Source organism: Myripristis murdjan, chromosome 22 (assembly GCF_902150065.1).
Source record: "Myripristis murdjan chromosome 22, fMyrMur1.1, whole genome shotgun sequence".
NCBI classification, from domain to species: domain Eukaryota; kingdom Metazoa; phylum Chordata; class Actinopteri; order Holocentriformes; family Holocentridae; genus Myripristis; species Myripristis murdjan.
In genome coordinates this window covers 4,817,412-4,960,013 of record NC_044001.1, presented here as the reverse complement: position 1 = coordinate 4,960,013, position 142,602 = coordinate 4,817,412, and the positions used below count along the sequence as shown (strand labels likewise).

The window sequence follows — 142,602 nt, the reverse complement described above, 5'->3', positions numbered from 1 at the left end:
GTTAAGATAAATACTTGCTAACTAACTAACTGTTATTGATCGTGCCCGGGTTGAAAACGTTTAGGCTGGATAAACAGAGGTGACAAAATGGGTGTACAGGGCACTTTGGTGTAACTGAGGATGCTGGTGTGTGTTCAGGAGAAGCTCCAAAGATTCATTAAAGAGGCTCTGAAGAAGGAAGAGGAAGCATGGGCAAATGGAGAAGAACCGGAGAGAAGTGACGGGTGTTTCATCAGTCACTTAGCCATCGATGTTATTCAGGTAACAGAAAATCAGACCTCCTGTAAAACAGTATCATGTGATGTTGAGAACCATATTGTAGACAGGGAAAGACAGGATCATGGATTAATTCATTAAGGAAGGACCAGGAATTTCAGGGAATTTTACAAAGGTGTTACTTTCCAGGAATATACATTTGTGGATACAAATATAACGTATTTTAGGACTTGCTGCACACAGTCTTCGCAGTGCTGCTAGCTCTCTGTTCACCTCTTGAGGAAAACAACATTAATAATCAAGGGAGCAAATTTGTAAGTCATCAAATGTTCCAGAGTAGCTCATATCATGTTGATACAAGCTATATGTAATAATTAATAATTATATAGTTCTCAAGCAATCAATTAAGTGCTAAGGTCAAGCGGTGTGAGGTTGAACCAACTTCCCCTGCTAGCAATAAATCACGGGACAGTTTAAGGTACAAGCACTGCCAGCGTTAGGGGTTCACTTCCTCGTGTTGGTTTGACTCACCAAGAAAAAAATCTCCAGTTAAACATTAGAGTGGACAGTTTTCCGTGATGCAAGTCATTGTTCACAAATAAATGTTAAAATGTTACATATGTTCGCTTGTTTTCCCTATAGATATTTGTATGTGTAGTTTAAACCCATTCAGTATTTTATGGCATCCATCTCTGTGTTTTTAGTTCATCAATAGTGCTGTGGAGTCACTCAGTTTGTTGCTGCGAGACGAGCACAAGGTCCAGAGGACGGCTTGCCTGCTGGAGAACTTCCTGCAAAGGTAAAATTTGGCAAAGATAATGCTGGTGTGATGCTAGTCTATTTTTAACTTTTGCAATAAACCTTTAGACCTGATTTTATTTTGAAATATATCTGAGCAGGGTGATGAAACATGAAACCAATCAGTGCCATCCTATTTTTTTTTTTACTCTTTGAGTTTGATTTTATCTGATTTTGAGAAACTTCAAAATGTTGGATTCTTACAAAAGACCTCATTCTTGTTATTGTGAGACATTTTTTTACAAGACAGCTGAACTTGGGCTTAACCCTATAAAACCATTTGTATCATATATGATACACATTTTCAATTCCGTTTTTCGTTTTCAGTTTAATCAATACTTGACCAAAATACTCTTATATACCTTTGAACACTTCCCCTGTTCACCCTGGACCATACCATTGGCACTTCAAGTACATATCACATATCATACACCAGAAAGGTCGTGTAATAACATATTTTTTTATTATTATTTTTTAAATATATTTTGTTATAGGACTAAATAAAGGGTTCAATTTCAAAAAATTTGAATTTTCTGCCAATTCTTTCATAGTTCAGGCTTTATAGGGTTAAAGCATTTAAAAATGTTAATGAGAATATAATTCACTATAATGGGATGATTGTTCATTCAGCAAAGAGAGGTATCGAAAAATGTTTGGGATCTGCAATGCTGGATGTTAATCTGCAGGTGAAAACTTGAGTGGAAATTAACAATTCACTTTTAAACACAAACTCCTGCAGCTTCACCAAATTCCAGGGGGAGGTTATGGCGAGAAGCAAATCGAACAGCAAACAAGTTGTCATGGCGAACCTCCACTGCATGGAACAGCTCAGGTACGTTTTTGTATTTGATTTTAACGCTGGAAAACGGGAAAGCCTCTAAGATCCTATTCGGTCAATATGAATTCAAAACTGTCTGCAGAAACTGTTGCAAAAATGAAAATTCTTTTGCACAGACCAGCAGCTTGTCTTGTCATAGCCAGTCTGTTAAGCCACAGGAAAAGCCTGGCTGCTTACTTCCTCATTTAATCACAGCAGGGACCTCAAGCCGTGCAGCTGCATCCATGAGATATTCAATGCATTGAAGGTTAAGGTAGAGAACCTGTTAGAAACCCTTACAGCTGCTCTACTCAGTGCATAAACTCTAAGACCTGCAAATGAATAAATGAGCAGAAAATATAAACAATTAACAGTGAAGTGAAAAAATAAAATGCGTCAAGTGAACAAAGCATCATCAGCTGTGATGACAAAGGAGCTGCCATGGTTTTGAATGTGGATCATGAGTGGCGAAATATCAGTCCAACCCTACAGTGCAATCTTTTCCAACATGCATTTCTGCAAGCGAGAGTTTCACAATTTGTGGCTTCCATCTCTCTGCAGGGACTTCATCGACAAGAAGAGGCATCTCTTCCCAGAGGACGTGAGGCAACGCTGTTTGTCTGCTGTGACAGCCATGAAAAAATCTTCCCACACGTATCTATTAGGCCCCATGCACAAGGAACTCAAGGTAGGCTTTATTTAATCAGTTTAAACACAACCTAACTGCTTTTCCTCTGCACTAAAAAAGATTATCTGCGCAGAGGCAGAAAATCAGACTTTAAACCTTATATGATCCAGAGCTGACAGTTTTTCCATGTTTAGCCTCTAAAATAGGTCACATCAAGACTTACACTAACTGTAAAAAAAAATTCCCTCTACTTTCCTACTTCTCCTGCACTTCTGTCTTATTGCTTTGCTGACTAATGGTAATCTGGGAAATTAATCTTATTTGAGATATGCACTAGGTTAATTACATTCTGGTAAGAGTATCAGTTAAACACCAAAATGTAAATATACCTTTTAAATTAAAGCCCATCTTACTTTGATTAAAAGTAGGATTAGAAACTAGGATTAAAATCAAATTAAAAACCTTTTTTTTTTTCAGATCAGGATATTCTGAGAAAATCTTTAAATGATAGCAAAGCATGCAGTTTTCCTACGTATTCCGTGCTAGTGTGTACATTGTGATGATTGTGGTAAACTTTGGGGTAAAGTCGCAGTGTGTAACAGTCTCATTCCCACCCCCACCCCCCTCACACACACAGCCACAGTATCGCACTCTGGGAACAAACGACTGGCTGAGGAAGCTGCTGTTTGAGAAGCTGCTGCAGAGCATTGAGTCACATATTGAGGATCTGCAGGGCCTGACTGGATCCTGCCATCAGGTAAACCTAAGATTCACACGTTGAACTGCTCAAAAAAACTGAAAATACAATCATCAATCAACTGTCACTGCACTGAATTTGGTGTTTTGACTGGGCTACAAAAGTAAAACAAGATGAAACGTGATTTTAAGAAGAACTAATTATTTTGCACTGATTACCAATTAGTTCATGAAGTGATTCATTGATTTAGGTAAAAAGTGGCATTACTAATGGCAAATCATTCCCCATATGAGCCGATAAATACTTGAGTTGGGGATTTTGAAGGACAGCAGAGCAGTGCAGTGAATATTGAGGTTGCTCTTCAACTGAAAAAACCTGGTTTAAGTCCCACAGCATGTCGACATGCATCCGCCCTGCTGTAGTGTCACTGAGCAAAGCACTGAATCCCTACCAGCTCCAGGGCCCCGGAGCCGCTGGTACACTGTCTGTGTCTCTCCCTGTGGAGAAAGTGCAAACAAAAAGATCACTTCCATCACGGGGATCAATAGAGAATCATATTATGGCTTTTTATGCCAAACTGACTGAGTGACTGGTTTCAGGAGCTGATGGGCCAGCTGCAGTACGACGTGACAGTCGAATACGTCAGGAGGCTCCTGAAGGGGAACGTCAAGCTGAAGGACAAGGAGAAGCAGGAGCAAGCAGCCCGGATGGTGACGGAGAACGGCAAGCAGCTGCACCAGCTGTTCACGGAGGCGGTGAGGCATCATGGAAACTTTATCCCAGCGTTTATTTACTTTCCAGTCAGATGTTTGTAGGTTAGTAAAAAACTAGCAGAGCTCATGTAACTCCTCTCCGTTCACAGGGATCGAAGGAGGACTGGTTGAAAGACATCCTGCCCAACATTGCTGAAGTGCTGAGACTCCAGGACCTTCCTTCCCTGCAACTCGAGGTTGCATCACTGGGAGCGGCCTACCCTGACCTCAGGTCAGTTTTTTCCTGTCTCAGATCGGTCATTATACGTAGACACACACTACTCTGTTGTAACAAATGAGCTGTGATTCAGCTCCGTGGGGGGAGCTTTAATAGTACAACAGAGTAATAGTATTGTAATAGTACAATACAGTTACTATCATTCTGGTGATGATACGCCAGCCTTTTTTCAGTGATGAGCAGAAGTCTCAAACAGGAAACAAAGTGAGCCAAAGGGTCAAAAATGTGTTAAGATGTTTCCTGGCAGAAAAATGATTTCATGTGATCAAAGCAAGAATGTCAAGGAAACTCCTTTTTCTGTCTGCGTCGCCGTGACATTTGGCATGAAGAGCGGCGATGTTCACTTCACCTGAGGCGAGCGGTGGTCTATCTAACAAGTAACATTATCAATCAAAAAAATTGATCAGGTCGGGTGATGAAATGATCAGTTCCTGGTCAAATTAGCACTGAAATCAGTCATGTCTGTTTAGACCTTTTTTAGAGGGCCATTTTCCAAATTTAGAGACAAATCCTCTCTTCACAATCACCAAAAACTGAAGACATCCAACACAGAGGAGCTGCTAACGCTGCCAGAGATTCTTTTTTCATAAACCCATGCTAATAAGATATGCCCACCAGAGCCTATACTGTATGTTGTGTTTAAATCTCAGTGGGGTTGTTTTCCCGTAAGACCAACATCTTGACTTTGCACTGACTGATGTTGATTTTCTGTCTTTTTCTCTGCTCAGTGAGAAACACATTTCGGCGCTGCTCAAGCTCAAGACCAGCCTGTCCAAGGACGACAGGAGGAAAGTCAAAGAGTCTCTCTTGGACGGCAGGACTGACACGAGCGACGGGGATCTTCTGCTGTTCTTCTCCAGAGTTCAGATCAGATGAGCGTCTCTCTCAGATCCAGATCTTCTGCCCAAGGTGTGTGAGAGAAGCCTCCAGAGCCGCTGAGGACGGTCTGTGTGCAGAACTCTGCTCTGCTGAAAGAGTTTGGTCTCCGTCTGAGGCGATCATCATTTCACACGATGCTGTTTAAATAGTGTAACATTAAATAAAGACAAATCCTTTCATTAATGCCATATTTTTGCTGTTTGTATGTTGCATTCGCGTGATGGGATAGTCAAAACCACTTTCTTCCCACTTTAATTGCATGTGACTGCACAAGAGTGTGTGCACGTGCGATTTAAATGACTTTGTTAGTTTAATTGACTTTTGATGGAGCAGATCAAATGACTGTTAGAAGCCCTTTAAAAAATTAAGCTACAGTATAAATTGTATATATAAAAACGTGGTGCTTTTCACAACGGAAAAAGCAATAAGTCTCTCTCCGTGTGTGTGTGTGTGTGTGTGTGTGTGTGTGTGTGTTTGTGTTTGAGGAATGGGAGTGGAATCTGTAATACTGACAGTCTGTTAATCCCCCTTTTTTTAAAATTCGCCAACGCGGTATTATTTGTAAGTATTTTTTACATTATTTATGTTTCGCGTGTATGTACTGTGTACATAAATGGTCTGGCTTAACTTTTGGTTTCAGATCATCTAATGTTTGCTCTGTGTAGCTGTTTCTTTTTTTACTGTTCATGCAGTGTATATTTTGTATTTGCAAACTTTGATTAATGAAAAATAAAAATCAACCAACCAAAAAAAGAAAGTGAAACATCTGACTCAGTTAAGATGAATTTGAGTAATGTTTACGCTGCATGTGTGAGCTCAGTGTCATTTTCTAAAAATCTTGAACTGGAAATTGTACATATTCTGTGTGATATTTATATTTGAGTTTTTCACTGACATGCTCATCCAGACTGACATAAGCCCTTTTCACGCAGGTTATAGCCTGGATTCACACTCAGACTTAATTTAGTTTACACTAAGTTAATTTATTCTTTAATATACACCTAAGTAACTCAGTGAGCCCAAGGTCAAGGACTCACAGGTGAAAATCAAATGTCTTCAGAGCGTTTCCAGCACAGTTTTGATCAGACACCAAATGTTTCATCGCCTCCGCTCTTACCTCAAATCACACTGGAGGCCTTAATCCCAGCTTTTTAAGGATTTCCCTAAAAACCCGGGCATAATCCCTGCCCTTGAAGTCGGGTTTGGTAAGAGCAGAGACGTCCCACAATGAAAGTCGCCCGGGGCAAAGTGTAGCATGAAAAGGGGCTTTATTATATATATACTGTAGGTAATAATGAAGCAATAATACAGAACAGGGAGGTCAGAGGTCAAAAGTCAAGGCAGGGATTCAGTGTCATGACCAAGCACACCTCAACAGGGCATTACCTCTGGGCCTGGGCCTTTTTACATATTATTTTAAAGTCTTATCATTATTTGTAATGTATACTGTATAAAAAGGACTATTTTATTTTTCGCTTAGCGCAGAGATACCTGTTGCTGTGAGCTGTATGTCAGACACCTACTGATTTGCAGAGCAGTTCAGTTGTGCAGTAACAGGCACACTAAAATGCCTCCATGTCCCTGTGCTGTTGTTTCAGGTAGTTATGTAAGGCTTTATACACAACATTATTACGGGTTGTGATTATTATTTGATTCCGGTCTCAGTTCATTAAACCAGATGGCTGTAGTGCACAGCCAACTCTACAAGCAGCCAAATGTGTTTCTAACAGTTCCAGGAAAGTATTTTGACACTTGTGTCCAGGAATAGAGGGAGTACTGGCCAGGCGGAGGACTTTCCCGGTTTATTTGTTCTGCGTTACGACTGCAGTGAGAAGGTGCTCTTCAAGGCAGAGGAAGGATACAACTCACAGCCGGAGCCGACAGTCAGGATGCTGTCAGCATGCGGCTCTTCCTGACCGTCTGCCGGCGTTTTCATATCGGCGCAGGGAGGGGAAAAGAGGACCATAATTACAATTTCCCCCCTGGAGAGTGACGAGGCACCACCAAATGCACAGTGTTTTTCCTGTTAGAGAGATAAGCTGAGTAACACAGTGGGAGGCAGATTGGTGTGGAAATGGCCAGGCTGGCAGATAGCTGCAGGGCTGTTGGTAAAATGACACCGTCCAGAGGGTGGTACCGCAGGCCCACCACCCACCAGCACCAAGTCTGGGAATCACCGGGGAAACTCCCAGTAGGCACCATCACAATATTTCACCCACGATATCGATGCTGTCACGATACAGGTGACTCTGCGATCCGTGATATAATATAAGACAGTCAGCCATGAATGGATACATCATGATTTCTGTAACTGATGGAGAAAAAAACACCCTGGAGAAAATCATTTATCAATAAGCAGGAATCAGCACTGCTTTTTGTGTGTTTTAATCTGCCCAGCATGACAGAACAGCTGCAGTTCAAGCCCCTACAGGCAGGCAACAAATACGTCTCTGCTATTTGTGCAAATCAAGCTGAAAACTCAAATATTGATACTTGTGTATTGATGTGCCCATAACCAGCACTATAGTACCCACTGCCATGGTCAAAGTGCCGCTGAGCAAGGCAGCCTGTCCACATGAGAGGGGTCAGACCAATTAATTAAATACCATTACAGTCAGATTATATTTATAACAGTTTTTCCTCTACTTTCCACCAGAATCATCGCTTCAGAACAGGATCGGAATGATATTTAGGTTGCTGATATATTAGATCAATATTAATCAGTGATGTCAGAAATGCTGATTAGGGTTTCTTTCTGACCACAGATACATAAAGAAATGTATTTTTTCTTCACAAATTTTGCTTATTCATATATTGGATCATTTGTGTTTTGTTTGTGCCTTTTCTTTTTTTTTTTCTTTTTCCTTCGTTTTTGTGTAAATTAATTCCTCATTTAAAAGCCTGGTGTTTCCCAGAGTTCCCTACTTAGTGTCATAAAATGGTCTAAATGTTGCGTGAGAGGCTTTTGCATGCTTGTAGATTCTGGCCTGAAAATGGTCAAATGTTAAGATATTGACTATTGACACACAATTAAAATAGAATATCAAATATTTCTATGTCTAAATGACCAAGTCTCAGTAGACCGGTGTGTGTGCCAGCCTGTAAAATCTCTCACCAGGTCAAAGGCACAGAGAGGGGGATTAAAGTGTTTGGAAAGGAAAAAAGATCTGCTCGTCTTTTCCTGCCTGAGAAAAAGATGATGGCGATATGGTTTCAATTAAACTGAGTAAACTGAGCTGGGACTTTTCCATGCAGGAGCCCCGTTCAGAAAACATGTGTTGAGTCTCCCCCTGGTGGCGTTTAGCAGTGAAACACCCGATACAGAGCTACTCCAAGTCAAAAAATATGATAGAAACATTTTATTTAATCACATTGCATTGGATTGTTTTTGCATACAGCATTACAGAAAATACAGAAATCAAAGGTATTCTTAGATATCATTCTTGAATATCCTTAACAAAAAATTAGAAGAATAAAGTAAAAGGTAAGTGTTAAACTGGTAAAATTAGTGTGTTACAAATGTCAGTGAAAATAAGCACAAAAAGCAAACTACCCAGAGAAAATACTACTTAAGCAATTCGTTTCTTAGCAAAAGTATGGAAAAACAGCCTGGCTAATATTACAAAAGGGTCCTACAGAGGCATAAAACTTTAAATTGAAAAGTAAAAATAGTTTCATCAGTGGAATAAACCTAACCCAATGAACTGAAATATAAATATGCACAAATTGTATTTCAGCAGAATGCATCTTTAAAATAAGTACTGGCTAAAGGCTAAAGATTAGGTTATGAAGCAGTTTGCTTAGCATGCATTTAGAAAAAACAACAACAACAACAACAGTTGACACTGGAAATCAACAACACAGATCTTTATAACAATGTAATAGCTTAAACCGTACCAAAGTATCAAAAACACACAGACACATAACCAGAAATATCTCAACAGTTTAAACAGTTTAAATCTAAACTCAATTTCTAATTTAAAAAAAATGTTGGGTCAGAATAATATTAAAGAATATGAAGTAGTGTGAATAATATTGCTTAAAAAGTTTGTTAAATATCATGACAATATAAATATAAACAGTTTATTACAGAAATTGGCAGCTAACGTTGGGCTTATACTGTAAAGTGCTTTAGATGATGCTGGTTTGAAATATCCAGCAATGACCATCAGATAACTTTTTTTTTTTTTTTTCCCAAAAGGACAGAGTATTTTGATATATATACATGCAGTGCATATATAGTAACTTAATATTCTCCATCTAAAACACATTTTAAAAGGGAATAACTGGTCATATCCATGTTATGTGGCTTTAAAACTGAAGTAAAACTGTAATTTAATGGGTGATATTTCACTTTAGTTTCTATATCCTGTGTCTAAACCTTGCTATACAGTATATAAATATAAAAATAACGTAAAAATGACATTAGAAATTACATTTCCTTTTTGTTAACTGAAACTACCCCAGGAAGACTAGCTTGTCCTACTTTTGTGACAGCTAATGGGGATCCTTTTAACAATAAACAATAAACAATAAACTAAGAAGGTGCGAGTTGGTTGCAGGTTTCTCTGCACAGTGAGTAAACATTTGTAAACAGCACAGCAAAGTCTGGAATAAAGGCAGCATTAGAGCTTTAAAGATGATTTATAATCATCCAAAATGTCACTCTGGTCCTTTTTTTACACCAAAACCTTGCATTATACCTTGCAACCTTGCAATAGCGCAACCTTGCAATAGCGCACAACTACAAATCCAACAGCAGTCAAACTAAAGAAACTGACAGCGAGATTAAAGGCCCCAGCTCTGCAAACAGCCGGCGGGGAAGTGCTAAATCTCAAACTGCATCGTCCTGCATTGTTCCAGCTTCACAAAGAGGCAGAGCTCCTCCTCTCCCACATAACCTGAATGATCACGCCAGCCTGGGTGCGGCCTGTTTGCCCTCTGTGGACACGCTCGGCCCGTCAGTAGCAGGGAAAGCAGCTGCACCAGGCTGCAGGTCTGGGCTGGTCCTCAGGCATGCAGGCGTCTAGCACCTGCCTGACCTCCCATTTAGAGTGACCCATCCATCGCAGCAGGTCGTGCAGCAGCTCCGGGTCCACATGGCAGCTGGGAACAGAAATAACACAATCAAACCACATTCATCAACTTAAACAACCATTTTAAAGTATTTATTTACTAATATCTCCATAAAGCAAGAGGCATCCCAAACCATTTTAGTGCAAAGGTTCCTTTGTGGAATTCTCCATTTAGTACAGAAATATATCTTGTATTGTTTTTTGTTTGTGTAATGAATTTTAGAGTTTTACATATCTTTCTGCGGCTTGTATAGTACATGTAATTATATCACAGCGACCCCTACCTCCAGCATGGAAGTTGCAGCTGAGGCAAAAATAATCTCACTGGCTGAATTAAACCTAATCCTACACCTGAATGAGATCATTTGTGGCTCTCATGCACGTTTGTAGAACTAACGCTCTTATTTGTGACTTCTGTGCATTTTTTGTTTGTTTAGTTTTTGGGATTTTTTGCTCAAAGACACTTCATCAAGGCTGGACACACTGGCTGTTGCAGTTTCAGTTGCAGGACATTCGACCAAGACGTGAACTGAAGGAGATCAGTGGTTTACCTCACTGTGGAATAATCCTGCAGCATCCTTCCCACCGTTAACCTCAGGCCGTCGATGCTCTGGCACTCCAGCATCTCTTTGACACTCAGCAGCATGAGGTTCCACGAGCGGACATCACGACTCTGAAGCACAGGAAAGGTAGTTAAGTTGTTGCACAGCTGTTTTCTGCATTCTTTGTGAGGCGGCTGCTGTACGCCAAACTAGAGAGGAACATCAGTTTGCTGATCTCACCAGCTCGGAGAAGGTGAGGTGAAGTTGGTTAGCGTCTTGAGTCACTCTTCTCCCGACGTCGTCGTTCCACTTCCTCCTCAGTTTCTTCGGCTTGCTTTGCACAAGATGTTTGGTGTAGACATAGCTGACCTGCTGATAAGCTTTATCTATCACTCCCTGATGGAGAGAAAGAGAGAGATAGAGAGAGGGTTCAGTTTTTATCAATTGATTCAAGCCCAGCACAACACCACAGTCATGTTGTGCTTTGCTGTGGTCCTTGTCAAATCATAAAGTACCCAGTTAACCAATTTGATTCTGCAAGACGGAAATAAAGTCGAAACAAATGTAACACTTTATTACTAAAAAACTACTAATACTCATTTCTTCTTTTAAAAATACATTTGTAACATACCTTTTGTATTTCCAGACGAAATGGCCAGTGGAACAGCTCTTTTATTGTGCCGATCAAGATGAAGATTTGCTTGTTGTCTGTCTTAAAATAACTCTTCAGGTGGCTCTGGGGGACCAGACACACAATTTTACAATGACAGAAACATGTATCGCACAATTCCTTGTTGTAATTCAGGAATATGATATATTTCCGGGCATGGCGAACACACCTCTGCAATCTCATTTAACTTGTCCAGCAGAAGTTTCTGAGTAAATCCCTCCATGCTTTCCAGTGCCATAATGGTTTCCACCTGGACGTCGTTTCTGATGCCTTTGTCTTTGGTTTGGACGTAAACTCTGAGATGGAAACACAACAATAACAACAACACACCACATCAGCAAAAACCTTTCTCCTCCTTATTACCAGCATCATTTGTAAGGTCAATGTATTGACCTGGAAAAGAGGTATACTGGTTCATTTGTTGGTTTGCAGAAACATAAAATGGCAAAATTTTATTCTTGCGACAGGGCTGTGGATTGTGTCAGGAATTCAAGCATGGATTCAAGCAGGATTTCAAGCATGAATGTGTTCTCCAAATTTCATGATGATCTGAACAATATCTAATCTCTCATCACTGGCCTAATGGCTTAATGGTGGCGCTAGAGGATCACCTTTGTAGCACCAAATTTCATAGGAATCTGCCCAGTGGATTTCAAGACCTCAGATTTGACATTTTGGTTGGTGGTGCTGCAGTACAGGAGAGGTCATAAGGTCACCACAATCAAGAGGAATCTTCCACTGGGGAGTATCAAAGCTTCGCTAAATTTCATGGCCACCTACTGATTAGATTTTGTGATATCTCGGATACAAGTTGACATTTTGACCTGACAGTGATACTAGAGTAAAAGTCATGGAGTCACCCAAATAAACAACAGATTTTGAAAGATCAGACTTGACATTTGGGCACAAGGATGGCATAAGAGGAAAGATCAGGAGAACTCCAAAACTGATGGGGTTCATGCTCTGGGGACCATGAGTGTGCTCACTGGATTTCATGAACGTCCTCCAAGTAAATCTTGAAATATCAAACTTGACATTTTGGCTCGAGGGTGGAAGTAGAGGGAAGGTCATGAGGTTAGAAACACTGACAGGGTTCATCCTCTGGGGAGCATGAATGTGCTCATTAAATTTCATGGCAATCGGGCAAAAAGATTTTGAGATATTTCGCCGTGAAGCAAAGTGTTGGACAGATGGACAAATGGACAGGCCTTCTGTCCTCGTGCAAAAATAGCAATTAAAGAAAATTTCACTCCCTGCCAGAGCTGATCTACAGGTGAGTGTCTTTATGATTCATGCTGCAGTGAGTTTTGAAATTTTATTGCATTTATATCTTGTCATCATGTTGACTACATTTCAATGATGACTTATTATGATGAAACCTGTTTGCTAATCACATTTACCTCACAGGACAGTAAAGTTTTGAGCTGAACTGGACTGTTGGTGAGGAGACAAACTTGTTCAAACACTCACTTGAGTTCTTTGCAGGTGTTCAGAATCTTGAAGAAGTGTATTACTCCTGGTTTGTCCATTTTGACTTGTTTTTCAAGAATCTTCCTCTGGAAGCTGATGTACCTATAAACAAGTCGAATTTTTAAAAACGATAAAATATGTGTCACACAACCTTGTGATGTCAGTTTGATGAAGAAAACAAATATATTAAAAGGAGAATAATAAGAAAATGCATTTCCCTGTCAGTGGTGATGTACTTTTGGAGCACAAATCAAAACAAAGCTTTACAGCTGGATATCTGCTAAATGGAGGCTCTGACTGAAACTCTGTGGGGGAATCATGTGTTTCTGAAATAAAATAATCTCTCACCTGTTCACAAACTTCTGCAGCTCTTGGAAACACACTTTCCTCACGTGGTCCATCAGTGTCGGGCTGATTTCCTGAGCTCTTTTCAGAACGGCATTGATGCACTACAGACAGGAAGTGTGGCAGAAAAAGATAAGATTTTTTCCATTTCCAAAGGAAATTCCTTAATATCAAAGAATTTTCATACCCATCCTCCACAAATAAATCACGCAACATAGATAATGAAAAATGAAAAACAAGAAACCAACTCACTGAGTGACTAACTAAAACGCTTGGAAAAAAAATACAACTGACTCCACTAATAAAAAAAAAAGGTAACTAATTAAATCATTCATTTATCTATACTTCTGTGTTTACAATAGAAATACAAAAAAAATGCATTTAAAGCAAAAGATAGATCATTATTCAGTCAGATAAAATATTTAAAAATCAGCGTAAATAAGTAATAAAGATACAAATAGATACTTTACAGATAAATAATGCATAACCACTTCCGTCATTCCCAAGCTTGCAAAGCTCACTTTCACTTCAGCCAACAGGTTCAAACTACAAACACCAGACTTGTAATCTGCGTACGTGCTAATTGATCATTAGAATAATAAAGCAAAAAATCATATTGATGGGTAATAACCTGAATGACATCCACATGTAGTCTGACGTAGGCTTCCTCATCGTCACACTCGTCCCCGTCCCTCTCGTTCATCAGGATGTTCTCCAGGGCTCGGCTGACATCTCTCTGCACACAGCAAGTGGAAAAGACACACACACACACACAGACACACACACGCCTGATAAGTAAGAAAATGACCACAGAAGGCCAACATCTGCAGGGAGCTGATGGGCTTATTGATCCAGATAAGTGACTGAACAATTACTGCAGCAAACTCCCCGGCCTGAAGGTGGCTCAAGACACTTTCAGTTCCTGCTGCACGATATAAAAAATTATATGAATTGCACAGGTGTTAACAGAATAAATCACAAAGTGGTAAACATGAACATGATGTACAGAGACAGCACATCATGTCATAGACTGGGGTCAGAATTCAAGTTTTCTGAATAGTTATCACATGTGGGTATACTTATTCAAACAGAGGCTGTGGGCACTCAGTTAATTAGCTGACTCAAAAACGGATAATAAATGAATAACATAAAAAACAGTTCAGTGATGTTCATAAAACATAGCAATGTTCATAAAAACATAAAATTAAAACTGAATAGCACAGTGAGTGAGTTTTACTCTGTTTTAGATTTAATTTTATTATTGCTTTTAAGTGTTGTTTTACTTGCGTGTTCCCAGATTGAGTGAGATGCAGAACACTTAATTGGGGATAAACTGGCCAACACTCTTAACCCAGGAGTCGCTGCCAACTTTCTAGCTACACAGGTTTCATGTCAGCTCGGCGGCTGTGTGTCACACTGTAAAATATCCTGCATACCTGTACATTTTCCAGGAGTTTGTCCTGAGCCTTTGGCACCCAGTCTATCAGCAGCAGAAGGTCGACTGGTTTCATGGGATCTCTGTCCTGAAGGTCAGGGTGTCCCAGGAGCTCGGGACTGGGGAAAGTACCACATTCCAATATTAATGTGCAGCTGCAGCACATTTGTATTCTTTATCTGATGTTTTACTGTTCAGCAGTAGACACTACAGTTCAGGAAATTATGAAGGAAAGTAAGAAGCTAAAATTCAGAATGAGCATGTTTACATGCACACTAATAATTTGATCTTACAGTACCCCAACTACAGAGGTAATCAAATAAAGACTACAGGATTAATATGCACTGAGGTAACAAAATGCAAACCCAGTGCAACACACACTGCAGCTCTGACAAAGCAAATAACACTGCACAGTGGAGCAGAGCAGAGTGGAGAGCTACAGACAATTTTTAAATAAATTAGAGAAGTCATATTACTTCAAACCATGTAAATGTATCCAGGGAGCTGATTAGATAGATAGATAGATAGATAGATAGATAGATAGATAGATAGATAGATAGATAGATAGATAGATAGATAGATAGATAGATAGATAGATACCTCAGATATGTGTGTAAAGCCCACTCCATCAGCACAAAGGCCCTCTGGGTGTTGTTGGCGTGCTGGAGCAGAACGTGCAGGTGGTTACATGTGTGATGATGGTAGCAGTCGATCAGGTGACCCAGCTGCCGGTTGGCCCTCAGCATGGGGGCCAACCTCACCGTCTGCCTGACCACGGTCTCCTGCACAGCCGACAAGTGTCTCTCCAGGTTCAGCTCCTCCTTCGCTGGCAGCTGAGGGAAGTGCTTGCGAACGGAGGCCCGCATGAGGCGAATGGAGCCCTGGTGGCACCGGTTTGTGGGCTCCAGGTCGCCGCTGTCCAGCAAAGGCCTCGTGGCATCACATGACCCGTGTGCAGAAGGGTCAGGTCCCTCTGGAACGGCATCAGGGGACACACCTAAAAACTCTGCCAGGTCCTGCAGGTCGATCTGGCTCCTGCTCTGCACGGAGTTCAAGGAGTTCTGCATGCGGGGATTGTTGTAGGCGCTGACCGCCGGGTCCAGTCCTGCAGATGAAGAATAAATTAGGCTAGTAGATTAGAGAAATGCAAATATTACATACAAATCCTGCACTTAGAAATTCCAGGACTCAAGCCCTTGTGATCTTTAAGTCCAATATAATTTCTCATTTCTCTAATGATTGCTGCAATATTTTTGTAGGATTAACACATACATTTAAGCATAACGCACATATTTTTTTTTTTTCAAATTTTAATGCACATTGCATATTTCTTTTTCTGTTTCTTATCATTTCATTTGCTCATAATATATTCCTCTTGAGAATTTAAGCAACTGCACATGACCCAAATTTCTCCCTCAGGGATCAGTTAAATATTTCTGATTCTGATTCTGATGAACAATATGGCATTTTTGCACAGAGTATGTCCACTCCACCAACCACGAATGTAGTATTTTGATTATTTCTTGCATCAGTTGGTATGACTTCATGTGAGTCATGACCTTTTAAGTGTAGAAACTCCACTGCAGCAAAGTTTCCTCTGAATAGTCCCAAGTCACGGCAAAGTCCAAATGCTTATGATAATATTGGACCTATTTCTTCTGAGTTTTTTTCTTGGAAATATGTGACTTATGTGAAATATGTGAGTTTTTTTTTCTCATAAATGCAACTGTGCAGCCTGAACTCTAATAACACCTGCTGCCACACTGCTGCTGCAGCAGCTTGAAGTTGTGGCGGTAGAAACCGAGAGTGTGTGTGTGTGTGCCAAACATTTGGTTGAGCAGGATTCTTTACACCTGTCAGTAACACATGAACATCTCAGCTCAGATGTTGACAAATCCCAGCTTTCTAATGTCCCCTCATGCCTTTTCTTTCATCCTTAGATCAGCTTCTTAACACAGAATCTGTTTTTCTGAATCATCCTCTGCAAAATCTCTTGCCTGAACACACATTCTCATAAACTTGCCTTTAACTACTTCTGCATCACACAAGGAAGCAGTCAGCCAGCATTAATCTGCTCATACAAGACAAATAAAAGCACTGTTGATAAGCCAAGTAAATACAACTCATGTGCTGTGCATATTCAGTAAGCTGAACAGTGAAGTGGAAAAGCATCCGCAGTAACAAGACACTCTCCTACCTTCCATTATTGTGTTGTTGTTCTGCAAAATGGGAGTTGCGTCCTCTGTCCTCCGAGAGACTCTCTTCCCCTTATATTTCCACATGGCTTTTAGTCAGTTCAGAATGTTTCTGCAGGTCTGCACTGTGAGCGAGCTGCAGTGCCTCTGAGCTCTGCACCGGCCAAGTCTGGCCTGAAATACTAACCACCAGATGCAAGGAATTCTGGGGGTTTTCCCATTGGTGCTTCGGTTTCCCCTAAACACTGTAGCTGAGCTGAAAGTGAAAGCTGTCGCATCATGACTGGTGAGGTAATAAAATAAAATACAGTATGATACTAATACTAATGCTGATGCAATTACCACTCCTACTAATAAGGACAGTAGTTACAGTAGAACATATTATTGTTGTTTTTAATGTTAGTGAGTCTTTAATAATGTATTTATGGTCTATATATTTGTGTGCCATTTAGTGTGTATTGTTTGTGACTGCATGTATTGGCCTGAGAGGAACAACATTTTGTTCAAGTGTATATGTTATTTATCCATTTATATGTTTGTTTATGTATTTATTTGGCATTAATTCTAGCATTAATTCTAGCAATTCTAGTACTTTGAGATTTTCGAATGAAAAGTGCTTTACAAATAAAATCTATTATTATTATTATTATTATTATTAATTCGAGCAGGAAGGAGCCACTGAAACTCCCTTTTTTCTTTGACAGGAGTGATGTGGCCAGGCAGGCAAATGAGTGCAACATGACAGATGGATAAGAATAAACAATTCTGACTAGAACTTGGATTATGATCGTAACCATAATATTTTCTGCACCAGTCAAAAGTCTGCTCACACCTTCTCATTCAATGGTTTGTACTGTAGATTAATAAAGAAAGATGCCAAAACTATGAAAGAACACCTATGGGATTATGTAGAAAACAAAAAAGTGTTAAACAAACCAGAATATATTTTAATAATAAAAATAAACAAAAACTATTGAATGGGAAGGTGTGTCCAAACTTCTGACTGGTACTAGATTTATATATTGCTGGTTTAAAAAAAAAAAAAAAAAAAAAAAAAAAAAAAAGAGCAAAAATGAAAAAAGAGACAGAGCTGCAAAAAGTAACATGAAAAAAAAATACATAAATAAAAATAAGATAAAATAAAAAAAAAAAAAAAGTTCCAGCCTCATGCACACAACAAACGGATTAAATAAGAGGCAAGGCAGCAGGAATCTAGGAGCCCACATTGTAACATCGCAAGAGGTCAATTTTAAGGGGAGACTGAAAAAATGGTCGCGTGTTACTGGATTATATCACAAAATAACACATTCAAATCACAGAAAAATTATATTTAAACTTGTCTTTTAAAAACACCGTTAGATCACAACCGTCAACAGACAAACTGTGTGATGCAACTTCCTGAGCCGAGGTGAAAGCCCGTCATGGGCGCCTTCAGGCATGCTCAGTGAACTCGTGCTGGATCATCAGGGCCTTTATTTTGCTTTTGCATTCCAGAGGCACACATCCAGTCTTTCTTGTAGCGGAGGTGTGCAGGAGTGACGTTTGGACAAGGAGGAGGAGGAGGAGGTTTTTCCGTATGATGTCATGGGATGGACAGTGTAGCTTATTACAACTGACTACAAGTGTGTGTCTGTGATTATAGACAAAAAGGAAACAGCAAAGAGGATTGTGGATGAGGGAAGAGGTGTTACTCGGGTCAGAAGAGCTGCCTCATGAAGGAAGCTAATGCTAGCTCTTCATATGTGGGAAGTTACTTTATATGAATTCAGCATTGGCCAGTGCTGTATATATTGGACATTGGAAAACTAAATATATTGCTTCACTCCATTATCAAACTGCACCAAGTCGCTTTGTTAAAAAAAAATCTACAGAATACACTGCAGTGTTGCTGAGATCCTGCATTTTTTCCAATACATTGCTCTAACAAATAGCGCTCTGTCTTTGGTGGAAGGAATAAAAATAAACCCGAGGTCTGCCTGTTTTTTCCAGAAGTGATAACAGAAGTGGCCAGTGGTCGAACCATCTCGGTTCTTTCCAACCTCTGGGAAAGAAAAAAACCCCTGAAGATCTGAAACTCTGTCCTGCATATTTGGTCATGTGTCCTGTTCGTGTATCATAATTTTTTTTTCCACCGCTGTGAGCTCAGCATGGCAAATCGTCCTCACTCACTCAGTTATGATCGACCTGTGAGAGACATTTAGTGGGTCACGTCCCAGCTGCAGCCTGTTGAGATTGATGCTCATGCTCTCTCTCTCTCTCTCTCTCTCTCTCTCTCTCTCTCTCTCTCTCTCTCTCTCTCTCTCTCTCTCTCTCTCTCTCTTTCCATACAAGCAGGAAAGACCTAACCACCACTCAACAAAATTGTAATCTAGTTGATAGTCTATCCATGTAAAAACATCTTTTTTTTTCAGTGAATCTTGTAGTTACACTGTTGTTGCTCATGTGAAGCAGCCGTTTCAAATTTGTCTTGTTGTTTTTTTGGAAAATAATGGACCTATATTTTCTTACCACCAACTAAAACCGACTCAATTCATGCCTCAAATTGTTTTGGTCTGTAATTACAGACTATGGTAAGTATTGATGCAGATGTCTATATCAATATCTATACCTATATCTATCTATCTAGCTGTCTATATTGGGTACTTTATTAGGCCCACCCGAACAGTCTAGTCCAATCCAATCCAACTGCTGTGCCGTAATGTTTCCTTTTCTGCTGCCCACAATGCTCAGCGTTTCTTTTTGTCACAGTAATGGAGGTGGTCATTCACTTCTATGTTTGACATTGAGCTCATAGTTAGTGCTGCTGTTGGACTGGACTGCATTTTACTGACAGCTGTGTCCACTATTCTGTCCCCCCTCATTGTATACGAATAGGGAGGACAAAAAATTAGAAACACCTCTCAACATAATGTAGTCCAGTACAAGACCTCTGCAAATTACAACCTCGATAATAAACACAGAATTAAATTTACACATTCTCCACAATGTCAACACAAACTGAACCTTATAAACTTTCGTAAAAGGTAGAATTTATGGCAGAGCTGCTGACAAGAACTGCATTAGTCTGAACAGGTGGAGCTGATAAAGTGGACACTGAGGGTTTATCTATTTATCTATCTATAGCTACATATTTATATATATACAGATATAGATATAGATAGATTGATGGACTGAGCTCTGACTGAGTGCTCCTGTCTGCTGCCTCATTTGTCGACTTGCTGTTTGTGTTTTACTTTTAAGGCACGCTTTGCACCTGAGCACTTTCACACTTTTGCACGTGAAATAAATCTACATAAACGATCTCAGATTATGGAATATGATGCAACTGTTCAAAGTCAAATGAAAGCCTGCATGGAAATCATTTACAGGAAATAGCAAGGGTGAAGGGAATTCCAGTGAGCCTCTGTTGTTATCGGATGCTTTATCACAGGATGGGAAAACACCTGCAGTGACAGACACACCCTGCTTTCATTGACATTTTTTCCATTAAAAATTCATGTGGGCCTTTGTTGAAGTGTTCTTCCCGCCGTTAGTTGGTCAGAGCAAGTTTATGTGGCTAAAGGGAAAGTGAAAATAAAGCCTTTGTGGATCTGAAACTGTGTGCTGCATATTTTCCATTTGGATATTTGGACATGGACATTGGCATTTGTGCTTTCATATGAAGTGCAACACAGAAATCAAACCAAATAATAATAATGATGATTGGACTTTAGTGATCTCCACCTTTTATTGATCCTGACTGCTTTGGCTGAGGCATCACCACATGTTATTAAAAGATTTGGCGGATATGAGCAGAGCGAGTTCAGTCAGGAAACTCAGCAGCTCATTGGTTCCTGACTGGCGCATTTTTCAAAGTTAACCAATCATCATCTCACTCCCTAAATCCAAAGCCTTGGAAACGACACATCAGCCCTTTATTTATTTCCTGCGGGTAATTTGGTTGCAGCAACGAATATACAATAGAAAAGAGACATAAATAAGAAGCATGCTCAAAAACCAAGATATAGGTCCTTCAAAAACATTCAGTACATAAAAAAAAACATCCAGAACCACACATGCATCACTTGAATCAATTTTAAAAAGCCAAGGATTTCCGGTGGTTGTGACTGATGTGTTGAGAGTGAGCTCAGCAGCTTTGACAGGTGAGGGGCAAAATGAAAGCGTTTGCTCTACGTTTAGGAAGTATGAAACTTCTGCCGGAGGGGAAACAGAGAAACTCTTCATGCAAAAGATGGTGAACAAATCAGACAAACATCCTGCTGAACATTTTACCAGTCATGCAAAAAAAAGGCAAAAAAAATAAAATAAAAAAAAGCCAGAGGGCATTTAAGAACTGAGTGGCATTCATTATCTTCTACTCCTCTCTTGTCCCAAGACAGTGGGATGTGGCTTTTATGTTTAAACTTTAACCTGCGATGACTGCTGGGAGTGGTTGGTGCAACCACAAAGAGAGAGAGAGAGCCGCGGGGGAATCTTGGAGATATCCCTGTTGTAAAGCGTCATGCAAAGGAGAGAATTCCCCAAATATTCTGCAGCTACACCAGAGTTTAAATTTTCAATGCTGTTTGTAGGCAGAGCAGCCCCAGAGGCAGAGGTGATGTCATGGCCAAGATTCAACAACACATAGCATTGTTTATATCCAGATGCTGCTGGATTCAACCGGCAAAATCCAGATTTGGAACCTCTAAAGGGTAATTCCAGCATACCTTTTTCTTTTTTTGAGTTGTATTTACTTATGAAATACAAAAGCAACGATCATATTGTCAACACTGAGCATTTAATGTGCCAGTCCAATGCTGTATTTCTGTATCTAAACTTTCAGCTCAGCTCACCTTGCAGCAGTTAAGATGAATAGCAGGAGCTGAGCTGCATTATAACAGTGAACAGGACTCCCCGGGCACAACCAGGGTTTGTAATCAGGTGCTGGTCAGTCACAGGAACCTCTCAGAAAAGACAAAAATTAACCAATACAATCTGAAACAACTTTGCTGTAACTTTATTACCAACAATTTTTCCTGTAACCAACATTGAGCATCAATATCTTGGAAACCTATCTTTATAGGAATGAAGTTATGATCGCTCAAAAAAGCTAGAAAAAATGACATGAATAAAAACGTGTGAAATTTCAACCTACCAGTATGAACTTTGAGCACCTGTAACTCTGTATTATGCCATTATTAGTTAATTTTAGCTTTATTTGGTCCATGCATGACTGCGTTCATTTTATGCAGAATGTACGTCATGTGTAGGTATGCCTACAGAGAAAAAGTAAAATGTAGTGGACTAGAAGAGTGTGCGTGTTGTCTAATGAGTGCAGGTGAAACATGCAGACCCAAATGGGAGCACAAAAAGGCAATGTAAATGTGAATATACACACACAAAGGGTTATGCATGAAACAACTATTGACAGTAAAGAAATTATGAAGGTTAATATATTATGTATTTTGTTGGGGAATGTGTGGAAAAAACAAAGCGCTAACGGGGCAGATAAGAATGCACAAGGTGTTGACTCAGATGCAGATGGAATTAGCAGCTATGTTGTGGTAGCGTTGGGTTCGTCCTCTGAAGGCGGAGGTACAGGTGAGGGTGTAGATGCTGCCGCTGGGTGCATGTACAGGTAGGCAGCTGTCTGGTTTCAGTGGAGTCTGCAACACAAAATGTGAGCATGAGCGTGCAAGTGATAGTAAGTAGCGGCATGGGACTCGGAAGTACGAGCAAAAGTCAAAAAATATATGCAAATCTAAAACTACAGTTACATCACATGTGTGTAAGCGGCAAGGTCGGTGGTAGAGAAGCCATGTGCATTTTTATAACATTGCAGAGCTTTTTTGCATTACGTGAATGGAGCATTTTGGTGAGTTTTTGCCAGAAAATTACATGTTATGAGGTGGTACTTGTTGGGAAAAGCTACCAACAGAAGCTGAGACTGCACAAGCCTCAAGTGTGTCCAAACTGACACAGGAGAGGACACAGGAAACCGAGACATCAGAAACACAGAGAAACACAGGGACAAACAGAAAGAAAACAGAGTCCAAACATCAAGTCAGTAAACATCAAAGTGCATGGAAAAACCCAGAGACATGATAATCTGTGAGTGAACTCCACCGCCGCCCAGCTCAAGCCTAGATTGAAATTCCCCTCCTCTTTACACACACACACACACACATGCCCACACACAGACTCTGTGCATTTTTCAAAACAGATGAGAGAGAAACTCAAAACGGTTGCAGCTTCTGCATTAATCTTTAAAAAGCCCTCTATCGTGCCATCTGCCGGACAGACACCGTCACAGCACGCTGTCAATGAGCTTTAATGGACCTGCACCGACGCATATTCACCTGCACAGGTAAACCATGCACAAAAATATTTAGACCAAATGTGTCAAATATTCAAAACTACATTTGTCTGCAAACTGTTTCAGTTTCGAGTTTTTGTGGTTTATAAATCCCACATGAATCCACCGTTCTAGAAGGAATAAGAATAATCTGATTTTTAGAGTCAAATCCAAAGTCTCAGCCTTTTGAAAAGCCAAGAAACATTTAAAAAAAAAAAAAGATTAACAGTGCAACTATATTCTGCTTCACTTTGGATTGTCACTCGTCAGTTTTGAAAAGTCAAATTTTGAGATTTGAGCTAAACTGATTGTTTTGTTTTGTTTTTTTTCTTTTTCTTTAATTTTATTTTTTGGCTTACTCCTGTTCAGCATCACAGGTCACCAATTCAGAATACAAGACAAAGTACTTTCACTAATGCACAACTTTTTTTTTCATATTTTTTCATTAATTCAATTTCAATTTTGAAAAGTAAAATTTTGAGCTAACCTGATTAGTAACATCTTCTCAGAAGTGTAAAAAAATTATTTTATTTTATATATATATATATATATATATCTACACACACACACACACACACACACATACATACATACATACATATATATGTATGTACACACACACACACACACACACACACACACACATATATATATATATATATATATATATACATACATACATATATATATAGGACACCAGTTCACACAATTTTTTACACTCATACACAGGTATTTATAGAAGTATTTGTAGTTTTGCTTTTAGACGTTGCTAATTGTAAGTTTCTCACAGTTTCCTGTCGATGCCTGCTCCAACATCTCTGTTTTTATTAACTATCTTTGGTTTTATCATTGTGAAATCCAAACCGAGCTGATCTGTCGGCTCGTTTTGGGCTAATCCTTCCTGGTTGAAGGCCACACCCACCACGCCTCCAGGTACTTAACGAGCTCCAGCAGCCACTTCTCTGTGATGACTCACCTGGACGGACCTGAGTGACTTCAGAGGACGGAGGCTGCGTGTCGCTGAAGCTGCAGCAGGAGGCTCGGCTGGACGCCCCCTCACCATGAAGAAGCAGGTGACATTTGCAGAAAACCAGAACATGCACAGGGCTCATCACCGTGAGGCTTTGCAGAGGTAAATTAATATTTTAACGATCTACAACACAGTGAATCCAGTCATTTCACTCTTCTAAACCCTCTAGCTATGAATGCACATTAGATTGTATACCGTGCTGATTCTTATTTTCAAATATCCTCTTTTAATTTAGGAAAGCTATGCTAGTGAATAGAGCAGATACTGTTTAATGATACTTGTCTGATAAAACTTGATTTGTGTTGCAGGTGTGAAACCACATACATGTCAAAAACAGGTAAGTTCATGATGTCTGCTGCAATATTTTAATGAGAAATAAAGCATGATGACAGCTTGATGCTCCCTTGGCTGCTTTGTAAGGCTGAATCCGCTGGACCGTCTCTGTTTCTTTGTCTTTCCTCGGTTAGGATTTCGGATGTGCATGCTCTCTCTCGGTGCCAAATAAACACAACAACACATGTCGGTATATCCAGTCCCGGCCCTGAAACCTGAGTGGCAGGCTTTCTAACGGGGACACAGCGGCGTGGAAACCAGGGGAAACCCTACACCCGAGTCCGAGCCCGGGTCATGCCTGCTCTGTTACTCGGGGAAAAGCTGCACACGTTTGGTTTTTCTGACTGGAAACTCTTTGCTTTGACTCCCCGAGCGTAACCGAGGTGTTTGAGATGCACAGGCAGGACAGGAGGCTCGTTTTTCAGCCACCGGCCTCACAGCTTTGGCACACGAAATGCAACATCTACCTTGACCTTTTCAACACTTAGCAATCAAATTTGATTCTTTTAAACTAAGATAATGGAGAAACAACAGGCGAACTTCATCAGAACAAGCAAATGTGGCATTTCCAAGAGGAGAAGAGCTTATTGATTGGCTGGTACGGAGGAAAAACGTGCCCAAAAGTGTCTTTCTTTCTGCATCTAGTCCACATTTCTGCAAATTTTACGACATATTCCTCTTGTGACACTTCTCCAGATGATTGAGGAGTAAAATCGATCAAACCTCCTCCTGCAGGCTCGATCAGTCGTCTCAGGCTCATTTTTGCCATCATAGGAAGATCTGATTCCTTTTATAAAACCCAGGGGAAACTCTTATATTTTTTTTGGAAAATAACCAGATGCATCTTTAACAAGTCAAATATGAAAGATATTTTAGTATAAATCTGGTTGTGTATCCGTTTTGTAACTCACTGTCAAGAGTCAAGACTTAACACATTTTCATGTATTAAACCTCTTATATTCATTCAATTTTGGATGTACCCTTTGTTTTATTTAATTTTTATTTATTTACCAGTACCAGTCAAAAGTTTGGACACACCCTCTCATTCAGTGATTTCTCTTTATTTTGATTATTAAAGCATATTCTGGGTTGTTTACATAATCACATGTGTTCTTTCATAGTTTTGACGTCTTCAGTATTATCTACCGTACAAAGTAGGAAATAATAAAAATAAAGAAAAACTACTGAATGAGAATATGTGTCATTATTATTTAGACTATTTGCTTAACTGGCGTTCTAAATTATCTGTTATCATTTTCTTTTTATTTTACTTTTAGGGAACACTGTTGACAGATATTGGACAGGGGGAATGACAGATGGGATGGGAAGCCAATAAAGAAAATGCCAATACGAATATTTTTATAAGAAAATTAAAGGTTGCCAAAAGAAACTCAAACTGTTGTTTTGTGGTCTCTCTGGTGAACAGAGCTGCCGGCCTCGAGACACGAACCGAAGCTCCAGGGTGTGGTGACGGTGCACATCCCCAAGACCGTGACGGCCGGCCCGTTTCTGAAGGTAAAGCAGCAACGTTACCGCTCGCTGGTCTCGTCCTCTTCATCATCATCCATCAAGACGTTTCACACAGGCAGTAAAAAGCCCCCATTTGTTTTCAGATAAATTCTGTTTACCTTTTTATATAGATGTCATCCAAGCTTTTTTCTCATAAATTTAGTCTGGGATTTTTTTTTCTAGGAATATAACCCCCCCTCCCTCCTCTGGCTCTGTATTTTTTTTCTCCCTATAATGGCCCTAATATGCCATCATACAATTCAGAATAAAACAAAACAAAATCAAATCAAACAAAACTAATTCGTATCTGTCAATTGTCACGCTGGGGAAACCTGTGAGTGTGACACCGTGTGTGAAACATGACCTGTGTGTGTGTGTGTGTGTGTGTGTGTGTGTGTTTGTCCTCAGCATGCGGAGCTGAGCCCGGCTCAGAGGGAGTTCCTGTACACCGTGGCGGCGTCCTGCAGTGGTGAGCGCGTGCGCAGCCTCATCACACGGCACTACCTGAACGTGCTGCACAGGAGCGCTGCAGCAGGTGAGGAAGAGGAGCCACACTCCTCCTCGTCACCCTCAGCCTCACTTTAACAACTTGAACACTGAAAAAATAATTTTTCACCTCTTTAGACAATTTTCTATGTTATGACATCCACCTATTTTATATATATGTGTGTGTGTATGTATGTATATCTATCTATCTATCTATCTATATCTATATCTATATAATCTATATCTATCTATCTATCTATCTATATATATATATCTATATATCTATATATATATATCTATATATCTATATATATATATATATATGTGTGTGTGTGTGTGTGTGTGTGTGTGTGTGTATATATAAGCAGTTAAATATTTTTGGAAAAAATAAAAAAATATTTTATTTTTATTTGCTCATATTTTTTTATGTTTTATAAGACAATAAAATACTGTACAATTTTTAAAATACAGCGTTACACTCACAAGCAGCCAGCTTATGAGTGTAAGTTGTACACTATTTTTATTTATTTATTTATTTATTTTAATTTTTATTCTCAAGAATATATCTTCTGGATAATATGTGCAGTCAGTTAATACAGAGTGTTCATTATGGTTTATTATGAGAGCATAGCCTATAATATGCTGTAATTATGTAATTATCTATTATCTTACTGGGGGATTGGGTTTTTTTGTATGCTTGTTTCATCTCTCTGCACTGACTATCATTTTTGTTTATGAATGTGAACATATGAGGAAAACAGATTAAAAAGTCAGTCACAAAAAACTACGTTACACTTACCTGTCCCATAGGAAACAGAGTTGCACTAGTACAAAAAGTTCAAAACCACCAAAAGAGGAGTTAGAAATTTACTGAGAAATAAAATTCAAAAAAAAAATTCAAACATTTTTTAAATCCTTACTTTGGCCTGTGAAGATGCAAATTTTTTGTTAGAAAAGCATACAGTGCCATCAAAAAAAGAGAAGAAGAATAAATAATAATCTCTAACCCCAAAAAACTCTTAAAAAAAAAATAAAGAAAGAAATTAATAAAATGATGTATTCAAAATAACAGAATATTTGAAATGTGCAAGACTATGCTTTCAAACAAACAAATATACATATAAATAAATTTATAAAAAATATAAATATGTAATATAAAATAAATAATATAATAATATAATATAAAATATACAATATTTTGAAAAAGAAAAAAGGGTATCTCCCTCAGGTCTCAGAGGGTTAGGGAGGCACGCTGCTCCAAAATGTCATTCCATTAGGATTCAACTTCCACCAGTGCTGTTGCAATTCCTACTCATCGCCAGCAGAGGTCGCCATAGGTCACAGATTACCAAACGCCCCTTTAAAAGATTTTTTTTTATTGTAGGATGAAACACAATGAAAATCCTGCACTCTGACTCTCACAGCTCATCAGCGTTAATTCATTTAAACAGCATTTCTGTGACCAGAGGAACTGCACTGGTTTTGCTTTTTCTCGGCTTGGTTTGCAGGCTTTGGCGTCGACAGAGACGACGTGTTTGTGATCCCAGATGTTCAGACTGGAGAGGAACACGACGAGAGAGAAAAACATGACTCAGAACTTCCTAATTGGACAAAACAGACAAACAGTGGAGCAAAGAATCCTGGGAAATCCCTCCTCCCAAAAATCCCAACCGGACAAATCAGGTGAGGTCAAAATGTCAATGTCATGTCAAACACGTCATCTGCATAACATAATAAATCCGGTCAGGAGAATGTTTCACCTCAACTTCATCATTTTAAGTCACTAAAAATAAATAAAAAAAAACATCACCCAGGTTGTATTAACAGAGGGTTGAAACTGCTTGTTATGCCTCAAAATTCAAGATAACATGTTTTTATTTTGCTCCAGCAATTTAAAGTATTTCACACTGGAGATAAACAACATGTAGAACATGTCATTATCTGTAACACCCCTGTGTGTGTTTAATATTTCAGGTCTAATACCACATCAACACCAAAAATCAAAAAGTCAAAGAAACACACAACAAGGGTGCCCAGTTTGAAAAGAAGCCCACCAAGTAAGTCCCAAAATGAATTACAGTAACTGGAGCATTTTAACAGTTCAAGCTGGAAAAAACTTATTTTTTCAGTCATGAGGCTATTTCAAACAGCAGGTTTATTAAACTGTATTTATACTTCAGTTATTCTACTTAATTTCTTAGTTTATCTAACTGGAATTTATTTGTAATCATTTTATGTCTGTAAGGACATTTTGAAGTGATTTGTTTAGTGCTAGTATTTGTTGGAAAACCTACTCTGTCTTTTTTAGGTCCATGTGTACAATCTAATGCAGTTCAATGCCACATAAATTCCCCTTTTTAAGAAAGTTTATAATGTTCAGTTTGTATTGAAATTGTGGAGAATGTGTAAATTTAGTTCTATGTGTATGATTGAGGTTGTAGTTTGCAGAGGTCTTGTACTGGACTACATTATATAGAGAGGTGTTTCTAATTTTTTGTCCTTCTTAGTTATATACAATGAGGGGGGACAGAATAGTATAAACAGCTGTCAGTAAAATGCAGTCCAGTCCAACAGCAGCACTAACTATGAGCTCAATGCCAAACATAGAAGTAAATGAACACCTCTATTACTGTGACAAAAAGAAAACCTGAACATTATAGGCAGCAGGAAAAGAAACTTTATCGTCCGTTTGTTGTCAGGATGGAGGACGAAGCTGCTGGAGGAGGAAGAGGAGGACGAGCCAGATGAGTCCATGAGTGAATGCATGAGTTCACTTTCTATGGGAGACGACGACAACGACACGCTGACAGATTTATAACAGATTTATGGCCTTGAGTTGTCATATTAACATCTTGTAGCATCAACAGCGTTCACTTCTGACCAGTATTTCTTTTTTTATCATATGGTGGAGGTCGTTGGTGGGACAGAGAGCTGCTGTTTTATTTATTTATTCCATTAACATTCTGTTTCATCCAATTTCCTGTCTGATACAATTTCCCCGTCACCAGGATATTACAGGAGTATATACAACATCTTAAAAGGGATGTTGCAGCTGTATTTTAACATAAAATATTGCTTAGTGGCTTATATTAAGGGTAAGATTTTTTTTTCCAGATATTTTTTCCCCTTTAATTGAGTTTTGAGGGCATTTTGTTCCTTTTCAGACTCAACTTTACTGGGCTATAATGATACATTTGATACATTTGTATTGGAAACACTAAATTTTTGCCAATAAGATTTTTTTTTTTTTAAATCAGAACATACCACAAAGTAAAAACAGATGAGTTTTCTGAAGCAAATTGCTTTTTTTTTGCACCTTTTAGTGACCAACAGGCAACAGTTTTCGTTTTCACGTGTAAAAAAAAAAAAAAAAAAAAAAAACAGATAAATGAAGGGTCAAATGCATAAAGAGTTATTCCAACTTGTATGGGGCTTGTTTTGCCACTTTGTGTTCTACCATCATGAGCTGTTCATAATCTTTGGCCTAAGAGCATGGAGCATCTTTGACCCAGCTGCAACATAATCAAATGATCCACACACACTTCAAAACGGCTGGTGTGACCGCATCAGGCTGGCAAAACCAACCTCTGCTTGTTTAGACTTGTCTTTTTTTTTTTTTATTATTATTATTTCTAATGAATTGTGTCCCATTAATCTTGTTTTTCCATATTTTGTGTTCTGAACTATCTTTTCATATTCACTGGCATTCATGTTGAGTCATTTTAAATATAATTTCACACTGAACTTTGTAAACTTGCTCTAATTTTATTTCCCACTACATGTATCATTGGAGGCTGTAAATAAATAAATTCAGTCAGTAACACCTTTCTAAAAGAACAATTTTACACAGTTTCACCCGAAGCAACTACAACTGTCAGGATAAAATCACAAACAAGCAGATAGAGTCAAATTAGATCTTTATTGTGGGACTGAAAGAGGGTCGACTACAGGAAACTAAAGGCCTGTGGGTTACATGTCCGGGATGTGGTAAAGGGGGAAAAATAAAATAAAATAAAAAAAAAAAACAAAATGGCACCAAATAATTCTTTTGATTACAAATACATGTGACATCATTTCATTCTCTACAGTTACCGAAATGAGAAGCTCGGACACAAGCGAACGCTGATAACATACAAACGATATAATACATATTTCTTTTTTTAGAGTTAAGTTAGCAGACAGCTCGTTACAGCATTAACCTTGTTGTGGTGACGGGGCTGCGGCCCGTGGTGGAAAAGGAATGAAACTATAGTGAAGGAGGACTGCCCCCCCTCCTCGCCGCCGTCCTCTGCCTCTTTAAGATTTCTTGTACTCGATTCTCTCAACTTTGACATCGTCACCGATCAGCTGGTACACGTACGTCACCACCGTCGATGCCTGGATGTCCATTAATACAAAAGAGGGGATGATGTTGCTGGAAAAAGACAGCAGAAGACGTTTGTTCACGTTAGACGTTTCAAAGTAAAACTCCACAGCCACAAGAATATCCTCTGACCTGTGCACTCCTGCTGCTGGACGCTTATAATTTTAATGATTCAGGAAATTCATCTCCATCTTATGTTGCACTTAACTGACGTCATGATGCCAGAATTTTGGTAGATGATACCAAATTCAGTGAAAATTTTAATACTTGATGCAACGTGGCGACGAAAACAGAAATCCTACTCACCACACACTTGTTTATTTAAAAATTGTGCATAAACATTTACAAGTGAAAAGAAATTTTGTGCTTGCAGACTATAGGCATATAAATTGCACTTGAAGAACAAAGCAGTCCAAAAATTTACTTGTTTTTGATATTAGATATTATTGACAATCGTGATATTTGCAGTTATTTGCAATATTTTTCACAATATCAAATACTGACCAGTTGTTACAGTGTCTTCAGACTTTAAGTTTGAGAGAAAATACATGTGGACTGTTGTGGTTGCAGGATGATGTAGGCATGCATGCATTGACTTGGTATCAGCTGGGGAGGGAGTGGCCACCAGCACCAACACCAGTCGACAATTATCAGTGCATTCATCAAATCAGCAAAATATAAAAAAAACATATGTGTGAAAAGTGTGAGGTGGAATGAACACACCAATGTGGCGACCTGCTATCTCGCCAAAGGTATTTTACCACTTCACATGGTATGAAAAAGTTAATTCAGAAAAATAATTTAAACGTTGGATCACCAGTTTGAGCTGCCTAGCTGAAAACATTTAACCAACACGGCCAAGACGGGAAAAAAGGAAGAGAGGAGGAAAGACGGTTGCTCAGTGGTGCAGAGCTCTTCTAACACCAGATATGTGGTCCAGAGCTGATATGACACACCATACATGTCAGTGACAGTAAAGTTAAAATGCCTTTATTTCACATAGCAATACTTTAAAAGAAAAACAACCAACACATCGGTTGTTCCTCTACCTCTCCAGTGCGTTGTAAGCTCCAGTGGCCGAGCCGGGGTTGATGTAGAACTTGTTTTCATTCTCGAAGGCCTCAAACTTGTGTGTGTGTCCCGAGATGAGGATGTCGACGTCCAGCTGCCTCTGCAGCAGCGCCAGGCTGGCCATGTCGCCCCAGGGGATCACCTGGTGGCCGTGGATCAGACCGATCTTAAACTGGCCCACCGTCACCACCTTCTGCTCTGGGTAGTTCAGGTTCTGAGGGGGCAGGAAAAAAACACAACACACACAGTGAGATTTATGTGCTGTTGTTGCATTCATTTCTTACAATTACATTATTAAAGTGGTTCTTTACTGTGGGTCTTTGAAGCCCAAGAATCTGTGACCAAATGATACACCTGCTGATCTGACTGATCTACACACCTTCAACCAGACAAGGAGAACTACTCAGTCAAATAAGCTACTGTCATGTTTCTTTGCAATTGAATTCTGCAGACTTTTTTTAGCTTAGAAAGCACAGCACTGAGAACCATGGTATAAGGAAGTGATGGTGTAATTTTTGATAAAACTTTGTTTGCAATTTGCCAAACAAAAAGGGCATAATTACAACATTACAGTGCTGCGCTTTGTCCAGGTCACTGGCAATAGCCTTATTTCCTTCCTCCTTGCAATGACATTTTTATTCCAGGCGAATTATGACTTTTTGTATCATTTTGAGTTAAGAAATGCTAGAGACCCTCTGAAGCTTAACGGCTGGTCAGTGAAGACTAAAGAAGCAGGTGAAACATACAGTTTGTCCTATTTGCTCTTATACTGCCAACCTGATTCATATCATGTTGTCTGTGTTCATATCTCTGCTTTTTAATATTTCTTCTCTACAGGTGTGAACACTGGTCATCAAAAATGTAATCTCTGGGATAATGAAAACAAAACTGAATAGATTACAGAAATCAACAGGGGAAGAGCAGCAGGACATATTTATGCAAGAAGCACAAAAATGTTCCTCCTTTAAAGGTGCACTATGCAAAATTGCAAAGGGTCAGCTGACAAAAAAAATTGGATTAACCATATAATCTATCAGTAAATTGGTCCATCAGTGACAACCATTAAGACTCAACCATCACACAGACCTCGTCAAAGTCTCCTCTGACTATGTGGACGTCTCCAGCAAGGGTCTTCAGGTAGTCATAGCTCTCCTTGGTGCAGAGGTTCCCCGTGCAGAGGATGTGCTGGATCTTCCCGGGGACCAACAGCTTCTTGAACTTGGCTGGCAGCGTGTTGCATCGGTGGGGGATGTGCAGGTCACCTAACACCAGGACCAACTGACAGCACGGACAGACACAGACGATGTTAACCAACCAACAGGGAACCCTGAGAGAGCGAGCCTGTGCACTTAAAACCAGGTAATGCAACATAAAAACACATGAAGTGAAATAATAGGGGGCCCAGGACACAACCCTGTGGGATGCCACGGCTAATTTCAGCAGTAGAAGACGATGCATAGAGAGTCCAGATGGTTACTTTACACCTTGGTTAGTGTTAATATTAGGGATGGGATGACGGACTAATCTCATGATACAATTCAACATAACCAAGATACAATCTAATGAATAACAGTTTAATGACAACAAAGCAAGACTGTGCAGTTTATTTTTGAGCCACAAGTCTTTCTAGTAATGACGCAGGCTTGCTAAAATGCAAACAATTTTTAAAAATGTGCCAATGAAAAGTGTAAATAAAAAGAATTTTCACAGTGCAATTGTGATGAGCAAGTCATCTAATCTGTTGTTGACAACTTTCTGCAAATAAAACGTAGCTGATGTGGCGATTCATTTTTTTGCCACATGATACTCACTGTCGCATTTTTCCATTTTGATACGTTGAATTTTGATTTATTGTCCCATCCCTAGTTATTACGCTATCCTGTCAAACAAACCTTTTGGCTAGTGTTATGTCACTCCACACAAACATCAGCCTAGGTGGATAAATTAAAAACAGTATCAACACAAACCAAAATGAAATTCACACACCTCATAGGGAGATTTTATCTGGTGAGTAAGCGAGGGATGTGAGTGAAAAGCACAAAGACTTGAGATATTGAGTGTCTAAATTCTAACTGGGTCATGAAGGTCATCTCACAAAGAATATGAGAATAGCTGATGACAGAAAAATGATCAAAAAGTTGAATTTTGACACTCAATAGCTGGTGTAGCACATAAGAGGGGTAATTATATTTCCACACAGCACAAAGGGTCAATAAAAATAGATATACACAAACCTGAAAGACCATAAATAACAAAAATAACTCCTATCAGAGTTGGAAATTACCACCAGGCAGCAGAAAAATGCTAGTGAATGTTGGTTAGTGTGTTTATCTGCTCTGGCAGACATGGCAGACACTACAACAGGTAACAAAACATCATTTACTGATCCTGCCCTTTGGGGGAAAAAAAAAAACATTTTGGCTGATAAAATATAAAACCGGTGTGTGAATTTTGGACTGTGACAGCCACTGTGGTGGATGGACAAATATGTTTAAGAGGCCTTTTATTTTAGGGATTCTAGAAAAAAAAGTCCTTAGTTTTATATACATGTACAAACAAAAAATGTTGGTGGCTAAATTTAAATTTAATTTCAAACACTCCTACTTTTATTTCCAAGCAGTTTCAGAGTTAACGACAGCAAAGCGCACTTTTTGTACTGGCTCCCAATTGGCTCCTCTCACTAAAGAATTACTCAAATTCATTCAATCAGGCGAGTTTTCAGCACTGAATTGGAAAGCTTCCACTCAGCAGGTTTACCTCGTTTAAATTAGAGCATCTGCTGCGGCCAGCCAATCATAGTCCAGAACTGTCAAATTTGTTTAATACATAAATACATAAATAAATAAATATAAAAATAAATAAATAAGAACTCTTGATTTACAAAATATCACAGGGAGTATTGCTCTGGACTTGAAATCTGAAAGCAAAACCATGAAAACTAACAATATGGGGACTTTCTATCTTATTTTGGATGCAGTTAATTTCAGTTATTATTCAGAACGCAGCTGAGTGCAGTCAAAGTTAAAGCATCAAACGCCGGCTAAGCACAACATCTCCACACTGCGCTTGCTGAACCAGCAGCTGCTGCCGGCGCCGTGTGACCTGGTGACAGCAAGACCGCCACCAGTGTGCTATCCCAGTCCCAGTCCCAATCCCAATCCCAATCCCAAATTAGTGTGCAAGGCAGAAGAGCGAGCAGAGAACAGGGATCCAACGCAGAGCGAGGGCACTTACCCGGTGACCAGCCTGGTTGATTGGAGACGGGCGGGGAGGGGTGGGAGGAGGAGAGGGTGAGATAGGAGGAAGGCAGGGTGTGCGTGGAGAGAACGGCATGAGGCATGATCAAAGATTGGGAAAAACAAACAAACAAAAAAACAACAAAATTAAGACAAGAAAACAGTTGGGACAAGAGGGGGAAAACAAAACTGAAATTAGAAATTAAAAAAGTGAATGGGATTATAAGTAGACAGGTTTTAATCATTCCAAACAAATCAGAAAAGTTATATGACAATGTGGTTAAATCAACTGTTAATGGTTACTGGGCTGGTTAGTGATTAATTACAATAAAGCAAATTGTATGATTATGGGCCTGAGTGAGTATGAATCAACGCAAAACCACGTGATGAAGAAGATTAAAGTGTTTGAATGCAGGTAGAAAACAGAGGTGAGACGGCAGTCAAAGATTTTGTCAATACAAATCCCGGTTTATATCAGTAATATCAGTAATAAATACTATTAATAAGTTGTGTGTGTGTATTTTTTTTTTTTTTTTTTTTTTTTTTTTTTGAGAGACACTGGGGATTGTACGCAGAAACGTGCTCTGATTAAAAGGCTTTGTGACTTTAACGCCAGCGGCCACGTTACTCAGTGGATTGATGAGTTCCTCACAGATCAAACAGAGAGCGATCAGCACTTCTGCTTCAGTCATCCTGAGTACAGGAGCACCTCAAGGCTGTGTGCACTCTCCAACACACACTAAAGAAATGCAAATTACAAATTCAACCTGCCTATTGTATAAATATACCTAAGACATGGTATTTGTCAGTCTCACGCAAACAGTGAACAGTCACTCAGTCTAAATTTTTCCACCATATTAGTGATCTTCCTGAGTGGTGTGACGACAGTGGCCCTTTTTTAATAATGAAAATAAGACGAAGGAGCTGGTTATTATGAGTCATGGCAATGCCAACCAAGGGATCATAAAAAATACTAAAATGTAAGTTTTTTTTTTTTTTTAATCATAATTGTGGCCTAGTGACCCAAAATTCAGATTTTTTCCCCACACAACTGCCACTTAATGACTCAGAGTGGAAAGATTTATCAACATAACTTAATAGTAGTAGTAAATAGTAAATTTATTGGCAAAGAGCAGAGACAACTAGGATGTGTATAATATATAAAATAGAGATTAAACAAAAAGCCAGACAATTGTGTCTGATCCCCTCAAAATCGTAAGAAGATATTTCAAAAAAAAGTTTGTCATTCAAAATGCAATAACTCAGCTAAACAAGTAAACACCACTCACACTGGAACCATTTCCATTACTGAGTTCTGTGCTTTTATTATTGTATGCACTGTGATTTTGTGTGATGACATTTAACCAACAATATGGATTATCTAATGAATGAATGAGTATAGGGATAAATAAGTAGCTCTAGTCTTATGCGATATAAAAATGTGTGTCCCTGGTTGCCTGTAAGTATTTATAAATCGCAGTTATGGTGCAGATTAAAAACTTTAAAAAAGGGATAAATCGCACAGGAAGGAGTCTGCCATGCAAAATGTTGCTGTTAGCCTGTTAGCCTGCCTTGCTAACAGGGAGCAACAAAAACAAACATGAGGACTTTACAGGTGAGCGCATAATCAAACTAAAAATGACAGAAGGACGTGAATTAAAAACCCAAACACCACCGGTGCAAATGAAAAGAGGTGTTCAAAGTGTGTGTGTGTGTGTTCAAGCTTGCTGCGATGCGATTCTGTGGCTAACGTTCCTCCTCAGCTGTCATGTGACCGCTGATCCACTGGCTAGCTAACATTTTTTTAAAAAACAAAAAAACTTTAAATTTGAGGCTCTCTAAAACTTGTAGCCGCTTGGTCTGAATAAGCAGCTAGCCTCGGTGACGACATGCAAGCGCAGGGCTCGAAGCTTCTCCTCTAACTGGGTGGAAATTGTGTTTTTTTCGCCATTTTCATACTCACCATCTTCTGTTATTCTGTTGCTGCTAGTCAAGTTCAGGAAGCGTCTACGTGCGTCATGACGTGCGCGTCGTCGACCAATGAGAAGGCGCTCGTCAAACCAGCAGGCGATCATGCGCCAGTATCTTCCTTTTCAAAATAAAAGCAGTAAACGCTCTACAACGCTCTACCACATGAAACAATAAAAATACTAAAATTTAATTTTTTAAAATCACGATTGCGGCCAAATGTCCCAGAATTCCGACTTTTCCCCCACACAATTGTCGCTTAATAACTCAGAGTGAAGAGATTTCTCCTCCCAACTTAATATCTCACAACTGTGATATTTTCTCCTCACAGCTGTGACTTAATAAATCAGAATAGATTTTTTTTTTTTTTTTTTTTTTTTATCCATGGAGCCATCAGACCTCAAACAGGCTGCAGATACAATTACAAAAAGGTCCAGTTGCACGGAGCTTGGAGGGATGCTAAACACTGCAGGCTAATTCTTCTGTCCCTCCTTTTTATCTCATTGATAAAACTCAATCTGATTTATTCTCTCTGCGTTGTTTTGGCTGTGTTTGGTGTCCTGAACTTGTTTTGAAGAGGTCAGCATGGCTCGGCACAGTTTTGTCAGCTTGTGACTGCAGCAAAACTAAAAGTCGTAGTTATGTCATGCAGCAGTGGGTCTAAATGCACTTGTTTATGGCCGCTTCGATATGTATTGTGATTCTTAAGTTTTGAAAGATGATATTATGATTTACTGTGTTTTTTGTTTTTTGAATTCTCCTCTAGTTTGTGGCTGTAAAGTTTCATGAGGCTGTGATTATCCCAGAGGTTACTATAGGTCATTTTAGATAGTGATGTCCAGTTTGAAAAAATGCTCTGACTACAATGAAATGGCTGCTCTGGGGGCTAACATCATCACACATGAATCAAATGTGGCTCATTGAATCCACAAGAGTCTCAGCTTTCCAGTCAAGGTCAACTGATGTAACTCCAAGACTGTTTAGCACAAACACCCCTGCACGAACACACCATTTTACAACAGGCCAAAAGAACACTGCCACTTTTGGAAACCATGCAGTCTAAATTTTGGACTGCATGGTTTGTGGCCCAAACTGCATGGGATTAGCAGAGGGTGGGCATGTCTGCAAAGGGGAGAGCTGTGGCTGCCCAGACAACCCATTTTCATTCAGAGATCTGGAGGTCAGAGGTCAAGGGACAACGCTAAAAATAGCCACGCCAAATTTTCCCTCACCACAATTTAAGCCTAAGCTTTGTAGCAATGTTTAATCGATTCAGCAGCACTGTACCACTTTATACACTGTATATCTTTGGTTTCGTTGTGTTTCTTAATCCATCTTAGCACAACTCCAGCAAGAAACCCTGCTCTGGTCTTTGCATTGCTGCATCTCCATCTCATTTATCCATCCTTGACAGTTCATCTTGGCCAATTTTATTTAATTGCATGATTGATTGTCTCTCTTTAAGTGTCATTGTCTGCCGGTCTCTGTTTCCTACATTGATATGTTGTATTCTTACTCTAAATTTTATGTCTCCTGTGTCCTTGTTTTTATGTATTATGACCCTTGTGTCCCGTTTTTGTATATTTTAATGGTTTTTTAACATCATGCCGGAGGACTGCGGTTGTAAACTAGCCTCTGGCTAATACTGGCGCATTTACAGTAATGTCAATCAATGTGCATTGTCCTCTCTAAATAAATAAATAAAATAATAATAATTAAAAAAAAAGATTAAGAAATCGCAAGAAAAAAGAAAAGCGACAATTAAGTGAATCGATTTTTCCACCCACATCTCATATTTTGGTTATTTTCCACTGCTGTTTAACTGTTATTACTTCTGTTTAACTGTTAATACTTCTGTTTAACTGTTAATACTTCTGCTGAAATTGTTCATATTCCTATCTTTTCATAATCCTTGTTCATAGTGTCTATATTGCTTACTGCTATTTATCATGTGTATACTGTATATTTCTTCTAAATTTGCACATTGACCTACCTCTATGCACATTTTATACACCCATGCACACGGTTTTTTCTGCTTTTTTTTTGTTGCACATTGCTTTTTGCACACTGGGTTGTACTTAGGTTATTCTATTCTGTTGTACTCAGATCTTATTCTGTTATACTTAGATCTTATTCTTTATTTCTATTTTTTTTTTTTTTATTTACTTAATTTGTAATCTGTGGATACTGCTGAAGAAAATGTGAATTTCCTGCGGGATGAATGAAGTATCTACCTACCTACCTACCTATTTCCCGTTGCAACGTGTTCGTCAGGTGGGCTTTTATTCAGAAGCGCAGGCTGCCACCGGAAGTCTGCTCTTGTTGGCGCGCGCCAGCTTGACGGCGGTCAGTAAAAGCGACGTGAGCAGCAGCGTTCCGCAGAACATTCGAGAGGTAAGATGCGAAACCAATTTCATCATAATTTTCTCCGTCACATCATGGCGTTGGATAACAGACCGTCGGCCGCGACTCTACAGAAACGCGTAGCTCGCTAAGACAGCTCGAAACGGCGCTAATTCAACAGCGAAACTGTCGACAAATGTTCGACGTCGTCCGTAGCCGCTGTTAGCCGTTAGCCTTCCGAGTAACGTTACAGCTAACGGAACGTAAACTGGCGTCGTTAGCATTTCGGCTCCGACTATTTCCTGGACACGACACCACTAAGGACGACACTAAACTTGAAACTAACACCCGGAGCCCTATATTTATCAACGTGAAGCTTACTCCAGTCGCTGAATTTATTATTTATGAATCGTAACGTATAGCTAGCTAATGTGTATTGTTAATTTTTAAGCATTTATCGGGAAACACGTGTAACCTGAGCCAGTTAACAGCTGGTTGCGGTTATTTTAGCTGCGCTGCTAATATTATGGTTTTACAAAGGTAATGTGATTGCTGTGGAGCGTAATGTGTTAGTTTTTGTGGCACTAGACCAGTTTGGGCCACTGGGAGTCCAGCTCTGCCCCGGTTAGCACTGTCACACCTGATGATGCTAGCAGTTTTAGCCCCCACGGGTTGTATGGATAACAATACGCTTTATTTCCCCCCCCCAAGGTTCCCCAAAACCCCGAGGACGTTCCAGATATTCCTTCTTTGTGAGCCCCGGCACCCTGCATTGTTCGGAGTTTGCTGTTAGTGTGCAACTGCTGCATCTTTTGAAAACAAGACACAAATAACCCCTTGCTTCAATCAATATAACACACCACCAGCGGATCGACAAACCCTTCACTGCGCCTCTTGGACGATCAGCGTTGTGTTTATGTCTTTGTTTTGCGAAAACGGTAAGAGTTGGATTGTGTTTTTGCTCTCATTAAATGTTAGATTTCGCCATGTATTTCCTATGTTAGTTGTGTTTTGTGTGTATTGACGAAGCGGTAGATGTGTTATCGCTGTCGATGTGCCATGTTTGTGTGCAGTCGTATCAAAATGGCGTCTCCCTGTGCCATCACTCGTGTGCGGCTTCATGACGCACTCTGCACCAAGCAGCCAGCAGGCCAGCTCCCCCTGAAACAGAGCCGACCTCTGCCCTGCTCCGAGCCTCCTGCCTGCACACCAGCGGCTCACGGACACAGGAGATCTCACTCTTTCTGTTTAAGACTATTTTAATTGTACTGAATGGATTGTGAAACGGCAGCAGGCTGAATGTTGACGCTATGCAGGGGATTGTTTGGCAGCAGCTCCAAACTAGGCCCCTGTTTGTGACCTATTAACAGCAGCAGGCCTTATTTGACTAAAGCCCAGAGGCCTACATTTAACCCTCCTGTTACCTTCACATTTATTACCATTTTTCAATCAGATGGAGTCAATTTGACCCAGGAATTTAAACCTCCAGAAAATGATCAGGATAAAAAAATGTTACCCAAGTTAATGGGCCAAGTTATGATGTTATTACCGCTTAAAGAAAAACTAGGTTTAATAAAATTAAAACTATACTTAACATGAGTAATTGAAATTATATTGTGTGTTTTACAAAACAAACTCAAACTATAGAGAAAGTCTAAGTTTTCGTCTTTCAGTTTATTTGATGGTTCATCTGACCTAAGTGAAGATGTTTTTTTATGGCCTGATGTTTTGAGTTTTAATCGCACAAAACTTTTTCAGAGCTTTTTGAATCTCACTTCTGACAAATACCCCATATTACAGGAAAGAAGGACTAAACCTAACACAAACTAATAAAAACCAAATTAAAGCCTTTTCAAAAAAAAAAAACAAAAAAAACAACTAAATTAAACTAGCAAACCTTTTTTTTGTAAACTAAAACTGAAATTGTGAATTAAATAGAAATATAACTTATGAAAAATGCAAAACTATAACCTTGTCAGGTACATTTGTCTTGTTGGCTACCTAAACAGCCATTTTAAATAAAACATAAGCTCAGAGTTCTTGTGGGAATCATGTACGAACTGTTTGTCTGCAGAACTTGGCTCTGATAGCAGCCGATGGATGACTGGTACAAGCTAAAATTAACCCTAACGGTACACAAAAATTACTTTGTCCTCAGGCAAAGGGGACATGAATAAGTAACTTCAGTGCTTCACATGTGAATAAACAAATGAATAACATTAATAAAATGATCGTTTAACATCTGTCAACATTAATGAAACTGTCTAATGACAATAGTTAACTAAATTCTGCAAAAGTCCAAAATAACAGTGAAATTATTCTTTCTGTAAAGCTCATTATTAGTCAAACTGTTTCCTGCAGTGCATTATCAGGCTGTTTTAACTCGAGTTACTGAGCTTTATTCGTATAATTATGTAGGTGTTTATTCAACAGTTTTCCAGATTCTAGTAAAGTCAAAGAATTCATTTCCAACAGTGGGATTTTTTTTTTTAGCACAGGGTGGTGTGGGGGGGGTTTACTGGCTGATTAATCGCTATCAGCTTTTTCCTGCCCCAAACTATCTTTGATATATCGGCCTTTAAAATGCCACTATCAGCCAACCCCTAGATTTTTTAAATTTATGTATTTATTTTCATATTTCTTCAGTGTCATTCAAAACAACCAGAACAAATGTGTATGAAATGTTTTTGTTTTATACAACAAAAAAGAAGCCTGGAGGTCAAATAAACCCCAAAGAAACACAGATTGGTACAAAATGTGAACAAAACATTGAAAACATCATGTTAATTTCATGTTTACCCAATTATTTCCATTAAATTAGGAAAAGTCATGAAATATGAAGCAAAATCCTGATCCCAAAGATAATAGGAGGGTTAAGACAAAAGAGCTTTTACAAAACCATTTTATATACATAAATGACTGCTGGGGGCAGGGGATTTTTAGCTTCCATGAATTGGATTTTTTTTATTATCACTATTTTCTGGCTTTCTCCTTTTGGTGAGCTGTTATATATCTGCAATCCAGGGTTTTCTCGTTATGACTCTGTTGCCGGCTGAGGCTGGAAATAGGAGCCTCAGGATCCTCTGTGCCGACATTTTCTTTCCCCCTGGATCGGTGAAGCTGTCATAATTCAGCTCAGTCTGGCTAAATGTCGGCATTAACATTGAACACTGTAGTATTTTTAGTTAGTTTTGGTGGGATGTTGCACTGTAATTTCTTAAATCATCATTTAATATAAAAATGATGGTAAATACACTTGAGTTTGCCTTGGTAACGTTGTAGACATTTAGTTGCTGTAATACGGTTAACACACCGGCACATGGCACAGGGATGACACCACTTCATTCAGTGGAAGACATACGATTGGACAAATGTACCTTTCACTGTTAAAACAATGCATTCAGTGTGCAGTAAGCTTGACCAGATAATACAGAAGGTTCAGTGAAATTATTTATATATTTTCTAGGAAGTATTGATTAATGGTGTGTATAATTTCCTTTAACACGTGTCCCTGTTCTCTTGCAGAGCTGTTGCGCAGCCGTTGGAACCTGTGTGGTGGAAATCTAGCCTTCAAGCAAGCAGCTTGCGGCCACAGCGGCACAACGTTTTTCATGTCAGAGACCGAGCACGCTTGCAGTCGTTTATGTCATCCCCTCTTTTCCAGACAGAAGATCCCGAAAAATCCCCATCCAAGATCCTTTTATCTTACTGATAGTGCTAACATCCAGCCAAAATGTCTGTCAACGTCAACCGCAGCGTGTCAGACCAGTTCTATCGCTACAAGATGCCCCGTCTGATTGCCAAGGTGATCACATGAGCTTGAAGATAATTTCTGTTAAACACTATCATTTATTTTGAGCTTTGACTTATTCTGTACAGTAATATTGATGGACCTAATTGTCTCTGTGTGGTTTTGTTTCTTCAGGTTGAAGGCAAAGGGAATGGAATCAAGACGGTCATTGTCAACATGGTTGATGTTGCAAAGGCACTGAACAGGCCTCCAACATGTAAGTCACATCATATGTAGCATCTTTTTGCTCCTCCATATTCCCTTGTTGTAACCATTTTGTACCTTGGTATCAACCAAACACAGAAACCAAAGTCACTGTAAAGTTTACAGTTTCTTTATTTTTTAAATTGACTATAACATTGCAGAGTCGTTTCACACTTTGACTCAGCAGCATTCGCCCACCAGATCCTTGTCATTTGACCGCACTGCTCACCTAACAACATGTGGCAATAAAAGTAAACTTGCCTTATCGTCATAGGCATTTCCAAATGAGTTCCCCTTTTACATAACAGACAAACAAACCAGGGCCCCAGAGCCAAAAAAAATCTGTCATTGTAGTAGTGACAGGGAATTTTATAGAAATTTACTGGTTCATGAAGTAACTGATAGAAATGTTTGCCAGGAGGTGATGTTAAATTTTGAGGAAAAACAAGGTGGCTGTTACTAAATTGCTGTACATGTTGATGTGGAGAGTTAGGTGACAGTGGTTTGATTTCAGTTGTGAATTAACCTTATTCTTGTCTACAGACCCGACCAAGTTTTTTGGTTGTGAACTCGGTGCTCAGACCCAGTTTGATGCCAAGAACGACCGCTACATCGTCAACGGATCCCACGAGGCGAACAAGTTGCAGGACATGCTTGATGGGTTCATCAGAAAATTTGTGCTGTGTCCCGAGTGTGACAACCCTGAAACTGATCTGGTAAATGTTCCTCAGCGTCCTTAAACAGGCCTGGGAAAAAAATGTTATGTGATAATCTCCAGCTCTGGAAAGCATGAGCATTACACAGAAGGGTCAAATATTGAAGTTCAAGTCAGCCCAAATAAAATGAGAACTCCTTTTTTTAAAAAAAATCCCGTCAGTTTACTGTCCCATCACATTCTGATATTTATTTGTGAAAAGTAATTCTCAGCTGTAGATTTTCCAAATTCAGTGCTTTGAAGGAAAATGGTAGAGGGAGGAAGGTTTAGCAATCGATTAAACCATGGAAAGCAGAAGTTGTCAGATTATTTTATTTGACAAGTTTTTAAACAACTGTAAAATGAAAAATACTAATACTCCTGGTTATTGTCCTGAGAATACCTGAGTATATTTTGACCCTTCCAGTCTTTTTGTTAGCTGCTTATTATAATGACGTATCCACAGTGATTTAGAGTGTGACAGCAGGGTTCTTGGGTGAGTATTTGGTTAAGATTAAGAAACTAAAGTGCAGATTTCCTCTGACTCAACATGGCAATCAAATGCAACACTGTTGGCCTGTGTAATTTGTATTCATCTGACCTCCCACAGCATGTCAATCCCAAGAAACAAACCATTGGCAACTCCTGTAAGGCCTGTGGCTACCGCGGCATGCTAGACACCAGACACAAACTCTGCACGTTCATCCTTAAAAACCCACCAGGTGAGGGTCCTGTAGAAGAGGAAAGTCTCTGATAAAACAGATGTGAGCTTCTATGATTTATTTTTTTAACAACTTTCCTGCTACTTTAATTACAGAGAACAATGATAGTGGATCTGCATCTGCAAAGAAGGAGAAAGAGAAGAAGAACCGCAAGAAGGACAAGGAGAACGGCTCTGGCAGCGGAGAAGCTGGGAACCATAACGAAATCGACGCTCCTGATGCTGTGGTGTGTAGCCTCACTTCAGACATGGAGAGACAGTGCAGGACATGAGCTATTTTATCAGCTTTTCTGTCTGATATTTTAAACAGGATCTGATTTATAGACTGTGAAATTTGAAACCTCGCATCAGAAATGACCTGTCCGTGCCAGATGGATGGCATGTTGATGCTGATGACCCCAACCAAAGTGGCTCATGCGGCTCTTTCAATCATTTTTTCATTATGCAGTTTAAATGGTGGTCAGCCAATCACAGTTGACCGCTGACTATGATTGATGGCAGATCAGTTCCCCACCAACAACTGATCTCTGGGTTGTGCTGTGTAAAAACATGAAAGCAACAACCTGCTTCACAGCGAAGATGGAGACAAAATTCAGATTTATCACTTCAGAACTACTCCTGTACATGTACACTTACCTGACCACTGGCTCTGTACGGTGATTTGTTTTCAGTGAATTTTAAATTTTTTTTTAAGCTATAGTATCTTTAACAATGACCAGCATGTAGTGGTTCCTGAAATTACTGAAATATTCCCTCAGTTCAGTGCAGTTCATGCCTTCAGGTTGACTTTCTACAGAATGACGGTACTGATTACTGATGAGTCATAACTGCAAACTTTCACAAACTTCTGCAACTGAGTAGTTTCAAAATCTCCAACCTGTTAGTCTTTTCACGTTAGCATCCACAGATCAGGATGTTTCTTAGGTTACATTTCCTAAAACAGGACTTCTGCCAGCTTTAAATAAGGAAGGATTCAGATTACTCTGTAGTTTCAGCAGTTGATCTGGAATTACTTGCTGGGATACAAATGGCCATTTTACATTAACATTTTTTGTTCTTCATGCTTCGCAGATAACACTTCTGCGTTTTCTAAATTTTCCATAGTTTCAGAGATGATATGCAACTGATGGAACAATGTGAATCCTTAGTTTTTATTCCCCTCCTACACCTCTGTCCTTCAGTGTCTGACCTCTGTTCTCTCTGGTGTTCAGGATGGAGACGACGATGACGAGGACTGGGCAGAGGAGACTACGGAGGAAGCTCAGAGACGACGAATGGAGGAGATCAGCGACCATGCCAAGAACCTGACGCTCAGCGAGGACCTGGAGAAACCCCTGGAGGAGAGGGTCAACCTGTTCTACAACTTTGTGAAAGTGAGGATCCGCTCATATCTTTCCATATTTACAATTTATTCATTTTGCTTTGATGTGTTCACATACCCTGGAGTGGAATTAGATGTCGTTACTGTGATGACAAATTTGGACAGGATCACAGCAGCTTTTGTGCGTAGTTTTAGTTTGGTAATTTTTAGGCTTTGTATAATTTCTTTAAAATATGCATGTGTGGAGAGATTTTGACAGTCAGATCTCTAATGGCGCATAGAAATTACAGACATATAGAAGGAGCCTGACACCCACAGTTTGGTTTGGTATAAGAAACTTTATAAAAGATACAAAATAAAAATAACAGAAATGTGAGTGAGAATTACTAAAAAAAAACCTCAAGGGGCTTGAAAAGTGGGATTCTCCAGGCAGCATGTCGCTGGAATTAAGTCATAAACAATTAGCATGTGTCATATCAATAATTTAAAAGGAAAACAAACATAATATAGCATAGCACTTTGACAAAAATGCATCTCATCAATACCCATCTGTTACACAACGTAATGAATTAAGTCAGTCATAAGACTCACAAATACACACATGCACACATACTCACATAAGAACACACACTCATAAGACACGCAGGTATACTCAGCTTGTCATTAACAGAGTATACAGTCATGTGATATGGCTTATAGTTTCCATAAGACAAGATAAAAGTCAAGCACAGACAATTTGAAAAAGAGATAGAGAAGGAAAACACAGGCAGTATTCATAATAGGCCTTTGGACTGGAAAAATATTATTGGTTATCTTTTCCCTGTGTCTGCAGCAAAAGAAGGAGAGTGGAACCATCGACGGGGCTGACAAGGAGATTTTGGCGGAGGCAGAGCGTCTGGATGTGAAGGCCATGGGCCCCCTCATCCTGAGCGAGCTGCTCTTCAACGAGAACATCCGCGACCAGATCAAGAAGTACAAACGCCACTTCCTGCGAGTAAGTTTTCATCTGCCTGGTGTCATTCAAGATCTGCCGCCCAACTTTTTACTTTCGATCTCTTGACTGTAGTCATCGTTTTCTTGGCAAGTGTGCTCAGGTTTTTATAAACGCATCTATTTTTAGTCACTCATGCCCCTTAAAATAGGCTTGTGCTATTTAGAAGACTGAAAAAGATGCAACTCGAGACACTCAGTAATGAGGGTCGCTTTCACAGAGGACGCTCCTGAAGATCTTTGTTGTGCCTCTGAACATTTCCGTTGAAAGAGATGATGTGAGCTTAAAATGTTTTCGTCCTGTCCCTTTTTCCTGTTAGTTCTGCCACAACAACAAGAAAGCCCAGAAGTATCTGCTGGGAGGCTTCGAGTGCCTGGTGAAGCTGCACCAAGCCCAGCTGCTGCCTCGTGTCCCCATCATTCTCAAAGACCTGTACGACGCAGACCTGCTGGAGGAGGATGTCATCTTCGCCTGGGCAGAGAAGGTTCGTGGACATGATGCGTTTCAATTCATGTATCCCAAAGCTTCTCCAAATCTCATTAGTCTGGGTTTCACTGAGGTTTTGTGTCCATGGTAGTATAAATGCTGTTTCAGAGGCTTTTCCACCTTGACAACATTGAAATTCTGGGGTAAACACTGAATATTTGGCATGAAAGTGGGGCTTAAAACAGTCAAGACTGAATAGTGAGAAACTATAGTCAGTGGTCTTCATTTATTCAGAAGGTGGATTTTTTTTTTTTTTTTTTTTTTTTTAGATAAAGATCTGTCATAGAAATACACTGTTTTTTTTTCATTATCTATCATCATTGGGTTTAATTGAAAGTTAATGACCCAATCAGACTGTAATATTTATAATGACTTTTAATTTCCATTATAAATAATAGAATATTGGGTGTTGTCATTATTGATGCATTTAATTTAGCCATGAACCTGTCATTTTTTTTACTCAAGATGTTGGACAAGAACACTGAAAGTGTTCCTCAGATCATTGAGACTATTAACTGTGAATAATTATGATCACGACTAAAATTCTAATGATTTTCAGGATCCCGCCGGCCCCTGCACTTCATCCAATTCATTAACAGACGGTTTGCTTTTCTCCGCCAGGTTTCTAAGAAGTACGTCTCCAAGGAACTTGCCAAAGAGATCCATGCCAAGGCCGCTCCGTTTGTCAAGTGGCTGAAAGAAGCAGAGGAGGAGAGCGAGGGGAGCGAGGAGGAGGAAGAGGAAGATGATGAGAACGTTGAGGTAACAGTCTGAACTTTGTCTTGAGGTTGTTCATTTTACATGAGTTCACGTCATATGTCTGTTCCTGTGTTGAATTCATATTTAGAAAACATGAGCAGAATAACAGCTCTAGATTGAAACTATCAGTTCCTTTTAGTATTTCATTCCGACCTTCATAAACTGAACTGAAAATTGAAGCAAACCACAAAATAAAGTATTACTTGTCAGATCATTAGTGTTTGACTGGTATGGCCACCTGACGCTCACATTTACTAAAATAACTCCACTGCAGAGAGGTGGGAGTGAAGTGTTGAGCATTCTGCAGCATTGAAATGGAAAACAAGCGACAGTCCTGCATCTGACACTTCGATTCTGAAACTCAGTGAGGAAGTGAATCAAACTCCCAGTACCTGCAGCTGCAGTGAAGCCCCTTGAGGCACACTTGTGATATTGGGCTATACAAAAAAAAATTGACTTGACTTGTGCTGTTGAAAGAACAAGAATACATGTTGAATTCAGTTTTCCAGATCAGGGAATAGACTTTTATCCAGTGCAGCTTAACCTCATAATGGAAAACATGAGGATAGAGGAAAACATTATCATGGAAAAACCTCCATATCACGTCTACATAAACAATCTGGAAAACCTCATGGATTTTTCCACATTTTATGTATCCATTTAACTGAAGTAATGTTGTGTAAATTTCTGAAGGCCTGATTTCTCCAACAGTTCCTCTGCTATGGAATAGGAGTAGTGGGTCAGCCTGCTTTAAAGAGCCACTAACACTGTCCTATTACTGTGTGAATTTTGTTTCAGGAATACAAATTCTGAAGGAAAACATTGAATATTTGACATGTTAGGCATGAAAATGTCCGAACTCACTGAAAAAATGCAGAATATTGGCTGCTTTAGCACTAAAAATGAATGTTTGCTTTCAAGAAACCATATCAGTCAAATGCTGTCACTGTTGTCTTAACAGTTTCAGATGTAAAATTTAGATTTCCTTGTGTTGACCGTCTCGTTTCCTCTGCCCAGGTCGTGTACTCGTCCTCCGCCCGCGAGCTGAAAGTGGAGACTGTGAAACCAGACAAGCCTGAAAAGGAAGAGGATGACATCGATATTGATGCGATCTGAGAGACTTTGAGCATAACGCTTTCTTGTGTTGTGGCTTTTGACTCACACGATGCCCCATACATACTACCCAAGTGGCTGGCCTTCCCCTCCTCTACTCCCCTGAGACCTCCACCCTCCCCCCTCCCTCCCTCTCCTCCCCCTCCCTTTCTGCTTTGTGGCATGATTTAACGTAGCGCTTTACTTGCTGCACATTAACTCTGTAATTTTGAGATGTATTCAGTCGATGAAATGAAGTTACTTTGGGGGATTTTAATTGTGGGTGTTATGGGGATCATTTGACTGCACTTTTTTTTTTTTCTTTTGGTCTGTATTTTTCCAGTCAATAAAGAATGTTTTGCTATCCATCACACTTGAATTTGTTTTACTGTGCAGTGGTCAGTACATTATCACTTCATGTCAAGTCAGGGAGCTTAGGTTGGTAATGGCCTACTTTTATGATGTCAGGTCAAAGTACGTGCTGCATTCTAGCTAAATTTTACACATTGAAATAAACATAAATAGCAGTAAAGAATCGGATGAGCTGCAGTTTTCCAGAAGTATCAATCTGAACAAAATTCTTGCGTAGACTGTCAAGGCTCTAAAACAAAAAGTCATTAAATGGAGTTCATTGCTTGTGATCGTGCCTGAGTTGAATTTCCAGTTGGGTGTGATAAATCCCCAGAGAAACTTTTCCTCCTCAAAAAATGATGACAGTCCCAAGCTTTTTGCGTGTTGCTCCAATGAGGTGAACTCTGCCTGTTTCCTCACTTCCTCCACAGTTCAGCTGGACACACTCATGCTGCGTTCCTGTGCTGTCGGAAATGCTGCCACTATGACTCGAAAGACATGAATGAGTTAACACAGCTGAAAGGATGTTTGCGGCACAGCAGCGTAAATAGAAAATATCCGGCTGTGTGTGTGTGTGTGTGTGTGTGTGTGTGTGTGTGTGTGTGTGTGTGTGGAGCGGTGGTGAGGCATGGAAGCAGCGTCAACAACTTATAGTCAAGGTGATGAGAAATAACCGCATAATCAGGAGATAACGGAATTTGTGTCCGATGCACACTTTCTTAAATCAGTTTTCCAGCTGTAGTTCAAAGTGTCTATGCGCTTCTTGGTCTGTAAAATAAAACGACTTCGACTGAAAGCTATTTTCATCACAAGGATTATTTCTAGATGTGGTGACCCGGAGCAAAAGCCTCTCAGTCTTATAGACAGACGTGCATGTTGTCGCAGAGAAAACTCGGGTGTACGAGCAGACGAGGCGGCGCCCTGAACGCAGCATAATCCAAACCCAGCCGCTGAGTAGCCATTTTGGTCCCACCTAAAACAGACCTAGCGTCACTTTGGGCCGGAGATGGAGGAAACTGAGCCGACGGCGAGTGTTTCAGGAACCCAGAGCAGTTTTTGAATCTCTACAAAACTACAAAAACGTCGACGGATAACTCTAGACACCATGGCTCGTTGCTAGAGGGAGTTTTTTTAAGAGTTCCGGGCGGCGATTTTTTTTTTGTAGCTCATTGACTCGAACCTAAACGGACAGTGATTTCATTGCCCTGTCGAGTTTTAAAACACAGGCCACGGTATGGTATGTCCGTGCAATGTAAATAGCTAAATATCGAGCAGAAGGCTGTGTTGTGCTCTTTTTTGTGAGGATTTTGTCGGTCGGATCAGTCGAGCTGCTCAGGTGCTAACACGTCCGGTCTTGTTTGATAATTGTCACGGATCAAATGCTGAGACTCTTCTCCCGGAGGGGCTGCACGGTGCGGAGCCACGGAGCTAAGCAATAATCTGATTTTTTTTTTTTTTTTTTTTGGGCTGTATTTGGAAGTCAAGGCAGCGACTCGTCGAGGAAGGACTGAGTTAATAAAACATGTCAACAAAAACTCCACTACCGACGGTCAACGAGAAGGCGACGGAAAGCGTAAGTATAAATGGTTGTTTGTTTGGCTCATTTAACGTTACCGCACATGTCCTCACATTACCACCAGGTGGAAGTGCTTGGGGTACTTAAAGTTTGCCTGGTAAATGGCGTCCTTAACCGTCATTTTTTTTGCTGGTAAATGACTGGTGAATAATTATTTCACACGGGGGGTTATCGCTTAACGTTGTTGCCAACTCGTAAACAGTCATATCCTCTACGTCAAACACGCCCTGTTCATTTTTCTTGTGTCGACGCTGTGATGGTGCATGCTGGTTATATATATTTTCCATTTTAAACTGCTTTTTATAGTCGACATTTCGGATGTAGCCAGGATAAAACACAGGCCCAACCGCGAACAAAAACTACAATACTTTGCCTACTGGTTCTGGCAGGCAACAGTACTTTTTTATTCGAGCTCGTCATTGGTTCTCCCAGGTGTCACTCAAGGTTTCAACCGATCGGCCTTCCATATATGGTCAGACGTTAGTCCCGCCCCCTCCTGACCATGAGAATCCCTCTGTCTGTCGCGTCGAGCTCACCAGAATAAAACAATTAGAACTTCCGCAAAGAAAATTTCACAATAAAGGTCATACTGACGGGTCGTGTTGCAACATGTCCTTGACTTTACTGCGGCTGCACAACATGGACTAAATTTCACATCTCGATATTATCCCAAATATCTCATTAACAATCCGATATGGCTGTGGGTTCACACTTGGTTTGAATTTTAAGTGTAGAAGCAGTGAAAAATGTGAAGTATAATAATTACTAAATGGATGTAGAAAATGCAGTTATTTCACAAAAAGCTATATCAAATATTTTGCTGCAATGTCTGCTCTGACGCATAGCTTCAGTATTTCAATTGTAACTACAGTAAAGATTAAGCATTCTTCAAAAAAAACAGCATGATAATGACTTAACCAAATATTTTATTGGTCTCAACTGACCAATCAGAAGGAGCTTTATTGTCATTGTACAAGATACAACATCAGTGCCTTACACCAAGGCCTTAACGCCCATATACATTGAGAGATACAAGTCCCCCCCAATGTTCAGGCACTCCAAAAATGCCCCCCAACAAAAATGTTGCTGGAATATATTAGCAATTCAATGTTCCCGGGATATCTGCCCCCCCCCTCAATGCTGAAATGGTGGTTTCGGCCATGCCTTACGCTAATCATAACCCTTAATTTTAATCATCCATGTCATTGACTTTTGAGATATGTTCATATCTAGATAATTATACAATGATACATCATTCACAGAATAAGTTCTTTTAAAAATTTGGATAAATATTTCACACTAACAATCTTTAATAATCCCTATTTGGCTTAAAAAATGACTGTCCTTTTTACATTTCTAAAGATTCTGGCTCTCAAGCATATTTGACTTCTTTTGGAAATTATAAGCTCAAAAATCACAAATTGGCAAAAACTATTAAATTACTTGGACATTTCAGATTTGCTCCCAATTAGTTAGGAGACAATGAAAGGTTTGTTGTTTCTTTCTTTTCTCTACATTTGTTGTTCATTGTATTTTATATTTACATGGTTTTTACACTGAAGTGTACTAATAGAAACCTGTGTAACATATATACTTCATGTACTTGACCCGAATTCAATCAAATGAAGAAGAGAGGGGAAAAATGTCCTTGAGTTAAACAAAGCACCAAATTAGAAATGACAGATGAATCTATTATTTTAGAGACAATTTCCAATGATCCTGCAGAGACATTTTAATATTTCATAGAGGTAAAGATGTGACATGATCCCATCTGGTTCATACGGTTTGATACTGCACATGTTTTTACTTGCCATGTTCTTGTGCTATTTATGCCCCATTTTTCATGTTCTTATTCATACTCCATTCCTTTGCTGCATTCTAGCAATTTGGGCTTTTGCAGTGGCCTAATTTCCAGATGGGATCATCAAAATCTCATCTCAGCTTATTTTATTGGGCCATGGCAGCAGCACAGAATAGGATGCATGTAAGAAAAAGACAAATAGAGTACTGAAAGATAATAAGATATGACGAAACTTTGTGAATCCCTGTGGGGGAAATTAGGTCATTGCAGCTGTGGATGCAAAAGGACTCAGCAGACCGAAAGACAAAGGAAATAGTAAACGTTAAAATGAAACATAAAACCACAGAATTAGTAATAAAACGAGTTATCAGACTAGAATGTAAAATTGTCGGCTGAAGCGTTTGCTGCTGCTAAATTTAATGTGAAGAGGTCATGGTAATGTTTAGTGAGATTAATTTTCTGTTTGAATTCATCTGGTTTAAGGTGATAATCGATGAAGCTCAGTCTAACCCTGAAACATCAGGTATTCTTGTTCAGCTAATTTTTTCCGGCTGTCATGGAGCCAGAAGACGGACACCAAACCCATTATGACACATTCAGACAAGCTGCTCAGGTTTGGTCAGTTTTCTGCCAAGACGATTGATGAAATCAGCAATACATGAGTCAGAAAATTACAAGAAAATGTCCAGAAAAGAATCATAAGAAAATAATCAGAAAATGTATAAGATAAAAACGTCAAATTAGAGAATAATTACCCTGAAAGCTTTAGCAAAAGAGAAAAAGAAAACTAGTAAAATTACAAGAAAACTATGCAACTATTATAGTTCTACATTAAAATGAAATTACAAGAAAGGTGCCATAACGTTATGGAAAAGCCTCATATTAAGGGAGTTGTTTTTCACCTGTGTTTTCAGCACAGTCTGAAGAGTGAAATGTGCTGGAAATGTCACCTTGTCCAGGTGCTAGTTGAAAGCCTGAATAATTGCTGAAAAAAACAGAGTTTTTTTTTTTGTTGTTGTTTGTTTCTTGGCATCCTGTAGTCATTTATTAGTGGTGTAACGGTTCAATAAACCCACGGTTTGGTTTGTACTGTGGATTTTGTGTCACGGTCTCGGTTTGTTTCATATGTTAGGGAGAAAAAGAAAAAGCACTATCTCTGACCTTATCTGTATTTTGTCTTATTGGCAGAAATAAAGTTTTTCATTCAGAAATGTGGGATAAGTCAGAAATCAACAAATATTGTTCCAAAGGGAAAATCTACTTACACCATTTAAAACACACATGAAAATACTGTCAGTGTATTCATTGAGTTATCAGCTAATTGTGTGGTTGTATGTGTGCACACCCTGCACTTCACAGGGTGTGTTGTGTATTGAACGATTCGGTTTTTATACGGTTCGTTTTGTTATCCCCAGTATTAATACTTCCCAGTGCCTGTGCACATGCTTGTTTCGTGCACAGGCCGTTCTACAACGATACAACCAAGTACCTTTAATTTGAAAGGTGGCTTGTTGAGCTTCCGGTTTCGCCGCGTGTGTTTGCGGCGGCTTGATTCGGCTCCGTGCCCCTCCGTGTGTCTGTGCGGGTTTCGGTCTCGGGGAAAAATCTGTGGGCATCAGAGTTTTCCTGTTGAACCCCCAGCAGGAATATGACGGGCTCCCAGGCGGCCAGGAGACACCGCAGCTTTGTGAGTAACTGAAAACGGGATTAAAAACACGGCCCTCTTTTTTTTTCTTTGTCTTTTTGTGTAAGTTGGATTTAGAGGAAGTTGTCAGGCGGACAGGGAGACACCGGGAGAAATGGAAAAAGGGCGAGATTTCCGTGTCTGTGTTTTTTTCCTTGTTCTTTGTGACCGAAAATCTCATGGATCCTAATAAAAAACCTGCTATATATAAATATTCCTAAAGGGACTGACAGTGTCTGTGGTGTTCAACAGTGACCTTATCCTACCTGATGGTATTTTTATCTCTTATAGTAGTCTTATGATACTGCTGAAGCGCCCATAGTAGCTCTGTGGTGCAGTGGAGAGTTTAAAGTGACCTTAAGTAGCTCTATGGCATTTGAACCACCTAAGGTATCATTATAATACTGCTGTAATATTCCTAGAAGGATCCTAAAGCATGTGTGTTGTACTCAGTAGTAGGTTTATTGTAATCTTGACCTATCTTATGGTATTTTTTATCTCACTTATAGGAACATGCACCAATCTGTGGTGTTAGGAAAAGTGACCATCTTTCTTGATTTCATCTTTATTGTTATTTCTGTTCAGGCGTGTAGCATTGCTTTTAACATTATGGTGCCCTAGAAAGGATACACTGGACAGCTGCAATGCTTTTTAAGGGTTTTGATGCTGTGTAGAGTGAATAACAAAATAAGGATGAGGTTTTCTTGTGGTGTGTGGTCTCATCGTGTTTGACGTCTATTCTGGCTTCACTTAAAATTTACATAAAAACCCACAGTGTGTACCCTACACTGTTTTTTGTCTTCTCTCTCATTGAACTTGTCACTTTTTCTTGATCACTGTCCCATGCAGTCTCTATGGATTGGTAGGTGGGGGGTGGCACAAGAGAGTGTTTAGGTGGGGATGATACACAGGCGGGTGGAGCTGGGCGGAGCACAGGGCGCTGCCGCTGTTAATGAACCATCAGCCATGTGGTCGATACCAAGCCCACACCGAGGTATCTATCTGATTTTTGGGGGGTTTGCGGGCAGGGAGCAGTCAACACGAGTTTTGAAACAGTGCTCACAAACAATCAATTCCTCCATCGGTGGTGTTGTCAAGGCCATACACAAAGAGAGAGAGGGCTCTGACTTGTAATGCCAATTAACTTTGAATTATGTTTAATATGTAAATGGGATCCCACTGCCTCAATAGAATATAGAATTTTTATTTAAGTATTGGTACATTCCCAAATCTTACCGTTGTTGCCCAACTTTTACATTTTTTCAATCCATTCTGTTTCAAATTACACATTGTACTCTGTTCAGCATCTCAAAAAGACTTGTGAGGCAGACGTTCAGCTGTCACACACTGACCCATCGTGTAAGAAAACCTCTGTCGGACAGTTTTTGAGCAAGAGAGAGAGAGAGAATGGGAAAACCTCTGCAGTAAATCAGCAGGACAGTAGTGAAGTGACAGTGCTGGCACCAGACTGCAGACACGGCCCGACCCTGTGACCTTCAGGAGCCTCTGTCTCTCCTCCTGCATCCCGTGCTCAGAGAAGTCTGCATGCCTACAGGAGCAGAAATCGACTCTGTGTTTTTGTCCACCACCGGCCAGACACATCGGTGAAATTAGGCGGAGGCTGGTGGTGCGGTTGCTGTCCTGAGCAGGGTCAGAGAACAGGGGGACGTGGGACTGAAACACCTCTGAAAATGCCTGTGGAATTAGTAATGCTGATTAGTCAGGCAAAAGACAATTAATAGATTATAATTTGGATAATCGATTAATCATTTCAGTCATCTATAAGAGTAAAAATGTGAAACATTGTCTGTCTGCTTCACTAAGACCACTAAGATGCTTCCTCCTTTTCTCTGTTCATATCATTATAAAATTACTTCTGTCTTTTTTGTTGTTTTGGCTGCTGGACAGACTGAGGAAGCAATTTGAAGACATCACTCTGGATTGTGCGAACTTATTTTTGACATTTAAAATGATTAATCAGTCAATTGAAACAATAATTGCTGGAGTAATTGGTACAGATAATCGTTACTTGCAGCCCTAGTTAAAACCAGAGAACTTTGCTGGTGGCTAGATTGTTGTATAGACAGTGGCCCATATCTTAATAACACAACAATGTTTGTGTCAAATTAGAAATTCAAGCCTATTTCACATAGTTTTTGAGTCAAACTTGTCTCTCTGTCTGTAGGCCAAAATAAATTATTAGCTTCAGCTCTAAAAGAAGGCGAAAATGTCCCTGATGGTCAGGCGTTAAATTTCACTTTCTGTGCTGTTAACAGTTTTTTTTTTTTTTTTTTGAGTTGTCATATATTCACACTGTCACACACAAAGCGACTGGTGTCCCCTGTGGACCACTGTGCTGATTCTAGCAGTGCATTTTGGTTGGGAAACGTGAAGCATTTATTGATCAGATGTCTGAATTGCCATTCGTTTTTTGTGATATAGATTATGATTTCAGTTTGAATGAAGAAAGTGGTGTTTACTTGCTATTTTGCTTTGTAAATGTGTTATTTATTTAACAGTATCACAAAATTGCCATTGTAAAAGATCAAAATGTCTAAAAATCAGATCGAGGGGGGGACAGTGCTCTCTAAAAATATGATTTGTCCTGGTTCAGTGGGTGTGTTTGGCATTTTGGTTGATTAAAATGGTGTAACTGCCTGATGAAGACTGGGATTTTATCTGCCAGTGTGGCAGGTGGATAAAAAGCTTATTTTCCTTTTCTGGATGCTGTGCTATAAATACCAGTTTTGTTTTTTTCCTTAGCCTAAGTGGATATGTCACAGTGGGTCAGCATGAGTCACCGCCGATAAATGTAGATGTTTCACAGTGAGTGCAATCCGACTGCCTAGCCATTGTCTAAAATAATTTGTGTTTTCCTCACAGCACACGTCTCACAGCAATGGACGTCAGGAGATCAGCGCGCGCTCGGTGCGGTCCGGCGTTCGCTCACGCAGCTCCGGAGCCGACGAGCCGCAGCTGCCGCACGTTGGCAACTACCGGCTGCTCAAAACCATCGGCAAGGGCAACTTCGCCAAGGTCAAACTGGCCCGACACATCCTCACCGGCAGAGAGGTGAGACTCCCTGACAGACCGGCTCAGGCAGGGACTGTAATGGTTGTTGTGTTGTCGGTTCTTAGCTGACAGTCTAAAAGAAGTGGAACAGACAGAATCAGATTAAAATGCAGCTGAAGGGCCAAAACATCAGCAGCCAGACAGTAAAGTTGAAGGATGTTCCCATTTTATTGGGGTATATTTGTATTCAGGTGATGGAAATAAAATAAAATATCATACTCAAGAGGAAGTATTGGTACTTTGCTGAAAATGTACTTCACTAGTGTAAAAAATATGCACAAGCGAAAATCAACAGTAACAGATTAAAATATGTTGTCCAAACTTAATAATTTAAACACACACATGTGCATATCTTCTTATAAAATTCAAAAAAAGAAACATTCAAATAGGTAAACAAAATCAAACAATAATGGGTGATGAAAATAAAGCATCAATCAGCTTGTGAAACAATTGGGTTGGCCAAAGTCTAATATATTGTTAATGGAGACTCAACAAAATTTACACTCTGTTGGAGCGGGTTTCTCAAAGTGAGATCCGGGGGCCACCCTGGGCTCCTTGAGGGGCCTCCAGGGGGTTTACAGCAAAATGAGGAAAGTTTAAATTGTCATGATGTAAGATAATCTAAGTGATTATTTTAACTTAATGTTTTAGTTTTACCAGTTTGAATCTTTTACAGTGTTAAGTGTGACATTTGAACAATTTAATGCTTAACACAAAGCAAAATGACAAAAAGCAAAATCAGGCTCTCTACAGCAAAATTACCGAAATCAGGGGTCTGGCTTAGTGAAAGTCAACCTGGCAGTCTGAAACATGGAAACCCCTGCTCTAATAGGTTTGAGTATTTTCTGATGGGCCTAGTTTTACATCAGAGTATTAGTGCACAGAAAATGCGACTCAGTTACAGTAACTGGATTAAAGGTACTTCTTTACTTCAACATTTTCTTGCATCTTCAACGTTGTGTGTTTGTGAGTGAGACTCTGACCAGTTTGGAGTTTGTTAGGCCAATAACTATATTTTTAAATTGATGCTGAAGGTTGTAAGTATTATCTGCTGGTATTATTGAATTTCTTTGCCCAAAACACAATATCAGAACACAAGGAGTGTTTTCTTCAGCAGCTCCTCTATAATTTTATCTTGGTCAGGGTGGAAAAGCCTCTGAAACCATATTTAGACCAGGACACCAGGGACATGAAACCTCTCCCCTGAAACTCAGACTAATGACATTCCTATACTTTTGTTTAGCTTCTCAAGGCAGGAGGGGAGGCACATTTCATTACAGGTTTTAGAAACTAAACTTGGGAGATAAAACTCAAATAACCTCTAACATAATTGTGGAGGATTCCCTGCCTGTATCTTGTTTTATTTTTTTTATTAAAAGGCCCATATCATCCTGCTATCTAAGCATTGCCTGTTTGGAGGCAGTGCTTTAATCCAAAGGTAGCTGTTGCTGCTCATTGGTCTGTTTGTACATTATTAATGAAGGTAAAACCTTCTGACACGATGAACAAACTAAAAAAGGCCATCTTTTCCCTTAGTCTCTTCTCGTGTCTATTAATTATTTGGTTGATGCCATATTTGTTAACAAGGAGAAATTTTCTTATCCCCCTCTGAAACAGCCCCTCAAGCCTTTTAAAATGGTGGTCTTTACTCACGTTTCAGCCAAACAAAATCAGCTCTGCTGTTATATCTCAGTTTCACTCTGTTATGGTTCCTCAATTTCAGTGTCCTTTTCTGTCGTCTGGTCTAGTTCACCGTCCTTTTCTACTTCCCCTATTTCCCTGCTCACTTCTGCTGTTATGTCCCATTAGTTCAGTATGAATGCAATTTTCTCTCTCCGCAGGTGGCAATTAAGATAATAGACAAGACACAACTGAACCCAAACAGCCTTCAGAAGGTAATTTACCCCCTGTTCTCACTTCTGTTATGTTTCTCATGCTGGGGCAGAATTTATTCACTAATTCATGAACCACAACAGATTGAGTGTTAATTTTGTAAATGAGAGGGAGGGTAGGCTGGGAAAGAACATATCTTTCCCTGATGAATTAAAACCTCAAAATTTCATTATTATAGTTTTCATTGGGCAAGATAATTGAACCTAGCCTGCCTCCTTTGTTCCCCGCTAATGTTTTGTTCTTTACAGTTGCTACAGAGTCAGCCAACACATAATATTAGACTATCAAATGCTTTTGTATATAAATCTTATGTGTTACAGTTAAACTCATATAAGGTTAAACAGATCCAGTTGCTCAAACTTTGTCTGAAGAGGCCATTTTGAAGAAGTTTTTCATGTATGCTGTCTTCTTGACTGTTTTTTTGGCTGCTGTTGGACATTTTTAAGAACATCCATCAACCTCCAAAAGCACATTTTTTCCCCCACATTTTTCTAGTGTTTGTTCCTTGATTGTACGGCAAGCTAGCGCCAATTTTGTTTTTTCCTCCTAACGTAACCACATTGACAAAGTGGGATTGCATTTAAAATGCAAATGAACTGAGACTGAATGCCCTTTTATCACCCAGTGAACAGCACTTTCACCTTACAGTTTGAAGTCGTTGAACTGAGAGTTGACCGTAACCTTGGTTTTTGTGGTCATGAATACTCATTAGTGAGGGTGAAGGAGAAAGTGAGGTGTGTGTGTGTGTGGTTGTGCCCTCCGTTCCTGTGCGTTTTGGCTCTGTACCTCAGCCGGGTTATGTTTCAGAGAAGCCACAGGGCCGTGGTATCGACTCGGCTGGTGCTGCGCTGGAGGCTCTTTGCTCATCCGACAGATAACAGGCCCGGGCAGAGCGTGGCGGCTGCTGGTGGTGACAGTGTTGATGTTCAGCCGCCCCGTCTGCAACCAGCCTCCCGCTCCGCTTCCCTCTCATTTTGCTCAGCGGTCGGCAGCAGTTTCCATCAGTTTTTCCAAAGCTCCATTGATTCTGGCCTTTGTATCTCGGAGGCCCGGGTCCTTTGGCGCTGGCCGTGGCGCTGCGCTGACAGAAAAACACTGAGTCATGACAGCGCTGTTCACGGAAACACAAAGCATCGGGCTTGTCGGCAGTCCTTGTTGTTTTAAGGTTGTTACTTTGTCACAACCAAGAAAAAAACAGCCTTTTTAAGGTTTTTGCAAAGTTATTTCATTTGCTATCACACAAAGACATTCTGGCATCCTTTTAATGTTTATTTAAAGGAATGGGATCACACTTAACAAACAGTACTGTGTAACCTGTGTACTGTGAAACCTTTTTTTGTCAGTGTTCTCATTCCCATTGTGTGCTTCTATATTAGGCCAGCTCTCTGTGAGTACGTTTACATGCACACCATATTCCGGTTCGGCTCAATATTCCGGTTAAGGTAACTGCGCCGCGGCAACTGGAATATTCCGTTTACATGTCACTTGGCAAGCCCCCGTGTTTCGGCGTATTCCACTCTCTGACGTAATGCGACACTCAGCCGCGGGGGGCAGCAGCACGCGTATAGGCGTCTGGTCTGCCGGAAAAACAGACGAAGAAGTCTTCTTCCTCGTCTTCTTCTTCTTTTTCTTTGTCTTCTGTCGCTAGTTCTATGTTTTCTCCCATCGATATACTCCGTGATATTTAAGTCTTTCATTAGCTGAAGGTGGACTGCAGTCTCCTGGCTCTTGCTGCTGTTCGCCCTGCCGTTTTCCCCGCTTGCAGTAACCATAGCAACGAAGACGCCACAGAAGTCCTTGTGAGTCGAGCATGCGCAATCGTGACTGAATATTCCGGTTCGGGGAGTTTTCCGACTAAGGTGGTTACATGCCCCAATATTCCGGTTGGAACAGGAATATTCCAGGGGGCTTATTCGGAATTCTCTCCAACCGGAATATGACCTTAATCGGGTTCGGTGCGTGTTTACATGACACGTGCGCAACCGGAATATTGCGAATATTCCGGTTAATACAGGAATAAGGTCTGCATGTAAACGTGCTCTGTGTTTTTTCTTGTGGCTGATTAGTTGGCAATTCAGAATAAAGAGAAACCCTTACATGGATCAGATTTGTGGCTGATTTTGGTCTTGTGTAAGTCAGTGGTTTACCATGACACAGCCTCAGCCAGGGTCACAGTTTTGATTCTCTCTAGGACTATCTGTACTCAACATGTGAACACTTGTGGTGTTTCACAGTACTTTGGGTAAAAGTCTTGACTGAATGGCATTAGACAAATGTATGAAAATGGTGGAAGGTTTACCTGTCAGTTAGATGTTATTGTTGTGCTTGTGTTCAGGTTCAGAAAAGTCAGAGTTGGTTTTCTTCTGCTGTTTGTTTACTTCATCACCTGTCTTATGTTTGAGCTGGTGCCACGGACAGGACTGGCATCAGACTCGACACCGCCGCGTCCCGACCTCTTATGTAACTGAAAGAACCGGTGAAATACTGATTGTGAGGGGTATCGTTTCTAAAGCCCAAATGTTTATTTTCAGCCTCTGTTCTTAGTAGTTTAGAGGCGCTGAGTGGAAGTTCACATCTGTCACAGGCGCTCTGTAATCTCCTGTCAGCTCCCCCCCTTTCCTCCTCCCCCTCTCCTCCGCTGACCTGCTTGTTGTCCTCCAGGTCAAAGGTCAGTGGAAGGAACATGACACTAAAGCCTTGATTAAATGTAAACACTGTCTAATGTGCTTTTGCAGTCTGGGGCAGCCTCCTCTCCCGCTGCACAGCTATTTCCTTTTCATTAAGTGATCGTAGTGGAGTTAATAAAGCTCCAAGTGGCATTTGGAGCGCTGGTTCACTACATTGAGGTCGGGACTCCCTGGTGGGATGTGAGAGGATTCATCAAACATGAAACAAATGTATTTGTAAAACCCAGAAATGTCATAGTATTTTTAATCTTAGTAATTAATGCCTTGTTTCCTGAGAAAGAATGGATATTTGCAACATCTCGGCCTTCTGCTGTAATTAATTGACTAAAACAGCTTGGCAAGGGAAGATAAAAAAACGTTACTTGGTGCCAAAGTTTGCTATTCTTTTTAAGTCAGCTACAGAGGATAATGGGGGGGCACAGCTTTATTTCTGGAAGTCACGATCCAGAAATGTGTAGAGGCACTGGTTTAGATCAAGATTTGTGTTTTGAGTGACAGTCTGGATTTATCTGTGACAGCACGTCCTGAGCTAAGACTGGGCGGTTTGGAGCAGTTTGTTCTAACTGTGTAGTACTTTGTCTTTGTTTCAGTTTATCAGTCCAGGTGATAACAACTCAGGTGGCACCGAATAACTTCACCAAAACGCCCCAAAAATGCAAATCCCTTGTCCTCTTCTGAGCACACCATACATTATGATTAAGAATGTAATCCGAAATGACCCTAAAACACAAGGTTTTATAAGTACAAGATGGTTGTTGACATCTGATAGCCAGCAGTTACTCATTCTTGGAAAGCCAAGCACAACAAAATGAAGTGAGGGCAAACCACAGTCTGGAGTCTGGGCTGATGCTCATTCAGCTTTTCCTTCATGTTTTCCTCAGCTGCTGGCGCTGATACCCTTTAGTTATTCCATACATGCCATAGTTGAATAGTTCACTGCGTGCACCACCTACTAACCCAAAGCTCTCTAACAGGACGACAAATGAGCCACATTACACGCAACTCTGACATTATTAATGTTTTGGGGATGATGTAAAAAGCACAGTTAAGTCCATGTTAGCTCAACAGTGTGCTTTCTCTCTTAATCTGTTTGCTGAACCCATGATTAAATTTAATAGTCATCTTCAGCGCCAATTTCATTGTTGGAAGGTTTATATCAGTTTGAGATCACTGACCCCTGCAAAAGAAGGGAAACTACGATACAGAAAACTCTTGCATGATTGTTTAGCAAGTCTAATAAACGTCATGTGACTTTTGTTTGCAAGCCCTTGTTGGCTTGTAATTGAGCAGCGTGACCCTAAATACAAAAATGCGGCAACTTTTCCTCTATGGACTGGACAGAGGCAAACAGACTGTAGGTGTGATGGCACCTTTTTAAATGATGTGTCATTCAGCCTTAAGGTGTTTCTTATTGATCATGAGATAGATTACGCAATCTGGAAAGCCATGCCTCATCGTGGTGGCATGACACCAGCAGGTTTACACTGCTGACCTAATGGTTGCATTATGCGGTGAATCACTAGCCTCCCGTGTTTTTCCACTCGGATGGAGTCGAGTAATTGTCTTCACTCCATAGCAGACCAGACCGTTATTTGTAAATAGCTGTTGTGGTTTGTTTCAGATTATCTAGGTGCCAGGAAGCTCAGGTTTTACCACTTAGGAAAATGCAGACAGAGCACGTCAGAAAACTTTGCACAATCACAGGAAAGTATTCGACGGGAAAAGATCTGATTTGTCCCAGGTATATCGTCTGTTTCTCACCACTAACCAGTGGAGATAAAACTCCTCTCCTCGACCTCCGTGACAGGTCTCCACTGTCATATGAAAAATGAGCTCATATTTATTCCTCTATACTTTTTGCAGCACTCAGGAGAGTATTTTCAGTATAATGATGGGCAGAGCTGTATAATAGGCCGAGTGTAATGACAGTGAGGTAGACCTCAGGCTCTTCTTCTCCTCCTCGTCCGGAGCCAGACTCCGTCCTGGCTCAGTTTGTTAACATGGCTTCCAAAACCGTTCACTTAATCCTGAAGGCCCCGATGATAGTCGCTCCTAATTAACCCTTCAGTCAGCCCTGAACCGGGACTGACATGAGATTTATTATCTCTGTACCTCCCATAGCCACGGGTTCCCAGGAGGATCAGTGTTCAAACCTATATTTTAGGATAATGTTTGCCACGATATATATATATATATACATATATATATATATATATATATATATACATATATATATATATATATATATATATATATATATATATGTTAATTTGAAATGATATTTTCCATTTTCCGGCTTCTCTGAAGTCATAAATAGTAGAAGGGTGAGGAGGGATGGCAGCTTCCCTGGTAGTAGAGAGACTACATCCTCCTCGACAGAGTATTACTGGAGGATCTGATGTAGCTATCAGAATGGCCTGAAAAAAAAAATCCACCCTCAGTTACTCTTCACTGTTATATATCATGAATCTGGGCTGTTGAGTTCATTCCAGGAGACACCTTGTTATGGAAGTGTAACTTTTTGGGGGTACCCACTTTCTCTCAGCTTCCCTCATCTGCTTCCACTAAAAGTCTGAATAAAATGAACTCCCATTACTTTTACTTCCTGGAAAACTGTATTTAATGGCGACTTCATGCTGCTTCAGTAGCTGTAAATAAAAATTTTGAACCATAAACTAGGATTGTTTGAAGAACAAATATTTGAACAACCCCAATCCGCCACACATAACATCAAATAAAACCGAGATCCTGTTGGTTTACGGTTTTAATTGGTCCCACCCCAACATCCTGTTATAACTGGAAATAAAGAAAATCAAGGATGCAAAATTGAATTTTCATAGCCTCTTTAACTCAGTGATTTCCTACATTTCCCAAAATGCCTTTGGGCAACTCAGAAAATTTGGCCTAACTTGTTGCATATGAGCTGTGGGCCATATTTTATAAGCTGAGAGAATGGTATTGGAGTTACAGACTCTGTCCCAAAGTACAACATGTCTTGATGCTGCATTACATTCTGGTTTATTTGCCACTACTGCTGGTGGAGAGAAAATGGTCTTTGTGCCTCTTTTATGATGGATTTCTCCCTGTGTGGTTGTTGAACATTGGTACAAAATGGCAGCCCTAGAAAGAAGGCCTCGCTCTCTGATTGATTGTAAGGGACTGACACCAAAACCTGATGTTTACGCTGATGTTTTTTTTAGATTGCTGAAACATTTTTTGCTCTCAGACTTCACCGTAGCTGCTGGAAATACCTGTATGTGATGCCACCTTGCCTACATTTAGCTGGTTACGTGCTAGAATTACCAAAAAAAAAAAACAAAAAAAATGCACCACACAACAACAAAACTGACCTAGAAATGCAAGACCTGTCACTAGTAACTGTTTTTTAATGGTGCTAAAAATGGCACAGTGAATTGTCTTCGTGACATTGGGGTAGACAGGGATGCAAACTAGTCATTTTTTAGGGTGACCGTTGCCTTTTCTTTCTCCAAACTGGGGCACATAGTCGATGGACAGCAGACAACACGTATCGCCCTACATATTCACATTCAGTGTCGTGTTGCTGTGTGCGTATGGGGCCGCACTCAATGTGAAAACATCGCCCGCTGTTTGGCACCATCTGCTTGGCTCTCAGGCGGCAGCAGTACAGGCTTCAGGACGTCAGTGTCTCTGTGGGTCGGGGGGCATGTGCCATTTGCTCGTGGCACCGCGGGTTCGAATCCGACTGTTAAAACCTACTGGCTAACCTTCTTTTATTATTTTTTTTCTTCCATGTTTGCTAGTCTTTCTCCTATAGAAATGGTCAAGCTCAGAGTAAAGTTAACAAAATAAAGTGGTTTTCATGATATGGAAATAAGAGGGTTTTTTTTGTTTTTTTTTTTATGCCTTCATCCAAAAGAGCAGTTTTTGTTTAAATACAGTGGCGGTGTAGTTGATGAGATATATGCCTTTGTTCATTTGTCAGTATGCACTTGCGTATCTGTGTTTCCTAGCTGCACAGCCGTATGTTTTGCCCATCAGTAAGCTCACCAGCACACTCACTGCTCCTGCTTCATGAAACATTGATGCCTTTTATATTTTTATGGAGGGGGTGGGAGAGGGAGAGAGATGTAGTTAACAGTGGATCAATAATAAATAGCACTTAGTTCCTCTTGTTCCTCGTTCAGCAGAAGGCTAAAAAGCATTTTTGGCCCTTTACAAGTGGGCTTGTCAGGTCAGCGTGATGCTGCTGGGAGGGGAGCGCTCACCGACAGAGCCTCTGAGTATTAACGCGCTGGGAGGGATGTGACCCCGCATGTTGAGGTTTATTCAGAGCCACTGAGGGTGATGACTGTTCATCCTGTGGTCCACATGCAGGAGCATCTCTTAATCGCATTTAAACAGACGCAGGGCCTCTGGACTGAGGAGAGATTCTTGCCAGTGTGACGTGTCCTCGGTAAATAAGACAGCGATGAGGAAACCGGTCACATTTCCTCGAGAACTTTGTTGATGTTTGCAAGCAAAAGAACCAGTGTTTGGGGCTTGAATCCATGATATCCTGTTATGAAGTGTCTGAGATCAGGCATGAGATAAGAATAAGAATAGGAGTGTTGATCTTAGTCATACTCGGTAATGTGATCAGGAACATTTAAAAAAAACAAAAAAAAAAACAACAACCACCATAAGGCAGGCAGGGGAACAGTTACCTCACATTGGGAATGAATGGGCTTTGTGTCCAAAACACTTATCATGGAAAATATCTGTCCTGAATTCCCTTTACTGGAACTTCTCAATCTGTTGTGATTCAGACAAACAAATAGGAGTTAAATATATGAGCTACATGAACGCTGTCACTTAGGATTATGTGCATCATGTCTTGGATGTTATAAAAATGGATGTGATGCAGTATAATTAGTTTCAGATCTGTGGAGTGAAGTGCACTTACTTTGTTTTTTTTCCCTTTTTTATTTGTAGCTTTTCAGAGAAGTTAGAATAATGAAGATCTTGAATCATCCCAATATAGGTAAGTGGATCAAACACACACACACACACACACACACACACACACTGCAAATTAGCACAAGTGGCATCATTTCAAAATAAAACTTCAGATGACTGGATGACAATCCATGAGACAAGCCAGTCCGTTTTGTGTTCGTAAGGAAATTTAGACAAGATCTGTCAGCAGTGTAAATGACGTAGCTGGACATTTGAGTGGTTCAGACATTGACATTTTAGGTCTGTGCTCTCATCCAGAGTGACTTGAAAGAGAGATCAGAGGTTCAGTGTCTTGCTCAGTGACAGTTTGACAGGACGCTTGGTTGTTGCAGGACTATGACCTTTGACCTTCCTGGTATGGGCCGGTCACACTAGCCACCAGGCCTGGTGCCAGCCTCCACTTCATCTGCACTTGCTATTTTGATTTATGACCAAGTTCAATAATAAAGCTTTTTTTTTTTTTTTTTAAATAACCTACATAGCATACATGGTGGTGAGCAGTTGCAGTGTCCTTGGACATCAGATACTCCTCTGTGTCATGGCTGATAATGTAAAGGTTTCTGTAAATATGGCAGCCATCCAGAATGAGATAAGATTTCAGGTACCAAGGGTCAGAAAGTAACAGGGGCATGAGGGGGAAAAACTCAAAAAGGAAGATTTTTACAAGTGCCCTTTGCTGCCTTTCACCTCTTTCAAATTTTTTTGGTAAGTTGTCGAATAATTAAACTCAAGACACCGAGTACTGTCCCCTGTGGGCCATCGTAGGTGATTTGTGAGTGTGTAACTGGTGAGCGAGTCCTTCCACTTTTGTTCAGGGTGAGAACAATGCACAGTTTTTTGATCATAAAACCAAGTGTGCAGCCAAAAGGAGTAGAAATGTTTGCACCACTCAGTCAGCAGGAAGAGAAAATCAACAGAAACTACTAAGCATGCAAAAAAATAAAACAACAGGTATTGTAAAAGATGTAAGAGTTGACCATCACCCTCCTCCTCTGCAAGGCATCATGTCTAATACAGCAAGTGTTGATGGTACAAATTGAGTGTTTTCCAGTAGGCACCGCTGACACATTCTTCACTGTTTGAATAAAACAGCCATAAATGACCAACACACCTCTATCAGGTTAACAGGCCTAAAAATGTTCTCTGACTTAAAAAAAAAATAAACAAACAGCATCTCACCACAGTTAACCTGTTCTTAAACTCATACATATATACATAACACAAACACACACAGAGAGAGGGTATCAGACAAGTCTAGCATGGTGCATCTGGTTTTGGAGAGGGGATTCCCCGCTAATTAATTTCCTTTCCCCGCGCTCCATGATTTCCTCTGCACAAATGTGATTAGAATTACTGGGGTGATAGTAAGCATTTACCAGCCCCTCTCTCTCTCTCTCTCTCCCTCTCTCTCGCTCATCCCACCTCGTCTATATTTAGCATTGGAGCTCTCAGCCGCTCATCAGGCAGTCTTTTATATCAGCTAGTTGAACGTGCAACAGTGAGAGAGCGGCTTTTGGACTGTACAACAAATACATCGGCTTGACATTACACATCCATGGACAGAGTACACACACACACACACACACACACATACACATACATGTGACCTCTCACTTTTTGCTTTTCATTTCTGTTGGCCTCTGAAAACATTTTTTTTGCTCTTCATGCCCATGAATTCATTATCATCTGTAAATCTATTCTGGAAGATATAATTGAATTTCTCTGAGTAATCTTTGCTCTTTCTCTTTCTTCTCTCTCTTCATCTCTCTCCCTCTGTCTTGCTCTTTCATTCATCCTTTTTGTATTCCTGTCTCTTCCTATCTTTATTTTTCTTCAATCCCATTTCTTTCTTTGTCTTAATCTGTCTCCCCCCCTTCAGTCAAGTTGTTTGAAGTGATAGAGACGGAGAGGACGCTCTACCTGGTGATGGAGTATGCCAGTGGAGGTGAGTCGCAAACACGCCATTCAACACAGCTTATGTTAATAATAACACAGGCTTAGGGAGCGTGTGTGTCACTGTAATCATGTTAACAAGCAACAGACATCACAAAGCTTTTATAAACAAATGAAAAGTGCAGGCAGACCGTACAGAATGGGTGTGGTAAGTGTGAGGTGTATTTACATATTTAGTTTGACCTCAAACATCCGCTGTGAGCACTCTGGTTTAAAACGTAACCCTGTTATCTTTGGTGTCAATTTGACCCCGTTCACTGTTCATCATCTCTAAATACATGATTAGCGTGGCCTTTTCCATTCATATTTCATGACTTTTCCTGATTTAATGAAGACAAGTGGGTAAACATCAAATTAACATGATATGTTTTCAATGTTCTGTGCACATTTGTTACCCATTGGTGTTACTGTGGGGTCTTTGTGACTCCAGACATTTTAGCTGTATAAACATAAGAAATATCAACATTTTACTCATATTGGGTTTAGTCGTTCCAGATGACACTGAGGGACTGTGACATGACATTTATAATCTTCAAAAATCTTCCCTCTGCTTTAGGGCTTCACCTAACATAACCACATCTGTAGTGGTGCAAGAGCCACTGATAGCTAATTATTTGAGAGGGAAAAACATGATTCCCATAAGAACTTTGATGTATAAGAGTTGATGAGTTATGTTTTATTTAAAGAGCTGTTTAGATAGTCAACATGACAGATGAAGTACCTGACAACTTGGGCAACCATTTTTATTATAATAATTTTCTGGAATTTTAAATTGCTGGGGTCAAATTTGTACATTTGTAGGTAACAGGAGGGTTGAAAGAAGCCTCATGGTGTTATTTTGATTTATGCAGTGGCTTAAAGTTCTTTACCACCAGGCATGATGTCAGGATGCGACTGATTCAGATTCATAAAATCCTTAATTGAATACAATTTTCACCTTTTTGCTTTGAATATCTTGTGTTCTATCTGGATGGGGTTATGGTTTCAGGATAGCGTTTGTGTCGCATCTGGCACTCCACTGATTTTTAATCAACGATCTGGACAGCGTCTGGTGTTAACTTTATTACTTCTTAAAATTACTGTGGGAGCATGCGGTCTCTTTCCTGTCAGATTTTAGTTGCTCATGTTAGCCGTGTTCAGCTGTGTCCAGGTATGAAACTCATCGAGCATGACTTATCAAATCAGTTTGAGGCAAGGAAGCTAATTTTTCCTCATCCGGCAGCCCAAAGCACCGGAGTGCAGCTGTTTAATGACAATTCTGTCCAGAGACAGGAGCAGCGTGATGGTCCCCAACCTTTTTAATCCAACGTCACACATACGCACGACACAGAAATCACATCTTGTTATTGATTTCTTGGAAAGGTCACATTCAGTCCGCCAAGCCAAGAGGAGACGACAAATAGTAAAGAGCTGCTGGCGAAGGAGCAAATGACATTAACTTTGAGATGGGAAACTATGATCGTAAGCCAATTGCATTAGCTTTTAATGAAGTTAATCTAATATTTTTTTCACTTGGCATTGATTTTCTTTGAGCAAAATCTCGGCACTTCTTTCATCTTTCCTCTCAACTCCGCGACGAGCCTTCAAACAGAAACATACTGCGACTTTTCAGGCAGGAGTCGCCTCAGAAACTCTGTTTTATTGCGTAGAAATGTCGTGTTGCCAGAATATATTTGAATGGGTTGTTAACCTTGTGTAACACTTATTTACAAATTGCAGAGTGTTGCCAAGGATTTGATTTGATATATTTTTTTGGGCACGCAGAACCTATTCAGTTCTAAAGAGAGATTACTATTTCCCTGCTCTTTTTTTTTTTCCCTAGCTCGTTTGCATCCCTGATTGCATACCCATTCGCAGCACTCATTTTGCCCTTTAGATCCGACCTGTGAAGCGTTTATCTAGCGCTCTCTGCCTTTAGCGGTTGAGTCAGAGAGCGACGATGAATCGTTGCCTTTCTAAACCTCCAAAGTACAGAAACGTACCATCCGGCCGCCTGCGCAGGTCAGCGCTGACAGAGCGGGAGGGTTTCGAGGATCCAGGGGAACAGGGGAAGCTGTTTTTGTTGCGAGTTCATGTGTAAGTTTGCCGTTGCTTCAACACACACAGCAGCCACTCAGCTTCAATTAGCACACGAGCGATGGTAGTCACGTTTTGGCTGGAAGTGAGCAAGAGAAAGGGCCGAGGTCGGCAGCAGCTTGTGCCTGCGGTGTCAGACGCAGCATGGAGGAAGCGCTGTACAGTCCTCAATATGGTCAAGAAACACCCTCGAACCACACACATGGGCGACAAAACCGGCCAGCTGCTTTCACAACCTGGGGTGGATACCTCGTTACAAATTATTTTTATCTCTTGTTGGTTTTTTGGATATCACCTCACTGTGTTTTTATGAATTGTGTGTCACTTTGTGCTCTGTTTGTTTCTGTATTTCTGTCTTCTCCTCATCCTCATATTTAACTTTCACTTCATTGCTTTCTCTCCCTCTCTCTCTCTCTCTCGCTCTGTTTTGCAGGAGAGGTCTTTGACTACCTGGTTGCACATGGAAGAATGAAGGAAAAAGAGGCCAGGGCTAAATTTAGACAGGTACCCAGCTTTTCTCCCCCTGCAGTGTTCTGGTTTCACACCTCTGCACCTCAGACAAGCCGCTGTCCTCAGGCGGCAGCACTGGCACTGTCAGCTCACGACTTATGAGAAACGCCAAAACTCGGCTCCTTCCTCATCGCTTATCTCTGACTCACTGTCACAGACAGTCCTAACTCAAGACGCCCTTTGTTTGAAGATAAGAAACTTTCAAACCTCCCTCACTGTCTTTGTCTAGAAGGGAATGCTCAGAAAATCTAGCGGCCTGACGTATTGATCACTAATCAAGGCTTGAAAAGAAAATCGTCAACCTTGTCTTAGTCTGTGTTAGCTAAGTAACAGAATAGGACATAAAACCATGTCTTAAAATCCACAGAAACTATCACATTAATGTGTAGGAAAAATATTTAAATCAGAACTATATGACAACATTGGTGTAGAGTTTGAAGAGAAATGTGTCATTAAGCAGAACAGTCCTGCTTTGTTTGTCTCCAGCAGAAACAAGACCATGTTTCATGCAGCGTGAAGCAGATGAATCCTGTTTAGGCTGAAATTTGTTCATTGTGACTGCAGAATTAAGATTCACCTCATTTAATTTATTTTTCTGCAGCGTTGGCTTCTGCTCTAGTTTGTGAGCATTTTCCACCTCATTCTTGTCTTTAAAACATCTAGCCTGTTTATTTCTTAAAAATCCTCTATATTTCTCTTAAAGTACATTATTTTAGGTTCACTTGGATGGGAAATTCTGTCAACAATGACCTATAGGTGTGTTTTTGTAATAAACAACAATTTATGTTTTCAAAATTGGCTTGGGTCTATTAGCTAGTTCTTGCCCTTGCCACAGGCAGTATTTCCCAGCTTCACTGCTGCAAAATGTTGCTGTGCCAATGGCCTTAAGGTTGGTGATATGTGGGCAAGATTTTGCAGCAACTGAGATGGTGGGGAAATTGCCCTCAGCAGCAATGTTAAATGGAGGAAAATAAATGTGGGTGACATACAGAGCTAAAAGGAACAGTAGTGTAATGAAAAATCTGTTATCGTTCAAGTCGGCAAAATTACCCATTTGCCGTATCTCGGTGGTTCCTGCACAGGGCAGTAAGTATGGAAATTGATTTTGACATCATGAAAATTATGAAAAGGTGTGGGGAAATGTTTGGCATTTGACCACCACACTGAAATGCCTTCAAAAGAGTCTGTGTACATGACTAATTTTGGCTAGTGTTATCAAAGTTCAACATGTAACTAAAAGTGTAAAAGAAATTAGACTCAAAAATGGTGAAAATAAAGGCCTGGAAAAGGTTTATGTTAGAAAATGTACAGGAAGAGGAACCCTGTGTGCTAAAATATTTACTGTGCATCACAGCGTCTCTGTGCTGTGATAACTTCAGGATGTCACATGAACAGAGGAAACCCTGTAAATTTCTCACACTCCGGGCGGCTGCAGCCCTGCCTACTCTGTTGTAGTTTTCCTGTCAGTCTAGACCACATCTCCTCCCTCAGCACCACCACATCCTTTATCACAGCGTCTGTATGCAGACTTTCAGCTAAACCGAGTGTGTTTTTCTTCTTTGTGCAGATTGTATCGGCGGTGCAGTACTGCCACCAGAAGCACATTGTTCACAGAGACCTCAAGGTGAGTTAAAAAGGCCCACAAGCTGGTTAGAAGTCAGTTCAGTAGCTACAGCTGCATGTGGGGAAAAGGATAAAACGTACCCAAGAAGGGGAAGACGATGAAACAAGGGAGCCACTGTAACGGCTTTGTGATGTTTTTAAGAAATCCACTTGAAACCTGTGACCTCGTCCAGTGGTTTTCATACTTTTTCATGCTCTGGACCTCCAAGTTAACTCCCGTTAAGCCCTGGATGCCCACTTTATCCTGATTTTGACCTCAGGACTTTTGGTTTGTGTTCATTATTGAATTAATATTATAAATGCCATAGGTGTGTTAAAGATGTCTCATAAATTTGAAGTGGTAAGAATCACTCAAATCCTATGTGCTGTAGTGATGTCTAGTGAATTAATGCTTTGAAACCTGAGCAGATTCACTTGATTTTTCATAAACATGGGCGGAAAAAGTGATTAGAAAATGAGGAAAAATTACTGGATTAGTTGGAAAACAGAAAAAAAGCATTGTTCAAGTAAAAATTCATTCTTATTCTTTTTCTTTAGAAGTAGTTTCCCTTCCCTCGCTATTCAAATTGTCAGTTCTATCATGCAAGCTCATGTTGAAGGTGAAAAACGACCCGGGTTGCCACATGCGTCGTAAAACCTTTTGAAGCAGGTTTCAGATGTCGGGGGTTAAAAGATGTACAGCTGCGCTCAAAGATGACACTGAAACTGTGGCAGTCGGGACTCCCTGCATCCCTCTTTCTATTTGCTTGACTGTAAATTGCGCTGTGAGTCACAGTTCTGCAGACCTCCTTCGATGGATTATTCATGAAACTTGGTGCAAAATTTCCAGATAGTTTCATAAGAGCAGAGTAAAAGTGTGTTACAAGGGGAAAAAATCAACCCTAAAGCACTTTAGCACTTAATAAGTGATGTTGGTGATGTGCTTGTAATTTCTGCACCCAATTTTTTTTTGCTGAATGATTTGTCTTATTCCCACTTGTCTGTGGCTGATTGTAGATGATGTGATGTCTTAATCTTTGCACCACTGGAGCACAAAATAGACCAGAATGCATTGCAACATCAAGGCGTGTTATTTTGAGTAAGATTGAGTAAAGTTATTTTGATCATACATGCCTCGGTGTTCAACAGCTGGTTGGTTAGTATCTGTTTTTGTGCAAATATGTCCATCTTTGATTGAAAGCAGCACGTTCACAACCCCTCACTGAGGATTGTCAAAAGGCATTCTGGGAAATCGGCCACTAACTGAAGTGAATGCAAGTTTAGGGAAAGTGGGTCACACCAGAAAAGTAGCAGCTTCATCACAAAATAACCCCCCTGGAATATACAGAATATTACAGAATGATATTAAGCAGTATCAAAGTATGGATTTTTTTTTTTTTTTTTAAAACTTCAGTGTGTTTTTCAGCACTACAGCCATAAAACCTTCAGCCACACGCAGATGGCAGTTTAAGTTGAAGGTTTACATACACAGGAACACAAAATACACCCATGTGTTGTTGCATGTGTGTCTGTAAGAGTATGAGTGAGGCGTACAGGTAGTGGGCGGCCCTCTAACTTGCTCACGTGTTCTCCACCACATCACCTCTTGTAGTGTAAACGGACGCCTCCCGTTTGCAGGCGTGACGCTCTTGGCTTCCGTACGTATAAATATTGATGCTGCTGTATTTTTATCTCTGCGTCGGTGGGAGTCAGTCCACTCAGAGAGCCCATATATCTGCTGCTGCATGTCTCCGTTTCCTCTCTACAGCCTCATGAATGATCCATGAGGAGAGAGATGTGAGAGGAGCAGAGAGCTGTCATCTGCCCCGCTCGCTGTGTGTGTGTATGTGTATGTATATGTGTGTGTGTACTTGTGTGTGTGTGTGTCCGCACCACCAGGGAGAGAAAGAGGGAACACAGTTAAACTTTAACCACGATACCGGCTCAGACTTGTAGGCCACTTTGTTCCTCTTAGATGTTTCTTTCGGCTTCACCGATGACATCTTCCTTAAATGTGCGCCCCGCAGAGATTAGAGCTTCTTGTGTTGATGGTGGTGAGCCGTGACGCAGGGAGCTTTACCATGTATAAGTGAAGCTGTGTGGGATGCTGATTGTTAAATCATTGTGCTTGTTGGGAAATCTGTTCATGTTTTTTGCCTGGACTTCCTAGTTGTGCTCAGGCTTACAGTTCCATATGAGCTGGTAGTTCATGTTGAAGTTGAAATCCTTGCCTGTGTTTGAAGAGTTTGATTCCTCAATGAGTTAGTCACTGCTTCCAAAAAGAGTTAAGAAATTAAAATGTGTATTTTTCAGAGAGCAAGGAAACATCTTTTTCTGCAACAATTAATTTTGTCACATCAGAAGATTCCCAATCCCCCCAAGGCTGATGAAATGCATTAATATTACTGTAACATGCCCTTGAGCAAGGCACTTAAACCTCCTTTTGCCTCAGAGTAGCTTCTCAATGTCCAGCAGAAGCAGATAATAGTTGTACTGGGCAGGACACACTTTCTCAGTGTGAAACGGGACGCTATGTGGGCAAAAAGCATTCGGACTTGGGAGAAAAGAGTCCTAACCCCAACATTTCTCTGTCTGCAGGCTGAGAACCTGCTCTTGGATGCAGACATGAACATCAAGATAGCCGATTTCGGCTTCAGCAATGAGTTCACTCTGGGCAACAAGCTGGACACGTTCTGCGGCTCACCGCCGTACGCCGCCCCGGAGCTTTTCCAGGGGAAGAAGTACGACGGGCCAGAGGTGGACGTCTGGAGCCTGGGGGTCATCCTGTACACGCTGGTCAGCGGCTCGCTGCCTTTCGATGGACAGAACCTCAAGGTGGGCTGCTGTGTGTGTGTGTGTGTGTGAGAGAGAGAGAGAGAGAGAGAGAGAATGTGTTTTTAACCACACTGTTTAAAAACAGACTTCTGTCAGCCAAGACACGCAGACCTTAATATGAGAATTTCACCAATTCTCCAAGAGTAGCTGGGAGCTTATTGGTTCGTGCAGACTAAAGTAGCTGCAAGGCGGCAACACTATTTTTGTCCTGTCTAATCCACTATAATGTACCATTTAAAGAGTTACAGCACCATTACAGCACCAAAGAACAATAAAAACTTGTTGGAGTTTGATGGTTGATGCATTGAAGTCAGAATAGTTTCTTTTCGTTGTAATTTAGAATTTATATATTGGGTGCATGATTTCCACATTTGCTAGTTCTGTTGTTGGTTAACTGGTTTCTTTGAATTTTACTGGGTTTCCTATGTGACTAGCTATTGATTTCTGTTGCTAGGCTGATCAGTCTACCTTCAACCAGAATGTATCTCCAAATGAAAGCACAAAGCAGTCTGTCACAGTGTTTCTCAACAAGGGGTTTAGGAATCTAGAGTGGTTTCTGGTCTTTTCGGAGGTTGTAAGTTGCTTTGGCAGTTAGTTTTCAGTCTCTTGGCCTTCTCCTTAATGAAATAAGACAACGTCGAGAGAAAATCAGTTGGTGTATTCACCAAGCTGCATATTCACACCTGTGACAGTGTTTCGCTTTGTGTTGGTCACAAACCAAGAAACCTGACAACCACTGTCTGTAATGGTGGCATCATATTTCTTTTACCACCATCATTTACCATCACAACTACTTCCTCAGCTGCCCGTTAATGACATAACCCAACACCTGTATTCTCGGAGTATTTTCCTAACTTCCCCTTGTTGCCTTCCCTCTGCAGGAGCTGAGGGAGCGTGTGCTCAGAGGGAAGTATCGCATCCCTTTCTACATGTCCACAGACTGCGAGAACCTCCTCAAACGCTTCCTGGTGCTCAACCCGGCCAAGCGGGGCACTCTCGAGGTGAGGGAGGACGCAGAAAATGTAAATATGCCTCTCAGTTATTAACCCCCAGCATGTCAGCACGACCGGAGAATGCCGTCTGTCCACCACGTCTCCAATAACCACTCCCTGGTCCCTGCACCCACCCTGCATCTCCTGACGACCACGGTGTCCTGTTGTTGTGTGTGTTCAGCCCACACTCTCCTCCTCCTCCTCCTCTCTGATGCTGTGGTCATGAATAATGCATCGTCACTCTTGTTTGACCGAATTTGTCTTCCTTGTTTGGTTCTCTTTGCTTTGATCCGGTAGCTCAGGGCAACACAGACTTTTCAATAATGAAGACCACCTTAGTCAGGACCAGATCCAAAGGGAATTGGGGTGAAGATCAGAGCAAATCTATTTCTATTCATGACTAAAATGGACAAGAAATTGTTGACATTTCTTCAGAATGCCAAAATAATGATTAAGGGGTTTGAGAAAGATCAACAGAGATGTAGATGTGTTTTCTTCAATTCAAGTCCCTTAAATTGTTTATTGGAAAATGGCAAAAAAGCCAAACATCCCACCCATTTTGTTGTGTTATGTTCAGACATGGCACAAAAAGGCAGAAGGCAGAAAGACGGATCTGTCAAAATAGACACGACACTGAGAAAACTCCTGGCTGTTTAGGGAAAAGAAAGTAGGTCAAGAAAAGCCTTAAGTCCTACAGCCCAGACACAAAGTTTGCCACAGACTTATAATGTGCTTACATGTACTTACAGGTCAAGGAACAATCAATAATCGTGGGGTGTTGGCATATCCGCAATATTTAGACATTTTATTTCACTGATGTTTTTCAGTTACATGGTTTTGGCTCTACTTGCTTTTGGTGCCAGTGACTTTCCTGGATTTTGTTTTCCACTGCAGACAGTATCTCCTCATGGCAAAGCCCCGCCGGCCGCATGTGGGCGTTCCCTTTCTCTACAAGAGCCCCACACGAATGTTTATTCAAAAAAAAAATCAACAAGACCAATGTGAAATGGCTGCTTCACATGAACAATATTTGTGTAACTATGAAATTAACTTAACCGGTACCAGACACAATCCCAAACATTTGCCCAGTGGAAACCCAAAAAAAGCGAGTAGAGCCGATGCCATGTATAGGAAAAACGCCATCAGAATGTCCGCTGTCATTGAAAGCAGTGAAGCTGTTGATTTAGAAAGCAAAGAGACAAATCTTTTTGTTCCTTTGGCAGACTAAATATTGGCATTAATTGCTGTCATCACAGTGTTTAGCAAGGTATTCACTATTACATTTTATCCAGAAATGTACAGACACCCAACATTGTAACTACAGTATGTACAGTACAGTATAATAAAAAAAATTCATTTACAGTATATTATAGCACCTATGTGTGTTTCCTTTCTAAGGAAGGACAAGTGTTCTCAGCTGCATCCATTTTAAAAGGCAGCGCTGGCTTTTATAAATGTGATCAGTCAGTCAAAGAGATGGTTATGTTCCAGTTTATTCTGTTTGAACGAAACTAGTTTTCAGTACATTTAAGATTGATGTAAGGGAATGAAACCAAAGGCAGTTCACTCGACTCTGACGGGCACATGTATCCGCAGCAGATGCCACATGATTGCCCTAGATTATGCCATAGAGGCCAGTTACATCAGAGCCTGTGTTATTGATCATTAGTCTTCTTGATAAGCCCAGAGGGCAATTGATCAGCAGCAAATAAAAAAAAAATAGCACACAGCAACACAGTACAGCGAGACAGTCAGATGTATGCATATTGCCATGAAATAGCAGCAGTTTATGTTAAAGTGTGATGGCTTTTTTCTACACCATCGGCTGTTTAAGTGCAACAGTGCAGTTACAAATACAGAGAGGGGATTGGGGTAATAATGTTTTTCAATACAGCAAGGCCTAATTTATCTGGTTGTAGTATGAAAAAAGGGATTTAGGCATCCATTTATGTCCATATTTCACCGTCTTGCTCTGTTTTGCAGCAAATCATGAAGGACCGTTGGATCAACGCAGGATTTGACGAAGACGAGCTCAAGCCTTTTGTCGAGCCAGAGCTGGACATCACAGATCAGAAGAGAATAGGTAACCACAGGAAACAAAAACAACACTACCCGCTGATGCTTGTTGAATCACTGCGGTTGCACATTTGGTGTTTTTCGTGGAAAATGGAAAGTTTGTGTTTGTGCGAGTTTCTGACCCCTCAGGCTTGCGAAGCCCGTCAAAACCTTCAAAAATGCACAGCCATCAATAGCAAAAAAAACCACTTTCTCTCCATTACTGAACAAAAATGATTTCTCTACCTGATGTTTTTTTTTTTTTTTTTTAAATCTGACCACGGCAAGAGAGGTGAAGCATTAAACGTTAACTGGGCTGCAGCAGCAAAACGGAAAATCAGTCTTATTATTTCAGCGCGGAAGAGCTTTTAAAGGAAGGATGAAAACGTGATGATGAATAAATAAATAAGAGCAGCGCTGTTATATGGAAAGACAGAGAGAGAGAGAGAGAGAACAAGCAGGGAGGGTTTAGGAGACACAGAAGCCTCCCCATCATGCCTTGGATGAAAGCAGTAAATGGGGGGAGCCGTTACATAACAGCAGCTGGGTTGGCTGTCAGCGCACATGTGTTGGTACGAACTCCCAGTCACCCAGTAAGCACAGACTGTGTGTGTGTGTGTGTGTGTGTGTGTGTGTGTGTGTGTGTGTGTGAAAGCAGATGGGGGGTCTAAAGCAAGGAGAGAGAAAGGAAGGGGGAGATCTATTGTACTGACTTTCTAAATCCAAAACGATATATGGAAAAATTCTGAAAACCTAACCCTGAATGGTCAGATTGCTATATCAAATTTGCAATATATTCCTCTTCTTGTTTTTTATTTCCTTAAAGTTTTTATTGAAAGATAATTTCTACAACAGTCTATGCAAAGAGGGAAGGGACATGTGGGCAACATAAATCAGGATTTAGACTTAATCAATCCATTTTTTTTACATCCAAAAAATTAGAATTATATTCAGTGACAAAATGTTCCACGCTTGTTTTAAAGCGTTTAAATCATGTATTAACCCGTCACGACTTCGCACAGGACAGACATGCACACTGATTGGGGAATAAATGGTTATGATGAATGATTAAAGCGCCTCGTGTCACATGCAGCGCGGTAGATTTGTACAGGATGATACCGTCAAGCCATTTGATGTCTTTTGTCGTATCATCATGGCTGCTATCTGAGTCTAGCTACAATCTTATGTGATGGCAATAAATACTGTTGTATTTACTGCAACAACGAATCACCTTTGAATGGAACATAAATTGAATTGAGAGAAGAGGAAGCGATAGAAATAGTGGGGGAGACAGAGGGAGATAGGAAGGAAGGGGAGAGAGAGGATGGCGATAAGGAAAGATGGCTATCACATGTTCGGCCTAATTAGACAGGCAGTGCACGTTCCCAGCAGCTCTCCCTCCCCTCCATCTCTCACTCTCCTCGCTCCCTTCTTTCCTTTTTCCCTGCAACTGACATCTCAGCTGCTTTTATATGAACCGCAGCGGGTTGTCAACAACACAATCAGACTGCAAATCCACGGGTCTGATGGGGTCTTTTTTTAAATCAGACATCATGTCGTCCACCTCTGAGTTTTCCTCCCCGATTGCAGCCAGTGAACTTGTTTGCCTTTTAATTTTTTGTTTTTAATGTCACACGGCTGACCGGAAAAATCACTCCAGCCTGGTGTGGGAGGATTTTCCTCAGCCAGATTAGGAGGTGTCACTCTGTAAAACCTGCGATGAAAGCTGCTAACCCACCGATAACAATTTCATTTACTATGGCTGTCAGCGGAGAGTTTTAGTGTCACGTCATGATGAAAATGCTATTCCCAGACGCTTTTCCACCCCACAGAGAAAAGTCTGGGGAAACACCGGCTCCCTGACAATGTTTAAGGATTTCTTAGGCATGAAAATGGTCGACTTGAAAAATATTGAAGATTTGCACGTCAAAGTACTCCCGCACGGCAGTTGAATAACTTGTCAAGATATGATAAAACATCTTTATAGTGGATAGAAAATGTAATAAAACCCATTTATGAAGCAAATTTGCACATGTTGCGTTACATTAACCGACAGTTATTACTTGTAATCTGTTTTGAGCAGATAATACAACATATTTATATCATAACATATTATTGAGTTTATTGCTTTCTTTATTGTAAAAGTACCATTACTACACCATAATAAGCGGTTACATTTTTTTTAAAAAGTAGTTATGATATTTGGCCAGTATCAATCGGATGGGTTAGTTAGGTTTTTAAACACATTTGAAACACATTAAATGGATCATTGTCCAAACAGCATGACATGATGTAGCAGTTATTATCAGTTATGGCTGCAGACCGCTGTGTTGGTGTGTAGCCTCCTGCTCCAAGGACAGGTATTGGAAGCTAGCTAACGTCTTCTAAAAATACAGTGATATGACGATACTGTGATGTCCTTGTTGTAGGAACCCACCCCCACCACACACACACACACACACACACACACACACACACACACACACACTGTAAGAGCCAGGCTTCTCTGTTGGAGTGCAGGATTCTCTTACCAGACCAAACTTATATACATACAAAGAGTTTCATTCCAAGATGACATGCAGCTTTTGGTAAAACAAATAGCATCTGCACTGCCAGAAAGAGAAAGTAAAGCACGTTGTGGGTCATGATTAAAGTCACGAGTCATCTGAACACTTCTGCTTACTAACTGGTTCTCTTTTTTTTTTTTTTTTTTTAAGGGTTGAATCAGTTTTGCTTTGAAATTCTGTCCGAAGCGTTTCAGGTAGCAGAATATTTCCCAACATGGAAAGGCTTTGCAGCGCTTTTGAGATGAAAGGATAAAACCCTTCATACAGTGAATGTGTTGGGGGAGGGGTGTGTTCTCCCTAAGTGGAGAGGGAGATATTGCACGAAGGAATGTGTAGAGTGTGCACGCGCGCACACACACACACACACACACACACACTCACAGATAAATGTTTAAAGGGAGCGCTGCAGTAGGAAACACCACTCCACCTGATGTGCTGTTCTCAACGTGAGCTTGTTGGAGGAAGTGCGAGCCCGTAGACGTCAAGGCCACGCATGCTGATATACATGTGTGTTTGGTTTGGTTGCGTGTGTGTGTACATGCACACCTGCATTCATCGTCATCACCTGCGTACTGCTGACTGATGCAGGTAGAGATGGCATATCAGCCATATGATGCATCATGTTACTGTTATTACACAAAATTGGTGCTAAAAGACCCAGGGGATGGATCTGTGCTGTATGCAGCTTTTTAAATGAGTAATCTGAAGGCGGGGGCGTAGCCACTGTATCCTCCCGTGTGTGTGTGTGTGTGTGTGTGTTGCATTTCTCTGAGCGTGCAAAATAGACTGCTTTATGTTTGCATAAAACATGTCTGTTGGCTGTCAAACAGAGTTTAGTCCCTAAGCTAATGGGATTTGTACTAAGCACTACCTGACAAACTCTTAAATATCTCCATCTTATCAAGTCACTGAGTCTGTTAAAATCTTATTTTTTCTTCAGTCAATGTAAAAAAACAAGGCAGGAAAGGCAGATCACTCCACTAGGATCATGAAAAAGTCACTTAAATGAAGGGAATACTGAAAACAGTTTTTTTTTCTTTCAAAGGGTTATATTTTGGATTTGCAGTGAAGGCTGAAATAAGATCAAATCATTATTCAGTGATTATTTTATGACACTTTTCTTTCCAGAACTACATTTAGATTTTATTAAATGCTGAAGGAGTTATTTTTGAAAGTAAAAACTTGGAAAAAAGTATTCAGTCTGTCAAGAGTTATTTCTCAAAGGCTAAGGATACCTGCTGCAGTGCAGGTAACCTTACAAAAGAATTACAAAAGAAAAAAAACTACATGAAAAAACAATTATTGTTTGGTATTGTTAGCAATTTTCTACAAGTTATCTACAGTTAGCCTTATTTGAAAAACAGTAACGGTAACATATTTTACAATATGAAATGTATTGGTCTGTATTTTATTTCATTTTAAAGTCAGTAGATGAAATGAATCCATGTTTGTGATTCTCTTTCTCCAGATGTGATGGTTGGGATGGGCTACAACCTGGAAGAGATCCAGGATTCTTTGGCCAAAATGAAGTACGACGAGATCACGGCCACCTACCTGCTGCTGGGCAGGAAGGCCTCCGAGGTACAAGCATCTCCACTTCAACTCGACACGTCTAATCAAACCGCCTCTCCCTGCCTCACCTAGAGGAATGAGCACGTCAGGCCACATGGCTATGTGGTCCAGTGAGCACAGAACAAACTGAATAAAACTCTGTCCCCCAAAATCACATCCCTGACTATCAAACTTTGTGCCAGGCTCTTTGTCTCAACTCACCAATCCTCTGTTAACGTGCAGGAGACAAAGAAATATTTGTTGAAGACCCTCTCCACTTAAAAATGTGTTTGTCTTATGTTTATGCCCCCATAAAATGTCCAACCTTGACTATACTGACTTGTCACATGAGAGGTGTTTTCACACTCCTCTACTCAAAGGGGAGATGAAAAATTAGATGTTTTTAGTACCAGAAAACCATGTAAGGTGCTATCAAGAACACACTGTAAATAATTCTTACACCAAAGGAAAACAGAACGAGAGGAAAATATGTAATGTCAAGAGGAAACTGGACCCACTACCGGCTATTGAGGAGAAAATTTGTTTGACTCTTTTTTAAATAAGTTTAATTCATCACATCCTGTTGGTCTCCATACACCAGAATTTTACTTATGCACACAGGGAGAATCTTCAGTGCTGTAGATTCACCTTATAAGCCCCCAATTAGTGGGGATGGGACACTCTTATCTGTTGTTATGATTTAAATTGATAAGACGTGCATTTTTATATAAAAGATCTTGCCGAGTGCAGATTTCAAATTATTGTAAGTCATGCTAAATAATAGCCTCATTGCTGCCCCCTGTTATAATTGGATAATCTGTTTCCAGTTAATTAATCTGCATATAATCTGAAGTTGTGGGAGTTGTGTGTTAATGAGTGTGTGTGTCTGTTCGCCCCTCAGCTGGAGCCCAGCGAGTCGGCGTCCAGCAGCAACCTGTCTCTTGCCAAGCCGCGACCCAACAGTGAGCTCAACGGCCAGTCGCCCTCGCACCTCAAAGTCCAGCGGAGCGTCTCGTCCAACCAGAAACAGAGGCGTTACAGCGAACAAGGTGAGGCGGCCCCGAGGCCCGGCGCTCTTTTTCCTCTTTGGACTCGCAGCCACAGAGACATTCCTCCTGGGGTTTTCAGTTTCTTTGGTTTGCGTGCTGCAGTGCTTCCTCTGTAATTTTCTGTAGCTGTGTTTCCTCGGGCTAATCAGAGTTTGGGTTCCACATTAACTCTGCTTTGGTTCCAGTGCAGGTTGGTTAGAATAGCTCCTGCCTGGTTGTCATGATGGAGAACTTGAACACTAAATGTTAAGACGGCACGACATGGTTAAGATAGAATGTGGTTAGATTTTTTATTTTTTTAAAAAATTTTATTTCTGTAGAAGTAGTGCTGGTTTTCATGTGGCTGGAAAAAAAGAGGTAACTCAGCCATGTCTCTGTCTTCATTATAAAGTTTGTTTTTGTCAGAAACGAGCTGATAAAAGCAGTTACATCAAACCACACACGTAGGGAAGACATTTTAACCTTTGGTTTATTTGCACTGCTCAACACTGTCCAGTCTGATATAATGCTTCGTCAATAACTCCTGTTTTTTACTGCTTCCTCTAGTTGTGGTTCTTTAATTCTGGTCACAAGCAGATTGACCTGCTTTGTTCACCATAAGCAATATAGCAGAGTTAGCTGTGCATTTTTCTTCACAGAACACTAACATTTTGGTTAAAAGTTTCTGTGCGTCTTTTCATTTCCCCTAATATGCAGTTTTTGCTTTTTTAGCATTCTTCATTAAAACCAAAAGGCAGAACTAGCCTCCAGCTGCAGCAAGTTTTGCCAACAAGCCATTTTAAGGAATTTTAATGGACACATGTAGAAACTGCTTACCGCAGTCTAGTGCTTAGGGAAGAAAGAAAACCAACTATAGCATTGCCCCAACTTAATCATTTGCATTTTAACAGTACAAGTGATCAAGTATCAAACTATTTTAATTTTGTAAAAACTAAGGATAACTATTTTAGTTTAAAAAAAAAAAAAGAGTCTTTTTTTCCCTAAAATTTTGTTTATCTTGTTTTGGATTGAAATTTTCACTTTCATATAAACAAGTTAAGTAAGTGTTTTAAGTGTTCCTTTTAAAATTGCTAATATTTTTGCCAAATATGCCAAAGATTTGCATCCGTCATATCTCTCTTGTTGTCCCACCTGCAGTCGGTCAGAACGCCCCAGGCGGAACGGGACACCCCAAGAGGAGTCAGACCACCACAGCGGAGAACAACGTCAAAGAGGAGGGCGGCGTCCAGCTCCGTAAGCCTGGCACCCCGGGGAGCCGCGGCGCTCCCCCCTCCAGCCCCCTGCTGGGCAGTGCCAACAACCCCAACAAAGCTGACATCCCCGACCGCAAGAAAGGAGCCACCACCGGCCCGAGCGTGAGTCACTTCAGCAGATGCACAGAAAACAAGTTCAAAGATTTTCACTCCAGAGCCTGGTGATAAAGAAAAGTTTGTCCTAAATCTACATGGATTTTTTAAAGACTGACAGAGAGATGCACCTTATCAGCAGAATTAATTCATATAGACCATTCAATAATTATCAACCCCTTAAAACCCAGGAAGCCATAGGCAGGCTCTTATCTTGAAAGGGTTTTATTTCCCTCTTTGAAAAAAATTCACTGTATTGTTGTTAGGGTATTTTTTTTCTCTTCTCCCTCTCTTCTATTTTTTCATTTATTTTTTTACTTTTCGTAGTTAAAATTTTTTTCCCCCAAATGTTGGGGTAACTGTGATAATTCTGCAATTTAATTTTCATAATGGTCTATCTGATTATTTAGCCTATTTTTGTCCTTTTGTCTTTTTTGTGTGCACATCACATACCTTCTTCAATATTTCAATTTGAGAATACAGTGTTTAAAAAATAAGTACAATAATTCTAATTAAAATTTTCCCAACAGTAGAGACACTCGTTTCTGTTAGTGTGTACATCATGTGTATCTAATCCCTCCCTCTCATTGGTCCTGCAGAATAACACTGCGTCAGCAGGCATGACCAGGAGGAACACGTACGTCTGCAGCGACAGAAACAACACAGATCGCCTGTCTGTCATCCCCAACGGGAAGGAGAACAGGTGAGGAGGCCGCCCGCCGCCTTCGACCCCATTCTGCTCTTTAATAGGTTTCCTCACAAAATCAAACAGAGGGAGAATCTGGGCGGTGTGAGTTGGTGACGTTTTCACCTCTGATCGATAAAATGCCTCTCAGTGAGACTGTAGAAGGGGAAGTAGTGATGAACAGGTACAAACATTTTATTTGTTAAAATTTCTTTCTTTTAAGCAGCAGTGGCATGACTGCAGGACTTTAAATGCAGAGTAATACACCTGTTCAGCTCAGGTAGCCTGAAGGGTTGGACAGATATCAGGCCGATATTGTCTTCATGAAATATTGGCCAGGCAGTGTTGTCCAGCACACATGATGATCCAAATACTGTTTCAGAAGCTTTCCTACCCTGACAAGATTACAGTTCTGGGGGAAACACGTACTAGCCATGGTCACAATTAAAGATATTTAATATTGGTTATTGGCAGGTCCAGTACAATATGGTGGGCCTTCAGAAATCAGTCAAACCCAGTAGCACAGTATTGATGTTTGAGCTCAAAAGTTTTCCTTGGTTACTGGAAGGAAAACCAGACAAGATCCCAAGCAGAGAAAATCCTTTATTGCATTGCATTCCCTCTTTTTCTTTCTGTTTCTTCTCTCTTGTGTTTCTTTTACTTTCCCTTTTTCTCATCATCTTATTTTTCATTTCTGCCTGTGTGTGTGTTTGGTTTTGGGGGCGGGGGTGGTGGTTTCGGTGTGGCATGAACAGCATGACTGAGATGGCTTGTGCCACTAGCCCCTCCTCTGCCTTTGCGGCCACCGCGCTCGGTGCCTCGTCCAGTTCGGTGCGGCTGAGGTATCAAACCGTCGGCCCGTTGTACGCTTGCCAGGCAGGCTGGGCCACGCTGCCCCACTCCTACTACGCTCTGGACTACTGCTCGCCCAAGTAAGACGACAGGGCCTCCAAACTCCCCTGTCTGTCTCCTCTCATGTGTCGACCCTCTTTGGCCCCTCTAACCCACACATCCAGCCGGCTTCACTCTCTCTAACACCCCGACTAAACCATGGACTCCATGTGTCGCCCAGAGGAGTTAAGAACTGGGAACATCCACCTCATTCTGCTAGTGTCCAAATGAGCGTACATGCTCACCCAGCAAGGTCTAGAAAATCACACAAATTCACCTGCCAAGATTATTTTTTACTGGCTAAAACATTTAATATACATTAAATCACCTTGCCTGTTTTCAGATTAAGTTTGTGTATAGAATCAGGATCTGTGTGAAACATACAGTGTGCAGATTTATAGTTTTAATTTAAAACTAGGTCAGTAACTTATACCAGCATGTAGGGCTTGGCAGGTGTTCATAGAGAACCAAAGTAGAAGTGATCTTTTTGCATCTGTTTGTAAGTCATAGATTTTCATTGCTGCCATTTAGTCTGTAGTCCAAAATCCCTCTGGAAAATATGATTTCAGAAAAATAAAGGCCATGTTGAATGGACATTATATTCAGAGTTTTGCTCAGGGGTGGAAACATCCTTCACCATCTCCTTTTGTGAGTTTTGATGTTTTGTCTCTTTTAATTTTGATTTTTGCCAACAAACTAACTGCTAACCCTTTGGCAAATAGGACTGTTATAAGTTATTAGCATTTCTCAAGCAACAGTTAGCATTCAGATAGCATTTCACCAGCATCAGAAATTCGTTAAGGTGATTGATGTTGAGATGTTGACATACTGGTCTCATGGAGAAAGCTTCTGTGTAGACCAGACTGTATTTGCGGTGTTTCTTACAAATCCCATTCATATTTTCCATAGAGATTTTTGGTTTACACACAGAAAAGTGGAGATGCTAACATGCAGCAGTGCAAAACTACACCAGATGTTGGTTCTCTGTTTCAGACTTTAAGTCCTCACAAAGGTAGAATCACTAAATATTTCTGCACACCAGATTCAAGCTGACAGTATTTTATAGCAGTATCATTTTTTTTCTGTGTTTACATCCCCGTTCTTCTTAAAACGGAGGATGTCTCGGCTCCTCTGCAGACAGCGCTGCAATAACAACCTCACGCCACTCTGCTCCTGACCTCTCCTCCATTCTCTGCTGTGAACTCTGAGCCCTGATCTGCTCCGTCTGGATCCCTCACCGCTCGTCCCCGACACAATGACCAAGACCTGCCGCCCCACCCAGCACCCTCAGACCACCTTGTCTGTTTTTGTTTAGTTCTCTAACTGATCAGGGACCCCACTCACTCCTGTCATCGCACAAGTTAGGAACAGATGAGCTTCACTTCCAGGGTGGGAAATTAACACCAGCCTAATGTTGGTAAAATTTAGCTGTGGCTGCCAAACCGTCTTTCTCACAATATTTCTGTTTTAAATAGCCGGTGAAATGGTGCATGTTTTTCAAAATGTTTTAAATGCAGCTGAGACAGTGAGAAGGAGTGTGTGGGCTTATTTTTCCAGCCCACCTAGTCTCATCTTGCTCTCCTCTTGTTAAAGGGGTAGTTCACCCACTTGAAAAATGTGATATTTTTTCTCTTCCCCTCTGGCTGTTATGTAGGACAGCAGTGGTATCGTCTTCCTCTTGTTACTGAGTGTTAGATACTGCAGATGCTAACGTTAGCCTCCTGCCACTGACGTAGACTTCCAGCACCCGGTAACAATGAGAGGAGGATAGCGCCACTGCTGTCCTACATAACAGCTGCGGGGGACGTGAAATATCATTTTTCAAAATGGGTGAGCTCCTTCTTCAAATGAGCTCAGGTGTATCGGCCTGATTTTTTTTTTTTTTTTTTTTTTTTTAGCTTGTGAAATAGCCAGAGTGACGATTGGATGTTTGAACAAGTGAAATTTCCTGCCCTGTTGACATCTAACCAGCGAGATTCATTTAATTAAAATCCATGATGATACCAGAAGCCCATGTTGCAGTAACAAACTGGCAGCCATTTTGAAAATAAGGAGTGAAATGTGATCTGATGACAACAAGGGTTTTTCCATTGCACCAGTAGCCCTGTGTACCTGTACTGGGCCGACTGCGGTTGACCTTTCTGTGTGAATACTGAGCAGGTTTGGTGCTGTTTGTGTAGCAGAGCTGCATGAATAAACCAGCTTGTTACCCTCTAAGCACCTTTTGAAAGTGCGTCAGTGTTTGCATGATTTATAGGTAAGACCGCTAGCATTCACTACGTTTACATGCACACAAATCATATTATTTTGACAGGTTATGGCTGTTTAAATCAGTTCGGGTCATTTATATCAGTGTTTACATGTGTTACCTTATTCTGATCACACAAAAAACAAGCGCTTGTTGATTGGACTGTTAGAGCAGAGCTGACAGGGATGGTAGTTGTCTCCTTATATTTTCATTAGATGTAACGTTAACATAAAATTATTAAACTTTCTGTAATGAATTTAGAGCAGTGAGTTTTTACTCTCCTGGGCGTGTACACTGTATATATTGTGTTTATCATGTCATTATCCTTTTCCACTCTCTCCCCTTCCACGTGCGCACACACACCCACAAGGCCGTACAGAAATCAGCGCAGGGAGATGGATGGATGGATAGATAGATGAATAGATAGATACTTTATTGATCCCAAATTGGGAAATTCATGTGTTACAGCTGCAGGTTGTCCAGTCATTGCACAGGAAAAATGATTAAACACAAGTAACAAAATGAAATGTGCGTCAGTACAAAGGATATAATAAAAAAGAAAAACCTTTGTATAATCTTTGCACCTTTGAACCTTTGCATAGACTAGATGTGTAATGAAAAATACCTCAAAATATCCATAGAATATAATATGTCTATATAAATTAGGTGTATACTCATAATGTATAGATATACATGGCAAAATAATTGGGTTTCTCTAGTAGAAATCTGGCTGCCTTTTTCTGATTTCTCGTAATTCTCTACTCCAATTGTGGAGGCCGGCTTTCTTGTTTTGTTGGCGTTTGAGAAATCAGATAACTACCTGTACGAGGCAAATATCCTAGTTACTAAAGTGCATGTAAACACAGTGACTGTAAACAAACAAATAAACAAGAGGGGGAAACACCTTTCACTGTGCCAGTACAGGTATAGCATGGTGCACTTATGCGGTAGAAAAACACAATCCTCTCGTCCATGTCATTAATTATAATTGATTTCACTCGCCTCTCTTCTGCCCCACCCGCCTCAGCAGCGTCGCCGTGTCTCCCGGCGGCCAGAGGAACCCCGTGGCGTCTACTCACAGCATCGCCAACGCCACCACACCAGACAGGCTCCGTTTCCCACGAGGCACTGCCAGCCGCAGCACCTTCCACGGCGGCCAGCTGAGGGACCGCCGCACCGCCACCTACAACGGGCCGCCCGCCTCGCCCACCCTCTCCCATGACGCCACCCCGCTCTCCCAGACTCGCAGCCGTGGAACCAGCAACCTTTTCTCCAAACTCACCTCCAAACTCACCCGCAGGTAGGCAAAGAGCCGCCACGCTTGCTCTCTTCCTCTCAGTGCCATGTGTGACAGCGGCTGGGGTTTAACTCTCTTTCTGCTCGGTCAGCTCAGAGGCTAAATTTAGGCTGTCGTCATGAGGTGGAGCATTAATTTAAAAGGCTGTTTTATAGCGGAGGTTTTTGATATATGTTCATTTTTTTTCTCTAGCACTTTTCAACCTTAAAAGTGATTAGTATTTTAATTTTGAAAAAAGCCCCTGTCTTGACTTAAATAGAAAGTGATTAGACCTCAGCCCTGCTCTGTACAGTATAATCCCCTGTGACTCTGTCTGTTCGAATTAGAAGCCAATCAAGACGGTGCCTTGTAGAATTAGGATGATTAATTACATGCTGGGGAACACTCGCTGTCCTGTAGAATATGATTTATTCCTAAGTCTTAATTGTGTATCTGTCGCAGCCTGGTTGCCAGCTAAAAAAAAATTTGACATACCTATAAAATTTGACCCCTTTTAAAGTCATGAAATTGTCAATGCATAGAGTTTTTTAACCAGAAATTGGCCTAATAATTGATTACACAGCATGATACTCCAGCCAAACAGTTTATTGGTTAAAGAGCGGTGTCAGCCATGCTGATAAATTTCATGAGGTATAGTTAGCAGAGGGTACATTAGTCAGTCCATTGCTGATGACACCTGCAGTTTGTTTTTTGGCCCAGCTCGTAATGGAACATGGTTGTATTTGGTGCGTTTAGCTTCATTTTGCTCAATTACATGAAAACCAGGGCTTGTAAACAGAAGTTGCATAACGTTTTCGTAACCTGTTGTCCTGCTGGTAAGAGAAACAAACTGAACAAGAACTAAAGGAGGAAAAACTGCAGGTTTTGGTGTTTGGTGCGAGTCTGCCTTAAGCCTTAATATACCACCGAGGACATTTCTTACTGTGATTATGGGAACCTTTGTGCTCCTGCAGTGACACAAACCAAGTCACGTCACATTTCCACCCATAATCACCAAAGACAAAAACAAAATACACTGAGAAGGGCTGGACCCTGGAAATCGACCAGTTAGAATGATCAGTCACAAACCTCCACAGTCATATTGCAATATGACCGTAAAACATGACACATTCTCTTAAAAATGCACTGGGATTATTTTGCAGTAGAGCATGGAAAAATATAAAGTTCTTATATCCTTTTAGAACTGGTAGATGCACTGTTAATTGAATTAACGAAGTAGAGAGTTGCAGAGGATAGCACTGAAGCTACTCTGTCCGTAACAAACATGAAAACACGTCACATGCAAGTGCGCAAAATAAAGACGATGCCCACATTACCAAATGGAAGCGTTCACTGTTCACTGTCCAATGCTGAGGAAAGCAGCCAAATGGATACCATTTATCCCGAGGAGGAGGGGAAAGAAGTCTATTTGTCGTATTGAAAGGCCGAGTCGGGTACAGCCCTAATCCCGAGTCGTATTCAGTAACATTCAGAAACATCCTCGGAGCAGGAGGTTCTGCAGGCAGCCAGGCTAACGACATCTGTCCTGTAATGACTGATCTAAAATGAGGAATTGAAATCAACATCGTTTTGATTATTGTGAATCTTCCCCTTCACTGTTGCTGATTCCAATCACCCCATTTTCGTTCACTCATTCAGATTTCTCATACCCACTTCCCTGCCCCCTCACTCCTCCCTCCTTCACCATTTTCACTGTTTCTTTGTCTGATTCTGTTGTAGAAACATGTCATTCAGGTTTACCAAAAGGTAGGACTTTTGTACTGCCTTCGCTCTGTGCAAATTAACCTAAAAAAAAAAAAAACAACAACAACAAAACAAACAAAACAAACTCACTCAAACTCCTCTGGACTCTGAAAACGCGTGGGGCTGCTGACGCTTTAACTAACACACCGCTTAGCAGAAACTGTCTCTGGGTACGTTGACATGCACACAATACTCCGCTCACTGTAATCAGATTATCACATTCAGATTACTAGATTCAGATTGTTGAAGTTAATGCACAATTTGAAGTGTCAGTTAACATGGATGTATTTACTCAGCCAGGTTTACTTGGAGAAGAAAAAGGCATCATCATCTCAATATAAGATGAAACATTTTGTATTTTAGATTTTTTTTTTTTTTGTTTTTTAATTCTTTGTGTTGATTTGCTTACAGAACACATTTCCCTGTGCGCTATTAGTTGCTGAAAACAAATGTGCCATAATTAACAAGCACAAAACAGCGTGAAATCCTAAGTGTTGTGATCAGGTTATGCATACACCGATTATGAACTTAATCTGATTAAGACAATCAGACTAAGATTTTTTTACATGGCGGAGTATTGATTTTTAAAATGCTTGGGGTTTTTAGTGTGTGTGTAAATGTACCCAGTGTGTCTGTGGTTGGTTTGAGTGGGACAAAGGCTGATTGGGAAAGCAGAGTCAACCCTCCTGGAACAATCAGTCCAACACCGTCTGTCAACAGCCAACAACAACAAAACAGCTTGCTACTAATCAATCGCCAAACGCATGCATGGGGTTGCTTCTACAGCTGCTATTGACTCTGGTCTGTTTCCCACCAGTGATTGTTAACTATTGAGCTCTGTTGTTGGAAGTACACGCTATAGATTGCTCTTTAATGGTAAAATATTACTTTGCTGCAGTCGCACAAGAACAGATAAACCGATTTTTAACTCTTTGCAGCCCAGATGTGATGTTATTGTGGATTACAGAAAGAGCATTTGAGTCACAAAGAGCTAAAAGAAATACACAAATGCAGCTCCTGCTTAGCCTAGATTGTCATGTTTGCTTAGGATTTTTTTTTATCCTGCCAGTCTGTCCTTGGTTGACCTGTCCAGTGGTGATAATTGTGTTTTCATTGTTGTGACTTAGTGCTTTGCATTGCATCTTGTATACTTAAAGAGACATTTCAGTCAGTAGAAAGGCTTGTTGAACTTGATTTTGTAGTGTTCTGCCGTGGTTTTGAGCTGGATATCATGACCTCTGGAGCTTTTGTGAATCGTCTTGACACCCCAGAAGCAAATTCAGCCATTCAGCAGTATGTTTGCATGTCACCTTGTGTGTTATTTAAGGAGTCGGGTGCGGCTTTTCCACAGAAACTGATCAGCGGGTCAGTTCTGCAGGGCTCAGTTCAGGAAAGAGACACTGATCTGTAGTCAGGGCAAGTTATTTGTACACCGGCTGCAGCCTGTAACATCGCAAACCTGGAAAGTGGTTGGTGACTTTTCTTGTTTTTAGTAGCCAGCAAGCTTCCTCGGAGCAGATCAGAAGCTTTTAAACGACTGGTTTGCTCAAACTTACCAGCCACTGTCACATGTGTCGTGTTGTTTGGCTTCCCAGCCTGCCGACACTCAGCCCTCAAGGACAAAGCACCGCACGGCGAGGCCTCCCAGAAAGGCTTTCTGGACCTTGAAGGGTCCCGTCCTGAGGCTCAGCAGTGCCATCTAGTGGCTGCTTGGCAGACCGTCGACAGCATGCACAGCCTCGTGGCTCATCATTTCCAGACAGACGACTCTGATGTCATCACCGTCCTTCCATCCCACCTCCTGCACTTTGATTTCTATGTTGGTTCTCATTTTTGCTTAAAAAAACAAAGAACGATAAGAAACGACCATCACGTCCTGTGATTTTTCAGTTCAAGTGTCATGGCTTTGTCATATTTTATTTTTCCTTCTCTCTGGAAGCTAGGTTTCACCACTTCCTGCTCCTCCCTCACTCCTTTCTTCACGTTGTGTGTGTGTAAGTGTCTTCCTAACCTTTCTGTGCCCTTTAACCTTGGACCTCTCGCTGCTCTTCCTCTCCACCCAGGGTCAGTATTGACCCGTCCAAACGGCAGACAGCCAAAACAGGGCCTGCCATCCCTTCCACCCAGGGAGGAAAGACCCTTAGTAAGTCTTGTGTCCGCCAGCCTCTCTCCCATGCCTTCCTTCTCCTCATCCTGTCATTTTGTTTCTGTTTGGGCCTGTACTCATGTCGTACATGAAATATTCTTTCGTTCTCTCTCTTTTCTTGTCATGTATCCATTAAGAATTACACGCTTTTTTCAGACTCCACCTTTTCTTCCAGATTCAGGAGCAGAAGATATAGAGAGTTGTAGGAAGTCACAGAAGGAGATCTAGAGTAAGGGACTGTTTTAACTCCTCACCCCCCTCCCCTTCCCCTCCGACAAGAGTCGGAGGACTATGTGTCAGTGAAATGTGGAGGAAGTGAACCTCTTTCCTCTTGTGTGTGTTAACACGTTCACCCGTGAGCCCTTCCTCCCTCCACACACCCAGGATTCGCTGTCAGTCCTGTCTCTTCCCCCTCCTGCTGTTGATGCTTTAAAACACTGAACCCCAGACCTGCCGTGAGCTCAGAGTCACTTCCTCCTCCACCCGTCCTGTTTTCTCTACTCCAGGCTGCAGTGCATGCTGGGAGCCTGACACACTAAACACAGCACAGTCAGATGAGCTGCTAGCCCCGCTGAGCTTGACACTGCTCGTCTTTAATCTGCTTCTTTTTTTTTTTTTTTTTTTTTTTTTAATTCCCAAGATGTTATTTTTCTCTCCAAAATGAGTTTGGCTAGTGATTCAGGGACTGGAGTCTCCCACAGTGACCGGCTGCTGACCCGTCTGTCAGACAAACTTAGTTCTATCTGCTTTTTAATGTAATACCTCTTAGTTTCATATAATCTACCCAGCACTATCTGTCTCTCTGCAGACACGTTACTTTTCCTTTACTTCACGGAGGAAGTTGTTTGGACAACGGTGTGTGTGCACTCGTGCTGTTAGGAATTTGGTTGATGTGTTGCTGTTGTATGACTAGTTTAGGTATGAAAAGCTCTGATTACATCTGCGTCACGCTCTGAAGCTACAAATTGTTGTATTGGTTGGGTGCTATTTAGATAGCATTAATCGCAAACAAGCAAAACACTCCATAAAACTTGAGTTTAACATTGATCCCAGTGACGGATGCAGCTGTTCTCAACGCATTTGGGTTCAAGTTTTGTTATACAGGTACAACAAAATTATGTGTCCAACTTCTTTAGATGGTGCATAAAGGGGAGCACAAAGCTGCTGCGTGTGGACTTGTACACCACTTTGTTTATCCTTGTATTATAGGGAAAAATTGTAGTGAACGGGGAGTCCTTGAATGGCAGGAATCAACCTCTCATCGGTCTTTGTACTTGTTTGAAACTGTTAATGAGACAAAATTATATCACTAGGAAAGCAGGGATGTGGAAATCTGACTGAACAGTTGAGTTTCCCCAGTCACTCCGTTCTGTAGCAAATGAAACTCAAATATTGCAATATGAATCACTTCAGTTTCCAAACTGCAAGAGACTGTAATTGTTCTGGCTCAAAATAACCTCCTAAACAAGGTATTATGGTGCTGAGAACAGTTTCAGGCTTCCATAACAATTTGCACATTATTACAAAAAAAGAACGTCTTAAGCAGCAACATCTCATACATTTCATAAAAATGTTTCTTGCAGATTTTCAGTATCATGCGGACCTACTTGTTCATGTTGCTCACAGAGCCCTAAAGAGTTGCCTCAGCATTGCTCCTGGAAAACATTTGAATACCCAATTTCCCCTCGGATCAATAAAGTATTACTGGTTCTGAATAGTTTTTTAAACCTTGAATTTCATCACGTCGCCTGTTGCTGGCAGCTTTTCATTGACATCAGCCTGTTGAAGTGCCCACTAGCTGGCTTGGTGGCCTGTGCCATCACCATGAGACACCGGGGCGGGCTGGGTGACATGGACAGAATAACCATTTTGCAGATTTTTTTCTTTTCTGTGCATTACAGTTACACTATCAGTAGTAATACCTGAGGACACATTCAGTCAAAAGAACATGCTGACGCTTCCTGTTTGCTTCAGAGTGAAAGATGTTCATCTTGTCTTGTGGAGCAGGGCAGCAGCACGGCAACAAAAACATTCCTGCTTCTTGCAGTTAATAAATTGCAGTGGTCGATGTTGCAGTTTTGATGTTTCTGTCAATAATTGTGTAGCCGTTGATTGAATCTGGAGGTTTGCGTAGGCTCTGGTAAATCTGTCATCACGCCGCTGTCCTGGGTCAATACACACACACACACACGCACACACCAGGCCGTGAAAAGCTTGTCCATCTCGCTTGGTGTTGACTGGTTCATTTTTATCTGCCTGCTCTGGGTTTTAGTTTGGGATCACATCATCACAATGTGAATATTCACCACTGATCATCTCTGTTGACTTTTCTTTTTTTATGTCCTTCATCACCACCAATCATAATGGAAGGAAATCTTCCATTTTTCATCCCTGTTTTATTTTCTTTCTTTTGGTGGCGGCTCTTGTGTTGTGGCACCTCGGTATCACTCCTCTCCCTCTTCTGTACATCAAGTATTGGCTTTAATTCACTGTGATTTATATCAAATACTCCCCCTGTAGTGCACAATCCACATCTTTGTCTTCTTTCTCCCCTCCCTGCAACGTCTTCTCATGCACCTCAGAGTCTCAACCGAGTTTGAGAGAAACGGGAGACTTGAGGGCTCAAGGTGAGGTTACCTGTCGCGGTGTGACTGTAGGCTTCAGTCTGTCAGTGTTGTCTGTGTTCAGCCTCAACCTCCACGGGAGCTCCTCCTCCTCCTCCTCCTCCTCCTGCTTTGTTTCTCCTCGGATGTTTGAGCGTGTTGTAGGGGTTTACAGATTTTATTTTTGAACCTTGCCCTATTTTTTTTTTTTTTTGTGTATGTTTTGCATGGTGCTGTACTTGTGTGTGCCTCTATTAGCAATGCATGTTTTTATTTATTTACTTACTTTTATGTCATCCTAATACCCGACCTACCTTTGAATCCAGCATGGGAGTGTGTGTGTCCTGGGTGGGAAATAAACATCAGCCACCAGCTAAATATTGACACGTTTTGGCTCTAGTGGCACTCTTGCAGTGTATTATTTCTGTACCAAAAAAAAATCTGTTCAAGTGGCTGCTGAATCTTTGAATCCAAAAGTTAAATTTCCTACCCTTGTGATGAGCAAACTGACGACGCAAAGCGAGCATGTGTGTGACGCTGAACCGTTTTTCTGTGCTCTCTCTCTCGTCCTGACAGTCGCCATGTACCTGGGGATCAAAAGGGGGAAAATAAAGACAGTAAACCCCGCTCCCTCAGATTCACTTGGAGTATGAGGACCACCAGCTCCATGGAGCCTTGTGATATCATGCGGGAGATTCGCAAGGTGCTCGACGCCAACAACTGCGACTACGAACAGCAAGAGAGTTTCCTGCTTCTTTGCGTGCACGGGGACGGGCGCGCTGAGAACCTCGTGCAGTGGGAGATGGAGGTTTGCAAGCTGCCCCGCCTCTCCCTCAACGGCGTGAGGTTCAAAAGGATATCCGGATCATCCATTGCTTTCAAAAACATTGCTTCCAAAGTTGCCAACGAGTTAAAGCTATGAACAAAAGGGTTAAAAAATATATATATATCTAGAAGTATTTAAGCTGTACAATCATCCAAGTAGCAGTTTCCAAATGTCTCCTTTTTTCTAAACAAAATACAGAGTATGTATTGAATATTAAAAATGTATAGAGTAAGGCTTTTGGCAATAATCACTGAATTACCTACTAATATCTCAGTCTATTCTGGCCGTACGGGGTCGACATTAACGAGTTGAATATGATTTGTCATGCTGTGAATGTGGACAAAGAGCATTTCTAGTCTTATTTATTTCATCATGTTTTTCTCCTGGAAAAAGAAAAAGAAATTAACGTAGCGTTTGTTTTCAGTGTAAATAATGTATCTTACTTTCAAGACGGCTTCACTGCAATACTCATTTTTTTTTCTTTTGTATTTCGTTTAAAAGTAGAGATGGGGAGTCCATGTAAATGCCCACATGGTGAGGTTCACTCATGTCTCAATTAAAGTGTCTGTCAACTCGATGAGCCGGTCTCCTGCTGTTCATTTGTGTCCTGACACATTCAAGATGAAAACATGTATCGTGCTTCGGAGACACCTGGACTGCTGCATATGTGTGCAGATGAAAAATAACTTGGAGATTCAGTTACATTGTAAAATGAGTTCTGCTTTTATAGAAAAGCTTAGTCCCTTGTCCTAAAGGTGTGAAGGAGTCAAATTAAGTGTAAAACCTGAACTCCTTAGCTAACATGATAACACATGTAGGCTGCAGACTGAGCTGAACTAATATTTCCATAAAATGGTTGTATACGGTGTTACATCACAGTACATGGAGCTTAAAGAGTGAATGCGCTGTCCACCCATGAGGTCAGTTTGTACTGCAGCCTAGAAAGCTTGAGTCCAGTAATCATGCTGCTGCTTTTTCTATTAAAGGCAGTTTGGATCAGAACACTTGAAGTCAGTATCTCACTGCCCTGTTTGTAAATGGCTTCAGTGCATGTGACAAATCACTCCATCTAAAGATCACAGTGAACAGAAGACAGACTTCTGTTTACAGTTAGTAATATTCAACACTTGTTTTGTCCCATGGGGAACAGCTGGGTGGGGGCTAACCTGCTGGGCTAATGGAATACTGGCTTTTGGGACCAGATACTCCTCATAGTATCAGTTCAGTGTATTCAGTGGCACTAGCTGAATTACCTACCAGTATCTCATCTACATTGTGTTTCCATACACTGTTAATATCATGAAACCGTACATCAGTGGAACTGACCAGAGTTAGACAAAGTGCTAAAAGCCACAGCAGAGGTTAACTGTCATTTTGCTGTTAAAACATTACAAATGTCCTGGTTGTGCTGTTGAACTGTTTTGTATCTGAATTTGACAGAAAACATGCTGTGATGTAACCGTCAGGTTGCCCAAGTTTCATCTCATGCTGTACCTGGTAGGAAAAACAGGAAGCTGAGCCAGATGTAACATAACAGGTGTGGATGGTGTTCCTGTGAAGATTCCGCCATCATTTATGACTTCTGAAAACTCAGTTGAACAATCGCACTGCACAGATTTGACTTGCACATTGAACAGTTTATTTAATGTCAGATCCACCCTCACTTTACAACAAGAACCGTGTGAATTAGTGCTCTTAAATACAGAGTGCATTCCAGGTCAGAGTCAAACATTCATTCAGACACAAAGAGGGGATGGGAGGGGAGGGGGAGGGAGAGCAGGGGAGCAGTTTTACTTCTGTGCGGGCATCATGTCATCAATGGACTGGCCCTTCTCCAGCTTCTTCTCCATCTCCACCAGCAGCTTTACTCCATCCACCACCATCTGCACCAGCTCCACCTCAGAGAAGCCCAGTCTGTCTGCGTTTGAAATGTCAAACACACCGCCAACAGCAGCTGTGTCCACACCACCTGAAACAGGAAGTTGAACCCAGTTTACATCTAGTGCTCAATGTTTCCAACCGGACCTAAAGCTCAGTGCAATTAGAGTCTCAGTTTGTTCTGATGTTAAAGTGATCTCAGAGCTTGCTGACATGATCTGCAGCCATTACATTAACACTATCTTAACAAGTACAGATTCAGATTTTCACCCTAAAACCAGTTTGCTAAATACAGAAAAACAAGTCCAAACACACAGTGGAGGATTTCTTAATTTCAGGTGGTGCACATTTATAGGGTTAGGTCGTACCAGTTCCACGCTTCTGCAGCCTGAGCCTTTTGAGAATCTCCTCAAATTTGGGGTGCTTGCTCATGTTGGGCAGCTTGACATGCACTCCGCCTCGCAGGCCGGTGCCCAGGTTGGAGGGGCAGGTCAGCACGTAGCCCAGGTGCTCATTCCACATGAAGGCATGGCCTCGGTCCTTGAACAGGCTCTCAATCTACAAAGAGCACGTAGTCAGAATAAAGCACTACCACTTATACCATAAGTAATTTTGGTAAAACAGACCGTCCCATGCCACAGGAGAGGGATTTGTTTTACCTTGGTGAGGCCAGTGCAGAAGCGGTGGAACACTTCCTTCATGTTGCCGCCCTTCTGCATGGAGATTACACGCAGGTGGTCTTCCTCATTCACCCAGACCAGGAAAGTCTTGTTGTCATTGTGCCTTTGGTAGCAGAGAGAATTGAAGAGTTGACGTCAAGAAAACAGGAGACTTGCACTCAGTGGCCACTTTATTAGGCACACATGCAGTCTAATACAATCCAACACAACTGTTGTGCCACAGAGTTTCTCCCTCATGTATATAAATAGGGAGGACAAAAAAGTATAAACACCTCAATATAATGGAGCCCAGTACAAGACCTCTGCAAAATACAGTCAACAGTAAACATTAAATTTACACACTGATAATCTCAACAAAAACTGAACGTTATCAACTCTTAAGTTAGAATTTATGGCAGCTGTTGCATTGAACTGCATTAGATTGGACAGATGGACCTGATAAAGTGGCCACTGAGTGTACACCTAATAAGTCTTGTACCTTTTCAAAAATTTAAAAAAAAAAAAAAAAAAAAACCGAGTCTTTTGACAGAATTCCAGATACTAACAATGTGATCTAAAAATGGCTTCAACCTCTGGAACTCAGATCTGTGTCAGATGAGTGAGGTGATGTAAATAAAAAAAAAAAAAATCTGACCAGATGCCCCTGGCGTCAGGCCAGTCGCGGGCCATCCCAGAGGCCAGCAGCAGAGGAGACACTGGTTTGTCAAACAGGAAGTGGTCATCGATTAGCTGCTGCTGTTCAGCATCAGTCATGTTCTTCAGGGCGTAGTACTTCCCCTTCAGATCTCCTGTCAGGGAGGCCAAAGCTGCAGGCCAGAGAAGGGAGGGGTGGGGATAAACCAGAAAAGGCACAAATTAAGTTAAAAAAAGGGACATAGAGCCACAGGATACAGAGATATACAACCTGTGGGTTTCTTCAGCAGTCACTGGTACATAGTGCATTCAGCTTTTGTATTCTAATTTACCTTTACTGGGGAATGTGCAAATGTTATAATCCTGCAATATGCTACTGCTACCACTAGAGGGCAGCCTCTGCTACAAAGACAGACAGCATTATGTTGGACTTGGGCTCTGAATCATTTGCTCATTTTAACACTGTAGTCTGAGGCCACAACTTGTTATTTCAGTGCTGTTTATTACCAAACTGATTCATTCAGCTCCTTTAGCAGCACAGAGCTGCAGGGCCACTAGTCAGACACTCAAGCAGCGACACAGGAAATGCAGCTACTTTTCCATTAATAATAGATTTCCTTCTATTGGTGGGCAGTGTACCTTCAATGGACAGTTTCTCCACGGCGCGCCTCTCTCCTCGGCTGCAGTGGGGTGGCAGGCTGAAGCCACGGATGCTCCTGCCTGTGCGGACTCGGGAGCTCAGAACGTAGTTGGGGTCAAGGTCGTCGCCGCCCTGAGGAGGAGCGACAGTCATGTTAACATGCATAGAGCAGCTGAGGCAGGTAACTGTGACCGGGCTGAGTAGTGCAGTACCTTCAGGTTGTCTGGGTTGAGGTCGGTCTTGTGCTTGTCTGTGGGTTTGTATCCTCCGTGTCTGTCCTCGATCACAGGGTCCAGCAGCTCTTTGAAGACCTCGTATGTCTCTTCGTCTCCGGCCACGCAGCCCACAGTCATGATGAAGGGGTGGCCTGGACAGAGTCACAACAGGGTCAAACAACAGACACTGGGTAGGAAAAATCACAAGGACAACCTAACAGCCTCACTAACTCTTGTCAATGTGCTGCATTTCATCAGGTCTCAGGATGGGTCTGTTACTGTACCAGGATTATCAACCCCTGTCTGAATGACACCATCTATGGTGAAGCCATTGGGGGTGGCCCGCTCCCGCAGCATCTTGTACATGTCCAGGGTTAAGAACTTGGCCATGTGGTTGTTGTGCTGACTGAGATCGGGGAACTCATCCTCGGCTGACAGCCTCTTCAGTGTCAGCTTGGCCATACTTTCAGTGCTAAACAACAGAGACATTCTGCAAGGTTAGGCCAAACCACCTGCCATGAGTCAATGCGCAGGGCCATTTACCAGGCAATAACCATGCAGCCATTGTGGGCTCTGCCCGATTAGTTTGTTTACAGCAGCAAACTGTAGCAGAGATCTAATAAAATAGTCAAAGTGGCTTCACCAGCTGCTGTAGCTAGTCTCTTCTCTGCATGCATTACATAACTGTGGTAATCTTTACCATTTACTGTAAAGCCATAGAATATTGCTGGTAATGTAGGACCATTTAGGGGAGGATGATATGGGTTAAGTGATTCAGCTCCTTCTGTTGCTAAATGTTGGAACAGTTTATCCCACTGGCAAGGTCACAGTGCAAAGCCTTGTTCCCCCTGGGAACATAAAGCAGTAAAGCGCTTGTTCTGGCCATTAAAACGCGGTCGATCAGGCAGAACAGATGGTTTGCTGGCTGAAAGCCGCTTGGGTTTTTACCTGGGTTATCAACCCCAGTCTGAATGACATCATCCAGAGTAAATCCACTGGGTGTCTGTTTGCTCCTCAGCCGCTCGTACATAGCAGGAGTCAGGATCTTGGCCATATGATTGTTGTGTTTGCTGAGGTCGGGGTACTCCTGCTCGGAGGTGAATTTCATCTTCATCTGGTTGTGCGTGTTACCGAAAGGCATGGCTGCTCCCTGGGCGGAGGACGGAGGAAAGCACGGTGAAAAGCAACGAAGCAAACGAAGAAAATGAAGCGAGTTTGTGGCCGATTTTGGAAGAGCAGAAGTGACTTTAAACGCTGTAAATAAACAATAGAATATCCAGCCAATGACCGTAAACTAACGGTGCCCAGGCAGATCCTGAGAAGCTGCGTCAGAGTGCATTTCTAAATCACAGTAAATATTAACTTCTCAGCTTTAGAACATTAAATTAAAATGATGGAAATTCTCCAACAACAGGAATTCTTGCAGTAAAAACGGGCCTGTTCGTGAAGCCAGAGATATAAAGCCACTTCTGCACAGACAAATCATTTCAACAGAGTAAATCCCGATCGTGTGCAGAAAAAAATGCATTTAAAAACAGTATCCTACCTGCTGTCGTCGGATTTGAGGACTACTACTACTACTAGCGGAAGACACAAAGATCCCTATTTTTCCGGCCGAGGAGCTCAGTGTCCAACAGCGTTCAAGCTCTCCGTTCAGCCTGCTGGCTGGAGATCTACTTTATAGTAGGCGATCTCGCTTCCCATTGGTCGGTATTTGTAGTCCATTCATTCAATTGGATGGGTCGACTTGGCTTCTATCTGTGTGAATCGGAGATTTCTTCCACAGGCAAAGATTGTACTCCTGTGATGTTTTTAAAGTAATCAGTCGGGATAAAATAATAATTGTTGCTCATGTTAGGGTTAATGTATTGTTCCTGAGAGCTGTAACATTTTAATTCCTCTGTGCTTTTATTAAAATGAGCCTGGAAATAGCCTTCAGGAGTCCATACGTCAACATCTGGAGCCTGACACCAAAACATCTTCCCAAAAGGTTAAAGAAACTTCTTTCAAAATTATTCATAAGGTTTAAACGGTTTCAGAATTCCATAAAAATGTTCAAATTGGAGATGGATACATGCATATTTGGAACATATTATAAAGTCGCAAATTTGCTAGGAAAAATCTCAGAAATTCTCTGAGATTTAAGTCATACATTTATGAGAAAAAAATCTCACTTTTTTTTTTTTTTTTTTTTTTTTTGGTCAAGGACCACACAGCCGTGTATTAGGCCCATTGTGGGGGAAGATATTATGGAGCCAGGGAAAGGTGGGGGTACTATTCTGGGGAAAAAACACTCATAATTTCAGATATTAAATTTGTGAATTTTTGAGAAAATGTATGGTAAATTTGCTAGAAAACCTCACATTTATGAGAAAAATCCTCAGATTCTAAGATTACAAAGTAACAAAGAAAATGGAAATGGAAAACATTTTTCCCATGTTTTTTCTCATATATTTGTGACTCCGACTTATCAAGGTTTCTTTCTCACATTGCACGCTACATTTTAAATTGAATTCATTTTACTTACATTTATATCCCACAGGATTTTTTTTTTTTTCTTTCTTTCTTTAGAATGGCCCCCATACGCTGCCGTACCCCTGCCTGCTAAAACCGCTTGTAACATTAAAAATGGCGATGTTTGTTGGCAGCGTAGCGCAGATGTACAGCTCATGTGCACCGCCTGAGTGAACGCACTGCATGCAGCCGGACAGTGAAGCTCTCAGTGGGCTGCGCAGCCTCCAGCTCCACTTCCCCTGAAAACAACACCACGTGTGTGCAGAATGAATGGGAGCCTGTCAGTGCTATCCACATACAGACAGAGATACAACATCGGCAAATGCAGCTTTTTTTTGGTCCGTCGACTGTATTTGATCTTTATTTTATCGCATTAGCTGCACGACGCCACTGGTAGAGAAGGTAAGGCTGGACACAGAGTTCAGTAGCTGTCTCACGGTTTTTATTAGGCGAACGTAGGCTAGCTTGGTTTGCTAACGAACATTAGCATTAGCCGAGCAGGTGGTCAAAAATCAAGCGTAAACTCGCTAACATTAACGTAGTCGAGTCCCCCGGGTTGTCTGTCGGATTTGCACCGTCACCTTGCCGTACACTGAAGTTTACAATGAATGACGTTGCCCAACTAGACTAAAACAAACCACACGTTGCGTTGACGTTAGCTTGCCCTGCTAGCTAACTCTGGTACACTTCAAAGTCAGTCGAGTTCCTCCAACAGAAAATCCAACTCCAGCGTTATTTTAAATAACTCTAAAACAAATACCAGTAACAGTTACAGTAGGCCATCTACCTTACTTCCACCTCACTTACACTTTCTCCAGGTTTTCTGCCATAGTTGTGTCGTTTTCCTTGGAGGCAGTAGAATAAAGCAGTCCTCCTGTCGGTAAACTAACGCTAGCTAACTGAAATGTCCGTTAGGCTTCAGTTTTAAACCATAACATTCGGTGCGCGTGCTGACAGCCTCATATAGAATGTACGGTTTAAAATATAATAACGGACAGGTTCGTCACACTGTGATTGGTCGCTAGTTCCCATGGTGGTAAGGGTCCTGCCGCCATTTTGGCTCAGTGACAGCACAGTGACAGCTTGTAAAGTTGTTATTCCTGCCTGTCTGACTGTCAGGGTTGCCAGGTCTGTGAGACAAAAGGAGCCAAACAGCAACTCAAAACCAGCCCAAAACCCGCCCAATCTGGTATAAAAAGGGCCCAAAAATCAGCCCAATACCAGAACTCAAAATATGCCCATAAAAATCCATATATGCAGCTTTTAAAGTCTAACAGCATTGCTATAATTGCAAAATGCACTATAATATCTATAAAATAACACCATAAACATTAAAGGCAATTTCCTGAAACAGTTCTTTCACCTATTTAATTTACAGTATATCAGAACTTAAAATATAATATGGGATACCTTACTTCAGCTGAGTGGTGCTGATGATGTGATTGGTCATGTGCTGAGTGGCCTCACACAGCATTGGCATATTATTTGTCTGTGGAGCAGGTGACATATGTGGATAGTTTATATGCTGATCTGGCCCGGAGTCAGTTTGACAGGATTTGGGTATAAACATTGGTCATTCAAAATATGAATCTTTATTCATGTCTGCCCAAGCCCAACCCGCGGACAAAATTTGTTACCCGCGGCAACACTTAAAAAGTAGCCCAATTTGGCGGGAAAAAACGCGGACTTGGCAACCCTGCTGACTGTGTAAAACAATGCAGACCGCCTGTGAGTGAAACATACTGTGTTTGACAGTAGGGTGAAACGATATATCGTTATCGTGTCGTTATCTCGATGTGCACCTTCGAGATATTGATATCGCAAAAGGCAAAGATCTGGATGATATCACATTTAGGCTTAAGGTTAGCCCAAGGCAGTGATCGGTCTGTTCTGATCAATAAAATACTTTGTGAAGTCACTGCATTTTCTATGTCCTTTTGGTATGCTGCTTTTTGAAGAATATTTAATTTTCGCTGTTGCTACACTTAAAATTTCAAATAAGTGAACCCATAGTCATATCGTATATCATATCGCTATCGAAATGTTTGGCATAAATATCGAGGTATGACATTTTTTCCATATCATGCCGTCTTATTGGACAGGTGGGTCTCCTGTTTGTTGATAATAGATGTTTTGGTGTGATTCTTTATATAGCACCTTTCCTGCAAACACGCAGCCCAAACTGCTTCACATAACCGGATTGAAAGAACAGAGACAGACAACAATAAAAATTAAGCAAGACTAAAAATTAATATTCAACACTACAAAATGTTACAAACAAATAAACACGAGTCAGTAAAATAAAAATAAATGTGAAGACCAATGACTAAACTGAAAAAATAAGGCTGTAACATTACTCCAAAATAAAAGCCAGGTTGAAAATACAGGTGAGCTTGCCATTCTGATATTCAGGGGCAGTGTGTTGCACAGTTTAGGGGCATAAAATGAAATAAAATCTCTGCTGTATGGAGGAACAAGGTCATTTAAAGCCTCATAAACAAGTAAAAGAACTAAAAAATCAGTTCTAAAAGACACAAGGACCCTGTGCAAGGTCTTAAGCAGTGGGGTAACGTGATTCCTTTTTCTTTGATTTTAGTCAGGATTCTGGCCAGCTGAAGTTTTCGTATAGACTGTTCAGAGAAATAAGAGCTGCAACCTCCCTCTAATAACCATTATGTCGGAAGACTGACCTATTTTCGCTGCTCTCTTTTAGTCCCTTGCGGTCGCAGAGCTGCCGCCACCAGTCATGAGTTTTGTGGAGTATTCCGAGTTCATTCAGGACGGGGACGTTGCCATCGTCTACCTGGGCCACGACTCCATGATGCCAGTCAAGGTGCAGCAGGGCGCCCAGACGCAGACGCGCTACGGGGTCATCCGCCACTCCACAGACCTGATAGGCCAGCGGTACGGGTCGAAGGTCACCTGCAGCAAAGGCGGCTGGGTGCACGTGCTGCACCCGACGCCTGAGCTGTGGACGGTCAACCTGCCGCACCGCACGCAGATCCTCTACACCACCGACATCGCCAACATCACCATGATGCTGGAGCTGAAGCCCGGCTCCATCGTCTGCGAGTCAGGTGAGACTCACTGCAGGCTAGGGCTGAGACAATACACTTATCTCCTGTTTCAGTGCCATCACAATACTTGGGTGCCGAGTCGATATGTATTGTGATTCTATAAGTATTACTGTGCAAAATTACAATTTATTTTTACTTTTGTTTTTTCAAATACCCCGCAGATTGTTAATGTAAAGTTTCATGAGGTTGTGATTATCTTAAGGGTCTAGTTCTTAAAAATGGTATCCTTACAGTGAAATGGCTGCTATGGGGGCTATCATCATCACGCATGAATCAAATGTGGCTCACTGAATCCACAAGAGTCTCAGCTTTCCAGTCAAAGCCAACTGATGCAACTCCAAGACTGTTTAGGCCCCAGTCTGCACACACACACCATTTTACAACAGGCCACAAGAACACATGTGGACTGCAGGGTTTGTGGCCCAAACTGCATGGGATTAGCAGAAGGTGGGCATGTCTGCAGAGGAGAGAGCCGTGGCTGCCCAGAGAACCCATTTTCATTCAGAGATCTGGAGGTCAGAGGTCAAGGGACCCCGCTGGAAACGGCCATGCCAGATTTTCTCTCGCCAAAACTTAACCTAACAGCAATAATTAGCCCCCTTTTCGACAACCCAGCATGACAAAATCGGTCCTTAGGTTGTCTAGTTTCACATAATACTAATATCTTTAGATTGATTCAGTGCATTGCATAATTTGCAGTTGAAAAAAGGTAATAAATCCCAATATATTGCAATACATGTTATCACAATAATGCATATTGCAGAAGGTTTAAAATCGCTCTTCTATTGTATCGTGACTTAAGTATCCTGATAATATCGTGTCTTTGGGCCTCTGGTGATTCCCACCCCTATTTGTTATTCAAACACATCTTAATTCATGTCATTTTTTTCCGGCATTTAATTATTCTCTTGCAGTTAATTTGAATGTTTTATGGAAACACAGCAAGTGTAAAGAAGTTCCTGGGATAATGTTGATATTTGCTGACTTTTGACTTTTTTTCCAGCTGTCTGAGTTTCCACAACCTCTTCTTCTGATCTCCCTTTCTCATTTGCCTTGAGCTCCACCCTCTTCCATCCCATTAATTGCAATGACTCAGAGCTTATAGATGTGTTATAGTGGTGTGTGTGTGTGCGTGTGTGTGTGGGTTGGGGGGTCCATGCCGCAGTGCTTCATCATGTTAAAGTGCTGTGCTGTTGTGCAGCTCTGCCTCTCACATTATTGATGGAACTTGGGGAAAGTGTGTGTGTGTGTGTGTGTGTGTTTGTGTTTGTGTGTGTGTGTGTGTGTTTGAGAGCTAGAGCTAGAGAGGGAGGGGGAGAGGGAGAGGTGCGGTCCCCATTTGACATATGAGTGTATTAGGAAATCTGTTAAGTCAGCAGTGCGCGCGCACACACACACACATACATATATCAGCTCAATGGATAGGGCTGCAGCGTCTGCATTGGTGTCACATTGCCTTGGCCCATTTTTATGCAGATGTAATACTCTAGTGTGAGTGTGTGTGTGTGTGTGTATGTGTGTGCGCACATCAGAGGAAATCCCCCACACTCGACAGATACCAAGCCAGAGCAGTATCGGTTTGAATAGCCGATTAAACGCTCGGTTTATCAAATTACACCTTGAACGTCGCGTTTTATCAGACACATCCCAGCACTGAATGTGATTAATTATCTGCTGATTGGTGCTAAGCAGAGGTTGTGCAGTGCAGCGGTGACTCGCGACGTTCAGTCTCTGATAGGCTGTAACCGGCCTGTGGAGCCCTGCGGGGAGAGGGAGTGTGACTTTGTCGGCGAGCTGTGTAAACACGCCGCGATTACAGGTGATAATTGTGTGTGGCTGTTCCGACTCGGTCATGCTCAGGAGTCACCTTGCACACAGGTGGTTCTGGAAAACACCCGCAAGATTATGTTTGTTGTTTCTCTTCCCCTCCTCCCTCCACCTGTACCAGTCCTTCAGAGGAGTTGGACCAATATTCCAGTTTGCAGTATATCAAGCCGATATTACGCTTTTATTAGCAATGGCAGAATAAAGGCCACTCACTATTGTCCCATGCCAATATGATGGAGGTGTTTCCCTGACACCTGCCAAGTTTGTTTAACTTGAAGATTTTTATTTAATTTTTATTTATTCCCTTTATTTCTCAGGCACAGTGCATATTAATGAACATTACTGTAATTATGCCAGAGTTAGACACACCTTGATGGTCACATGCTGACAAGCAGTCATACCTGGAGTTTGATCGGAAAATTAGAATGACAATATTTTAAACTCCTTTTATGTTGGCGAGATACAGCATCACCTCAGAATTATGCTGGAGAGTAAGTGGGATTAGCAAAGATTGGTGACCATCCCTATATTTTTTGTGATTGTCCCAAGGATTTTTAGTTATTGTCGTTGTCCAACAATGGAGGGAAAGGTAAAAAAAAAAAAAAAAAATGTGTATTTGATGAAATGCATAACAGCCAAAGTATCCGTAATACTACTTGGCTTTTTTTTTTTTTTTTTTTTCAAAGCTCCAGAGTTTCCTAACGGGAAAGAAGTGTATAGTCAAACATATGGGTGATTACATATTGGTCAAAATAAGGTAATTAGGTGCCTACATCAGTAATGCCTATAAGAACAGAACGCAGTTAAGATAGAATGATACGCTGCTTCCATTTCATGTTTAAACAATTGCATATGGAAATTAAGGAGAAGAGCAAAAAAAAAAAAAAAATGCCAGCATCAGTCTCGGGGCTAGTTTTCATCTGGAGTCCCTACCCAGGTGTGAAGTTGGTCGCGTAAACAATAAAAACAATAGCTATGAAGTGTCAAATACAGGGAAAGCAAAATTCAGATGTTGAGATGTTTGAGACCGTCTGTCTCTGCCTTCATTTCCCCCCTCCACATTTTCCCAGATGTCTTTAAAGAGATATAAATCAGCTTGTCTGACCGCTGAGGCTTTTATCCAGGCTGCAGGCTCCAGACTTGCCCTGCCGCTGGTCGAGGCAGAGAAGCAAGTTGGAGAGCAGAAGGCCGGGATGACATGTAGAACATTTCAGGAGCCAGATTCACGTTCTGTCTTCGTCCCTCATCTTCCTCTTGTGGCTCTATCTCTTCTTCTCCTCGTCCAGCAGCCGCTCACTGACTTTACTTCTTGTTCTGTGGGCAGATTAGAAACACCTATGAGTCATCTGTTGCCCTGACTATTTTGCATCAAGCAGAGCCGGCAGTAAGGCTGCACGTAAAGCCTCATGTCGATGGCAAGGCTGCTGCAAATGAATGGCTCTCCAGTGGTTGAGAGGCTGCAGCGAGCCTGTTGCTTTGGACCGCTATAGTGCCACTCAGGTCTTTAGTTTTTAGCCTTTTGTCTATACAAACTCAGCTAGTTGTCTTGGTGGTGATTTTTGTGAAAGGCCCCGTTGCACCATGGCAATGTTGGCAAGTTAAACCCTCTTCAAATCGATTTAACACGGCCTTGTGATACCAGACAGTTGTTCCTAGCATTGGCACTGACCTGCTTGTAATTTATCCCAAGTTACAGACGCACTTAAATCAGCCGATTTCATTGCATTGGATCCATACACATTCGCTAGGTTGGAAAATGCACTTCCTCGTATTCTTTATGTGAAAATGATCACAGATGATTACTGATGAACAAGGTGGATTTAAACTTGGATAGAGTCTCCTACCAGCTGCATACTAGTGATTCAAACTCCAGCCTGTATTTATGTATTAGAATTGCACTTGAAAAAAGTTGAAGGTGAGGCGGGCAGCCCCCTGGCGTGGAGCCTCCTGCAGGCTGATGGACTGTTTGTGAGGAGTGATTTAGTCTCTGGACTCGCCCGGGACTCTCACAGGGCTGAGCTGAGGCTGGGCGGCCATTTCCTGTCAACAGTAAACTCTCCTTCACGGTCGAGAATCAATCTCTCTTTCCCTCCCTCCCTCTCTCTCTCTCCCTCTCGGCATGCTGGACGAATAATTGATTTCTTTCTCCTCCTCTCCTTTCTTTCTCTCTCTGCCTCCTTCAAACTTCTCTCTCCCTGGGATCCTGTCTGTAATTTCTCTCTCTCTCTTTCTCTCTCTCTCTCTCTCTCTCTCTCTTTCTCTCTCTCTCTCAATGAGCTCTTGTAACCATTGAAGAGGAGGGCAGCTCTGGTGGGAAATCGCTGTCTTCAGTGGCACAGTTTGTGCAGCTTTCAGACACTTGGCCTGAAACGCCGTTGGCAGGGCAAACAGAGGACCTGGATCAGACCAAGTTATTATAGTTTTGCATTTTTTATTTTTACTTTGTTTTGACTTTTTGTTTTCAATTTCAGCTTAGTTTTAATTAGATTTGAAACCAGGGTTGCTAGTTATTTTTATTTTTATTTTATTTTATTATTTTTTATTTATTTATTTTTTGAAAATGCTTAGTTCTAGTTTAGTTTTTATTAGATTCAGTGTTAGTTTTAGTCTTTTTTTTTTTTTACATAATATTGGGTATTTGGCAGAGGCGAGATTCAGAAAGGCCAGAAAAAGTATTGTGTAGTAAAAACTCAAAACATACTATTTTAAAGAGATGTTTTCACTTAGAACAGATGAGTAACCAAAATAACTGACAGAGAGGAAAAGTAAAGACATTTTCTCTTTAATTTTAGTTAGATTTGTGAACACACAATACAGTTTCAATTAGTTATGGTTTTTATCGTAAAGTCTCTTTCCTTTTTATTTCAGTTAACGAATATGTTTTTTCACATCTAATTTTTGTTATTTCATTAGGTTTTGTTAGCAGTAATAACCTTGCTGCAGACAGTGTGTTTCTCAAAGCAGTGGCATGTCATTCACCCCCAAACACACACACACACACACACACACACACACACACACACACCAGGATAGATAAGATTTAGTACCAGGGCCCCATGTGGGAAGGGTTTGGGTTTTTTATTCACAAACTTCTTAGTGAAATGTTTCACAGCTGCTGCTAAAATACATCCACAGTCTCTCCATTCATTTCAGTTTCCAGGCTCACAGACCCTGTGACGGCCATCCGGTCACACAGCGCGGCACTTGAGCGAGTCAAAGTGCCGCTGTGGGGTAAACATTGTGCCCTTTGTCGCCACTCGAACAAAGGCAGCAGTGACGCAACGTCAGGAGGGAGAGGAGGAGGACGGGACCCGCTCGCTCGTAGCGTGTTCCCGACACTTCATTCCACACGCTTGCATCACTCTTTCACAAACTGTACATTAGTGGGCATTGTTTACGGCGGGGAGATCAGCGGAGCTCTGCAGAGCTGCTGTAAAATCCCACTGAGAGATGCAGGGTCCACTTAAAAAAGGCAGAACGCACAGCTGAAGAAGAAATCAGTGTGAAAATATGAGTGTGTACTGTAACAGCTGTGCTCTTCATTCAGTGTAAATTCTGAGCTCTTCTCTTATGCTTCACATCCCACGGGTTTAATCTGAATTTGGGAAATCTGCCTTTACTTTTTCTGCACCAAACACAAGGAATTATCTACAGCACATCTTCAGTATAAACTCTCACAACCCCTGGACAAAATTCAAGACTATGATCTCAAACCACCTCACTTCCGTGTGCCACTTTACTGAGAATTGTTCTCTTTTGAATCGTTTAATTTTATGTTTCTCTGCATCTCGACATCATTGCAAATGAAGGAAACCTCAATGATTTCTGAGGGTTAAATAAAGGCTTGATTGAATGAATGAAAACAGGTTTTTTTAGTGTGTACAGACTAGTCACTTACAGGAAGCTAACTGGGATCACCCATGTGTTTACAGTTAGTTGTTTGCTCCGGTGCTTAATGCTGACATTTCTATGTAATCTTAAACGATATGTCGCCAAGCCTGGTAGTTCAGTGTAGACTGGTACATATTTAAATGAAATAAAGAACCATAATATGCTGATGTGAACTAGCAAGGCTTCTGGGCAATGTGAGACTATTCAGCTAACAAGTGTGCTGGATGACTGATGATATGTTTTCAAAAATAAAATGTGGTTACACAAGATTTATTGATTTATTGACCTGTCTGTGAACCTTATACTATGTTTTGTTCAATGTGAGGTCACATTCTCAGTCGGTAGGTTATAATTACAGCCTGTGTATGATGTAGTGGTCCAGCTGTGGAAAAAACAAGAGACACAGACACAAGTTTTATGTATAATACTAGTTAGTGTATGCTACCATGTTGATGCCACTGTGTTGACTTTACATCGCTGCCTCTGAGAGACCTCAGGACTGAGAAAGGCACGAAAAGGGTTTCAAACTTGAAAATCTGTTGCATTTTTTCCCCTAATTTCCAATGTTCTAACATTTCTTGAACGCGTCGTCACAGCATCTCTAAGCTGATCAGTCGACTCCCTCGCTCGGACCCGTGCGACCTGCTTGATGTGCTCTGTGTGTTTGCTCGCAGGCACCGGCAGCGGCTCTCTGTCCCACGCCATCCTGCGCACCATCGCGCCCACGGGCCACCTGCACACGGTGGAGTTCCACCAGCAGCGGGCGGAGAAGGTGGCCGAGGAGTTCAGGGAGCACCGGGTGGCTCACCTGGTCACCGTCAGGAACCAGGACGTGTGCAAGGAGGGCTTCGGCGTGACGGGCGTGGCTGACGCCGTCTTCCTGGACATCCCGTGCCCCTGGGAGGCGGTGGGACACGCCAAGGCTGCTATGAAGAAGCAAGGTAGGATTGTGGTTATTGCAATATTGTGAAATATTGTGAAATAACGTTACTGTGGCCTTTTCCTTGTTTTACAGTGAAGTGACGCACTTTTCTGAACTTATTTGCCTGTTGTTGCTGAGCAGAATGAACAGTGTTTTCCTCATATCCACATTAGTATTTATGGATTACTCCTTAATTAGTAATAATGATGATTGCAGATTTTCCCAAAAATTCTTGTGTAAACTTCTCATGAAAACACTAAAATACTCTCCCCAAAATATTGTGACATTATTAGTATCCAGGTATTCGGTCTAAAATACTTTGAAATTTCATTTTGTTAAAATCACGTCGTCCTAACTTCAGCTGATATGGGTTGTTGAGGACCGATACTGAGTTTTGATTTTTATTACAGAATGTCCTCACAAGGAAACAAAGATGAAGAAATGATCAGTGTGTTAATGTTTTATTAGCGTCCAACAGCCTCTGATAATGTAATAACATGTCAAAATGATTATAATGACCCTTTAAATCTGTTAAAAAAACGCACCAAAACATGTAATACTAATGATTTCACTAATAATGTAATAACTCCTAAGAAAGAGGACTGTCTTAACGCCAGATAACGTAGTCATGTGATGTAACTTGTTGACAGATTTTAACTCGTTCTTTTCAGAAGTAATAAAATTATCCAGTTATTACTGTAACCGCTTTATGAAGGTCACACAGTTCAGGTTGCAATACTGAACAATGCAATACAGGAAGGACTTAACTGTGGAGGTTGTGAAATGAAGATCAGTGGAGTGTTTTGGTGAGTGTGTGTGTGTGTGTGTGTGTGTGTGTGTGTGTGTGTGTGTGTGTGTGTGTGTGTGTGTGTGTGTGTGTGTGTGTGTGTGTGTGTGTGTGTGTGTGTGTGTGTGTGTGTGTGTGTGTGATTTCCTCACAGACTCAGTAATGTATGTGTGTTTATATTTTCACATGGTGTGGTGTCAGAGAAACAGTTAGTTCCACATGACGATGACTTTTCTCTGACTCGTCCCAGCAGCACAGGGGAGAAAATGACTTGTCAGTCCAGTTACCAACACACACACACACACCCACACACCCACACACACACACACACAGACGTCCCATAATGATCCATCAATCCTGGTCAGCTGAGCTCTCGTCAACTTTGCCCTTGCGTGTCTGTGTGTGTGTGTGTGTGTGTGTGTGTTGCTCTGTTTGTCCCTGGTCTCGGGGACACAGGATAATTAATGTGGGGGAATGATGGGGCAGAAAGCACGCTGTGGTTTCCATGGCAACCGGGACCCACAGTGCCCTGGGGAGGCAAGTCTGGACAGGTTGGTCGTTCACTGGTCGTGGTCGTCAGAGGTCATCGCAGTATGTGTGTGTGTGTGTGTGTGTGTTTGCGGATAACGGTTACGTATGTTTTAGTCAGAGCACCAAGCAACCAAACCTGCAGTCGCCCCAAAACAGCTACAGATTCTTCCAGCCCATTTGTTTTAAAGGGAGTCACGACTGTGAGCCCTGCAGGTGGGGATGATGCAGGTCAGACTCGGATCAGGCGCCAGCTAACTTCATAGAAACACCTGAAAAAGGCGAGTCTGTGTCGTCTTCGAGTAGACTTGCAGCACAGTTTGCCAGGAGTGAGAACATAATGATGCCAACTATTTCTGTTGACAAGTAGTCGGCAACTCCTTGAGGCTTGGACCAAACAATCTCAGGCTTTCAGCGGTTTCGGAAAATATAAAACAGCATGACAGTGGGCTGATAGTCGCCTGTAAGGAGGGAGAAGCAGGTTTATGACCAAAAACCAAAAACCTGGACATGCACTGAATCAGCCGATGACCTGCCCCTGAGAAAAAGCTCTTGACCTGAGCCGCTTCAGTGGAGCTGCTCGCTGGGCTGCGCTCAGGTGTGCATTCATGAATGAGAATGAAAGTGCATTGCTTTCTCTGCGAACCCGCTCTGTGACATGAACATTAAGAGCGTTTATTTTTTCCCCCTTTTGGCCAGAAATGCGAGGATCAGATTGGGCAGCAGATACGAGCCAGCCTCTGTTCTTGATCTTTTTTTAACTTCTGTTTATCTCAGCCAGACTCTTGGCTGAGCGTTCACAATGTTTTTCAGCAACAGCCTGCTTCACATTCACGCAGTTACACATACACACACACACATTTTCATACCTGGGAGCTGCTCGGTACAACAGTCCTCTGCTGCTGGCCAAAGGGGCAGTTTGACCAGGGAAAGGAGAGCATTTCTCATTTGTTTTCCCCTCGCAGATTTCCCCAGCAGCGGCTCAAGCTTCTCTAACCTCTGTGCCAGCGCCTTACCAACATGGTTGATCATGACCAAGGACACCAGCTGATTTTTGTGAATTAGCACACTTTCAAAAAGACGAGCCAAACCAATCCGCTGCAGTCGTGTCAGCTTGGAACAGAAACCAGCAGAGTTTCTGTGCTCATGATATGTGGTTATGGACAAGTTTTGGAATTTAATGGGCAAAATAAGTTTAGAAACACTGACAATAGCACATGTTTGACGGCCACTACGCCATAGGGATGTCATAAGAATCAGTGTTGAGGTGTCACGTTTTTGAAAGCAAAGCGGCTGGTCCACTCCAAAATTAGACCGCTCAATTCATTACTGAACTATAAATAATGTCTTTGTAGAATAGCAAAGACTCGGGCAACTTATCTTGTGTTTTTACAGCCTTAGCAGTACCAACACTGCATAATACTTCACAGCAACCAATCAACATGGCTGGTGCAACTCTGCAAGTGGAAAAAGCCACATCTGGATGTACGACAGCATTGTTACAAATGTTGCAAATGTTTTCATTGTGCTTTTAATATGAAAGGAGGAAATAGCACCAATTTGTCGAAGCGCCTCAAAGATCGACGTCCTGATTAATTTTTAAAATAAAGGCGTGTGAGCTGAATGGCGTTTCTGTTTGTGCCGTATTGAATAATGGTAATGACAGAGGAGAAATTTCACTGGCGTCCATCAATTACCAAACTCCCTGCGGCGCTCTGTGCTGCCGCCTCCCGCAAACTTTATCACTTTGACATGCGTTCGCCCTGCCAAACAGCCGCTGAGTCATCACCCAGCGCGCTGACCGCCTCACTCGGCACCGCTCCGATGGTCGGGATCAATGCACTTTACGAGCAGGAGTCTGAAAGCCTGAGTGCACGGTGTGTGAGTGTGTGTGTGTGTGTGTGTGTGTGTGTGTGTGTGTGTGTGTGCGTGTGTGATTAAAAAGCAAGACCCAATATGAAGTGGAATGTGAGCCGAGCAGGAGCGAGGATGCTGCTCGGCTCGCCGCTCCCACCTCCGCTCCCTCCTCTCCCTTTTATGGTGCCATTGCAACATATTCCTCTGAGCTGCTGACCCCTTCCCCTGCATGCACACACACACACACACACACACACACACACACACACAGATAAATACAAGCGTGCAGCCAGATCTCCCATTGTAGAAGCAGTCCCATGACCATACAGGGTTATGCTTATCCAGGGAGAGGTTGTGTGTCTCCATAAGGAAAGACTTGAATTACTCCACTTCCTCATGTTCACTGTTGCTACAAAATTCACCCGGCACTTTCATTACAGTACCCAGAAAATGTCTTTCTTGCAGACTTATCAGACACAGCCACAGTTCACCACCATCATTATTGTGTATTTTTCCCACCATGTCCCTTTTCTCTGCCTGCAAGAAAGAATTTGCACATTTTCCCAGTCTGCAGTTCAGTCTTATCACATCAAGTTTTGCTGAGAAACGCTTCGCTGCAGTGGGCAGAAAGTAAGGCAAGGGGCAGTGGGAATTGCTTTTTTTTTTTTCGCTCCACGTTGTAATTCTTGTAATTTTTTGGCGTGCAGCCTGGCCCTCTATTTAGAGGAGCTGCTCTCTGAGAAGAAGATCCTGGCAGGGCCTTTCCTCCGAGACTCATGAACACAAACAGTACAAAAAAAGAGCCACGGCGATAACCTTCAAGTTCAAGAATCACACAGATTTCAGTTCATGTGCACCTCCTGAATATTACAATGTACGTGTGATCACAGAGAGCAGAGTTAAGTTTGAGTCAGAAATGGATGTTTGAGGTTTTTCATCAGCGGTTGAGACGTTCTTGTATAATCATCAGGCCGGCCCCTCCCTGTGTGTTAGCGCTGGTTTCCAAGAGACCACAGAGACTGTTTATGTCTGTCCAGGGAGAGAATACTGGTCCTGTTTGCCAAAGGAACGACTGCAATCTGAAACATCTGACTTTCCTATAGTATTTGCTGCACACAACGGCCTCTTCAGCGCGGCTGCCCTCTCTGGACGTGATATAGCTCCTCATTTCTCTGGCTGTCACATTAATTTTCAGCTCTACAGCATGAAGGCATGTAAAGTGTACAGGAGTGTAAACACCCCGCCCGCAGTGGACGTCTCTTGTCCACATTAACACAGTAAAATACATAAATAGTTTATCTTTTCTCAATTTTTTGATAGATTTGGTGTGAATAAAAATTATCTTTTTTTCTGGGAATTTTCTTGTAACTTTTTACTAATTTCTCTCAAATTTTCAGTTCATTTCTTGCTTATTTGTTCATCACCAACAATGATCAGACATTTAAATATATAATTTTATAATTATAAATATAGTTTTGTATAGTTTATAATTTAAAAAGTATTTTAGCTAATTTTCTATTTTTTTTTTTTTTTTTTTTTTTTTTTTTTTAAACTAATGTGGTAGTTTGTAATTTTCCCCATCTTTTTGAAAGAATTCAAGTGATTTTTGTGCATTTCTCTAAGGGTTAATAGGGCCTCTGTCCTCCACTAATCCTGAGACAGGCACTGCAGCATTTTCTTAAAATTTTCAGTTTTAAGTAAAATTATATAAGGTGTTCAACTGCTCTGCAGGTCAGTGGGTCTTCTTAAAAAAAAGTTATTACCAAACCAGTTGGGTAGCACTAGAGAACAGTTGCTAGAATTGGTTTTGTAACTAATAAAAGTTTTGATGTCTTCATTTATTTATTTGTTTTAACATTTGTGATTTTACTCCCCAGTGAAACCACAAAAACATTAATCTTCCAAAGCAGCAGTGCAGCTGTAATTTACATTTTTGTGCAGAGAGTGGGCCTTGTACAGGGGCTGCACTCAGGCCTGGGACGTGTGGAAAAATACAGAACAGGCTTTCAGCAGTATTCACATATGAGTATTAAAAAAATACAATAATAATCACAGGAGAGCTAGGAAAACATCTGGCAGTAACTCAATACGTGCCACTGGGCATTAGCAGTGTCTTATTGTGAAGTGAAGGAAGAGTCAGTGAATGGTAAATGAAGGCTAAATCTACTTTGTCCAAACAGAGGTGTGAGAAAGTGTTGAGTTTTGCCGTGGAGGAGGAAAGCTGTACGTGTGTACCTTCCATAAGGGCAGCTGGACGTGTCGGAGTCACATTCTTTACTCGTCGGGTCAGAGAGTGAAAGTTGTGTTGGCTCGGCGCCCCGGCCTCCCGCTGCGATCACTGCAGGGTTTCATTAAGAGGAGAAACTCGACCGCTGGGCGATTCTCTCTTTATTAGAGCGCCGGCTCTTCCTCTGGTCGTCCACAAAGTGAGACGGACTCAGAGAAAGAGCTGCAGCTGTACTTTTGTCTTCCGATACGCCTGGAAAACACCTCAGGCTGAAAACAGCGTCTTAATGTCACTTGAGCGAGACTGAATTTCTTAATTTCCTTCAGTTTAGAAACCTTTGGCTTGGATTGTGCTGCTTTGTCCATCATTGCTTTGGGTTTCCTAACAGTGGGCCGTGCATGGCGCATTGTGGCCACTCACTCTAATAATCTATCCAGATAAAAATGTGTTGTTGTTTTTTGCAGTGAATCTGTTATTTACAGTAATATTGTTCATGTGAAGCAGTCGTCTTTGATGATTTTTGGAAAATAACGGACGTGCAGGAGCGCCGTGGGTCTGGATGGATTCATGCTTGTTTCTGTGCATAATCCTGTCAAACTTCATGCATGGAAATGGGCGTAATTTTGTAGAGGAAGAAGAGTGTCCTTCATCATCAATCAAGTTTGCAAATGAACATACTTCTGATGCTGTGATCTGTTTCTTATTTGTTGTTTTGAGAAATCGAGATTAACCAAAATGCAGCATGAAGTCCAGACTAAATGAACAATACAAGAAAACTTTAGGTAATAACCTCAGTAATCTGTCTTTTTATGTAACTGGGAGGTACTTCTTGTTTTCTCTTGGAGTCTTCCTCTCGGTTCCTACATTCCAAACGCCACGTTGTTTTCCCAGGCGGCCGAGCGCCTCTCGCTGTATGTTGGCCTGCAGAAAGGAAGGTGAGCAGAGATCTGGGGTTAAGTGGATCTACACTGATCTCGTCCAGAGAAAATCCCTGAGAGTAAACTACACCCAGCGGTGGCTTGGTTCCTCTCTGTCACAGATACACGGTGCAGCTGACGTGTCTCTGTCTTATCAAACCTTTCAACCCTTTAAAAGATTTGACCATTTCACAGCCAACGTCTCCCTCAGCAGATAAGCCTCCATAGTTACAACCAGGCTTGTTAGCAGTTGTCTTCATAGTTCAATTTGAACCTTGACTTTTAGACCACAGTTTGGTTTTTAAAACAAATTCAGAATTTGAGTTCTTTCATTTTAATTTAAACATAAACCACCACTGCAACGCAAAAAGCTTTATGGGGTTTTTGCCTGCATTTTGTGACGGTGCAGCGGAGCAACAGTTGAGTGTTGAGTACGCTACATCACAAATGTGTTCACTGTAATTTCACATCTTGCTGAAAAAAACTCCCTTGCAAGAACTGTGGTGAAAAAATCAATTTTAAGTTTGCACGTGTGATGCATCAAACTCGGAACTGCAGAACCACAAAATCACGACACCGCCAGCAGTCACATCATCAGCAAGCACGTTTTATTTACACGATCACACCGTCTGTTTCCATCTCTCTCTCTCTCTCTCTCTCTCTCTCTCTCTCTCTCTCTCTCTCTCTCTCTGCAGGAGGTCGGGTGTGCTCCTTCTCTCCGTGCATCGAGCAGGTTCAGAGGACGTGCGAGGCTCTGGCGGCGCAGGGCTTCGAGGAGATCAGCACCCTGGAGGTCCTGCTGAGGGTCCACGACGTTCGCACCGTCACCCTGCCGCTGCCCGACTTCGGCCCCGACGCCGCAGGGGAGACCGCGGCTCCGCCCCCCGCCGCCCAAAACCACGCCTCGCTCACCTGCAAGACCACGACCCCGCCCAGGGAGATGGCCGGCCACACGGGCTACCTCACCTTCGCCACCAAACCGCGGACCTAGAGGCCCCAGTGCATCATGGTTTGGTGTCGAGGTCACCACTGACGCCTGAGAAGTCAACAAGATCGTCATTTCCCACGTCCTCACGTTCCATCTCAGAGATCGCCTGTCAATCAAACTGTGTGGGCGTGGCTTGGAGGTCCTCTGCTCTGTCGCTGCTCGTGCTAACTACCCAGCTCTTCTGTTTATTCCAAACAAACTGGAAACATAAAACGAATCACTTCCACGGAAAAGATTTACGTTATCGCTTTTATATCAATCTGTATTAGAGAGCAGCTAAACAGACGATTTATATGAAAGGGAACAGAAGTCCCAGCATTCTCAGAGCCTCTCGCTTCCTTAAATTGATGTATTTTCTGTTGAGACAGGAAGTTGTGACGAGGCTTAAAGCAGAGAGGCAACGTTAAAAGTCAGTTGATTGAATCAGTTGATCAGTACAGGAGGGAAAGGCAGTTTTATTTGATCAGAGACGCATCAGCTGTTCAAATCAGGATGTTTTTATAGGTTGAAAATTTTTGTTTATGCCCACGTAGCTCACCATCACCACCACCAGGTCCTCGACCTTCTGAGATGCTGAAGTCATCGGATTTTGTAACAACAAAAGCAAAAGCTGGTAAATTCTTCGACATTTATTGTGAAATAGGTGACGTTCGAAGTTGGAAAAGGTTGTATCTTTCATTTGATTGTGTCTTTAAAAGGTTCGAGAGGAAGCACAGAAAGCATAAACAGTTTAACTTCGAACATGGCTGCCTGTTATTGTTGAAATATTGTCTTCATCACGTCAAAGTGTGCAGTATATTCGCCTTAATGTCCTGCTGGTGAAGTCTAAGACACATTGACCAGCAGGTTTCTCCGTGCTCAGATAATCTGACGAGTTAACCGAGGAAAGATGACGTGCAGAGATGTTTTTGTGAAACCAGAAGCCTACACACAAAACCTGCTGCCTTTTTAAAAAAAAAAAACTTTGAAACCTAAAAATTTTCTCATCCATTCCCCTCCGTCACAGCTCTGCTTCAGTTTTTCATTTTTTTCTGCTTCTTTATTTGTACCACCGAGGCGGAGGACCCAGTTTATGATGTGCAACACTTTCCAAAGCCGCACACATTAATAATAAAAGTGTGAGGCTCCAGCTGGTGGGCGAGTCTCTGCAGGTCACAGCTGGCAGAGGATTTACACGGCCGCGTTGCATAACCCCACCGCCCCGTCACCCGGCTCCGCTCCGCCGCTCGCATCGAGATCGATACGCTTTAATCACTTGGATTATAGCTGATAACTCCCCTTTTATACTTTTTTTTTTTAATCAAAACTTTGATTTTGGGGATGAAATGTTTTGCTGTTTATTCCTGCGCTCTGTATTAAAGTGAAAGACAATAAAACGTGAGAAAGGATTCTGGTCTTCTTGCTCCAAAAACACTGAAGGTGAACGTTAAGCTCAGCGGCGGCAGGGTGGGAGCTCACAGGTTTAATCCCCTCATCAGCTGATACGAGCTGTCAAAGTGCCCTTGAGCAAGACGCTGATCCCATACCTGCACAAACGGGTTACCTTTCATTTGTAAACTTTTGATATCAAAGTTGTTATTTCATTCCTGCGAGTTTTATTTACAGCTCCAGGCATAAAAACAGATTAAAGATGTATGCAAATGTGAGTCGCCTGCACGTTCAACCCAACTCTTGTCCCCGCTCTCTCCTCGCACTGTGACATGCTTTATGATCCTTTTTTTTTTAAGTATTTATTTATTTAACATGGCCGTCCTCTCCCTGGTGAGCATCTGCACCAAATAAGGCAGAGAAGTGGCTGCAGTTCCAGACGGAGGAGGTTCAGATTTTTCTTTCTCTCTCTCTCAGACACACACACACTCGGAGGTTTCCCATCCCAGATCCGGTTGGCCGAGGAGCTCCGGAAAACCATTACCGCCATGTTTCATCTGGACTCTGTGTCCTCATTCATCAAGAGGTTTTCTTTATATATGATTTTTTTTTTTATTCCAGAGCGTTACTGGAAACCGTTTCCTGACATTCACCATTTAATATTTCATTAATATGGCTGATTATTATCATCCTTAACTTATTATTTTGCCAAGGCCTCGGTGTAGATATGAACTCTGACGTTAAGGCAAAATGCATTTTACTTCATGAACATGTGGGCGAGGGCAATAAGAGGAGAATTGCACCGCAGGAACTGAGACCGCTTTAACCCGGAGCGGCTAATGGGAAACAGAAAAGGAGCAACAGCCGAATGAAAACTACGGCGGCCGATACAGGGAATGAAATTATTACAAACACAATCGTTTATATCAGGTGTTTCACTTCGTCGGTATCTCGCTCATCTGTCAGTGCTGTGACTCCTGACCCGTCGTCGTGGTATTAGTCACATGCCCCCTGCATTTAGCGACAGTGTGTGTGTGTATCAGGGCTGGTTAGCAGAGTAATCCAGGCTTAGCGTGGGTTATAAAAAGCCCAGGGGTGGATTCAGTGTGTGTGTAAGTGTGTGTTAGTCTGTGTGTGTGAGAGAGAGAGAGCGGCCAACTTTCCACGTCGGGGCCAAGTGGGGCCCGTCCAAATCACAGCCTGTGGTCGGAAAATACTCTGCTTTTTATTAAACTGTATTTTAACCATCAATCGTTGCCAAGAAGACAGAATCATCTGGTTCACCATCAGGTTGCACTAATAACGACTAACCAACCTTGAGCAACAGATTTAGACTCTTTAGTATCGAAAACCGAACCGGAGTCTGTCCCGTCGACAGGAGGCAGAGGTGCTATAAATGATTTATTTTGCCGTGAAGTTGGCAGACACTCGTCATGCGAACCCTGCAGTGGAAACAGGGAAGTTTGCTGGTTTATTTTCCCGGAGCAGCAGGGAAAATGTGTCTGAGCGAAGTGACTAACACCCTCCATCCCCTGTAATACTTCCCCGGTGCCCTTGAGCAAGCTGGAGGAAGCAAAGTAGTCGGCTGACATCTTGTTGCTGCATCCTGGAAGCTTCTGCAGGTTTAACTCGCCCGTGTCCAGAATCTTAAAATACTTCAGCCGCTTTTCAGAAACGTTAAATAAAAACCCAAGCAAACTGCAGCTGACATTTTCTTTAAAGGAGTCAATTAGTGACGTTCACTGATGAGCCTGAAGGAGTGACGTGTAAAATGCATCAAGTTTGAAAAATGAAACTGAAGAAATAGTTACATACGATGCCATATAAAGGCCACTGTAAGGGGAAACAAAATTACGGAGTCAGTGTACGGGGATATTCCAAAAAAAAAAAAAAAAACTGGGATTTTCTAAGATTAAAGTTGTAGATTTACAGGAGGAAAAAATGTGGATATTCTTTGAGATTAAAGTGGTAAATTTATGAGAAAAAACTCAGAAATTCATGAGAATGAACTCAAATTCTGAGATTATTATCAGAAAGGCTGATGTGAACATTTTTTCCCAGTCAGTAGCTGGAATTTACACTAAATCTGAACGACCATGAACACAGCATGAGAGTGCAAGGGTGGAGTTATCGCTTCTTGTAATTTCTCCAATTAAAAAAAATAATTGAATCAAATTGTGCTTGTGCTGGGCGTCTTGCACATATGAAGGCATGCAAACCGAGGGAATGCTGAAAAATAAATGCTTATGCGCTCAGGCCGCTCTGCAGGGTCTAATCTGGACGCCGAGGCTGGGAATAGCAGCTCTGAGCCGCTGGAAATCCCGCCGCGTAATCAGCTTGTCATCTGCCCCGCTGAGCTCCGATGAGGCGAGCAGGCAGCGCCCAAACACCAGAGAGCAAACGGGGCGGGGCGGCGAGGCGAGGGGGCGTCACGTGGTCAACAAGAGCGGGATGAGCGGCGAGCGCTCGACTCAGTGTCGGTGTTTTGGAGATAAAAATAATTCAGTTTCCAGTGTTAACGGAGTTAAACGAGGTTAGATGTGGTCACGAGAAACGTAGAGGAAGCACAAGACACGTAGAGGAGGTTTTTACTGTTTTTATATTGACATTTTCAATTTTAGTTTAGTTTTGGTCACTAACAAACTAAAGCAGAAAAAGGAAAGCGAGCACCAAACAAAATGAGAAGAGTTTCACTTTCCTCCTGAGCTTCTACTTTTACTTTGGTTGAACTTTTTGTTTTCAAATCCAGTTTTAATAACTTAAAGCACATTTGCTAGTGCGGTTTTTATTAGTTTCACTGTTAGTTTTAGTTGGGTGAGATTCACAAAGCTCAGAAAAAGTAATGTGTAATTAAAAATAAATAAAACATCACACCGTTTAAAAAAAAAATGGCATAAATGAACTGATCAGTTATCATTTTTTTTGGAAAAGCCTAGTTTTTATTTTTATGTCAGACAGCAAAAATGTTTTTCACACCGAGTGTTCGTTAATGATAATCTCCTTGGTGCTAACTCAGTTTCACAAGAAGAAACTGTTTTGATGATGATGAGAAAACTGAAGTCCGACGTCCCTGCCTCGTTTGGTTTTTAATCATGAGCCCTGTCGCTCTGTCAGGAGTGAACGCAGCTCCTCCTCGCTGTGTCTCTGAGACTCGATGATGATGATGATGATGGTAAGTGACAAAGGTGTTGAGCCGCAGCGGTGCGTCGCGTGAGCCCAGCACTTTTGTTTTAACCCTTTAATCCCGGTGGCACCACAAGAGCAGGAGGGAGGAGAAAGGTAAAGCAGCAGTGATGAGATTAGGAGCTGAGGAGCCTCACAGAGCAGAGCTGCACCGCCTCGAGTCGCCTCGCTCAGCAGAACCCTGCAGCCGCCTGAAAACGGTAATCTGAGGGATTTTTTATTTTTTAATTTGATTTTGGTGACATCTGTGCTGCTCAGTCTGGTTCTTCTTCTCCTGATTATTCCAAACAAACCTTCAGGTCCCCATGAAACAACCTCACATGATCTCTACTGCATATTAAACGGTGACATCATCCTGCATGAGTGGCTGTAAATTAAAATTTCAACCAATAAAACCACCACAAAGCTTTAAACAGCCTCTCTAATCGACCTGTCCCTTCAAAATAAAAGTGTGTAACCCAGATCCTGTTGGTTTGCACTTGTGAACGATCCTTCCCTGCACCGTGCCCCGCCCAAACTTCCTGTTTCAACAGGAAATACACAAAATCAAGAAAGTAAGAGTCCATCTCATGGGGTCCTAAAGTGTAAAACTCATCACTTCCTGTGCAGCAGGAAAGAGCGACCAGACAGCCGAGCGTTTAGAAAAGCAAATTTTAATTTCCAGGCTTCCTCCACTGATTTCATGACCTCACCTCAGTCACAGTGAGGCGCAGTAGGTTAATCACACTCTGGATTGGTCGAGCCAGCTGTCTGTAATGAGTTGCTCCTCCCACTTTTACCAGCTTAACCAATGATCTGCTTTGAAGGCCTTTATTTAAACAACATATTGTTTCATATCTTGTTTTTACAGGTTACAGCAAATACCTATATTTTATACATTTTACTCACATATTTGGCACTTTAAATAGTTCTCTTTAGTTTAACGCTTTTATTATTTTCTATTAAGTTAGTTTGACCTCTTTTCTATTTATATTGACAGTTATGTGTGAATCTATTTTGTTGTACATTGTGCAGTAGTTTCCAGGGTCATCGATGTTTCTCCAGAGCGGCGGATTGCACCTTTAGATGTGTTGTTGTTGAGTCCCAGATGTGTCCTCGTGGCTCGGTGCCGCTCAGAGAGAAGATAGGTTGTGAGTGTTTGTTTCCACGGCGGCGGCACGATGAGCTGGCAGCGGCTCTTTATTTGGAGGGCGCAGGCGGGCAGGAAGCGCCATGTGCCGCGTTTTCCTGTCGATAGTGAGCGATATAAATAGAGCGGAGCTGGCGGCGGGCGAGCTCATTAACAAGGCAGTGTTGGGGAGGTGAGAGGTCCTCTGCTGCAGGAATTAACGTCTCTATTTATAGACGCGTGTGATCGATGACAGGCAGCGTTCAGCGTTTCGTTTGAGTGGTTTGGTTTAGAGTCGCTGCATTTCTGAATATCCATCAGAGCAGCTGCAGGAAACACATCACAGCTGGACCAGAGACTTCCAGCTGCTGTTGTCGGCCAATCAGGATCCAGCATTGGGTCCAATTAAGTCTTCATATTTATTCAATGTAATGAAATCAATTCTTAAAGGAATACTCCAACATCTTTTTCCAACTGAGACAAGTTGGTTTTCTCCTCTGTACGTCCACTGATTTAGTTCCTATGGGTAGCATTTCCTGTTAGCTTAGCATAAACACTTGAAGTCTATGGGAGTCGTTAGCCTGGCTCGGTCAAAGTGAAAAAATACAGCATCTCACAGTATCTGAAAAACACATTTTGGATTTTTTTTTTTTTTTTTAAACGAAAATTGTTTAGGAGAAGTTAGAAGTTGGAACTATTCTTGTGCATGGATCACGGCGCTGGGTGGAAGGATATGTGTGTGCAGCTGAATGTGAGCTACAACAGTCCAAATCAGTGAGAGATTTAACTGGTGAAAATTTGGACTCAACTGACAAAAAACACACAATAAAATATAATTTAATGGTCGTCTAAATGGTTCTTATTGTAGCTTTAACTGCATTTATTTCCAAAAATGTGGAAACATCTCTCTCCTCGTGAGCTACAGCATATGTGAAGGCAAAATTGTGGAAACTGAATAATATTGGAGCTTTAAATTCTCTGACCTCCAGAAAAAATGCTAACACAGCATCTGTCACTGAGAGATCCCACCATGACAGGACCGGGATTTTTTTTTTTTTTTTGTCATTTTAACAGATCTCTATTAAGTTTTTTTCTGCTGACTCTGTCCCAACACCCCGTCTTGTCGCAGGGACAGGAAATAACAGAGATGTTTTCTGGGCAAATTGTCCTGAATCACCAGATTTGTGCCGCCGAGGCGACTGCGAGTGCAGGCGGGAGGTTTTGGAGCGCACCTGCAGCAGGAAACACGCTCGCCGGCTTTTACTTCTAACTCTGTTTATGCAAGAACGGCTTTTTTCTTTTGCTCAGCACACAGATTCTGTTCCTCGGTAACCCTGTTTTTCACACTTTGACACAGTTAGACACACATTCACCTCCCAGTCTGACCAGTTTCCTGCAGTCAGAGGTTCGGTTCAGGGTTTTAAGGCGGTATGATCGTGACCTGTTCCCAGTTTCCCTGCTTCAGGACTTGTTATGGGAATTTGAAAGTATTTAGAAGGCATGGTGTCCTATCTGTTCTCTTAAAATATGCATGAATCTCATATTTTATGTCAGATTCTTGATGCATATGTTGCTCAGTCATGTCAAACTTCACCCCAAAATGCGTCTTCGTGGTTTTTCCCTATTTATCGGCATCAAATCCCAGGTTTTCTACAGTTTACTGGCAGATTTTGCATGTAGACGAACCGATAATGTCCACATAATTTCGGCTTTTACAACCAACTATCATTAAAACAGACAGAGGGGGGATGGCTGCACATGGTGTGACTGAGCTTTAAAACACACTGACGTTTCATTAAAATAAATGTCGCCAGCTGAATCATGAATGTCTAATGTACCAGTTGATTTCTCTGGAAAGGTCACACGTCACATCGCCGTGATTCAGGAGCAAACAATCTTGTGATTCTGGGCTAAAATCAGCAGGATTTCCTTGTTCCCAAAGCAGAATTTGAGCGGCGGCGTCTGCAGAGTGCGGCTGATCCAACCCTCGCAAAGCCAGAAAGTAAAAGAAATGTTTTCTCTTGTAAATTTGTGACTTTAACCTGCAAATTCTGAGTTTCTTCCTCTGAAAATCACACCACCTCCCTCCCTCCCTCCGGGGCTCCATAATTTTGGTTCCCTACATTGGCCCAAACACGCCGTCGCAGACAAAAGGCCACAAGCGAGTTTCCGTTGTCCAGTTAAAATATCGATGACTCGCTTGTTTGAACCGGTTTGAACCAGTTTCCTCTGCTTCTCTAAATTAGCATTGATCTGTTTTGGGATGGAGAGCCAACACGCGACATGCAACTGGTTCAGATAATGACACACTGTGGGTGACATGAGACAAACAATGCTCTACATGAAACAAGGTTGATGGAGTCCAGTTGGCTGAATAATAACACTATATTTTTGTCTATCTCTCTCTCTCTATATATATATATCTATATATCTTTGGGGGCAAAATAATTTGGAATCCAATTCAGGAAAAAGTGGGTGTAATTTTATTTATTTATTTTTTAATTGTTGGATTTTAACCACAGATAAATTGCAAAATAACTCAAATTCCTGCTTCTTTAAACTCTAAAGTTTTAGGAAACCCACTCTAACCACTATTTATTCTGCAAATCCCCGTCCGCTGCACAGGAGAAGCTGTAGTTTCTGGGTTAACACTACCTCAAGTTAAAAAGCTGGAGGTCACAGATGGCTAATGTAGTGCAAGTGAACTTTAGTGACTGGGAGGGAACTTCAAGAAAAATGTTTGGAAGGATGTTTTATTCAGCAGAAAGCCATTACTTGTTACTTGCCGAATGTGGATTCAGATTTGGGCGCATCCCTCATATACATATATGTATTTTTTGCATGTGTAAAAATAAGAAGGGAATTGTATAAATAGCTACAGCTACTGGAGAAGAAGAAGAAGAAGAAGGAGCTTTCAAAAACCTGTTTTTATCGACTTTTTCTCTGCTGTGTTTTGCATCTTTTGTTTTCCTGTTTTAACGTTAAATTGATTTGACCTTCATTTAGTTTTGCTCGTGTTTGGCCTTTCCTGTTGTTGTTTTGCTCTCTGGTTATTCTGCTTTGTGTCTGTCAAAACACTTTGGAAAGGTGTTAAGGTCACTATATGGATAAAGATTATTATTATTATTATTATTATTATTATTATTACATTATTCAGAAGATTCATAATCAGAAGCCTCAGCAGCTAATGTGACTCCCTCAGTGTGATCCAGGTACAGACGTGGCGCTGACATGCATGAGTGTGTGACATGAACCGACTAAATTTACCATTTGTGTCGTCGCACATCAGCTGGGGATGTTTTTTTTGTTTTTTGTTTTTTGTTTTTTGTTTTTCCACGTCATTTAAACGATTATCAAAATATGTAAATCAGCTGCCGGAATCGACTTAAGAAATTCCACAGTGCAGACAGGAAGAAAAAGAGATATGAATATAGAAGCTGTGTGTATGTGTGTGTGTGTGTTTATGCAAATGCGCACATGCATGTCTGTGTGTTTGTGTGTGCCTGTGTGGATGGGGAGCAGTGTGCTGCTGTGCGTTATCGGCTGTGGTTTCTCGGGCTCTCTCAGGGTCAGAGCTGCGTCTTTGTTCTGCCTCGCTCGGACGTCATCGCCCGTCAGCTGACTCTTTGTTATCTGCAGCTCTCAAAATGTCACTTGTGTTGTGCAGCGGCTCTGCGGGGCCGCGGCCGGCCTGCGCCACAGCGCCGTGGGAGGCCCGCACACTCTCTCTCACCGGCATGTATACTTAGTAACACGTTTCTAATCCTCATAATGAATGTCATCTTTTAGTGAAAGCCGCCTCCGGCAAGACTTTCCTGTAAAAATACAAGCCGTCATATCAGGTCACATCACAGAGCGGAGCTGCGGCGTCTCCTCTAATTGACAAACTGTGTATTCTTCTAAATTAGATCGTCTAAATTAAATTCTTCTCTACACACAGGGAAACTTAAAGGTCCATACCACTAAATTTGCATGTTTAGCATAAGATCTACAATCTGCTTCACGTTTATGCTAAGCGAGCAGTGGTATTGTTCTCCTCCCTTTTCTCCAGCCGTTGGTTTCCATTCATTCCGCTACGATATGAAAATGAACTTCAGACTTTCTTCACACCAGTATTCCATCACTGTCCACATTAGTTTTCCTAAAAGCAGCAGCACTGTTGTGTTTTCAGGATTTGAAAATGGGGCCGAGGCGAAACCCTCCCTCCGCCAGGGAAAATAGTCCCCGGAGAAACGTTTTGCTTTCCACATTCAGTTATCAGCTGTGTGGTTTCTGAATGCCGAGGACTTTGTCAGCAGCAGAACATTATGAGGCGGCTGTTTCAACCAAACATTCATATTTGAAAATGGAAGCATTTTCTTTATAAGTTGTGAAATCTTAAGTTACCGATGCCATTTGCCAAATGGTTTGTTGACATGTAAAATTGGTTGAGAAGGTGAGTGCGTAATCAAACTTACATGATCAGTCGACAAAACAAAAATGTTGCGTGTTGGACTTTCGCTTTTGGCTGTTGCTCTTTCAAAATTAATTGTTGCACTGCAGCTCATCCCAGATTTATCAAACACACACAGGCCAGAGAGAGAGAGCAAGAGAGAGTAAATGTCGCTAAGAAATAAGCTTCTGATGTGAGCAGCCGAGCTCCTGCACGTCCATGACTTTACTCTTCACTGTGCATCTGCAACAGAACCAGCTCAAACTGGCTGCTTCACATGAGCTGCATCAGTGTAACTAAGAGATTCGCTGATGGGTTTTTTTCTTTCACAGAAAGATTAAAACTAGCTAACTACCTTTTGCATGACACTGACTCATCATTTTAACCCACTCCAAGACACGCTGAATAAGAACAACAGTGCTGTGTGTGTGTGTGTGTGTGTGTGTGTTCATTTGCATGCAGTGTGAATGTCTACCCAGAGACTTTGAGCAACATCTGGTTCCACAGATGAAGATGAATGCAGTGCATTAAAAATGTTCAAAAGCATCAAAGCTACTTCTCATTAATAAACATTTTTATAATGTTTAGTGGAAAACAGCAGCAGAAAGAGTCACAATTTCATTTCCCAATGAAATTTAATACAATATCCGAGGATATCTCTGGACCAAGTGGACAAAAATGTGACCATCGGAACAAGGAAGTGGCAGCAGAACCGTATCACCAAAAAAAAAATGGATTCTGCTCTGATGGTGAGAAAACATCAGCGTTATTTGACTGTAGAAATATTCAGGATTTAAAAACTGCTGCTGCCCAAAACATCCACTGTGTAAATGTAGTCGTGTTCTGTCTCTCTCCACTGTGTCTAATAAAGCAGAAATGCAAAAAAAAAAAAAAAAAAAAAAAGTCTCGTCGAGAGGTTTTCTTCTTCCAATAATCGGTGAAGTAAAACATGCTGCAAAAATGTGTGTACACTTAGGTCCATAAGTATTTGGACAGTGACACAATATTCATAATTTTGCCCTTGTGCACCTCCATAGTGGATCTGAAATGGAGTAATCAAGACGTGACTTTCAGCTTTAATTTAACAAAAAATGCGGCATTAACCTTTAAGGAATCACGGCCAGCTTTCTAACCGCACACCTGAACGTCTCGGCCGGTACAGTAACACGGTCAGATCAGCGATAACAACTCTAACACGGCAGCCAACACACACTGAGCGTGGCGCGGTGCGGCAGGCTAACGTTACATCCCCCACAACAAAAACAACAACAACAACAGCAACAGCAACAAAGGATTGACCCACTTAGAGCCAGGAAGTCCAGCAGACAATGCACCGCTCCTGAATGGAAATCAGAAAATGAATCCTCGGCTTCGAGGGCCGGTCTGAGCCGTAGCCGAGGTCACAGGTCATCAGCCGGGGTCACCGCCTCAGTTTCAGGGGCTATAAAACATCACGAGGTTCATGGATATTCTTTCTGACTCTCCACAGTGCAGAATCCTAAGTGTGATAAATACTGACCTTACAGCTCGAGCAGAAAATACGGCACTAATATTACCAGAGTTGAGGGTTCAGTTTGCTCTGTTTGCACTGTTGTTATTTCCTTCTTGACATTTTAAAATCCCCTTCTCTTGTGCCATCGAAACAGAGAAACCTTCCCTTTTCATCTGAAACCACACCGGACATCTTAATAAGCTCTTAATCTCAAGATCAAACCCTTTAATTTCAGATCATCAAAGACAAATAGCTACAACATCAAGGCTTATTTCAAGGATTTCTCTGTCTTTGCTCTAATTAAGGGCCAATTAGCGCCTCCTTGACATCCCATAATATATAGCTTTTTGGGGATAATTGTATTGAAATGGAGTTTAAAATGACCTTGACATCACGTGCACTGCAAACCTCATCTCCCATTAAAGGTGTAAATTCAGGTGTTTTTATGTTTAAGTGGCATTTCAGGGATTATTCTGGAGTAAAATTATGAACTGGATCAAATTGTGGTAAAATCATATAACATAAGGACTTAATAACTTTATTTTTTTTTTACTGTTGCAGGAATTTTGCTATAGGGAACCATTAAAATCACATAAATGGATGTTTTTGGGTGAGTTTTGTAGCACTTTAATATTAGATCAACAAAAACCCTTATTTATTTTTTGTTTTCGGAGAAGAATTCAGAAAGTTTTAGGGATTTTAAGTTGAAGGGACCCTGTTTCCTCCGTGCAGCAGGAGCTGAGGTTACCTCTAGAGGACTTCCAGCTGAAATCTAACGAGATAAGGCGGTGCGTCGGCACGGCGTATCTGCTGCTGTATGTACTCTGGCCGCACGCACAGCACTGCCATCACTTTTACATTTTGTTCAGATAAGATACTGCCAGCGTACAGGACTTTCCCTGCAGCTCCTTGTACAGCCGGACCGATAAATTGATCTGCTGATACATAAAACAAAACTCAGACGTGTGTTAGATGTAAATTAAAAGTTTAAAGTTTAAAGTGGTAGTTTGTCTTTACATTGTTTTGTCTCCATTAGACAAACGTGGTGTCTTTCTTCATGGATTTTCTGTTAATGGATGCCTGCTCATGCTTTAACTACCCAGTTCTTCTTCTACTGTTTATTCCAAGCAAAACACATCACTTCCTGTGCAGCAAGAAACAGCAGCCAGACGCTCGAGTCGTGTCCCAGAAGCAGACAACATATTCAGTCTGAGTACGTTTGAGTGTGTACTGTGTTCACGCTGTAAAAGTGTGAAAATGCAGCAAAACCAAAGGATGTCAGAAATCCTTTAGTGACCCGTGAGGGGAGAGCAGGTCGGCTGCAGCTGCTCAGATTCTCAAGAGAAAAATATTTATGAGCAGATCTGAAATTGTAAGAAATAGAAAGGAAAATGAGAAATACAAGTATGTGCTTTATGTAAAGAATATGTGCATTAATCCCACAATAAATACAGAAATTAGAAATTGAGAATATGTATGAGTACACAGTGGGTTCTGTATTAGTGTTAGTTTTTCGGAACAAGTGTTTAGAAGCAAACGGAGAAGATTTAATGAACTTGTGGTTGTGTTGCTGTCATAAGAGACAGAGAAGCTGGTCAGATGTTTATTTTTATGAAATTTTCATGCATTACTAATTTCTTCTCACACCGAGTAGTTACAGTAGTTCACCCTGCCTTAAAGGAATACTGCAAACGTGAAATAGCCCTTTTTACGACTCCCCCAGATTGAGACCAGATGTTGGACACCGTTTTCACCTGTGGACGTCCAGTGGTCCAGTTCATGTGGGTAGCATTTAGTGTTAGCTTAGCATGAAGACTTGAAGTCTATAGGAGTCGTTAGCCTGGCTCTGTCAAAGTGAAAAAATAAACCTTACAGCAGCTCTGAAGCTTTTTTATTAACACAGTGGATCGTGTAGATTTGAAATACACACCCTGGGAGTTTTTTAAAAAAGCAAAAAACACTTTTAAACTGTGTCAGTAAGAAATGGTCGGATTTAAAGGTACAAATATCAGCTGTGTGTGGCTTTCCTACAGCAACATGAGTGTCGGTGTGAAGTCGTGTCAGTCCGGCCTCCTCGCCGCTGTTTTACATTTCACCAACAGACTGATTATCAGCACAGATGGGAACCTGTATAGGCGCCCCAGTGGACTCCCTGATTGGCTGCCGGTGATGTCACACGTTTGACAGCTGGTGAGGAAGTGCGGCGGTAAAGTAAAGTCATAAAAAAGGCGTATCACACAAGGAGCTGGTGACCTGCACGTCGGCGCTGGTCACCCTCACCGGCCGAGTCAGGTTTGTTTGATCGGCCCAACCTCGTGATAAGAGAGCGACACGGCGCTGACTGCCTCGCTTTTTAAAGGACAACAACCTCGACGCCTGCAGCTTGACTCCTGAGCAAAATTTATCTTCATTTCTCTCATAAACATGAGGGGAAAAGAAAAGGAACAAATTAGCAAGAAATGACCTGAAAAATTAAGAAACAATTAGTACTTTTTTTTTTTTTTACAACTACACCAAAAAATAATAAATAAATAAATAAATAAAACATTATGAGAAATTTAACAATACATAATTAAATTAAATTAAATTAAATTGAAATTATAATGATTGCAAATGCATATTTAAAATTAAATTGTTAGATAATTATCAGAAAATTACCCCCCAAAAACTGAAGTAATTTCAAGAAAATTACAAAAAAAAAAAAAAAAAAATCCCACATAAAAAAAATAAAAATAAAAACATATAAACTGAGTTCGTAGTTTTTTAATCAGCTGTAACATTAACATGAACTCTGGAGTGGATGACACTTTTCATTTTGATATCACGTATCAGGTGAGTGACATTTTACTGACAGGTTTTGCTCCTGAACGCACCATGTTTCTCCATTATTATATCTAATTGTACATCACTATGCTTGGTTTGTAGTTTTTACATTTTAGGAAATTCACAGTCACTGCAGTGGCCTCTTCCCCGGCTCCACCACAGGTTAATAACTTTTTTTTTTTTTTTTGAATGTGTGCTGTGTTTATGGTCGTGTTTTAGGGTTATGGCTGCAGCTGCATGGTCACATGCTCAGTTTAGTGTGTAATACAGTCACAGGCAAGGAAAAATGGTCCATACATGCGTCCACACATATAGAGTGGAAGTTTATGAAACCCTAATTACACTCAGTTTCACTACTAAATGTGTCGATACTGTCCATTTAATTCTTCTCTCTTTATTTCTGTGCTTTTTGCGAGTTGATGTTGTCATTTTGTCATCATACTGTCATGGTGAGTGTATTCAGACGCTCAGCTTGTCAAACTGTGATAAAATGATTGTGCAACCTGGGCAGTGACTTTGGTTTATCCTGCAGCTCGGCCCGAGTCACGCTCCTGCGCCGCACCTCGACAAGGTCAGATAAGACCTCTGAGGTTTCGCAGGACTTTTATTTCCCCGGTCGTGAATCAAAAGGAGTGGGTCGGCCTCCGCTCTGCCAGCTCTCGTTTTTTCCCACCACTTTCTCTGTTCGGTTTCATGTTGATCCTGAGAGAATCGCATCGCTGTGAATTGAAGCGGGGTTGAATTTCCTATTCTGAGCTTTGAAAGTGAAAAGGCTGGATCCTCATATCACAAAATGAAAGCTCAGAGACTTGAGGTTAAATTCACCAGGTGTTGTGATGGGACAGACCCTCTGACTACGATTGCTTGCAGCATAGAATAATCATTTAGCTAATAATCTGCATTAACATGGTTTTAAATTCACATATTGTATTATTTTGTTGTTCTAGGAGCCTAACAACATCCGGTAAAGGGCCTGCCAATGAAAACTAGCCTTTTGGCTGCCTCGAGTATATTTACATTTTTTTGAATGTTGATTAATGTTCATTTTCCCTTCTCAAATAAACAATAATTTAAAAAAAGCCAACATCCCTGTGAAGTTGTAGCTCATCAGTCTTCAGTGTGACAGCTTTCACAGAAATATATTCTTATGAGGCTTCCTCATCTTGGACACAAAATAATAATAAAAAAAACTTAAAAAACTACAAACAGATTCACGGTTACAGTGATGGGAGTCATTTGAATTGTAACTTGCTCTCTCTTTCTGAAAACGGTCTTTACAGCCGGTCGAGGTGCATTTATGACCGGGTCAGATCAGAGAGCTTTGTGAATTATTATGTAATGGTTTATATATAACTTCAATAAACTGCAGTAAAAACATGCAGACAGACATTCAGATTTACAATGCATCAAAAAATAAGTCAAAATAAATTTATGACTAAATAAATAAAAATAAAAAGATAACAGGATAAAATAAAATAAAATTACACTGTAAAAATGTTACTTTGATAAAGTGTGAAAAAATGAGGCAACATTTACCATGCATTTTTTAGGAGCTGTGTGATCTGCTGCATATTTTTGAGTTGGTTTAACTTAATAATATCCATTTGACTGTAAGTGAAAAAAATGAGTAGAGCCAACAAGAAACTGCCAAGAAATCTGAGTTGGATTAACTCACTAGTATGTATTTGTAAGTGAAAAAAATGTAGTGTGGCCTAGATTGACTGATTAAATTAAGTCAGATATAAGCAAACCAGTGAGTTGCATCACAGAATTCTGAATATTATAAGTGCATATTTAAAATTAAATTGCCATGAAATTATCCTTAAAAGTTAGAACAATTACAAGGAAATTACAAATATATATATACATATATATATATATATATATATCCCTGCAAAAAAAATTAAAAAAATAAATAAAAAGCAATAACGTGAATTTTTTAAATAAAACCACTCAAAATAAAAGCCCTCCCTCAAAGGGTTACACACAGACTTGATTTAGTTTTTTAATCAACTGTAACACATTTTAACTGTCAAGTGAGTGATATTTTACTGACACTTTGTGCTCCTGAATGCACCATGTCGCTCCATTGTTACACCTAATTTTATGTTAATATATTTGGTTTGTGGCTTTTACATTTTAGGCGATTCATTAAAGACATGAATGTGCAGTTCGTCGCGGTGTCACTCAGTTCTGGTCTAAACTGGGAGGACTGGACTGGATCCGGTTTGGCTGCCAGGAGTTCAACTCAGCCGTGTTTTGTTCTGTTTCTGTAGCGGCAGCAGATGAGTCACGGTGTCATGGGATGCACCGAGCCGCTGTGCCTCTCTCAGAAAATAGAAACACGTGTGAGCGCCGAGGTGCAGGCAGACACACCGCCGACCTCGGCCTCGGCCTCAGCCTCAGCCTCAGCTTCGCCTCGGAGGCTGGCTGAACAGGTCAGGCCGAGCTGAGATCTGCACCGTTTGGGAGAAACGACTTCCACCCCCACAAAATGTTCACATCAGTGTTCAAACACAAGACACAAACTGATTTTGGAAGGATATTTGACAAAATTCATGGGACTTTGTCTGACTGGGTTCTTTCCTATTTGTTGTTAAATTATTGCTGTCAGGTGGAAACCTCGTATCGATCAACTGACAGCTTTTCAGAAAAAGCAGACAAACTGTTCAGCTCGACCACCACGAATTTTCAAATGCGTCTCGAGGGACTTTGACAGTTTCATGAGCCCACGCTCTGCAGTTTTTTGTTTTTTTCAACCCACAGAGGATCATGATGCAAGTCTGCATTTTAAGTAAAAAAAAAAAAAAAAAAAGAAAGAAAGAAAGAAAGAAAACAGCTCAAATGGCACTCCTGGGGTTAGCATGGATTTATGGTGTTACAGCTCGGACCCTTCCACTCCTCACTGTTTGTGATGCTGCTGATCGAGAAACGGAAGCTGTAATCCTCCACAGACGCATCGCTAAGTCAGTGGTTTTTAAAGTGGGGTCCGAGACCACCAGGGGTCCTTCAGTGGCTGCCAGGGGTCCTCAGCAAAATGAGGACTAATTTAATTTCAGTGTAAGTCACTTGCAGTTTTTACAGTGCAGAAAACATATGAGGAAATAATCTTTCTGGTTGAATCTCACCTCTATCTGTTGTTAGCAAAGTATGACAACTGAACAGTTTAACCCTTTGAAACCTGCACAGATTCACTTGATTTCATTAAAAAAAGAAAAAAAAAAAAAAAGTGAAAAAAAATGTAGGGAAAAAATAGTCAATTAGCAAAAATTACCAGGGATATCTTTAAAATAAATAAATAAATAAATAACAAGAAAATTAACAAAAAAATTATTTTAAAAAATTTAACAAAAAATCTCAAAAATATTAAAATTATTTTTAAAAAATAATTTTCAAAGAAAATAAATATTCAGGTATTAAATAAGTGGTATGTATGTGAGGATTCATCCAGGTCATTATAATCCAAGGAGAGTTGAATTGAGGGTCCAGAACGTGAGAACGTCTGAAAACCTCTGACCTGAATCCTGAATCCTTCCTACTGCCATGGAAACGTCCTCGCTGCGTGCAGATTTAGCTTCATGTGTGATGTCTGCCTGCAGTCAGAGGAAAGTGTGTCACATTCCTGGTGGTACTGCAGGAAAGACAGCGTGGGTGTGTGTGTGGGTGTGTGTGTGTGTCTGGGGAGCGTGCAGCGAGGCAGGTGGGCAGACTGGAGTGGCATGTTGGAGTCCGGCCAAAGCGGTGATGCTGCAGCAACGGGCGAGGAAGTGGGAGAGATATTTACTCCATCAGCCGTCACAATGCAATAATGTGATCGATAGTCATAAAGCTAATTGTTGGGTTATGCTCCGGTTCGTCAAAAACAACAACAAAAACAACAACAACATGTTTCTATGTTGCTCGTTCTCTCTGAATTAGATTTGATGAGTTTTGGGACGGAGAGTCGATGCTGGTTTGTTTGCCTGACAAAAACATCAGTCAGGAGAGGATGAGGCTGATAACTGAAGCATTTTCTGTTTCCCTGGAAAAAGAAGTCAGTGTACTTAGATAAGCTGCTGTACTTTAAAGGGGCATTACGTAGTTTTTGTTCCAGTGTAAGCACAGGCTGTTAAGTGAGTTTTGAAAGCCAGAAATCTCCCTGCAGATGGTGATTTTGTGCTGTGAGGCAGTGAAACCTTAGTTGTCCTCTTTTAATCTCACCTGTTTTGGCATCCCCAAATGAAAAAGCTCATAACAGAAGAACTGTCAGGTCAACATGCGTGTATGAGGCCTCATCTGAAAGGCAGCATCCCCTAGTTTCTGGAAATGGGCTCATTTAGTATGGGACTACAACAAGGCCTGCACCACATCAGCTCAAACATGAAGGGAAAGTAATATTTTTGGTTCTCATCTTCAGTAAGTCATATTTGAATAGCAGTAACTAGGTCATGCTCAGTGTTAGAATTATGAAAATCACTGCATACCTTTTAAATTATAGCAACTGCATATGTGTAAAATCTTAGACCTCTTGGTCAAACTTTATGGGAAATAGTGAGTTTTTGTGGCGTCACTGGCGCTCCTAAATCCAAACCCTATTTTAACAGGCTGGAGGAGGAGGATGAGTGTTGGCCAGGTAAAGGTTTCCTGCTGTAATAATTAACAAGAAAGTATTTCATAATTTCTTAGAGGTGAACAGGAGGAGGGACGCCGCCCAGCCTCACTTCCTTAATGATTTTATGAACCAGACACGCCGGCCTGGAACAGCAACGAACCTTTTTCCCTGCGGAGCCTCAAACTCACAGCTGAGATCCAAATTAATTGGTTTGCAACTGGAATTAGAAACGTTCATTTTGCCCCTGAGCTCTGTCTCTCTCTCGTATGATCCCTTTTTTGCTCGATTTCCCCAAAGCCTCACGCCACACACACACACACAGACACACACACACACAGTCCAAAAGGTGTATTAGAGCCCAGGTTGGGAGCTGCTAGAACAAACAGCCTGGATTCCCACAGGAGGGGAAAACAGCTTCCCCTGTCCTAAAAACCCAAACAACCCAGGCAGCTCAGTCTGTTCAAGGTGAGACGCCTGGGCCGAGCGCTCAGCCCTGCCACGATGATCGGCTGCCACCTACAGCTTGAGACGTAGCGTGCCAGCTTTTGTGCCGTTTGCACCCTGAAAGAGAGATGAGCGACACTGTGGCTCTGTTTTCTTACATCAGGACTTATGGAGCTGAATAAAATATATATGATATGACATGCCAGCCCTCAGCCGCCTCTCGCTTTTGCAGCAACATCGCAGCTCCTGCATGCTTGGGGGAAGATGCAGGTGCTGTGTGTGGGTAAAAGGTGCTATCAGGTGTCATGTGTGCAGAAATAATATCATATAGCAGACATGATTTGGACAGACCACACCCCGCTTCCTCTCTCTGGCCAATCGATGCTCTGCAGGGGAAAAAAGAGCGGACATGCATTTCCTGGTGAAAAATAAATGACACTATATTTATATCCGTACGTTTAGGCTTTTCTCTGACAATCATGCTTCCTCCACCGACTCCTTTGTTGCATGAATTCTCGCTTCTGCAAACATGCATTACATAAGATCTTATTCTCTGTGTGTTTGTGTGTGTGTGTTTCCAGTGCATTTTGCAGGTTCGCAGTGAATTGCAGATGTAATATGTGGGAGTGGAGACACACAATAATATCCACAGGGCAAACGGAGGGCAGCTGTCGTGGAGGAGTGAGTAATTCTTGCTGTTGCCGTGGCAACCGGCCAAATATGGCACCGTCCCCATCGCTGTCAGTTAGGGGTGTTGCAGCCGCACAAGATAAAACCACAATCTATTAGCGTCCGACGCCAGGAAGTGAGCCAGGGACGATAGTTTTACACTGAAGTAAAAAAAAATTTAACTGATATTCTGTGTCTGTAAATTTGACATTTTCATTGCAAGCAAATAATAAAAAAATAAAATCCTCTGAAACAGCATTCACACAGGCGGGGAGGACACCAAAATTCTTGATTTAAGTCATAACAATATTTTTTTTATTTCAGTGCTAGCAGCTCTTTGAGGCAGCTAAGGTGACCCAATCCATTATAGGGATAAATTATATCCCTTAAATGAAGAATTAATTAAC

The 142,602-nt window shown here is 41.3% G+C and overlaps 7 protein-coding genes across 22 annotated transcripts in view; 5 read left to right on the top strand and 2 right to left on the bottom strand.

The window, feature by feature from the left end:
• LOC115380649 (tumor necrosis factor alpha-induced protein 2-like) overlaps positions 1-5,700 on the top strand; it is a 10,373-nt gene extending 4,673 nt beyond the window's left edge. For both annotated transcript variants that reach the window (XM_030081773.1, XM_030081772.1), the window contains exons 5-12: positions 139-261; positions 921-1,015; positions 1,754-1,846; positions 2,393-2,519; positions 3,097-3,216; positions 3,756-3,911; positions 4,019-4,140; positions 4,875-5,700. In XM_030081773.1, the coding sequence (XP_029937633.1) occupies positions 139-261; positions 921-1,015; positions 1,754-1,846; positions 2,393-2,519; positions 3,097-3,216; positions 3,756-3,911; positions 4,019-4,140; positions 4,875-5,022 (984 nt within the window). In that variant the 3' untranslated portion in view covers positions 5,023-5,700. The remainder of the gene's footprint in view (positions 1-138; positions 262-920; positions 1,016-1,753; positions 1,847-2,392; positions 2,520-3,096; positions 3,217-3,755; positions 3,912-4,018; positions 4,141-4,874) is intronic.
• An 18,368-nt stretch (positions 5,701-24,068) lies between these two features.
• On the top strand, positions 24,069-30,461 carry LOC115354391 (protein FAM216A-like). The gene is made up of 7 exons (XM_030044774.1): positions 24,069-24,223; positions 24,430-24,458; positions 25,881-25,969; positions 26,372-26,498; positions 27,958-28,132; positions 28,424-28,506; positions 29,149-30,461. Exons 1-7 carry the CDS (start codon positions 24,153-24,155, stop codon positions 29,265-29,267), a joined length of 693 nt encoding a protein of 230 aa, XP_029900634.1. The 5' UTR covers positions 24,069-24,152; the 3' UTR covers positions 29,268-30,461.
• Positions 30,350-37,199, bottom strand: vps29 (VPS29 retromer complex component). Of its 2 annotated transcripts, XM_030044775.1 has the most exons (5): positions 37,083-37,179; positions 35,118-35,129; positions 32,970-33,161; positions 31,862-32,097; positions 30,350-30,863 (listed from the first exon to the last, which is right to left on the bottom strand). In XM_030044775.1, the coding sequence occupies exons 1-5, from the start codon at positions 37,083-37,085 to the stop codon at positions 30,746-30,748; spliced, it is 561 nt and encodes a 186-aa protein (XP_029900635.1). In that variant the 5' UTR covers positions 37,086-37,179; the 3' UTR covers positions 30,350-30,745. The 2 variants fall into 2 exon arrangements, with proteins under 2 accessions (XP_029900635.1, XP_029900636.1); XM_030044776.1 differs by lacking the exon at positions 35,118-35,129 and having other exon boundaries at positions 37,083-37,199.
• Positions 37,200-39,350: 2,151 nt separating this feature from the next.
• Positions 39,351-49,861, top strand: eif5 (eukaryotic translation initiation factor 5). 2 transcript variants are annotated; one of them, XM_030044611.1, is made up of 12 exons: positions 39,351-39,481; positions 40,142-40,368; positions 42,956-43,235; positions 43,356-43,437; positions 43,968-44,140; positions 44,729-44,840; positions 44,936-45,066; positions 46,051-46,212; positions 46,993-47,154; positions 47,471-47,635; positions 48,259-48,399; positions 49,414-49,861. In XM_030044611.1, the coding sequence occupies exons 3-12, from the start codon at positions 43,164-43,166 to the stop codon at positions 49,510-49,512; spliced, it is 1,299 nt and encodes a 432-aa protein (XP_029900471.1). In that variant the 5' UTR covers positions 39,351-39,481; positions 40,142-40,368; positions 42,956-43,163; the 3' UTR covers positions 49,513-49,861. The 2 variants fall into 2 exon arrangements, with proteins under 2 accessions (XP_029900471.1, XP_029900472.1); XM_030044612.1 differs by lacking the exon at positions 39,351-39,481 and adding an exon at positions 39,953-39,970.
• An 891-nt stretch (positions 49,862-50,752) lies between these two features.
• mark3a (MAP/microtubule affinity-regulating kinase 3a) lies at positions 50,753-99,081 on the top strand. 12 transcript variants are annotated; one of them, XM_030081831.1, is made up of 19 exons: positions 50,756-51,412; positions 57,784-57,972; positions 59,814-59,867; positions 67,506-67,554; positions 69,409-69,474; positions 71,992-72,062; positions 73,636-73,692; positions 76,269-76,505; positions 77,387-77,506; positions 79,481-79,580; positions 83,588-83,700; positions 84,572-84,719; positions 85,857-86,074; positions 86,665-86,768; positions 90,917-91,189; positions 92,906-92,932; positions 94,993-95,072; positions 97,658-97,702; positions 98,255-98,478. In XM_030081831.1, the coding sequence occupies exons 1-19, from the start codon at positions 51,362-51,364 to the stop codon at positions 98,329-98,331; spliced, it is 2,079 nt and encodes a 692-aa protein (XP_029937691.1). In that variant the 5' UTR covers positions 50,756-51,361; the 3' UTR covers positions 98,332-98,478. The 12 variants fall into 12 exon arrangements, with proteins under 12 accessions (XP_029937682.1, XP_029937692.1, XP_029937691.1 ...); XM_030081822.1 differs by lacking the exon at positions 94,993-95,072 and having other exon boundaries at positions 50,753-51,412; positions 90,920-91,189; positions 98,255-98,600; XM_030081832.1 differs by lacking the exons at positions 97,658-97,702; positions 98,255-98,478 and adding an exon at positions 95,251-97,651 and having other exon boundaries at positions 50,755-51,412.
• Positions 99,082-100,120: 1,039 nt separating this feature from the next.
• On the bottom strand, positions 100,121-104,252 carry ckba (creatine kinase, brain a). The gene is made up of 8 exons (XM_030044212.1): positions 104,097-104,252; positions 103,499-103,700; positions 102,548-102,702; positions 102,335-102,467; positions 101,697-101,868; positions 101,042-101,165; positions 100,751-100,940; positions 100,121-100,473 (listed from the first exon to the last, which is right to left on the bottom strand). The coding sequence occupies exons 2-8, from the start codon at positions 103,689-103,691 to the stop codon at positions 100,295-100,297; spliced, it is 1,146 nt and encodes a 381-aa protein (XP_029900072.1). The 5' UTR covers positions 103,692-103,700; positions 104,097-104,252; the 3' UTR covers positions 100,121-100,294.
• A 914-nt stretch (positions 104,253-105,166) lies between these two features.
• On the top strand, positions 105,167-123,466 carry trmt61a (tRNA methyltransferase 61A). 2 transcript variants are annotated; one of them, XM_030044213.1, is made up of 4 exons: positions 105,167-105,466; positions 107,778-108,141; positions 114,534-114,800; positions 121,790-123,466. In XM_030044213.1, exons 2-4 carry the CDS (start codon positions 107,811-107,813, stop codon positions 122,086-122,088), a joined length of 897 nt encoding a protein of 298 aa, XP_029900073.1. In that variant the 5' UTR covers positions 105,167-105,466; positions 107,778-107,810; the 3' UTR covers positions 122,089-123,466. The 2 variants fall into 2 exon arrangements, with proteins under 2 accessions (XP_029900073.1, XP_029900074.1); XM_030044214.1 differs by having other exon boundaries at positions 105,169-105,466; positions 121,793-123,466.
• The last annotated feature ends 19,136 nt before the right edge of the window (positions 123,467-142,602 follow it).

Excerpts from the sequence above, each read along its gene's own strand:
- LOC115354391 (XM_030044774.1), top strand. The coding sequence starts at position 24,153 with ATGAAGAAGCAGGTGACATTTGCAGAAAACCAGAACATGCACAGGGCT. Across the intron at positions 28,133-28,423 it reads ATCCCAACCGGACAAATCAG|GTCTAATACCACATCAACAC; the intron begins GTGAGGTCAAAA and ends TTAATATTTCAG. Across the intron at positions 28,507-29,148 it reads TTTGAAAAGAAGCCCACCAA|GATGGAGGACGAAGCTGCTG; the intron begins GTAAGTCCCAAA and ends GTTTGTTGTCAG.
- trmt61a (XM_030044213.1), top strand. The coding sequence starts at position 107,811 with ATGAGTTTTGTGGAGTATTCCGAGTTCATTCAGGACGGGGACGTTGCC. Across the intron at positions 108,142-114,533 it reads CTCCATCGTCTGCGAGTCAG|GCACCGGCAGCGGCTCTCTG; the intron begins GTGAGACTCACT and ends GTTTGCTCGCAG. Across the intron at positions 114,801-121,789 it reads GGCTGCTATGAAGAAGCAAG|CAGGAGGTCGGGTGTGCTCC; the intron begins GTAGGATTGTGG and ends TCTCTCTCTCTG.
- mark3a (XM_030081821.1), top strand. The coding sequence starts at position 51,362 with ATGTCAACAAAAACTCCACTACCGACGGTCAACGAGAAGGCGACGGAA. Across the intron at positions 51,413-57,783 it reads ACGAGAAGGCGACGGAAAGC|CACACGTCTCACAGCAATGG; the intron begins GTAAGTATAAAT and ends TTTTCCTCACAG. Across the intron at positions 72,063-73,635 it reads CCAGGGCTAAATTTAGACAG|ATTGTATCGGCGGTGCAGTA; the intron begins GTACCCAGCTTT and ends TTCTTTGTGCAG.
- eif5 (XM_030044611.1), top strand. The coding sequence starts at position 43,164 with ATGTCTGTCAACGTCAACCGCAGCGTGTCAGACCAGTTCTATCGCTAC. Across the intron at positions 43,236-43,355 it reads TGCCCCGTCTGATTGCCAAG|GTTGAAGGCAAAGGGAATGG; the intron begins GTGATCACATGA and ends TTGTTTCTTCAG. Across the intron at positions 44,141-44,728 it reads ACAACCCTGAAACTGATCTG|CATGTCAATCCCAAGAAACA; the intron begins GTAAATGTTCCT and ends GACCTCCCACAG.
- vps29 (XM_030044775.1), bottom strand. Across the intron at positions 32,098-32,969 it reads TCAGAGGAGACTTTGACGAG|AACCTGAACTACCCAGAGCA; the intron begins GTCTGTGTGATG and ends CTGCCCCCTCAG. Across the intron at positions 30,864-31,861 it reads GCTTACAACGCACTGGAGAG|CAACATCATCCCCTCTTTTG; the intron begins GTAGAGGAACAA and ends GTCTTTTTCCAG.
- ckba (XM_030044212.1), bottom strand. The coding sequence starts at position 103,691 with ATGCCTTTCGGTAACACGCACAACCAGATGAAGATGAAATTCACCTCC. Across the intron at positions 101,869-102,334 it reads GGAGAAACTGTCCATTGAAG|CTTTGGCCTCCCTGACAGGA; the intron begins GTACACTGCCCA and ends TCTGGCCTGCAG. Across the intron at positions 100,941-101,041 it reads TCTGCACTGGCCTCACCAAG|ATTGAGAGCCTGTTCAAGGA; the intron begins GTAAAACAAATC and ends TGCTCTTTGTAG.